General features: G+C 42.8%; 5 protein-coding genes across 6 annotated transcripts; 1 reads left to right on the top strand and 4 right to left on the bottom strand.

Moving 5' to 3' along the window:
• Positions 1-32,882: 32,882 nt before the first annotated feature.
• Positions 32,883-44,101, bottom strand: LOC124004049 (jupiter microtubule associated homolog 1-like). The gene is made up of 5 exons (XM_046312798.1): positions 43,917-44,101; positions 42,335-42,477; positions 34,840-34,940; positions 34,626-34,653; positions 32,883-34,325 (listed from the first exon to the last, which is right to left on the bottom strand). Exons 1-5 carry the CDS (start codon positions 43,970-43,972, stop codon positions 34,177-34,179), a joined length of 477 nt encoding a protein of 158 aa, XP_046168754.1. The 5' UTR covers positions 43,973-44,101; the 3' UTR covers positions 32,883-34,176.
• A 1,869-nt stretch (positions 44,102-45,970) lies between these two features.
• On the bottom strand, positions 45,971-48,403 carry LOC124003258 (small ubiquitin-related modifier 2-like). Its single transcript, XM_046311356.1, has 4 exons — positions 48,129-48,403; positions 47,402-47,533; positions 46,995-47,066; positions 45,971-46,640 (listed from the first exon to the last, which is right to left on the bottom strand). The coding sequence occupies exons 1-4, from the start codon at positions 48,147-48,149 to the stop codon at positions 46,575-46,577; spliced, it is 291 nt and encodes a 96-aa protein (XP_046167312.1). The 5' UTR covers positions 48,150-48,403; the 3' UTR covers positions 45,971-46,574.
• An 86-nt stretch (positions 48,404-48,489) lies between these two features.
• LOC124003257 (ADP-ribosylation factor-binding protein GGA3-like) lies at positions 48,490-56,054 on the bottom strand. The gene is given in 18 exon segments (XM_046311355.1): positions 48,490-50,026; positions 50,345-50,455; positions 51,051-51,220; positions 51,349-51,638; positions 51,868-52,145; positions 52,295-52,356; positions 52,580-52,816; positions 53,010-53,129; positions 53,242-53,292; positions 53,295-53,322; positions 53,558-53,695; positions 53,844-53,924; positions 54,299-54,402; positions 54,506-54,629; positions 54,742-54,840; positions 54,934-55,009; positions 55,215-55,299; positions 55,920-56,054. Coding segments are annotated over 18 exon segments (2,205 nt in total). The 5' UTR covers positions 55,960-56,054; the 3' UTR covers positions 48,490-49,915.
• Positions 56,055-73,907: 17,853 nt separating this feature from the next.
• On the bottom strand, positions 73,908-114,765 carry LOC124003292 (growth factor receptor-bound protein 2-like). Of its 2 annotated transcripts, XM_046311419.1 has the most exons (6): positions 114,751-114,765; positions 113,632-113,923; positions 87,342-87,439; positions 81,622-81,744; positions 80,165-80,333; positions 73,908-77,403 (listed from the first exon to the last, which is right to left on the bottom strand). In XM_046311419.1, the coding sequence occupies exons 2-6, from the start codon at positions 113,707-113,709 to the stop codon at positions 77,218-77,220; spliced, it is 654 nt and encodes a 217-aa protein (XP_046167375.1). In that variant the 5' UTR covers positions 113,710-113,923; positions 114,751-114,765; the 3' UTR covers positions 73,908-77,217. The 2 variants fall into 2 exon arrangements, with proteins under 2 accessions (XP_046167375.1, XP_046167374.1); XM_046311418.1 differs by lacking the exon at positions 114,751-114,765 and having other exon boundaries at positions 113,632-114,059.
• Positions 114,766-129,444: 14,679 nt separating this feature from the next.
• Positions 129,445-137,429, top strand: LOC124003222 (melanin-concentrating hormone receptor 1-like). The gene is made up of 2 exons (XM_046311312.1): positions 129,445-129,460; positions 136,405-137,429. The coding sequence occupies exons 1-2, from the start codon at positions 129,445-129,447 to the stop codon at positions 137,427-137,429; spliced, it is 1,041 nt and encodes a 346-aa protein (XP_046167268.1).
• The last annotated feature ends 6,750 nt before the right edge of the window (positions 137,430-144,179 follow it).

Raw genomic sequence — 144,179 nt, 5'->3', positions numbered from 1 at the left:
AAGGGCTTGTAAGTAAGCAATTCACAGTAAGGTCTACACCTGTTTTCAGCGACAAATAAAATTTGATTTGATGCCAGGGGCTTGGATCAGATACATAACTCTTACCCACTCTTTTTAGAATATTCCTATCAAAACAATGGACTCTGGGAGGGAGGAGAAGAGGAGGACGGGACGAAATTCCTGGACTCAGATATATACGGGTGGAGATTCTTCTTTTTTTTAAAGAGAAAAGGATGGCGGAGTTTGGAGTGGGTACTCAACCCAGGATGTCTCTCTGCTCTGGAGTGGAAATGCCCTCGACCTCCACAATGTTATCAGACAACTATTGTTATTATTAATATATAAACACTCCTAAAATAGATTTTACATTTAAAAAACCATGATTTTAGTATGGTTTGAAGAGGTGTATGTTATTATGCAATGTTTAAAAGCTCAAGAGGCTGTATGTTGAAATGCTTAAGAGTCTAAAGCATGTTATCCTGTCTCCTTTCCCATGTTGAGATAACCTGGACATTAAACCTTATTGTCCTCACCATTCCCCATGGTCTCCATTCTAAGAGGAGATGAAGGAAAAGGGGTTAATTATTAGACCACTCAATGGAAAAGGGTAGGCAAACTACATGAAAGCAAAGTGAAAGAGACAATTGTAGCCTGGCAAAAGTAAACACAACACAGGACATGAACTATTTTGGTGTTGTTTATTCTGTCAAAACTTAAATTTAAAATAAGATATTGCAGGAGGGAAATCACTGCAAGGTGAAGTCAATATAAAGGCCTTGAGGTGACACCGGTGCTGAGACATCTCCAGTGCTGTGGGATGCTTCCTGACTGGAGTTCACCTGTGTCTCTGGAGGTCCTACCAATTTGTGCTGCACCTGTGTCTCCCCTCTTCCACACCTAGTCCTGGCTCCTTGTATTCTCAGCCCCAATTTGTTTCCGCAGTGCCACTTTCCTTCTAAAGCATGTCATATTGCATCATATGGAATGCCATTACATTTTAAAATGGGAGTGGTGAGATAGTAACATAAGTCTTTGTATTCCTTGTTTCTTTGTCCTCACCTGAATAAAAGTATAATTTTTTTTCACCCAGATTTCTGCTCTTGCATTCATTGGGGGACAAGACACAAATCATTTGACATGGAACATTCTTGCGCACATGTTTTTTGATGACACGCTCACTAAAACATTTCGGCGAGAAGGCCTTTCTAATTGACATGGCCCGGGTATCCTGGAAGGATATTGACCTCATTCTGTCAGTAGAGGATGGCAGGTTATTATTTTAAAAGTGCTTTCCTCAACATTCCATTAAAAAAAACTAAGAACAGATATAGCCCTTGGTTCACTCCAGACTTGACTGCCCTTGACCAGCACAAGAACATCCTGTGGCGTACTGCATTAGCATCGAATAGCCCCCGCGATATGCAACTTTTCAGGAAAGTTAGGAGACAATATACACAGGCAGTTAAAGCAAAGGCTAGCTTTTTCAAACAGAAATTTGCATCATGTAGCACAGTTATGGGACACTGTAAAGTCCATGGAGAATAAGAACACCTCCCACTGCACTGAGGCTAAGAAACACTGTCACCATCTATAAATCTACAATCATCTATCATTTCAATAAGCATTTTTCTATGGTTGGCCATGCTTTACACCTGGCTAACCCTACCCCGGTACACAGCTCTGCACCCCCCACAGCAACTTACCCAAGCCTCCCCCATTTCTCCTTCACCCAAATCCAGACAGCTGATGGTCTGAAAGAGCTGCAAAATCTGGACCTCTACAAATGAGCTGGGCTAGACAATCTGGACCCTATCTTTCTAAAATGATCTGCCACAATTGTTGCAACTCCTATTACCATGCTGGTCAACCTCTCTTTCGTATCGTCTGAGATCCCTAAAGATTGGAAAGCTGCCGCAGTCTTCCCCCTCTTCAAAGGGGGACACACTCTAGACCCAAACTGTTACAGACCATTATCTATCCTATCCTACCCTGCCTTTCTAAAGCCTTCGAAAGCCAAGTTGACAAATAGATCACTGACCATTTCGAATCCCACCGTACCTTCTCCTCAATGCAAGCAAAACTAAATGCATGCTCTTCAACCGATCGCTGCCCGCACCCGCCCACCTGTCTAGCGTCACTACTCTGGACGGTTCTGACTTAGAATATGTGGATAACTACAAATACCTAGGTGTCTGGTTAGACTGTAAACTCTCCTTACAGACTCACATCTCTAATCCAAAATGTAATCTAGACTCGGCTTCCTATTTCGCAGCAAAGCATCATTCACACATGCTGCCAAACAGCCTCATAAAACTGACTATCCTGCCCATCCTTGACTTTGGCGATGTCATTTACAATATATCCTCCAACACTCTACTCAGCAAATTGGATGTAGTCTATCACAGTACCATCCGTTTTGTCACCAAAGCCCCATATACTACCCACCACTGTGACCTGTATGCTCTCGTTGGTTGGCCCTCGCTTCATATTCGTCACCAAACCCACTGGCTCCAGGTCATCTATAAGTCTTTTCTAGGTAAAGTCCCGCCTTATTTCAGCTCACTGGTCACCATAGTAGTACCCACCCGTAGCACGCGCTCCAGCAGGTATATTTCACTGGTTGTCCCCAAAGCCAACTCCTCAATTTGGCTCCTTTCCTTCCAGTTCCCTGCTGTCTGTGACTGGAATACATTTCAAAAATCACTGTAGCTGAAGTCTTATCTCCCTCACTAACTTTAAACATCAGCTGTCAGAGCAGTTTACCGATCATTGCACCTGTCAACAAATGGAGTTTGGTTGGATATAAACTCAGCAAAAAAAAGAAACGTCCCTTTTTCAGAACCCTGTCTTTCAAAGGTAATTTGTAAAAATCCCAATAACTTCACAGATCTTCATTGTAAAGGGTATGAACACTCTTTCCCATGTTTTCAACAAACCATAAACAATTAATGAACATGCACCTTTTGGAACGGTCGTTAAGACACTAACAGTGTTACAGACGGTAGGCAATTAAGGTCACAGTTATGCAAACTTAGGACACTAAAATAGGCCTTTCTACTGACTCATCTGCGTGAACGTGCCTTAGGCATGCTGCAAAGAGGCACGAGGACTGCAGATGTGGCCTGGGCAATAAATTGCAATGTCCGTACTGTGAGATGCCCAAGACAGTGCTACAGGGAGACCGGACGGACAGCTGACCGTCCTCGCAGTGACAGACCATGTGTAACAACTCCTGCACAGGAACGGTACATCCGAACATCACACCTACGGGACAGGTACAGGATGGCAACAACAACTGCCCGAGTTACACCAGGAACGCACAATCCCTTCATCAGTGCTCAGACTGTCCGCAATAGGCTGAGAGAGGCTGGACTGAGGGCTTGTAGGTCTGTTGTAAGGCAGGTCCTCACCAGACATCACCGGCAACAATTGTCGCCTACGGGCACAAATCCACCGTCGCTGGACCAGACAGGACTGGCAAAAAGTGCTCTTCACTGAGGAGTCTAGGTTTTGTCTTACCAGGGGTGATGGACTGATTCGTGTTTATCGTCAAAAAAATGAGCGTTACACCGAGGCCTTTACTCTGGAGCTGGATCGTTTTGAAGGTGGAGGGTCTGGGGCGGTGTGTCACAGCATCATTGGACTGAGCATGTTGTCATTGCAGGAAATCTCAACGCTGTGCGTTGCATGGAAGTCATCTTCCTCCCTCATGTGGTACCCTTCCTGCAGGCTCATCCTGACATGACCCTCCAGCATGACAATGCCACCAGCCATACTGCTCGTTCTGTGCGTGATTTCCTGCAAGACAGGAATGTCAGTGTTCTGCCGTGGCCAGCGAAGAGCCCGGACCTCAATCCCATTGAGCACATCTGGGACCTGTTGGATCGGAGGATGAGGACAAGGGCCATTCCCCCCAGAAATGTCCGGGAACTTGCAGGTGCCTTGGTGGAAGAGTGGGGTAACATCTCACAGCAATAACTCTCAAATCTGGTGCAGTCCATGAGGAGGAGATGCACTGCAGTACTTAATGCAGCTGGTGGCCACACCAGATACTGGCTGTTACTTTTGATTTTGACCCTCCCCCCTTTGTTCAGGGACACATTAACAGAAATGTAATAATCACATTAATGTGGAACTTGTTCAGTTTGTCTCAGTTGTTGAATCTTGTTATGTTCATACAAATATTTACACATGTTAAGTTTGCTGAAAATCAATGCAGTTGATATTGAGGGGATGTTTCGTAATGTTAGGATACAGTATTTCTTATCCTCTATTTTGACTGGAATTGTGTGGCCATTCTTAATCAGTGCAGCATTTATTCCAGCTCTGAAAGTAATATTTGGTCCCATATACCTAGCAGGCAATGATTACATCAAGCTTGTGACTCTACAAACTTGTTGGAGGCATTTGCTGTTTGTTTTGGTTGTCAGATTATTTTAGTTCCCAATAGAAATTAATGGTAAATTATGTATTGTCATGTTAGAATATGTTTCTAAACAATTCTACATTAATGTGGATGCTACCATGATTATGGATAGTTCTGAATGAATCGTGAATAATGATGAGTGAGAAAGTTAGACACAAACATCATATGCCCCCCAAGAATGTTATCCTCCATTGTTATTGTAATGGTGAGGTTAGCATGTCGTGGGGGTCAGTTGGACAACTGCCTAGGTATCCCCCCTTTTCCTTTCCCTTTATAAACATACACTATTAATATTCAACATTTCAACATAGCTATGGGAAGTAAGGGTGGTGCTGCAGCACTCCCTGATAAATAAAAAGTGTATTTAAAAAAAAAAATATATATATATATATATATATATAAAAATACTTTTTCCCCTACCAAATTACTGCACTTAGGCCTTTGTTAGTCCTGTATGAGAGGAGAAAATTACTCCTCAGAAGTAGAAGTTAAATTGTCCTCACCAGCGTTCCCCATGGCATTGTCTCCATTCTAAGAGATGAAGGGGAAAAGGGGAAGTGATTAGAAAACACAACAGAAAGGAGTAGGTCAAATACATGAAATTGAAAGAGAAAATCCTCAACAAAGAATACCCATTGTTTAACTTTGAGGAAATGTCAACATGGGAAATTCCAGTTCCCCCCACACACACACACACACACACTAAGCCATCATCTCACCCCGGCGTTGGTGTCTTTATGGCTGTTGGAGGAGAACTGGGCACCTTGTTTGATTTTATTTGATAGAGGGCTTAGATTCTAATTTACAGATGTCTCATGCCAGAAGTGATAACATTTCAGATGCTTGATAGAGTTATAAGCAGCCAAACACTTCATCTAATCAAGTAGAATGAAACTAAAACTGCTTAGCTTGGCCATTTCATGGATTGTTTTTAATTGCTCAATCCCAAGGGGTTGTGAGTTACGACCTAGAAAATACAATTTGGAGGACGAGTCAGAGTCCACAGCCATAAGCAACGACAGGGATAACTCCAATTCAACATCCTGCCTGGGCTGGACATCAATAGGTTACAGACAGACAAAGAACCCCTGAGAGAAGGGCTATCCACTGATGTCCATAGAGAGAGTCAGTGTAATGTAATGAACTGACATAATGACTCCAGACATTCTAAATGAAGTCATCAAAGGGGCGTCACCTAAAGTAAGTAGATAATATCAATTTCAACTGTTTTCTGTTGGTCCTTGACCTCATTGATCTATAACTGTAATGTGTTGCTTTGTTCAAATGGAATCCATCCAGATGAACCCTGTTCCTGTTCCAGTATCTAGGTGACAGAGTGTCGGAGGTGGTGAAGAAGAGAGTGGTGGATATGCTCTTCAGCTGGACACTCTCTTTACCCAATGAGGCCAAGATCAGGGATGCTTATCAAATGCTGAAGAAACCAAGGTGAGATTTCAACATTTTAAAATGACCCTAATGCATGTTTTCATTGGTTGTTGTCACTTTTGGCCATGGCAGTCCTAACTGTGGCCTGTTTTCAGGTATTGTCACTGTTGACCCTGAGGTTCCTCTGGATAAGGCATTGATGCCGTCGCCTCCAATCATGGCCCAAGAACCCTGTGTTTGAGAACGAGGAGTCGGAGTGAGAGCTTTGGATCAATGCTACTTGGGGAAATACATTTTAATGTCACGAGGAAAACCTGGATTGTTTTGGAGGAAAGTGTGGAGGCGGTAAGAGTCACAAGAAGTGGTCTAATTTCGTTTTTTTTTGTGTGTCTGCGGAGCAGAACAAGCGTGTTTTAAGACACAAATGTATCTGACTGGAGTAGTGAAAGGGATGGTGAAATGCTACATGTTGAAAAGGTGGACTTTGTATTATTTATTGCTACAGTCATAAACTGTACAGCACAAGCGGAGAAGAACTCTAAGATAATTGGAATCATTGTTTTGGCCAAACAATGAACTCGTTGCAAAAGCAACAACTTCATAAGTGAAAGCCATGACATTTTGGTTGTAACATTCCTTTCCAATTACTGTCGGGTTGTGCGTCAAAAGTTTTGAATAGCACCCATTCATCTGTAAGTCCTGTATCGGAGCTTTTGCCATTGGCACCGAGATTGAGTGAGGGACAACTACAGCACTACAGATGCCAGAGGCTTGGATCATGTACATAAAGTGCTTCTGTCAAAGAACTCTTACAAATATTTAAAAAGACAGGGTATCAAAACAATGGACCCGGCTTTCATTTGGCCGCAGCCAGGGCATTTTACAGTTAATATGTACAGTGGTATTATTCAATTCTCAAACTCAATCTAAATGTATTTAGATAATTGAGTGACTACACAGCACTATTCCCATCAGAAAAAAAGACATAGCCGTGTATGGTCAAAAGTGACTTTAATGTTCATTTTTATTTGTGCTAATATTAATTGAGACTTTTACAGTGATAAACAAACCTGCATGAATTTGGATGAACAAGTAACGGTCATTTAGCCCAGCTGACCCTTCAACATCTACAGAACAGCACTTCAACATGAATTCACTAAAGCCATGTGTGCAATTTCATTCCAATTATATTTCAATAAAATTGGCCTGTGGCTGTAAATACATACGTGTACATTGATTGAACCACAGGTTTCCCTGTACAAAGCAGACAGTAAAATAGGCATCAGACCTGTAAGAGACACCATGACAGAAGTTTGAACAAGAACTCTGGATACTTTGCTTAATGTACCAAGTTGTTGGCGCCAACATCGAGAATTAAAAGATTAGGCAGAACGAGAACTAGGCAGAGCTGTCATAAGGTCACTTGTCATTCTATCAGGCATAATTTAACCTGTTGCTGAAAAAGTTTCCCTTTTAAAAAACACCCAGCACTCATTACTGGCGTTTTAAAGTTATAACATTGACATGTAAAAAGTACAGATAAAAAATAATAATAATCTGATTCTCCATTACATTACAATAGTATGCCCATTCTCCAGTGTTGTAGTCTCGGTCTCGAGTCCGGTCTTAAGACCACACTGAGTGTCTCGGTCTTGTCTCCTTATCAGATACATTTGTACTTGGTTTTGTCTCGGACAGCGAGGACTCATAATTTCTTCCCGAGATCAACTGAGTAAAAAAACTCAGTGGGGGCAGGCCAAATGTATACACTCCTTTCTTGAAACATGAATACCTGCAGTCTTTATTTCTATTATAGGCATGTTTGCACAGTGCCGAACCTATTGGACCTAGGCCTTCAGTGTGTGTCAGGTTTGTATTATATAAAAGGACAGCAATGGTAATACCAGTGCATCAGTAGAGGTTGCTGAGGGGAGGACCATTCATAATAATGGCTGGTACGGAGCGAATGGAATGGCATCAAACCATGTGTTTTGACGTACAGTGGGGCAAAAAAAAAGTATTTAGTCAGCCACCAATTGTGCAAGTTCTCCCACATAAAAAGGTGAGAGAGGCCTGTAGTTTTCATCATAGGTACACTTCAACTATGACAGACAAAATGAGAGAAAAATATCCAGAAAATCACATTGTAGGATTTTTAATGAATTTATTTGCAAATTATGGTGGAAAATAAGTATTTGGTCACCTACAAACAAGCAAGATTTCTGGCTCTCACAGACCTGTAACTTCTTTGCCTATACTCACTTCCTCATCCCCACTGATGTGTATCAAAGTAGTGTAGTGGAGGTATACGACTCTTCAAGTATGTAGTACAATAGTGAAATAATGCACAAAGTAGCCTACACAATCCCAAAGCATGTGAAATATATTCACATGCGCGCCACATTCATGGTCTAGTTTCATCAGAATATCATCTGCAGGCAGTAAGAGCGCTCAGCTCTCAACTGGTTTTGGCGTGGAGCAGCTCACAGAAGAATATCATCTGCAGGCAGTAAGAGCGCTCAGCTCTCAACTGGTTTTGGCGTGGAGCAGCTCACAGAAGAATATCATCTGCAGGCAGTAAGAGCGCTCAGCTCTCAACTGGTTTTGGCATGGAGCAGCTCACAGAAGAATATCATCTGCAGGCAGTAAGAGCGCTCAGCTCTCAACTGGTTTTGGCATGGAGCAGCTCACAGAAGAATATCATCTGCAGGCAGTAAGAGCGCTCAGCTCTCAACTGGTTTTGGCATGGAGCAGCTCACAGAAGAATATCATCTGCAGGCAGTAAGAGCGCTCAGCTCTCAACTGGTTTTGGCATGGAGCAGCTCACAGAAGAATATCATCTGCAGGCAGTAAGAGCGCTCAGCTCTCAACTGGTTTTGGCATGGAGCAGCTCACAGAAGAATATCATCTGCAGGCAGTAAGAGCGCTCAGCTCTCAACTGGTTTTGGCATGGAGCAGCTCACAGAAGAATATCATCTGCAGGCAGTAAGAGCGCTCAGCTCTCAACTGGTTTTGGCATGGAGCAGCTCACAGAAGAATATCATCTGCAGGCAGTAAGAGCGCTCAGCTCTCAACTGGTTTTGGCATGGAGCAGCTCACAGAAGAATGACATCGGTAGCAGGTAGGAAAGATGTTTCAACTGATGATATCTACCGGTAAATGACAACTAAGGCAACAATGGGTATGCATACCAGATACTGTAAAAGTTTGGTCCAAAGTCTTGGTTCGTAATCTATTTGTGAATCGTAATTCAGTCATGTGCTGTTTGCATCAGGGGTGTATGCATGAATGGGCTTGTGTGGACACAGGCCAACCCACTGGGGAGCCAGGCCCTGACCAATAAGATTGAGCAAAAACAAAAAACATTATTATTACAAAAATACTACTCAGACCTCAAATGGTCTCCTGATGTGGTTTAAGCAAAATGAATTTTAGAAAAGGGGGATTTTTAAAGGGGGCCTTTCCGTCGCTGGGTGGGCCGTTGGGGAAATGTTTGGCAAAATTAGAGTATACCTACTTCTCCAGGCACCACTACACCACTGCATAGGGCTGATGGACAGCAGTCACATGCAGCATGCTGTTAAAGGATAAGCTGTTCATTCACTTGAACATAATAAGCCAGTAGTTCACAATCAGAAGAATTTTAAAAAACACAACTATTAGGCTAAGCATTTCCCGATCTAAATTTGCCAAAACGAAACTATCACTTCCCATTGCAAAACACATTTCACATTAACCACACAAAGTAACCAGTGACCAAAAATGAGCCTGATTTCAACATCTAGAAAATAGACATGTTCAACGTCTGTAAAATACGTATTTTCAACAACAGGACAATAAGTATGTTCAACTTGAATTCAGAACCCAAAATAAACCTGATTTCAACGTCCTGAAAGTACTGCTCGCTATTGAGCAGTGAGCTGTTGGCCTTCAAGAAGGCAGAGTTTCCATAAGTTTTTTGTAAAAACGGTCTCAGCCATTATAAGTCCAAATGTGATTGGTTGATTCCACTTTCACTCAAATGTTTCCCTATCTAGGTTATGATGACCTAGCCAATAGCACACTTACCTAGCTATATTTATCTCCCCAGAGACCACCAACGAAAAATCCTGATTGGATATTTTTTTTTCTTCAGTGTTAACCCTTTCCAACAAAACTGAAGATATTAAATCAGAACAAAGTTGAAAATAATATAATTAGAATTATTATTATTTTATAAATCCTTAGCTCTTGTCTGATTGTTCCCTACTGTGTTTGGGTTAGCAACAATTTGTAGAGTGGCTCTATTGGCCCTTAACAAGAAGAAGAAGAGGAGGTGTGGTAGGCTAGGAGGCCCCACCTGACAGATAGGTCGCCTCATCCCTCTACTCTGGAGTGGGAATTGCCTCGGCCTCCATAGCATTATCTAAACATGGGAAAAGAAACAGGATAACATGCTTGAGACTCAAGCGTTTGAAAATGTGATAACATACACAGAAATCAGCCTATATACACAAACGCTCCATAAATGTTCAACATTTCAACATAGCCGCAGGAAGTCGGGGTGCTGAGGATTCTGCAGCACTCCTTGATAAATAAATACATATATTTTATATAGAAATATGTTTTTCAAAATGTACACCAAATTACTGCACTAGGCCTTTATTACCCCAGTATGAGAGGAGAAAATACTTGTCAGCAGAGTGAATAAAAATACTCCTCAAAAGTGGAAGTTAAATGGTCCTCACCAAAATTCCCAATGTCATTGTCTCCATTCTAAGAGGAGATTAATAAAAAGGGGTAAATTATTAGAAAACACAACAGAAAGGAGTAGATTATTCTAATTTATTGCCTGGGAATTGTCTGGCTACTCACCAAGTGATCGAGGGTTTACATTCTAAGTTACGGAAATCTCATGCCTGAAGTGATAACGTTTTAAATAGTTGATAGAGTTATAAGAATCCAAACACCTCACCTATTCAAGTAGAATGAAACTAAAACTGCTTAGCTTGGCCATTTCATGGATTGACCGTACCGCTCATAGTTCACAGCCATAAACAACGGCAGGGAACACTCCAATTCAACATCCAGCCTGGGGGGGGGCAAGCCAAAAACAGTCTCCCCACCTGATCTTTCAGACAGCAATGCCCGAACTCCCCTACTCAACAGCTGCTAATCAGACAAGTCAGTTGGATTTATTGTATCATATATCATCGTATTACTTATCATACGCAATCAATATCACTATCAAAGGAAACAAAGAGGAGACGAGCTGCATCACTAGGTTTCAGACAAAGAGCCCTTGAGAGAAGAGCTGTCCGCTAATGTCCATAGATAAGTCAGTGTAATGTAATGAACTCCAGACTGAATGGATTGTAATGACTCCAGACGTCCTAAATTAACTCATCAAAGGGGTGTCACCTAAAGTAAGTAGATAATATCACTATCAACAGTTTTCTGTTGGTCCTTGACCCCATAGATCTGTAACTGTAATGTGTTGCTTTGTTTAAATGGAATCCATCCAGATGAACCCTGTTACTGTTCCAGTATCTAGGTGACAGTGTCGGAGGTGGTGAAGAAGAGAGTGATAGATATGCTCTTCAGCTGGACACTCTCTTTACCCAATGAGGCCAAGATCAGTGATGCTTATCAAATGCTGAAGAAACCAAGGTAAGATTTCAACATTTTAAATGATCCTAATGCATGTTTTCATTGGTTGTCACTTTTGGCCATGGCAGTCCTAACTGTGGCCTGTTTTCAGGTATTGTCACGGTTGACCCTGAGCTTTGTGGGTGCAAATATAACACATAGACAAATGGTGACACAGGTGCTAGGATAGCTGGACATACCAAGGCCAGAGGGATATACAAAGGAGGGGGTCAGTCAAATGACTAACTGATGACCAATAGACATAGTTTTCATATTTTTAGGACGTAGAGATGCAGAAGGAATGACAGAGAAGACACAGTCTGTTGCTCTGAGATAAAGACACACATACATAGTAACATATTGAGCTAAGTGCAGAGCCAAAACATTATTTTTAGTATAGCTGGACACGCTAGAAACTGAGGAGACACATAGTCTGCTGATCTTAGATAATACACAAACAAAAGAATGCATTTAGTTAAGTGCAGGAACAGGAAGGGTCTTGTCATCATTATAATCTGATGGAAAGCAGGTATGAGCGTTATTGAGCTGAACAAGCAGGATGCACGGATTGGAATGTAACGTAAATTTACATGTGGGATGGGCTCATATGCAATATGTGGATAAATACTGGAGCCAGGGCTCTGGAAAAGGGGTGTGTTCCGCGGAGCACTCCGGCTTGTTATACTCTTGTATTAAAAGTCTATAATTGAATTCAAAGTTCTTCATTGTGTCATATTTGAACCGATTTTCTACTACAGCTTCCTCTGGATAAGACACTGATGCCGTCTCCCTCCTCCCGGCCCAAGAACCCTGTGTTTGAGAACGAGGAGAAGAGCAAGGTGAGATGCTTCCTTCTTATGATGTTTGATGGGAGATCTTTGTATACAGACAATGGAAACAGACTATGTGGAGAAAGTGTTAATTGTGCTCCCTTAAAAAAAATGTTTATGAATTCTGTCTTTGAGATGCAAATAGCATAGGCTAGATAGTTATAAAGTATGTCATTACAATAACAATTACACTATAAAAACCCGCCTGACTATCTCACCCTCTCTTATTGGTCCTGGCATGTTTGCATTTCTGAGCTTCAAGTTGATCTATGATCAAAGATGTTTTCTCAAGCCCTGGGATCTGTCACAGGGATTGGCTGCTGTGACTGGACCCTACTGTGGGAAACAGACTAGAGTACTAGAGACTCTGACTTATTATTATCTCTCTCTGTAGCGACTGGCCGAGTTTCTGAAGAGCAAAACGCCTGAGGATCTACAGTGGGGCAAAAAAGTATTTAGTCAGCCACCAATTGTGCAAGTTCTCCCACTTAAAAGGATGAGAGGCCTGTAATTTTCATCATAGGTACACGTCAACTATGACAGACAAAAGGAGAAAAAAAATCCAGAAAATCACATTGTAGGATTTTTTATGAATTTATTTGCAAATTAACATGCGCAGAATACAACATGTGTAGACCTTAGAGTGAAATGCTTACTTACATGCTCTAACCAATAGTGCAAAAAAGGTATTAGGTAAAAAATAGGTAAGTAAAGAAATAAAGACAGTGAAAACTAACAGTAGCGAGGCTATATACAGTAGCGAGGCTACATACAGACACCGGTTAGTCAGGCTGATTGAGGTAGTATGTACATGTAGATATGGTTAAAGTGCATATATGATGAACAGAGAGTAGCAGTAGTGCAAAAGAGGGGTTGGTGGGTGGCGGGACACAGATGAAAAAATATTGAGGCATGCAATAAGATTGTACAATCAGGCATTCAATGGATAGCAGAGAGTGCACCAATACTGGAGAGCATGTTCTAAAACCGGAAGACTAAGGTCATTAACCTTTCCCAGACTTCTCAGAAGGAAATGTCTGGCCTTTGGCATCTCTGCCCGGCTGGCCACAGATAGGACTCTACTTATGCAGAACACATGTCCATTTCAGCCCCATTTGCCTTTCCACTCTCAAGTGCCCTTTTCGGTGTTGGTCGAATTTACCTCCCAAAGTGTTAAAGAAAATGGTGTTGTTCTGAACCCACTGCCTGCAAGCTGTCGTTAAATTGTCATCTATACTTCAGAACCAAAATGTTGCGTGTCTTCATTGTTGATGTTGATGAATGGCATTGGCGCGTAAAGGTGGTTGCGCATATCCAGATTAGTGCCCTGAAAACTTTTCATTTCCTCCAGTTTAGCCTGACAACAGAGTAGACCTATGTTTATATTATCCGAAATGTACTTCAGAGTCATCTTTGCCAGAACAATAATAGGCTACCTGGCAATTTGATAGGCTAGTTTGGGTGACTACTGGCTACATGTCTAAAGATACGCAGCTGATCGCACTGCCTTAAATATTATGGGATGAAGATGTAACATATTCTGGCAAATGTATTAAGATATTTGTGAGGAAAAACCGGGCTACCCGGCTGGCCAACCTGGTCTCAGCATTTTGTAATATTCTGTACATAAATCCTAACATATTTTGAATTTTGTAAATTCATAACATAATACACTGCTCAAAAAAATAAAGGGAACACTAAAATAACACATCCTAGATCTGAATGAATGAAATATTCTTATTAAATACTTTTTTCTTTACATACTTGAATGTGCTGACAACAAAATCACACAAAAATGATCATGGAGGTCTGGATTTGGAGTCACACTCAAAATGAAAGTAGAAAACCACACTACAGGCTGATCCAACTTTGATGTAATGTCCTTAAAACAAGTCCAAATGAGGCTCAGTAGTGTGTGTGGCCTCCACGTAACTGTATGACCTCCCTACAATGCCTGGGCATGCTCCTGATGAGGATGCCAACTCCTGGACAGTCTGTGATGCAACGTGGAGTTGGTAGATGGAGCGAGACATGATGTCCCAGATGTGCTCAATTGGATTCAGGTCTGGGGAACGGGCGGGCCAGTCCATAGCATCACACTCCAGCCACATGAGGTCTAGCATTGTCTTGCATTAGGAGGAACCCAGGCCAACCGCACCAGCATATGGTCTCACAAGGGGTCTGAGGATCTCAACTCTGTACCAAATGGCAGTCAGGCTACCTCTGGCGAGCACATGGAGGGCTGTGCGGCCCCCCAAAGAAATGCCACCCCACACCATGACTGACCCACCGCCAAATTGGTCATGCTGGAGGATGTTGCAGGCAGCAGAACGTTCTCCACGGCATCTCCAGACTCTGTCACGTCTGTCACGTGCTCAGTGTGAACCTGTGAACCTGTGAAGAGCACAGGGCGCCAGTGGCAAATTTGCCAATCTTGGTGTTCTCTGGCAAATGCCAAACGTCCTGCACAGTGTTGGGCTGTAAGCTCAACCCCCACCTGTGGACGTCTGGCCCTCATACCACCCTCATTGAGTCTGTTTCTGACCGTTTGAGCAGACACATGCACATTTGTGGCCTGCTGGAGGTCATTTTGCTGGGCTCTGGCAGTGCTCCTTCTGCTCCTCCTTGCACAAAGGCGGAGGTAGCGGTCCTGCTGCTGGGTTGTTGCCCTCCTAAGGCCTCCTCCTTGTCTCCTGATGTACTGGCCTGTCTCCTGGTAGCGCCTCCATGCTCTGGACACTATGCTGACAGACACAGCAATTCTTCTTGCCACAGCTCATGTTGATGTGCCATCCTGGATGAGCTGCACTACTTGAGCCACTTGTGTGGGTTGTTCTGTTATAATCTCCACCCGGCACAGCCAGAAGAGGACTGGCCACCCCACATATACTCTCTCTAATTCTCTCTTTCTTTCTCTCTCTCGGAGGACCTGAGCCCTAGGACCGTACCCCAGGACTACCTGACATGATGACTCCTTGCTGTCCCCAGTCCACCTGACTGTGCTGCTGCTCCAGTTTCAACTGTTCTGCCTTATTATTATTCGACCATGCTGGTCATTTATGAACATTTGAACATCTTGGCCATGTTCTGTTATAATCTCCACCCGGCACAGCCAGAAGAGGACTGGCCACCCCACATAGCCTGGTTCCTCTCTAGGTTTCTTCCTAGGTTTTGGCCTTTCTAGGGAGTTTTTCCTAGCCACCGTGCTTCTACACCTGCATTGCTTGCTGTTTGGGGTTTTAGGCTGGGTTTCTGTACAGCACTTTGAGATATCAGCTGATGTACAAAGGGCTATATAAATACATTTGATTTGATTTGGTTGTAGATTCAGTCTCGTGCTACCACTAGAGTGAAAGCACCGCCAGCATTCAAAAGTGACCAAAACATCATCCAGGAAGCATAGGTACTGAGAAGTGGTCTATGGTCACCACCTGCAGAACCACTCCTTTATTGGGGGTGTCTTGCTAATTGCCTAGAATTTCCACCAGTTGTCTATTCCATTTGCACAACAGCATGGGAAATTTATTGTCAATCAGTGTTGCTTCCTAAGTGGACAGTTTGATTTCACAGAAGTGTGATTGACTTGGAGTTACATTGTGTTGTTTAAGTGTTCCCTTTAATTTTTTGAGCAGTGTATGAATTGTAATGGATATACACAAATGAAAACATTAATACATACCAAGCATCTCAGATGTATATACATAATCAGAAGAAATGCTCTGAGACCAGGTCGGGCTGGCCAGCCTGGTCTCATAGACTAGACGTAACATAGTAGACGAAACATAGTAAATGTCAATTGGGACACTCAAATTAGTATGATATGCTACGTTTGCTATGGTTACATAAGACATATGATTAATTAATTCAAAATGAAAGTAGGATGGTTGGTCGGGCTGGCAATGAGCACTCCCGCAGGCAGCCTGCCCTCCAAAGTGATGGTGCGTTGCAGACTGAACATGGTTTCCATCCGATCATGCAACCTCCCCTACAAGTAGGTTATATGATTTTGCCTGCTCTGGACTCCAGAGAAGTGACATAATATATCCCTAGTTGACATTGAATGCTAACATGAATGAATTTCTGCTCCAGATGCAGGTGTAAAATGCAGTTTATTTCTGTAGCCTTTCTTCCTTTTTGAAAATGCATCAACATTTATGGCTGTAATGCTACATTTGCACGCATGTTGGTGTGTGCATGTGTGTTGCAAGTTCTGTATCACTCCTTTTTGGGGTAGCAGGTCAAAAAGCTTGAAACCCACTGGGTTGCATGATAGTGGCAACAAATGGAGTTTGGTTGGATATAGTAAAGGTAGGCTACAGTATTTCTTACAATCTTCTATTTTGACTGGAATTGTGTGTCCATTCTTAAAAAGGGCAGCATTTATTACAGGTCAAAATACAGTGGGCTCTGAAAGTAGTATTTGGTCCCATGTTCCTAGCACACAATAATTACATAAAGCTTGTGACTCAGCAAATGCATCCAACAGATTTTTGCAAAAGTTTGTTTTGGTTGTGTCAGATTATTTTGTGTACAATAGAAATGTATGGTAAATAATTGGTAATTTTAGAATATGTTTCTAAACAATTCTACATTAATGTGGATGCTACCATGATTATGGATAGTCCTGAATGAATTGTGAATAATGATGAGTGAGAAAGTTAGAGACAAACATCATATGCCCCCCAAGAATGTTATCCTCCATTGTTATTGTAATGGTGATGTCATGACGTTGGCCTGGGGGTAGGTTTATGACAGTCATAAATACCTCTCCCCCCTTTTTCCTCTCTCTACCCTACAGATGTTACATTTGAAAACCCCTTGGTTAACATAGAGATTCTGGGAACATCAGAAGGTGGGGGGAAATTAACTATATTCTGGTAATCCGACCAATTGAACATATGCGGTGGTACTTAATGAATATGATGTCATTTCGGTTGTCATCTGAGACATTCTCATCGATGATAGGATGACATAAACTCTACAGTGGAAAGTCTACACATCAGAGTTATCGGATTCACATGGAATTGTTGTTCATTTTAACTGTTTGAATATGAAATTATTCGTGATGGGATGAAATGTGATTTTAACTTCTAAAATGTGAGAATTGGGTTTTCATGAGTGAAATAGGCCTGACTCAGTGCCCCCCCCCCACGTGACGAGACATAGGTTGTAAACTATGAAACACACCCATTTCTCCCTCCACTACATAAGCCCTTGACGAAAATGTAACCTCCTGTTCCGAGATTGTGAGGACGACGGTCCGATGTCAGAATGGTTCAGACAATAACTACAGAACGAAGCCAACATCAGCGTGAGCTTTGGTTGCGAATAGTATGAAATTTGAACTCCTATTCACTACAGAAGTGATACCTCCTAGCCGTTGAGTTAGCAACAGCAGCTGCAAATGAGGGTTAGGAAGGAACAGACAGAGTATCGTAAATATTTATTGCATTTTCCTTTTCCAAATGGGCGGTAATTTAGAATGCATATTTGTATTTGTATTGTATTTACGATAGCACAGCTTCTTCCTTTGGTCCTCAGTCTTCCCGCTCTTTTACTCAAACCCAGCCCTTTTCTTTTGTGTAACCAGCTGTCATATCTGTTCCGCCCGCCAGGTACGTTTTCCTTTATGACGTAATTTGTAATCAAGGATTCACCAAAAATGTTTGGGTGAGTCGGTCTCGGGAACAAATGAGGCGTGCATGCAGTTTTTGCCAAACAATGGGAACTGTGCAAAAACAATTGCGCATTGGAGCATTTGCAATTGGCACCGGGATGGTGCCTTATACCCTTTAGCCAGCAGGCCTGTGACTACAGCACTACAGATGCCAGAGGCTAGGATCAGTTACATAAAGTGCTTCTATCAAAGAACTCTTACAAATATTAAAGAAGAGGGGGTATCAAACAATGGACTTGGGGAGGGAGGAAAGAGGAGGACGGGATGAAATTCTTGGAATCACATGAACGGTTGGGGCTTCTTCTTTTTTTCAACTTATTTTTTTTGAGAATAGGATGGCAGAGTTCAGAGAAAGAGAGCGATAGGGAAGGAAGGAGAGGGACCTCAACCCAGGATAAGGCTGGACTTGCCCTCTGGGGAGTTCCTGTGGCCTGACAGCATCCCTGCGGCAGGCTGGGAGAACCCTCATGACAGCTGGAGCGTAAAGTCCCTCTGCTCTGGAGCAGGAATGGCCTTTGCACCTACATCATTATCTAAAGATGGGAAAGGAGACAGGATAGCATACTTGAGACTTTTAAGCATTTCAACATGTTTCACTGTAGAGCCTCCAGCCCTGCTCAAAATGCCCTTATGTTCCACCCCGCCACACATGCGGTGACCGCACCTGGCTTAAATGGTGCCTCTAGAGACAAAACCTCTCTCATCATCACTCAACGCCTAGGCTTACCTCCACTGTACTCACATCCTACCATACCCTTGTCTGTACATTATGCTTTGAATCTATTCTTCCGCGCCCAGAAACGTGCTCCTTTTACGCTCTGTTCCAAACGACTAGATGGCCTTTAGCAGTATTCTTACCATACTCCTCCTTTGTTCCTCTGGTGATGTAGAGGTTAACCCAGGCCCTGCAGCCCCCAGCATCACTCCCATTCCCCAGGCACTCTCATTTGTTGACTTCTGTAACCGTAAAAGCATTAGTTTCATACATGTTAACATTAGAAGCCTCCTTCCTAAGTTTGTGTTATTCACTGCTTTAGCACACTCTGCCAACCCGGATGTCCTAACCGTGTCTGAATCTTGACTTAGGAAGGCCACCAAAAATCCTGAAATTTCTATCCCTAACTATAACATTTTCCACCAAGACAGAAAAGCCAAATGGGGCGGAGATGCAATCTACTGCAGAGATAGCCTGCAGAGTTCTGTTATACTTTCTAGATCTGTGCCCAAACAATTTGAGCTTCTACTTTTAAAAATGCACCTTTCCAGAAACAAGTCGCTCACCGTTGCCGCTTGTTATAGACTCCCCTTGGCCCCCAGTTGTGCCCTGGACACCATATGTGAATTCATCACCCCCCCATCTATCTTCAGAGTTCATACTGTTAGGTGACCTAAACTGGGATATGCTCAACACCCCGACCATCCTACAATCTAAGATAGATGCCCTCAATCTCACACAAATCATCAAGGAACCTACCAGGGCACCCTCTTAGATATCATCCTGACCAACCTGCCCTCTAAATATCTTTCCTGTCTTCAACCAGGAACTCAGCGATCCCTGCCTCATTGCATCCTGGGTCCGCATTCAAACGACCCCCCCCCCCCTCATCACTGTCAAATGCTCCCTAAAACACTTAATCAAGCAGGCCTTTCTAATCAACCTGGCCTGGGTATCCTGGAAGGATATTGACCTCATCCTGACAGTAGAGGATGCCTGGTTGCTCTTCAAAAGTGCTTTCCTCTCCATCTTAAATAAGCATGCCCCATTCCAAAAATGTACAACTAAGAACAGATATAGCCCTAGGTTCACTCCAGACTTGACTGCCCTTGACCAGCACTAAAACATCCTGTGGCATACTGCATTAGCATCGAATAGCCCCCCGTGATACGTAACTGTTCAGGGAAGTCAGGAAGCAATATACTCAGTGAGTTAGGAAAGTTAAGGCTAGCTTTTTCAAACCAAATTTTGCTTCCTGTAGCATTAATTCCTAAAAGTCCTGGGACACTGTAAAGTCCATGGAGAATAACAGCACCTCGATCCCAGCTGCCCACTGCACTGAGGGTAGGAAACAATGTCACCACCGATAAATCAATAAGCATTTTTCCACGGCTGGCCATGCTTTGCACCTGGCTACCCCTACCCTGGCCAACATCTCTGCACCCCCTGCAGCAACTTGCCCAACCCCCCTCCCTCTCCCCACTTCTCCTTCACCCAAATACAGATAGCTGATGTTCTGAAAGAACTGCAAAATCTGCACCCCTGCAAATCAGCAGGGCTAGACAATCTGGGCCCTCTATTTCTAAAGTTATCCGCTTAAATTGTTGCAACCCCTATTACTAGCCTGTTCAACCTCTCTTTCGTATTATCTGAGATTCCTAAAGATTGGAAAGCTGCCGCAGTCATCCCCTTCTTCAAAGGGGGAGACACTTTAGACCCAAACCGTTACATTTACATATCTATCCTACCCTGCCTTTCTAGTCTTCGAAAACCAAGTTGACAAACAGATTACCGACCATTTCGAATCCCACCATACCTTCTCCACTATTCAATCTGGTTTCCGATCTGGTCATAGGTGCACCTCAGCCACGCTTGAGGTCCTAAACGATATCATAACCGCCATCGATGAAAGACCATACTGTGCAGCCGTCTTCATCGACCTGGCCAAGGCTTTCGACTCTCTTAATCACTGCATTCTTATCGGCAGACTCAATAGCCTTGGTTTCTCTAATGACTGCCTCGCCTGGTTCACCAACTACTTCTCAGATAGAATTCAGTGTGTCAAATCGGAGGACCTGTGGGGATGTCTCTATGGGGGTGCCACAGGGTTCAATTCTCGGTACGACTCTTTTCTCTGTATATATCAGTGATGTCACTCTTGCTGCTGGTGATTCTCCGATCCACCTCTACGCAGACGACACCATTCTGTATACATCTGGCCCTTCTTTGAACACTGTGCTAATATACCTCCAAACGTGCTTCAACTCCATACAACACTCCTTCCGTTGCCTCCAACTGCTTTTAAATACTAGTAAAACTAAGTGCATGCTCTTCAACTAATTCCTACCCGCACCCTCCCGCCCGACAAACATCACTACTCTGGACGTTTCTGACCTAGAATATGTAGACAACTACAAATACCTAGGTGTTTGGTTAGACTGTAACTCTCCTTCCAGACACACATTAAGCATCTCCAATCCAAAATTAGATCTAGAATCGGCTTCCTATCTCGCAACAAAGCCTCCTTCACTCATGCCACCAAATTTACCCTCGTAAAACTGACTATCCTACTGATCCTTGACTTCGGCGATGTTATTTACAAAATAGCCTCCAACACTCTACTCAGCAAATTGGATGTAGTCTATCACCTGTTGTATCACCAAAGCCCCATATACAGTTGAAGTCGGAGGTTTACATAGGCCTTAGCCAAATACATTTAAACTCAGTTTTCACAATTCCTGACATTAAATCAGAGTAAAAATTCCTTGTCTTAGGTCAGTTGGGATCACCACTTTATTTTAAGAATGTGAAATGTCAGAATAGTATTAGAGATAATTATTTATTTCAGCTTTTATTTCTTTCATCACATTCCCAGTGGGTCAGAAGTTCACATACACTCAATTAGTATTTGGTAGCATTGCTTTTAAATTGTTTAACTTGGGTCAAATGTTTCAGGTAGCCTTTTAAAAAGCTTCACACAATAAGTTGGGTGAATTTTGGCCTATTCCTCCTGACAGAGCTTGTGTAACTGAGTCAGGTTTAGGCCTCCTTGCTTGCACACGCTTTTTCAGTTCTGCCCACACAGTTTCTATAGGATTGAGGTCAGGGCTTTGTGATGGCCACTCCAATACCTTGACTTTGTTGTCCTTATGCCATTTTGACACAATTTTGGAAGTATGCTTGGGGTCATTCTCCATTTGGAAGACCCATTTGCGACCAAGCTTTAACTTCCTGACTGATGTCTTGAGATGTTGCTTCTATCTATACACATAATTTTCCATCCTCATGAAGCCATCTATTTTGTGAAGTGCACCAGTCCCTCCTGCAGCAAAGCATGACCACAACATGATGCTGCCACCCCAGTGCTTCACGGTTGGGATGGTGTTCTTCGGCTTGCAAGCTTCCCCCTTTTTCCTCCAAACATATCGATGGTCATTATAACCAAACAGTTCTATTTTTATTTCATCAGACTAGAGGACATTTCTCCAAAAAGTACGATATTTGTCTCCTTGTGCAGTTACAAACCGTAGTCTGTCTTTGTTATGGTGGTTTTGGAGCAGTGGCTTCTTCCTTGCTGAGCGGCCTTTCAGGATATGTCAATAGACGACTCATTTTACTGTGGATATAGATATTTTTGCACTTGCTTCCTCCAGTATCTTCACATGGTCCTTTGCTGTTGTTCTGGGATTGATTTGCACCTTTCGCACCAAAGTACGTTCACCTCTAGGAGACAGAACACGTCTCCTTCCTGAGCGGTATGACGGCTGCGTGGTCCCATGGTGTTTTTACTTGCATACTATTGTTTGTACAGATGAGCGTGGTCTTTTCATGCATTTGCAAATTGCTCCCAAGGATGAACCAGACTTGTGGAGGTCTAAAAAGAAAATCTGAGGTCTTGGCTGATTTCTTTTGATTTTCCAATGATGTCAGCAAAGAGGCACTGAGTTTGAAGGTAGGCCTTGAAATACACTGCTCAAAAAAATAAAGGGAACACTTAAACAACACAATGTAACTTCTGTGAAAACAAACTGTCCACTTAGGAAGCAACACTGATTGACAATAAATGTCACATGCTGTTGTGCAAATGGAATAGACAACAGGTGGAAATTATAGGCAATTAGCAAAACACCCCCAATAAAGGAGTGGTTCTGCAGGTGGTAACCACAGACCACTTCTCAGTTCCTATGCTTCCTGGCTGATGTTTTGGTCACTTTTGAATGCTGGCGGTGCTTTCACTCTAGTGGTAGCATGAGATGGAGTCTACAACCCACACAAGTGGCTCAGGTAGTGCAGCTCATCCAGGATGGCACATCAATGCGAGCTGTGGCAAGAAGGTTTGCTGTGTCTGTCAGCGTAGTGTCCAGAGCATGGAGGCGCTACCAGGAGACAGGCCAGTACATCAGGAGATGTGGAGGAGGCCGTAGGAGGGCAACAACCCAGTAGCAGGACCGCTACCTCCGCCTTTGTGCTAGGGGGAGCAGGAGGAGCAGTGCCAGAGCCCTGCAAAATGACCTCCAGCAGGCCACAAATGTGCATGTGTCTGCTCAAACGGTCAGAAACAGACTCCATGAGGGTGGTATGAGGGCCCGACGTCCACAGGTGGGGGTTATGCTTACAGCCCAACACCGTGCAGGACATTTGGCATTTGCCAGAGAACACCAAGATTGGCAAATTCGCCACTGGCGCCCTGTGCTCTTCACAGATGAAAGCAGGTTCACACTGAGCACATGTGACAGACGTGACAGAGTCTGGAGACGCTGTGGAGAACGTTCTGCTGCCTGCAACATCCTCCAGCACGACCGGTTTGGCGGTGGGTCAGTCATGGTGTGGGGTGGCATTTCTTTGGGGGGCCGCACAGCTCTCCATGTGCCCGCCAGAGGTAGCATGACTGCCATTAGGTACCGAGATGAGATCATCAGACTCCTTGTGAATCCATATGCTGGTGCGGTTGGCCCTGGGTTCCTCCTAATGCAAGACAATGCTAGACCTCATGTGGCTGGAGTGTGTCAGCAGTTCCTGCAAGAGGAAGGCATTGATGCTATTGACTGGCCCGCCCGTTCCCCAGACCTGAATCCAATTGAGCACATCTGGGACATCATGTCTCGCTCCATCCACCAATGCCACGTTGCACCACAGACTGTCCAGGAGTTGGCGGATGCTTTAGTCCAGGTCTGGGAGGAGGAGACCTCAGGAGACCATCCGCCACCTCATCAGGAGCATGCCCAGGCGTAGTTGGGAGGTCATACTGGCACGTGGAGGCCACACACACTACTGAGCCTCATTTTGACTTGTTTTAAGGACATTACATCAAAGTTGGATCAGCCTGTTGTGTGGTTTTCCATTTTAATTTTGAGTGTCACTCCAAATCCAGACCTCCATGGGTTGATAAATTTGATTTCCATTGATAATTTTTGTGTGATTTTGTTGTCAGCACATTCAACTATGTAAAGAAAAAAGTGTTTAATAAGAATATTTCATTCATTCAGATCTAGGATGTGTTATTTTAGTGTTGCCTTTATTTTTTGAGCAGTGTACATCCACAGGTACACCTCCAATTGACTCAAATTTTCCAAGCTGTTTAAAGGCAGAGTCAACTTAGTGTATGTAAACTTCTGACCTACTGGAATTGTGATACAGTAAATTATAAGTGAAATAATCTGTCTTTAAACAATTGTTGGAAAAATTCCTTGTGTCATGCACAAAGTAGATGTCCTACCCGGCTTGCCAAAACTATAGTTTGTTAACAAGAAATTTGTGGAGTGGTTGAAAAACGAGTGTTAATGACTCCATCCTAAGTGTATGTAAACTTCTGACTTCAACTGTACTATCCACCACTGCGACCTGTATGCTCTCGTTGGCTGGCCCTCACTACATATCCGTCGCCAAACCCACTGGCTCCAGGTCATCTATAAGTCTTTGCTAAGTAAAGCTCCGCCTTATCTCAGCTTACTGGTCACCATAGCAACACCCACCCGTAGCACGCGCTCCAGCAGGTATATTGCACTGGTCATCCCCAAAGCCAACACTTCCTCTAGCCGCCTTTCCTTCCAGTTCTCTGCTGCCAATGACTGGAACGAATTGCAAAAATCTCTGAAGCTGGAGTCTTATATCTCCCTCTCTAACTTTAAGCATCAGCTGTCTGACTAGCTTACTGAGAACTGTACCTATACACAACCAATCTGTAAATAGCACACCCGACTACCTCATCCTCATAGTATTACTTACCCTCTTGCTCTTCTACACCCCAGTATCTCTACTTGCACATCATCATCTGCTCATCTATCACTCCAGTATTAATGCTAAATTGTCATTCTTTTCGCCTCTATGTCCAACTTTTAGCCTACCTACCTACTCTTTTTGCACACACTGTACATAGATTTTTCTATTTATTTATATTTTTCTTTTCTCTTGTGTTATAGACTGTACCTTTGTTTATGTGTAACTCTGTGTTGTTTTTGTCGCACTGCTTTGCTTTATCTTGGCCAGGTCGCAGTTGTAAATGACAACTTGTTCTCAACTAGCCTACTTGAAATAAATAAATAAAATGTGGTAATAACATAGACAGAAACAAGCCTATATACACATACACTAAATATTCAACAGTTCAACATAGCCGCAGGAAGTAAGGGTGGTGCTGCACCACTCCCTAATAAATAAATACAAATATGTTTTATTGAAAATGACTGCACTAGGCCTTTATTACTCCTCTATGAGAGGAGAACAATGCTAATCAGCAAGAACACATCAAAAATACATGAAACTGTCCTCACCAGCCCTCCCCATGTCAAGAGGAGATTGTTTAATTTTATTTAACCTTTATTTACCTAGCCAAGCCAGTTAAGAACAAATTCTTATTTACAATGACAGCCTACCCCGGCGAAATCCGGACGACACTGGGCCAATTGTGCGCTGCCCTATGGGACTCCCAATCAGGGCCGGATGTGATACAGAAATCAAGGGAAAAAGGGTAAGTGAAAACACAACAGAAATGAGTATTCCAATTAAATAAAAGCAAAGTGAAAGAGAAAATCCTCAACAAGGAATGCCCATTGTTTAACTTTGAGGAAATGTCAACATGGGAAATTCCAAATTTATCACCTCCACACACACACACAGTCTTAAGCCATCATCTCCCCCTGGCGTTGGATTCTTCGTGGCTGATGGAGGAGGACTGGGCAGCACCTCAGTGGGGCAAAGGGCTCTCCACACAGCACTCCAGTGGCCTTCCCACCAGTTTGATTCTCATTTATTGCCAGCGAATTGTCTGGCTAATCACCAAGTGATAGAGAGCTACATTCTAATCTATGGACGTCTATTGTCAAACGTGATAACGTTTAAGATGCTTGATAGTGTTATAAACAGCCAAATACCACACCTAATGAAGGAGAATGAAACTAAAACTGCTTAGCTTGGCTATTTCATGGATTGACCCTCACATGGGGTTAAAAGTTATGACCTAGAAAGGAAAGTTTGGAGGAAGAGTGAGAGTTGAATTGGAAACACTCCAATTCAACATCCGGCCTGGGGACAAGCCAAAAACCACTCAGTCTCCCCACCTGACCTTTCAGACAGCATGCCGAACTCCCCTACTCAACAGCTGCTAATCAGACAAGTCAGTTGAATTTATTGTATCATATATCATCGTATTTACTTATCATACTCAATCAATATCACCCTCAACGGAGAAAACAAAGAGGAAACAAACAACGTCAATAGGTTTCAGATAAAGAGTCCTCGAGAGAAGGGCTGTCCATTGATGTCTATAGAGCAGTCAGTGTAATGTAATGAACTGACTTAATGACTCCACCACAATGAGATCCTCTTGAAAGCTGTTTTTGAGGACTCAAAGCACCGACTGGGTTAGTGCAAGGTGCTTTGACTGCTTTCGTTCCACATCTGGCAAACAGAGACAACGTTAAGGCACAAGCACCCCAAATGGAAAAAAACACAGCATTGTGGATGTCTGAGGGAATCACTTCCCCCAAAAAAGTATATTTTGAGGACATCAGTTGTGGCACGGCACCCGGTAGTTCTGTTAGCTTATTATCCCCCACACAACTAGCTCGCCAACACTCGCTGGAGCAATTATAAGTCTTCAAACATTTACAGGCCGGGTGGACTCAATGACAACTGATCATAGGGATGGACGAACAGCTCTGCTCCCACAAGGATGTGGCTGTGGTCTCCCGTCCTCCCACTTCACCCGGTACACAAGGCCTCATTAGTGGTGCGTGGGTAAAACCACCGGGGAAGACAAGCCAGGAAAGTAAATAACCATTTGTGTGTGTGTGTGTGTGTGTGTGTGTGTGTGTGTGTGTGTGTGTGTGTGTGTGTGTGTGTGTGTGTGTGTGTGTGTGAGAGAGAATGCGTGCAAGTAGAAAAAAAACGTATCTACTCACCCGATTTGAGAGCAGGGGTGTCAAACTCATTCCATGGAGGGCCTAGTGCCTGCAGGTCATGTTTTATACCTTTTAATTAACACGTAGACATCCAGGTGAGGGGAGTTCTTTACTATTTGCTAGGACAACTAGATGCAGAAATGTATTTGTTTTCTGTAATTGACGTTCTGCTTGTGATGTGATGTGATTGGTGTGATGCCAAATGACACTTTTTTTTAGGTGTGCCAGGACAATTCACAGCTGAGCTCACTCAGGTTAGCTCAATGCTGATTGGCTATTATTATAATATTTTTTTATTATCAAGAGAGGCCATATGCTCGCTGGACTCCCTTGCATTCAATGCTAAGGGTGGCAACAATGGATTTATATATTTTCTTTTTGAAAATATTCCACTTTCTTTCCTGCTCGAGGGACGCAATCTCTCTACCGGTCCCCCATCGCCACCATCTATTCTAAGACTGCCATCTTTGAAGTTGTTTGTGGCGAGGTCAAAATAAGGGTTATTGTACAAAACAAAGTCATTAACGATTGGATCATCTCTAACCAATCAGATTATCAAAGCCAAGGATGAATTTCTGGCTCTTGCCCAACCTACCGGTTTCTGGGACCAATCAGAACGGTTAGAATGTGTTCTAGAAATAGTTGGGGAGGTACTCAGCTCCAAACTCATGGTGAAGCGTTTGGCCGAAGCAAGGTGTTTTGGTCGCCAGGCAAATCAATTCAGTCTGATGAAGCTAGTCATTTCCATTGAGGGCAACCTCACCCCCAGGCTATTTGGGGAGGAAGTCAGTGTCTGTTGTGCAAGACTACATTACAGTTTTTCCCAATTGCTGAAACACAATTTTGCAAACTAGGCTGGTTTTATCAAAATACTTAACACAATTCACAAAACCACACACCCAAACTGCAAAATACCTCATATATCCTGCAAAATGAAGCACTGCAACCAAAACTACATATAGCATTATCAAAATCAAACATTTGTATGAAATGGCACACACTTCATTCATATAACCAGATTTTTGTCTAAACAACTACACACTGTTGGGCATAATGAAAAGCACTCTCAGCTTTAGTATGCTTTGCCATAATACTAAAATAGTTCAAATTGTAGAAAATTCTTCAGATGCACAGAAATATTTACAGATACACACACATGCTGTTGAAACATTTGATGTTTTATCTTTCACCAAAGAAGTCAGTGCAACATATGCACAGCAGATATATTTACATTGGACTGAACCAAAATATGATTACAAAAAATCAGTAAACTGAAAAAGAAAAGGCAAGAAAAATAACAAGGCAGCATCTTGCCGCACAGCTGGTTCTGGCCACAACGCCTCGTCCACATCACAGACAATATCTTCCCTTGCCAGACATCGAGGGAAGAAGCGCCTTGAGTGCCTTATCCATCCCGGAATCGCACCCACATCAATCTCATCACATGCCTCTTCCATAGCCTGCACAAGAGGCCTGCGCGCAAAGGGCTGCTGGTCGTATACCTTCCACCGCCATGCCGAAAATAACTCTTCTATGGGGTTCAGAAATGTGGAGTATGGTGGGAGGTATTGCACGAGAAATGGTGTGTGGTCAGCAAACCAGTTTTGGACTGGAGCTGCACGATGAAAGCTCACGTTGTCCAACGTACCGGGTTCTTTGATGATCTGCATCATTTATACGCTCTGGTGGTATGAGAATGTTGTGGAGTCTGTCCAGAAATGTGAGAATATGGGCTGTGTGCTGGAGATGGCAGTGCACATTGTGATGTTCCCACCACGTTGGCCAGGAACATCTATAATGGCTCTGTGGCCAATGACGTTTCTCCCCCTTCTTCTGGTCTTTGCTAGGTTGAACCCAGCCTCATCTATAAAGATGAACTCATGTGGGATTGCATGAGCATCCATTTCCAGTATTCCCTGAAAACAAAGAACAAAAGCAGTCAATATGGTGTTATCCAGTACACTGGGAAACAATGTTGCGTGTAGTGTACTGCAGTCAATATTGTACTTACATCCACATATGCTCGTCTGACCTCTTTGTTTCTTTGAGAGTTTCTCTCAAACGGCACCTTATAAAGTTGTTTCATTCTGATTTGGTTTGGCTTGAGAATGCGAGCCAATGTGGACAGACTGACTCGTTGAATGTTGTTGAATATGGTGTCGTCTTGGATGATGTGGCTTTGAATTTCTCGTAATCTGATTTCATTCTTTTCCAAAACCAAGTTTACAATGGCAGCTTCCTGTACCCCGGTGAACATTTGGCCCCTTCCTCCACCATGGTTGCATCTCTCAGTCCTTTAGAAAAACAAAAATATAGGGCTTGTGCAATGCAACCTAAAGATATTTCCCCCACAGTAGAGTAAATTCTACAGGAAATTTGTGCAGTTCATGTATGACATCAGCAATTCATGAAGTAAACAGGTGTCACCCAACTGATACACTATGACATGGGGTGTACTACATAGTGTGAAATAAATTTTGGTTACATACCTGTACTCCAGTCTAAATGTCCAGATGACACAGGCGACAGTAAAACGGCTCAAGTTGGGCTGCACCCTCTGTCCAGCCTCTCCCATTGTCAGCCCATGGTTGATGACATGATCAACTAAGGTTGCTCTGATTTCATTTGAAAGTTGTTGTCTTCTTTGGCCATGAACTCCTTTAGCAGCTCTACCCCTACCTCTCACTCTTCCTCCCCCTCTCATTCTCAACCTCCCTCTTCCTCTCTCTGTAACGGCTTCCATTGTTGTTGTAAAACAAAAGGTGCTCACCTGTGGTCTTTTCATAGTGCTTACTTCCTGATTGAAGTGGTAACATTTAACTATTGAGGTGTTTGGCCAGGTGGCACATGTATTGGCCAATTAGCTCATGTCATGTCATTTTGAATGGCTGTGTTTTGAAATGGCAAACATGTGACTTTATGTCATATTGTTGTGTCTTATGCAGAGAACCGTGTGCAGTGCATTTAAAAAGTGCCCTTTTGAATTGCAAAATGTGTGTAAAGCAGAAAATGTGTTTAGACTTTTGGAGACTTGAGAAGAGGTTTTGCTCTCTGTGTCAGTTTAAATAATTGTGCTATCTATGCATGTCATTTTAGTGTGTTAGCAATTGGAAAAAACTGTAAGACCACTCCCTTTCAATGCCCTCTTGACCCCTGTCATTATGATGGTCTGGTTAGCGGACACACCGACTGACTGGAGCTAATCTATGCTGACACACTAAATGCTTTGAAATCATTTTAGAGATGTGCTCCAAGCTGGCTTCACTAGCTCTTCCGGCAGTGAGTGAAACCACCTTTAAAGGAAAAATCTGATGGTTACCATGGAGACCAAGCATGAGGATTTTTATAGCACAAAATAATCTTTGAACTGGAAAATCTCTGCTCTTAGAGATTACCCTCCAAGAATAAGAATGACTTTTTTTTGTTACCCACTGTGTTTGCATAAATGTAACCCAGGTTGCAGACTCACTTAATCGACTGTCACCAGAAGACATTTTAGGTTCCCCAGCCTACACAAGCTCATTGGCCAGCAGGACTATGACTACAGCACTAGATGCCAGGGGCTTGATCAGACACAAAGTGCTTCTGTCAACAACAACAAAAAGGGGAGAGAAAAAGGGGAAAGGAAAGTGGGATGCCTAGTCAGTTGTACAACTGAGTGCCTTCAACTGAAATGGGTATCAAAACAATGGAGTCGGAGAGGGAGGAAGAGGAGGACGGTACGGAACAAACGGGTGGTAGGCTATTCAAAACATTTGAGGCAGTCCGACCATGACTGAAAAGGAATGTTGCAAAGAAATGCCACCACTTTCACTTGTCATTTTGCAGTCAATACATACAGTAGTATCAAAGTCAACATAATTAAGCAATCATTTTTTTTATTTTACCTTTATTTAACTAGGCAAGTCAGTTAAGAACAAATTCTTATTTACAATTACAACCTAGGAACAGTGGGTTAACTGCCTTGTTCAGGGGCAGAATGACAGATTTTTACCTTGTCAGCTTGGCGATTCGATCTAGCAACCTTTCGGTTACTGGCCTAACGCTCAAACCACTAGGCTACCCCGTGGCGGCTAGGGGGTGTGGTATATAGCCGATATACCACGGCTAAGGGCTGTTCTTAAGCACAACGCACTGCAGAATGCCTGGATGCAGCCCTTAGCCATGGAATATCGGCTATATAGTGCATCCAGAGCCCTGGAATTTTTCCACATTCTGTTAGGTTACAATCTTGATTAAATTGTCCCCCCCTCATCAATCTACACACAATTATACCCCATAATGACAAAACAAAAACAGTTGACATTTTCTAACTTATAAAAAATAAACAAATATCACATTTATATAAGTATTCAGACCCTTTAGTCAGTACTTCATTGAAGCATCTTTGGCAGCAATTACAGCCTTGAGTCTTCTTGGGTAGGATGCTACAAGCTTGGCACACCTGTATTTGGGGAGTTTCTTCCATTCTTCTCTGCAGATCCTCTCAAGCTCTGTGTCAGGCTGGATGGGGTGCGTTGCTGCACAGCTATTTTCAGCTCTGTCCAGAGATGTTCGATTGAGTTCAAGTCCTGGCTCTGGCTGGGCCACACAAGGACATTGAGACATGTCCCGAAGCCACCCCTGCATTATTTTGACTGTGTGCTTAGGGTCGTTGTCCTGTTGGAAGGTAAACCTTCGCCCCAGTCTGAGGTCCTGAACAGGTTCTCTCTGTACTTTGCTACATTCATCTTTGCCTCAACCCTGACAAGTCTCCCAGTTTCTGCCTCTGAAAAACACCCCCACAGCATTCTGCCACCACCATGCTTCACCGTAGGGGATGGTTTCCTCCAGACGTGAAGCTTGGCATTCAGGTCAAAGAGTTGAATCTTGGCTTCATCAGAACAGAGAGTCTCGTTTCTCATGGTCAGAGTCTTTAGGTGCCTTTTGGCAAACGCCAAACAGGTTGTCATGTATTTTACTGCCCACTCTGCCATAAAGGCCTGATGGGGGGAGTGCTGCAGAGATGGGAAAACCTTCCAGAAGGACAACCATCTCCACAGAGGAACTCTTGAGCGCTGTCAGAGTGACCATCGGGTTCTTAGTCCCCTCCCTGACCAAGGCCCTTCTCCCCCGATTGCTGTTTGGACAGTCGGCCAGCTCTAGGAAGAGTCTTCATGGTTCCAAACTTCCATTTAAGAATATTGGAGACCACTATGTTCTTGGGGACATTCTATGCTGCAGACATTTGGTACCCTTCCCCAGATCTGTGCCTCGACACATTCCTGTCTCGGAGGTCTACAGACAATTCCGTCGACCTAATGCCTTAGTGCATGCCAGAGCAAAAACTGTCAACTGTGGGATCTTATGTAGACCTGTGTGTGCCTTTCTAACTCATGTCCAATCAATTGACTTTAACCCAGGTGGACTCCAATATGTTTCTATGGAAACAGGCTGCACCTGAGATACATTTCAAGTCTCTGAATATGTAAATAGAAAAGGTACTTCTGTATTTTTAATACATTTGCAGAAATGTATAAAACCTATTTCCGCTGTCATTATTGGATGTTGTGTGTAGATTGAGAATAAAGCTGTAACAAACAATTTCAGAAAAAATCTAAATGTCTGAATACTTTCCGAAGGCACTGTACCACAAACCCCAAAGTGCCTTATGGCTGTTACTGTATAAACTGGTTACAAATGTAATTAGAGCAGTAAAAATATGTTTGCTGTCAGCCAATCAGTATTCAGGGCTCGAACCACCCAGTTCAAAAATGTATTTAGGTCACTGAATAACGACACAGCCAACTGCCCCATTACCTTCAGAAATAAAAGACAGCCATGTATGGTCAAAAGTGACATTTAATTTGTGCCAATATTCATTGAGACTTTTACAGTGATAAACAAACCTGCATGAATTTGGATGAACAAGTAACGATCATGTAGCCCAGCTGACCCTTCAACATCTACAGAACAGCACTTCAACATGAATTCACTAAAGCCATGTGTGCAATTTCATTCAAATTACATTTGAACAGAATTTACCTGTGTGTTATACATGTATGCATGTATGTGTAAATACATAGAACCACAGGTTTTCCCTGTACAAGGCAGACAGTAAAATAGGCATCAGACCTGTAAGAGAGACCATGACAAAAGTTTGAACAAGAACTGAGCAATTTGCTTAATGTACCAAATTGTCCAACATTGAGAATTAAAATAAATAAGTAAAATGAGAACTAGGCAGAGCTGTCATAAGGTCACTTGTCATTCTATCAGATGGAGTACCACACACAAACAGGCATACACTTTAGCCGTTGAGAAAGTTTCCTTTCCAAAAAATCAAATCAGATACAATAAAATGTCATCTTGTTCTCCATTTCATGACATTAGAAAGCCCATTTTCTGGACATATTCACTGAATTTAGTCTTCAGAAATAATGACACCGGGGTTTGAGTAAACTGTTTGGATCCCCTGTGTGGATTTTAGTTTCCATAGAGATGTTCAAGTCCCAAACTTCATGCAACACTAGATCATGTACCCCAACAATTAATTAATATGACTCAATAAAGTCCAGCATAACCTTCAATTAAAATGAAACGTTCACAGTAAAACTTTTAGTTCCTTTTTTAATCGATTTTTATTTTTTTTTAAACAAAAGGCTTCACCAAAATGTTTTGGTTGAGTCGGACTTGGAACAAACCAGGCGTGCATGCAGTTTTTACCAGACAATGAACACGGTGCAAAAGCAACAACTTCATATAAATCCATTTTAGTATTTTTTTTTGTTTGTTTTTTGTTTAAACCTTATCGATCGCGCATCAGAACTTTGCCATTGACACCGGATGGAGTGAGGGACAACTTAAACCTCATGCCCTTTGGCCAGAGGGCCTGTGACTACAGCACTACATATGCCAGGGGCTTGGATCAGGTACATAAAGTGCTTCTGTCAAAAAAACATACAAAAATTAAAAAAGAGGGGGTATCAAAACAATGGAATCAGGGAGGAGAGGAAGAGGACGGGATAAAATTCCTGGACTCACAGATGAACAGGTGGAGATTCTTCTTTTAAAAAAAGAGAAAAGGACAGCGGAGTTCTGAGAAAGAGAGATAGAGAAAGAGAAGGAGAGGGACCTCAACCGAGGATGAGGCTGGACTTTCCCCCTGGGGGGTTCCTGCGGCCTGATGTCATCCCAGCGGCGGGCTGGGAGGCTGCCGTGACGGGCTGGGAGGCCTCATTCCTCTGCTCTGGGGCAGGAATGACCTCAACCTCCACAGCGTTATCTAAACATGGGTAAGGAGACAGGATAACATGCCTGCCACTCAAGCATTTAAAAATGTAATACTGCCACTTGAAGCTTTTAAAAACATCTGGTAATAAAAACAAAATCGATAGACAAAAAATACAAATGTTCAACATTTCAACACTACATACCATACTAAAAATCATATTTCCCTATAATTTAACTAGCATTGTGAATAAAATGAACTTTCTTAGAAGTTTACAGACATGAATATGTAGTCTTAATCTGGACAACTTGTTTAACAGTGGAAGTTAGCAAGAATCATTAAAATAGTCCTTACCAGCATTTCCCACGTCATTGTCTCCAGTCTAAGAGGAGATGAAGGGACAAAAAGGTAAGTGATTAGAAAACACAACAGAAAGGAGTAGGCCAAATACACAAAAGTGAAAGAAAATCCTCAACAAGGAATGCCCATGTTTAAGTTTGAGGAAATGTCAACATGGGAAATTCCAGATTTATCACCCCCACACAAACACAGCGTTGCGCCATCTCACCCCGGCGTCGGAGTCCTCGTGGTTGTTGGAGGAAGATTGGGCAGCACATCTCCTCAGTGGGGCTGAGGGCTCTCCACACAGCACTCCGGTGGGCTTCCCACCTGTAGATACACAGAATTGACACGGTTTGAATCTCAATCCCTGGGAATTGCCTGGCTAATCAAGTGATCGAGGGCTTACATTCTAATTTAAGAACATCTCATAAGTGATAACGTTTCAGATACTTGATAGAGTTATAAGCAGCCAAACACCTAATCAAGTAGAATGAAACTAAAACTGCTTAGCTCTGCCATTTCATGGATTGTTTTTAATTGCTAAATCACAAGGGGTTGCAAGTTATGACCTAGAAAGGAAAGTTGAGGAAGAGTGAGAGTTGAATTGGAAACACTCCAATTCAACAACCAGCAAAACAAAAAAAAATCTCAGTCTCCCCACCTGACCTTTCAGACAGCATGCCGAACTCCCCTACTCAACAGCTGCTAATCAGATTTATCATATACTGAACAAAAATATCAAACGGCAAGAGATTTTACTGAGTCGGAGTTATGAAAATCCATCAATTGAAATAAATTCATTAGGCTCTAATCTATGGATTTCACATGACTGGGAATACAGATACGAGTGTTGGTCAAAGATAACTTTGGTTTTCTGATCCATGCCCCTAATCTGTTGCGACCACCTTTTGCCTCATGCAGCACAACAGTCGCATAGTGTTGACCAGGCTGTTGATTGTGACCTGACACGGGAGCATTCACTGCAGGCAACACAGAGATCTTCATGAATATTCCAGAATGGCTCAGACTCAGCCCTGCTGGGATTCAGTGTAGGAAGGAAGATCAATAGTGGAAGAGCTAATGTAATGACTATGGATTGGAGGAGTTAAATTGGCCATTTCCTATACACGGTGACAGCTTTTCTTATAAGCTCTGTGGTGCAAACATGAATCAAAGCATCATACATGAACACAATCTGCCCTCTTGTGGAGGAAGTTGCAACTTGCATCCATATAGATTATCTCCAGGTTCGATGAAGTTGAATTTAAGACCTTCTTAAAATGCCACTTGGAATGAAATTTAATATCAATTGTGAGGTCTGTGCACACCTGCTGATATTCCACTCCAGAAATGAGCCCGTTGGCAAAAAGTTGTATATTTAGGGCTAGCTCTTAAAGTGGAACTGACAGAGTTAACTAATTTACAAATGTGACCAGACAACCATAATTTACATTTAAAAAATATCAAATACTCAGGTCATGCTACAAAACCAAACTGAGGATTTAAAAATAGGTTATATTTTACCTGCAAAAAATACATGATGCAAAGTGAGGTATTGTTGACAATAGATGGATGCAGTTGAATGCATGGTTAATATAATTCACCAATACATTTCTTGGTAGTCCAAATAATTGCCATCAGGTTGTAAATACCAGCTGGCCTGGTACCTTGCTTGTTTCAGTGACTCAATATTTTTTGGGAAAAAAAAAAAAAAAACTTGACAGAAAATGTAACTAATACTAGGAATGTTAAAACAAATCAAACTAGCAAGGGCAATGATCAAGTCGGTCATATCCATCAAATGTATTTCTAAAGCCTCTTTTACATCAGCCGATGTCACAAAGTGCTGTACAGAAAACCCAGCATAAAATCCTAAACAGCAAGCAATGCAGAAGCAGTGGCCAGGAAAACCTCCCAAGAAGGCAGGAACGGAGGATGAAACCTAGAGAAAGAAGGCTCTGAGGGGTAGGCCAGTCCTCTTCTGACTGTGCCGGGTGGAGATTATAACCGTACATGGGCAAGATGTTCAAACAGTCATAGATGACCAGCAGGGTCAAATAATAATCAGTGGTTGTAGAGGGTGCAACAGGTGGCTAACATGCTGACCAGACAGCACACGTTTAATCTGTGAGTGCTGCAAAATGAAATGTACATGTTATTCAATAATTTCATCCAAACTCCTCAAGCGCATCAGACTCCTGCATAGCCAGGTACTAAAATAGAAGAACTTGGTTCTATTTTAGCCATTTGACACGCTGCATGTTCCACCTCTCCCATCTACTCATTGGTTATTACAAGAATTTACCCATATGGGTCATTGAAAGATGAGGTCCACACTCCAGTCGGTGATGGTAATACACCTTAAAGTTGGTTGCCAACCACCATCAAAATTCTATAAATACAAAAACAAAAATGTTTTTCATCAAAACCTATGCATTTCAGGTAAAATAACAACCCATGTTAATCTCCCAGGACAAATTAGCAAGCAAGTTCAGGGATAAAAACTAGTGAGGGCCCAAAAAGGATACCTTTCGGCAAAAAAACAACTGACTAGTTTGCATCCCCGAGCAACAGCTAGCTAAATGTTTAATATGCATTTCAACCCCAAAATGTGTCATGAACGCATTTGGTAGGGATAGACAATCAACATGCACGAGCGGAGCCAGTTTGGTCATCCAGACAGAAAGTCAGGCAACCAGTAGGCCTAGGTTACAGAAAAACAAACATTAAAAAGCAATTGCGAAAGTTGGTTCCATACTGCAATTAGCTGGAAACAAAGTTGTCAAAAACGATCAGTTTCATGTGAGATGAAAATATCAGTTCCAAATTTTGAAAAAGGGTAGATCTAATATGCATCTAACATTGGTTGGTAATATGACTAGGATTGTGCCTTTGGCCAGAAGACAATGAAAGAAAGTTAACAAAATAATTGCCTCCACAGATAGTCTGATTTTGGCAAGGCTACTTTGGAGCAAGGCAAGGAGCGTAGTAAAACTGTTCAGGTGTGCAACAATTATGTTTTCAAAATGCATACTGCCTCCAGCTCATTGCAAAGTGGTGTGTGACACACTGACGAGGACGGCCTTCGGTTGCCTTTATACACTGCTCAAAAAAATAAAGGGAACACTAAAATAACACATCCTAGATCTGAATGAATGAAATATTCTTATTAGATACTTTTTCTTTACATAGTTGAATGTGCTGACAACAAATCACAACAATTATCAATGGAAATCAAATTTATCAACCCATGGAGGTCTGGATTTGGAGTCACACTCAAACTGAAAGTGGAAAACCACACTACAGGTTGATCCAACTTCGATATAATGTCCTTAAAACAAGTCAAAATGAGGCTCAGTAGTGGAGGCCACACACACGTGCCTGTATGACCTCCCTACAATGCCTGGGCATGCTCCTGATGAGGTGGTGGATGGGGCGAGACATGATGTCCCAGATGTGCTCAATTGGATTCAGGTCTGAGGAACGGGCGGGCCAGTCCATAGCATCAATGCCTTCCTCTTGCAGGAACTGCTGACACACTCCAGCCACATGAGGTCTAGCATTGTCTTGCATTAGGAGGAACCCAGGGCCAACCGCACAAGCATATGGTCTCACAAGGGGTATGAGGATCTCATCTCGGTACCTAAAGGCAGTCAGGCTACCTCTGGCGAGCACATGGAGGGCTGTGCGGCCCCCAAAAGAAATGCCACCCCACACCATGACTGACCCACCGCCAAACCTGTCATGCTGGAGGATGTTGCAGGCAGCAGAACGTTCTTCACGGCGTCTCCAGACTGTCACGTCTGTCACATGTGCTCAGTGTGAACCTGCTTTCATCTGTGAAGAGCACAGGGCGCCAGTGGCGAATTTGCCAATCTCGGTGTTCTCTGGCAAATGCCAAACGTCCTGCACGGTGTTGGGCTGTAAGCACAATCCCCACCTGTGGACGTCGGGCCCTCATACCACCCTCATGGAGTCTATTTCTGACCGTTTGAGCAGACACATGCACATTTGTGGCCTGCTGGAGGTAATTTTGCAGGGCAGTGCTCCTCCTTGCACAAAGACTGAGGTAGCGGTCCTGCTGCTGGGTTGTTGCCCTCCTACGGCCTCCTCCACATCTGATGTACTGGTCTGTCTCCTGGTAGCGCCTCCATGCTCTGGACACTACGCTGACAGACACAAACCTTCTTGCCACAGCTCACATTGATGTGCCATCCTGGATGAGCTGCACTACCTGAGCCACTTGTGTGGGTTGTAGACTCAGTCTCATGCTACCACTAGAGTGAAAGCACCACCAGCATTCAAAAGTGACCAAAACATCAGCCAGGAAGCATAGGAACTGAGAAGTGGTCTGTGGTCACCACCTGCAGAACCACTCCTTTATTGGGGGTGTCTTGCTAATTGCCTATAATTTCCACCTGTTGTCTATTCCATTTGCACAACAGCATGTGAAATTTATTGTCAATCAGTGTTGCTTCCTAAGTAGACAGTTTGATTTCACAGAAGTGTGATTAACTTGGAGTTACATTGTGTTGTTTAAGTGTTCCCTTGATTTTTTTGAACAGTGTATATATTTATGCTCAGTGTGTCGTCTTGATCGCTGGTGAAAAGTTTGTTTCTGTTGGAGTTTCGTCCTCTGTCTTGGTTAGAGGGGATAGTTCAGAGTGACATTCATTCATTAGTTATAGAATGGATGTTTCGGCGGATGCCGTTCTTCGCGTTCAATGATACCGAATTCCTAGCTGCAGACTAGTAACTTATATCAAACACTTGTTCTTATTCTGTCGGTATCGATAGTCTAAGAGTTTAACCACGTGGTATGGTTAAAATATTCAGCAATGGTCTACAACCTTTGTCCTCTCCTAATGGAGAATGTATAATATATACATTTTTTATTAACAATGTTACCGTCCCCATGACATCCATGCCACCACCACCACAGAAAAATATTGGCAGTAGAACGGCCTTACAGAAAAGCTCAGTGACTTACGTGGCACATTTCTAACAAGTCAGTTCATCAAATTTCTGCCCTGGTCAACTGTAAGTGTTGTTATTGTGAAGTGGAAACGTCTAGGAGCAATAGCGGCTCAGCTGCAAAGTGGTAGGCCACACAAGCTCACAGATCCAGACTTTTGAAGTGCATACAAATCTTCTGTCCTCGGTTGCTTCACTAGGGAGTTCCAAACTGCCTCTGAAAGCAACGTCAGCACAAGAACTGTTCATCGGGGCTTCATGAAATGGGTTCCCATGGCCAAGCAGCCGCACACAAGCCAAAATCACCATGCGCAATACCAAGCTTCTGCTGGAGTGGTGTAAAGCTCTCCGCCATCAGACTATGGAGCAGTGGAAAGCATTCTCTGGAGTGATAAATCAAGCTTCACCATCTGGCAGTCTGACAGACGAATCTGGGTTTGGCAGATGCCAGGAAAACGCAACGTGCCCGAATGCATAGTGCCAACTGTAAAGTTTGGTGGAGGAGGAATAATGGTCTGAGGCTGTTTTTCATGGTTCGGACTAGGCTCCTTAGTTCCAGTGAAGGGAAATCTTAATGCTACAGCATACAATGACATTCTAGAAGATTCTGTGTTTCCAACTTTGTGGCCACAGTTTGCGGAAGGTCTTTCCCTGTTTCAGCATGACAATGCGCCCATGCACAAAGCAAGGTCCATACAAAACGAGATCCGTGTGGAAGAACTTGACTGGCCTGCATAGAGCCCTGACCTCAACCCCATCGAACACCTTTAGGATGAATTGGAATGCCGACTGTGAGCCAGGCCTAATCAGCCAACTTCAGTGACCGACCTCACGAATGCTTGTGGCTGAATGGAAGCAAGTCCCAGAAGCAATGTTCCAACATGTAGTGGAAAGCCTTCCCAGCAAAAGGGGGGGGTGGACCAACTCCACATTAATGCCAATGACTTAGGAAAAAGCAGTTTGACAAGCAGGTGTCCACATACTTTTGGTCATGTGTACTTTCATTGCAGGAAGAAGGTTTAAGCGCATCACTGTTGACCAAATATTGCAAAGGGGTTTTCTAATGGTCAATTAGCCTTTTAAAATGAAAACTTGGATTAGCTAACAACGTGCCATTGGATCACAGGAGTGATGGTTGCTGATAATGGGCCTCTGTACGCCTATGTAGATATTCCATTTTTTTTTTTACGTTTCCAGCTACAATATTCATTTACAACATTAATGTCTACAGTATTTCTGATCAAGTTTTATGTTATTTTAAATGGACAACAATAAGTTGTTTTTTCTTTTTTCTTCTTTCAAACACAGACATTTCTAAGTGACCGCAAACGTTTTAATGGTGGCGTAAATGTTATGGCTTTTCAATCTCTGCCATACTCTGGATTCAGAGCCATTTAATAGAAAGAGGGTTTTCTTTAATAGCTTCTCTAAATGTCAAACAAGTAAAGTGTGGTGTACCACAGGGCAGCTCTTTAGGCCCTCTACTCTTTTCTATTTTTACCAATGACCTGCCACTGGCATTAAAACAATGCATGTTTGTCCATGTATATCTATATGGTTGAATCATAAGTGTCAGCAGCCACAGCTGACGAAGTACTGAAACCCTTAACAGAGTTGACAGTTTTGGAATGAGTGGCCAGTAATAAACTGGTCCTGAACATCTAAAACTAAGAACATTGTATTTGGTACAAATGATTCCCTAAGTTCCAGACCTCAGCTGAATCTGGTAATGAATGGTGTGGCTGTTGAACAAGTTGAGACTAAATTACTTTGCATTACATTTCATTGTAAACGGTCATGGTCAAAACAGATTCAAATGGTTATAAAGATGGGGAGAGGGCTGGCCGTAATAAAGAGATGCTCTGCTTTTTTGACACTGCACTCCAAAAAGCAAGTCCTGCAGGCTCTAGTTGTCTCATCTTGATTATTGTCGTCGAGTGATGCAAGGAAAGACCTAGTTAAGCGGCACGTCTTGCTCTTCATTGTAGTCGAAGGTATAATTCTTATAACATTGTGTTGAAAATCCCAAATTGTTTGCAGTCAGCTCTGACACACACTTATGCCACCAGGGGTATTTTCACAGTCCCCAAAACCAGAACAAATGCAAGAAAAGTCAGTATTAAATCGAGCCATTTTATTGCATGGAACTCTGTTCCATCTCATATTGCTCAAATGTACAGCAAACCTGGTTTAAAGCAAACCTGGTTTAAAAAAACTGATAAAGCAACACCTCACATCGCCTCTTCCATATTTTACCTAGATAGTGTGTATGTATTGATATGTACGCTAAACGTGCCTTTCTGTCCATGAGCCGTTCTTGTCTATTAATGTTCTCTATTATGTCATATTTCATGCAGACCCAGGATAAGTAGCTGCTGATTTTGCAACAGCTAATGGGGATCCTAATAAAATAACAACAAAAAATGTATAGGAAAGCTTGTTCTCTGGCAACGGCCCGACTCGCACATGACGTGCAAACATTGTTGGATAGCTTTAGAAAAAGTGCGCCTCCAGTATTATTTGATGTTAAAATAGTAATAACTGCAACAATTAAGCAGCAGCACTTTAATGGAAACACTGTAGTCATCTCAGTTGCATTTAAGACCTTTGAATTTAAGAATCTGAGATAAATTAATTTAAAGACTAAGGACCCGCACTGAGAAGTTTTGATAAATTACATAGGCTACATACAGCTAGAGGCACAGTATAAGTATTATACAAGAGGCTGAGGTAAGGTGATTGGTTACCAGGTGGGTTGTTCCTCCGATGAGCGTGTGGGTCATCTGGTTCAGCGAAGATGTTGGAGGCCATCTTGTTTTTGCGATTGGGGGGCTTTTCCTCATCATTGCCAAAAGAGATGTTGGAGGCTCCTCCAGGGGGGCGCAGGACCCTAAGAGACAAAGCAATGAGAAAAGTATTGAGGAAAATAAAACTAGCCTAACTTGTATACTTCTTACTGGTATAGCCTTAAACTAGGATTTGTACCCTCTAAGAGTTCCTACTGAAGAAAGAAAAAAAAAATACACACCTGTCTGAAATTTTGCACAGGACAAAGGGCATCATCCCAGGCTATTTTGGGAGGAAGTGTGTATCTGGTGCGCAACACTACATTAGAGCCTTCCTGACTACTGTCATTATGGTGGTCTGGTTAGCTGACACATTGACTAGAGCTAATCTATGCTGACACACAAAATGCTTTGAATTCATGTTAGAGATGGGCTCCTGCTGGCGCCACTATCTCTTCCTGCAGTGAGTGGACCCACCTTTAAGCCGAGGATTTAGAAGAGGATGAAAAATGGGTGTGACAAAACCATGGAGACCAAATGTGAGGATTTTTAAAGCATGAAATCATCTTTAAAATGGCAGCTTCTCTGCATTGAGAATGATTTTAAAAAACAATACATCCTGCTAAGATTAACAATTAAAAATATATATTTTTGATTTACATGCCTTGTGCTTGCATAAATGTAAACCTGGTGAAAGCTCAATTGATCGATTTTCACGATAACAGACATTTTAGGTTCCCCCATCCCACTTGCCCCAGAGGCACACTACAACCAGCGGGTCATAAAATATCCAGATGTCATTGTAGCCAGTTGTCTCTGTATGTGGGGCAGCTGCTTCGGCCTGATATCAACCTTAATCAAGCCGGCTAAACCAACCAGATGTAAAATAATTTAAGTCTGATTAGCATAGTTGGTTTTGCAAGTCAGTAACTAGCTAGCCGAATAACTGGTTAGTGAATATTTAATTTGAGCAAATCTGGTTATGGAAGAGGGCTGCACGGTCGTGATTGGCAAAGTGGATACTACTAACGTTAGTCGGATAGAAAAATCAGCTTCCACAGGGGGCCCCACCCAACCATAAAATTAACTGTTATTGATTTGCTAGCCAACGACAAGTTTCATGCTAGCAGTCTGGCTCTAGTGTCATGCACCCTGCATTGAATAAAAGAAGAAGCAAATGTTGATTCCTTTGAAGGCAATCAGTTAGAACCATTAGCATTAGCTTGCTTTTACACACCTACGAGCACGTCGTTAGCTAGCTACATTCACTAGCTAAATGCTAGCAAGCTAACGTTAGTTAGCCTGTTCCACATACAAAGAGGCAAATGTCAACGGTGGTTGTGGCCACAGACGCATTTAACGTGAAATACATCCTCTCACATATCATTTTAAAAGCCATTAATACGAACAGGTTAAGAAAATAGGGTCTATTGTTTGACAACTAGCTAGTTAAAGGTTAGCGAGCTAATTTAGCTGTCTAGAGGGCTGCATCATTTGACATTTGGCTGAAAATGCAAGGCTCTTGACATGTCATGATGCTTACCTGGAGCTGCTTTTTGCACCGGCTTCCATGCCTGAATATATAGTTGTCGTCGTCATTTTGTGAGAGGCTGGTAGGAGTTAATAAGCTATTGCAAATAACAAGACGATTTTAGACCAATATTTCACCACCTCAGACTCGTTTTACTCCACCCGGTACAAGCAAAATGATCAATCGGATTTTTTTTTTTTTTTTTTTTACGTGAAGAGGGCGTTTCCATGATTGAATTGCCACCCACAAAAGGACGATTCGTTCTTCTGATTGGTTCCTGATTCATAAATCATGCATTTGATTGGAGAATCGGTGTACGACCTGCACGCTCAAGGAAAAGCAAACAGTCTTTAGCAACAAACAAAAAATAATCTATATGATGTCTGAATCTAGAGATTTTATAACCCTCCTTTCTGTACAATCAAACATTTTGAGATAAATATTTTCCTGACAAATACTTCTGTTTTTACCCCCCATACAGAATCAGTCAGTTGATACAACAGAGAACAATAATGAAAAATCTGACTATATGATTCAGACAGAAGGTCACTTTTTCAGAACTGATCTGATTGGTCAAAATACAAATTAGCAAAAAAATATCAGAATTGGGCTTCCTGTGTTAACAGATGGTTGATAATCATCATTATGTCGCACCTTGGATTTTTGCACATTTATTAAAAATAAAAAAAACATATTTTACATAAGTATTCAGACCCTTACTATGAGACTCAAAATTGAGCTCAGGTGCATCCTGTTTCCATTGATCATCCTTGAGCTGTTTCTACAACTTGATTGGAGTCCAACTGGGGTAAATTCAATTGATTGGACATGACTTGGAAAGGCACTCACCTGTCTGAGGTCCCACAGTTGACAGTGCATGTCAGAGCAAAAACCAAGCCGTGAGGTCAAAGGAATTGTCCGTAAAGCTCAGAGACTGGATTGTGTCGAGGTACAGATCTGGGGAAGGGTACCAAAATATTTTTGCAGCATTGAAGGTCCCCAAGAACAGTGGCCTACATCATTATTCAATGGAAGAAGTTTGGAACCACCAAGATTCTTCCTAGAGCTGGTTGCCTGTCCAAACTGAGCAATTGGGGAAGAAGGGCCTTGGTCAGGGAGGTTATCAAAAATTTGATGGTAACTCTGATAGAGCTCCAGAGTACCTCTGTGGAGATAAGAGAATGTTCTAGGACAACCATCTCTGCAGCACTCCACCAATCAGGCAGTTCTGGTAGAATGCCAGATGGAAGCCACTCCTCAGTAAAAGGCACATGACAGCCCGCTTGGAGTTTGTCCAAAAGGCACCTGAAGACTGACCATGAGAAATTATTCTCTGGTCGGATGAAACCAAGATTGAAATCTTTGGGCCAAATGCCATGCGTCATGTCTGGAGGAAATCTAGCACCATCCCTACAGTGAAGCATGGTGGTGGCAGCATCATACTGTGGTGATGTTTTTCAGCGGCCGGGACTGTGAGACTAGTCAGGATCGAGGCAAAGATGAACAGAGAAAAGTGCAGAGAACCTGTTCAGGACCGCAGACTGGGACGAAGGTTCATCTTCCAACAGGAAAACGACCTTAAGCACACAGCCAAGGCCAAGCAGGAGTGGCTTCGGGACAAGTCTCAATGTCCTTGAGGGGATGAGCCAGAACAGACTTGAAACCAATCGAACATCTCTGGAGAGACCTGAACATAGCTGTGCAGCAATACTCCCTATCCAACCAGAAAGAGCTTGAGAGGATCTGCAGAGAATGGGAGAAACTCCCCAAATGCAGGTGTGCCAAGCTTGTAGCGTCATACCCAAGAAGGCTCGAGGCTGTAATTGCTGCCAAAGGTGCTTCAACAAAGTAAAGGATCTGAATACTTATGTAAATGTAATCAGTGTTTATATAAACTTGCAAAAATGTCAAACTATTTTTGCGTCATCATTATGGGGTATTGTGTGTAGCTTGGTAGGGGGGTAATTTTATACATTTTAGAATAAGGCTAACAAAATGTGAATAAAGTTAAGGGGTCTTAACTTTCCAAAGGCACTGTATATATATATATATATGACAGAGACATATTTAAAAAAGAATCCATTTATTTAACAATAACAGATGTGAGTCGATTTAAATGCAGGCTTTTTGGAGAACATCAATACAAGTTGCATCGCAAACAATTTCTACAATTATTAAAAAGAAAGAATCCATCTCTGAAAACAGAAGTCTGACCAGCAATTGTCAAAACGGGTGAATTAGATGTAAAGAACTTACACACCTTCCAAAAGACATTGTCCAGAATTGTAGGCTTTGATTGCTGGATTAGTTCAGCACATGAAACAGGATCTGACAATGGGTACCCTCACTCAGATGTTTATGTACAGAATAAACTCAATAATATACAACTGTATGTTATGTGAATATCAGAATGAATGGTATTGACATGTGTAGAACTACGTATGCTGAATCCCAAATTGACCCAACTCCTGTAGACCTGAAAGGATTGGAAGTACGGCTATAACACAGCAAGTCATATTATCATATTGGTCAAACCTATCCAATCATTTCAGATTGGCATTAAGTTCCTAGGGATAGGAGTTAGAAGCAGAGTTTCAGAAAATACATTATTAGGGAACGTAGAGGCGAGCTGACAGGGGAGGTAGGGGTGTTGGTGGGGAACATAGGCCCCTAGTGAAGAAAACCTCCCGTTTGCTGCTGGAACACATCGATTGTGTCTTCATCTTCCATTTCCAACTGACAAAACAAAAGTCATAATCAAGATCAGTTATAGCATCAGCAATTTGTTTTTTTCTACCTGTTGTAAACATTCTTCGTGGCCAGGATAAAACATGTTTTTCAAATATATTTTGGGGGGGTATTTTGAAGTTTTATTGACAGGTTCAGATCAGAATGTTAAATGGAGAGCTAGATGAGAGGATTATAGGAGAGGAAGTAAGGTATTGAACCTCTGCCTCCAGGGGCCCTATGTGGTCCTGGAGGCAGACCCCGGCACAGGATAAATCCATTTGCCAATGAACAGTCAACTCAAACATATAAAAGAAACCAAGGATTTGATCCAACAATAACAAACCATATCGACCAACTTACTTGTGCTGGTGTGTCTGTCTCGTTGATGGGTTGACCATCAAACCGGAACCGGATTTGCCTAATCGTCAGGCCCTGTGGAAAGGCACAAAAATTTGAACTGCAAATACGCAATTCTTCAATCAATGGAACTTGTGCATGGCAATGACACCCTCAGTCTGAGTACATGTATACAGGACATCACGTAGCGAGTACTACTTCCTCCCGATTCGGCTTATACCTTGCGCGAACTCGGGAGCTCTGCCTTGTTAGCACACGTGACCTCCCTCCTGAAGCGTATTACCAGACCGCGCCACATGGAAAGCTAGCTCCCTATATCGCAAGTGGGGATACTTCAGGCTGAGGAGTAAGTTTCACACATCCCCATGTCCTACACATGCATGTATGTTAGTCAATGGATGTTGCCTTACCTGTCTTTCGCAATATGCTTTCATGAGTTTGCTGAGAGGTGTGTGCCTTTTGATCTTGAACTGCACCACTGAGCCGTCTTGTCCTGCCACCTTCAAGTTGATGTGGTCATTGTTCTCCGTCTTTACTCCTTCCTAAAAACAAATATTCTATGATTAAAGGGAGTGGATATTTGGTACATTCTCTAGTAACTAAACTATCCCTCGCATTAAACTAAGTTTCAAATCACGGATTATGATATTTGGATAGACTTATTGTTAAGTGCAATGGTCTGCACGGAATACTCCCGATTCATAACAATTACAACAAGCTAATTGATCATGTTAGCATGCTAACAACTGTATGTAGCTAGCTGCCATACTGTTATTTGGGCACGGGCCCTCGGCGTTAACTAGCAAGCCATTTAGGTTGCATCCGCGCATCATGACAAGAAAACACATGAATATGAATTACATTTAAATTAGACAATTTAACTGATTTTGACTGACAAAACATGAATAAATCACAAAAGCCACATTGTTACTGATATTATTCGCTAGCTAACTACACGCTAGCAGTTAGCCTAGGCAAGCGGTCCAGACCGATTCAGAAATATTTCCAACTAAATCAACCGGTTAAGTAAATTAGCTGCTCTAAACCTCAAACCTTTTCAGAATATCATACAGGCCAACATAACGAGAATACAACTTCACTGTAAATATTGCGAATAAAATACGTTTCATTGCTCACCTTGGGTTTTTCGTCTGCCATGGCTGCTACACTTCAGCGACTTTGCGCCTTCTCCACGAAGCTTGGGTAGGAGCGCGACTTCCATCTGCGCCAGTTTGGAGAGCAGTCTGTGCTGCTCTTTTTCCATGACGATACATTTCTGAGCACTCACAGTGTGTGCACAGTGTTACATTTCTGAGCATTCACAGTGTGTGTGCCCAGTGTTGCTTGTTGGTGTGAAACTAAACTTAAAAATACAAAAGTAAAATGACATGTTCCAGGAGGTTTGATTATTTATAGGCGTTTCCTCGCCAGAAATCAACGTCTGTATGGGCGCAAGTGGGTTAGGGCAGGCATATGAACATACCACATACAGCATGTGGCAATTCTTTAAAATTAAGACTTTAATTCTTCATGCGGTAAAACAGTTATTCGAAAATACATATACAGTACTTCTGTTCAATCCCATTAAATAACCACACATTTAATGCACATGAATTAATTTGCCAATCTCTAAAATGGACAATAAAGAGCAACAATTTATATTAAAGTTTGGAAGAGTACTCCTCCCATTGTAACACTGGTACTGATAACAGAAAATGGCTTAATAACGCAGACAGAATAGACATAGTCAGACACTCCTGTTACATACAAGTACATTGCAAGGGACAACCATAAGCCCTATTTTGAGATACCGATTCATGTCCTATTGTACCACTGCAGGCAAAGCACCTTCACCATAGGCTGTTTGAATGGGGATGCAAGGGTTAAGATGTCGCAGATAGAAATGTAATGTATAGAGCTGACAAGCTTCCCTATTCTACTCAATACAGGTCTATCTGAAAGTGCTGCGATATTTCACCCTCCTGGATAAGCCCCAGGTTTCTACAAACTAATATTAAATTGTTACCAAGCCATTCAAAGTTAAGTATGCAGGGAAGAATTTCAGCAGTAAACTGATCTCAAAACAAGACAGAGCTTGCTTAGCTAACACCATCTCTGGAAACCAATACTTTCATGACAAGCACCTAAAAATAAATAAATAAATACTTAAAGATTCACAGTCACACAACTTGGCAGGCCACCACCTCCCATAACGGAAACATGTCAAAATAGCACTAATAGAAAATTCCCACCTGACCAGATAAATAGCACTCCCAAAATACAAATAATTATTTTGAATATATTCAAAGACCTTCTCAACAACATTATGCAAGTGTTCAGCATTTAGCTGTCTGTACTGTCAGTTATCTGCTCCATCATTTTCTACTGAGGTATTGTATTGGAATAAAGTGAAAGGGGGCAGGTGGAAAAGTGATCCATGTATGCTACTAGTCTAGGGCTTCTTTTCCATTAACTGTGACAATCGGGAGATTTTCCCTGTCCAATTACTGGTAGTTCATTGTAAAAGTCTTGTGTAAGTGCCAGATATATATAACGTGATAACTTTCAATCTTATCACATGCTAGGCTGGCTCTTCTTGACCGTTTAAAGTTACATTTCCAAGTGTATATGACTGCTCTAAAACCAAACATTGTAAGTCTGTATGGCATTTCTAAAGTGCAGCAATTCTGTAACAATTTCATTCAGAGAAGATTGGGTTTGAAGTATATATAAATAAACATGACACCTAACAGAAGGTGTAACGAATGGCATAATGATAATGGCGCTTAATAACTTACTAGTATATGAAACATTCGCAAATACATTGATTCTCCCCCAAATAGTCTTTGTAGTGTCAACTGACTCAAGCTGTCCCCACCATGTGTTGCTGTATTGTCCCTGGCACCATTTTGGGGTTAGGGGGGCTATAGAGCCCCCCATATCTCGGCTGGGGGGAACTGGTCCACCTCCCCAGTCTCTGTGCACTGCTGCTCTCCCAGTGTGAACGTCAGCTTGTATCTCATCCGGACCTTCTCCTGCGAGAGAGAGAGACACACACACAGGCACAGAGTAAGAATACTGGTTAGCATTGTAGCATCATTTTGACTTCAAACTAAATCACACAAATGATCCAGGTGATATGAGACATGGGTAGGTGATGTAAGGAATCATAAAGACCAAGTAACAAAGGGTGGAATAATGGATCCTGAACCTTAGCAGGGATCACATAGACAAAAAAACATGTACCATAACACATCTGCTAAGTGGAATATCTTATTATACCATAACCACATTTTCACTCATGCAAATATCAGATGAATAACTCTCATTGACTACACTAGGAGGACTCTCACCATTAGTGGGTTGGCCAGCAGCATGACTTGAGTGATGGCGGCGGGGGGAAAGATGGGGTTAAAAGGCGCCAGGTCAGTTCCCGAGGGCGGTTGTAGTCTCACCTTCATCGACTGGCAAGGGGAAGGAAGGAATGAATGGGGGGGGGTGACAGTTTGAAGACGGGCTTCGGTTCATATATATTAACTCACAAATATTATAGTTTGAGCAAACTTCACTGCCTATCTGAAGCAGTACCTCACTGAACATATCTCACTTGTCAGGAGAGTGAGGATTCAAGTATGCTACAAGAATGATGCTCATGAGTTCTTTTAATCAACTACAGCAGGCAGCGTTGGTTTTAATTGGCCCCCCAGGTTCAGAGCTAACTTTTTTTTGTCCATTGTTGGACATAAAATACTGTCAAAACACCAGGAAATCAGCTCCAAGTAGTTTTAATGTTGGGAATCTGTTCCTCATTATTCCCACACACAAGAGAGATATGTGATCATAAACAAATGTAAGCAAGGTTTTAAAATATCTTCTTGCAGTCAATTTGCAGTCTACAAATGATTTGTAATTATGTCCTGGCTCCGACCATCCGCTCGAGATAATAATTAGCCCACGGCTGAATCTAGTTGATTATCCCTGTACTACAGTGGAAGTACAGACCAGTGTAATTGAATAGGTTGTAACAGCGCGAGTGTCCACTGTCCAAGTCAGCCTTACCTTGGGTACAGCAGCCTGTAGGACTATGTTCCTGACGGGAAGAGGTGCCGTGTTCAGCACGGACACCACCATCACCAGCACGTCCGGCCGGCCCGGCGGACAGTCGGTGGCAAAATGCAGGAGAACGCGGACCCCGTCTTTATCATAGGCCGTCACAGGACACAGCTTGCCTTAAACATCACAGAATGACAGAGAGAGGAAGAAAACACTCAGTATCTGCACTTCCAGCCATCTGTGTTGACCAGACTACAATACCCAGAAACTTCTGAAGGCAGGCCAAGGTCTTCCTGGGACTCACTTGGCTTGATGGCTTCTAGGGGGACGTGGACGTTACTTAGGGAGATCTCAGGGAACTTGGCTGGGCTGGCCTGCCCCAGCGGGAGAATCAAGATGGGGGACAGGGAGCGGAGAAGGGGGCTGTCATCAGCTTGGGTTTTAGGGGACAAGGTAGGGGCTGCAGCAGCCGGTAGGATACCCAGAGGGAGAGGGCTGGATCTGGAGGCGGGGATCCCAATTCTCGGGGAGGCAGTGGCACCCATAGCCTCACCCATCCCAAACAGGTCGCCAGTGTTGATCACACCAGGCATGCTATGGTAGATGATGACAGATGGATGGACATTAAACCTGCACTCTGTACCGCCCATCCCTACTGCATACACTCAAAAGAATAGATCAAGCAATAACGCCAATTGGTGGCATTTAAATATTACTTCAGTTATCCACTTTCAAGCCTCCACAGTTACATGGTGTGGTACATGCTAGCTAGCATCTAGCCTTCACAGGAACATAAAGTATGATTGGTAGTGGAGATGAGCACCTCTTGGGGCTACCCAAATCCAACATGGCCAGGTCCTGCAGACTGTGGTTCAGGGAGGCGGAGACTGCCTGGGCAGCAGCACTGGGGTAGGGGAAGGAGGCGGAGACTGCCTGGGCAGCAGCACTGGGGTAGGGGAAGGAGGCCGCCACTGAGGATTGTGGGGCGGCTGTCTTAGAAACAGGCTCTGTTGTTGAAGCTCCTAACTGGTCCGTAGAAGCTGCAGAGAATACAGTATCTGGGAGGGCACTGCCAAACAGGTCCAAAACTGGGTTGGGAGCCTGGAAGAGAAGGGGTTTAACATCACATTAAACAATGTGTGTCAAGCTGACATAGTTAAGATCAATATTTCCAGGAAGGATAAATATTTCTACCAGAAATGCTTCTGAAAGTACTGACTGGTTAGGACACTTGAAAATGGCCATTTTACCTGCAAAAATGTCCTCCACAGATTATTCAAGTCATCTTTTGCAGGAACTGGGTCATTAAGTCCTGAAACAAACAAACAGTCAATATATCAGTCAATTTATTCTCTTATTCTATCAAGAAAACCCACATTTCCCGGAAGAGGGAGAGACTTTGGCAATATATGTGGGGATTAGGTGAGTCTACTATGTGAATTCAATGTCAAAAACATGAATCACAAAGACATACAGAAGACTAATGCTTTCTTATCAGATCCAATACAAAGGTGTTGATACAGGATGTGCTGTACCTAGAGAGAGGAGCTCCTTGTCCAGTAGAGACAGTGCAGCAGAGGGTTTTCTGGGACTGGGGTCCTCCATGGCAGGGCAGGCCTGAAGATCCTGGAGGGGGGCAGACCCGTACAGCAGGTCGGCTGGGATGAAGTCTGCGTGCTGGGCTAGAGGAGGATGCTCTGGTGGGGAGGGGCTCTGGAGGTCCAGACCAGCCAGGTCTACCAGGATCTCAGACTGGTTGCTGTCTTTGGTACCTGGCCAGGGATGGAAAGAGACAAAGATTAGGGTGAAACAGTCCAAGATGGTAAATACAATAATACACCAATGTGATCTCAGATGAAGGGGGGGGTTATTATTTTGTAAAGAATCCCCAGACCTGGGCCCCAGAAAGGAAAAGATGGATAATCCCTGGTAGAAAATAAAATCTGTGAACCGTCATGTTTTTACATTGTGTAGTAGTTGACAGTCCAAGTGGCTCCATCTCTCCATTGACAGTCTGTCCCTCCACAATCCTCTTATAGGAGTTGATGACGCGGGACAGGTCATCACTGGCCTGCAATATGTCACCTGGGGGTCACGAGAAGTCAAAGGTCACAAAGGATCAATCAAATGACCAATGATGGGAGGGATTTGACTATTTTGGACAATAAGATGGCAGGCCTCAGGGAGTGTTGGTTACCTAAGCTGCTGTCATTGTCCTCTGTCTCTGTGGCCAGCTTGAACACAGTCCCCTCAACTTGTCACAGTCCCCGTAAAGCTCCTGAAATGAAAAAACAACACCAATAATAATATTATGTGATGACAACACATTTCATATATGCTTCCAAAGTGTATTAATGTGCTTTTAACAACAAAATATTTTAAAGAAAACTTTCATTGTCCTGGAAGCAATTTCGTTTTATTTTCCACAAAGTTAGACACTTTTTATAGATTATCTCCAATTTTATGAAGGGAAGAGTATACAATAGTGATAGTGAAGTAAGATGTGGACCAACTTTGATAAGCTCCTTGTCTCCGTCCGTTGATTGGTCCCTGCTGAAGTGGCTGAGCATCTCGTTGAGCAGTTTAACACTGTTGTTGACCTCCTCCAGGGTGCTGCTGCGCTTCGACGCTCTCTGCAGCCTCACCTCATCCTGAAACACAGCACACACCTGCCTTAAACCCACTGGGATACAGTGACTGACAGAGGGCCGGATTCAATCACTTGTCATCATTATGGTCGTCATCATGTTTGTGTAGCAGCTCTGTTTACACAACTACTGCCTAACAACTACTGCTAACCTCTTTGACCATGTTTTTGATGAGGCGGTTGGCCTCCTGTAGATCCTCAGGCTTTTTGCTCTTCAGAAGCTCGGCCAGTCGCTACAGAGAGAGATAATAATAAGTCAGAGTCTCTAGTACTCTAGTCTGTTTCCCACAGTAGGGTCCAGTCACAGCAGCCAATCCCTGTGACAGATCCCAGGGCTTGAGAAAACATCTTTGATCATAGATCAACTTGAAGCTCAGAAATGCAAACATCTCAAGACCAATGAGAGAAGGTGAGATAGTCAGGCGGTTTTTATAGTGTAATTGTTATTGTAATGACAAAGCATAGGCTAGATAGGTTATGGCTATTTACATCCCAAAGACAGAAATGAAACATTTTTTTAAAGATTAACACGTTCTTCACAAAGTGAATTTATAGCGTCCGTATACAAAGATCTTCCATCAAACATCATAAGAAGGAAGCATCTCACCTTACTCTTCTCCTCGTTCTCAAACACAGGGTTCTTGGGCCGGGAGGAGGGTGACGGCATCAGTGTCTTATCCAGAGGAAGCTCAGGGTCAACTGTGACAATACCTGAAAAAAGGCAACAGTTAGAAGTGACATGGCGACTTTACAGTATTGGCTAAAAACCAATGAAAACCTGAAATAGGGTCATTTTAAAATGCTGAAATCCTACCTTGTTTCTTCAGCATTTGATAAGCATCGCTGATCTTGGCCTCATTGGGTAAAGAGAGTGTCCAGCTGAAGAGCATATCTACCACTCTCTTCTTCACCACCTCCGACACTCTGTCACCTAGATACTGGAACAGGAACAGGGTTCATCTGGATGGATTTCATTTTAACAAAGCAACAAATTACATACAGAACTATGGGATTAAAGAAAATACAAAACATCTGATATTATCTACATACTTTAGGTGACACCACTTTGATGAGTTCATTTAGAAACCTAAATTTCCCAACTTCATTGTGGAACCTTTTCCCGCAGTTCTTCATGCAAGCCTCTAAAACCTGCAACAGTGAGAAGTCAATGTTAAAGCTCCAAGAAGTATAGGCCTAGTGATAAATGACAAATACTCAATGTAAGAGTGGGATGTTACGCACCATCAAAGCCTGTATCGCCTCCCATTCTTGTGGGGACTGGATTTTATGGGCTAACAATCTCACAGCAATCTGTGGGCTGAAATTAAAATCATATACTATCAGAACAAATCTCAAACATTTTAAGGATTCACCAGTTCCAAATGAGCCTGATTTGAGGTTATGCTGTTGACAACAATAAAAAGTTACAACCATTGTTACATCTTCAGAAAACCATATTGATTACAATGAAATTAATACCTTAACATTACGTTACTTGAAGAGCATAGAAAAAGCATCCATACCCTTCCAATTCCTTATTGATTTGGTCACAGAATCCTATAATGTACTCCCAGTCTTCCTGCCTGTTGGATGGGTTGGTGGCTTTGTCTGTAGGGGGGGGGGGGGTCACATGAATATCTATCTCTGACTGAGTTTTCAGGGGCTCCTTTATAAAAACTGCTGATGGCTGACATCTGAATGTGATTAATGTCAAACATGTCATGAAAGTTACAGCACATTCGTTTTGACGCAAGTACAGCAAGATCTAGTCGAATGCAGGCAGCCCTTGCAGTAAATTAGGTAGCTAGGTTGGCAGTTAGCTAGTCACAGAGTTGTGTAGCCTGCTGGTGAGTGATTTGTAAACAATTACAGTGGTTGCTAGTTATCCAGCTAGCAAACTAACTCCAAAAATCTTGACAACTAGCAAAAAAATAAGCTTAGTTAGCTAGCTACCTAACAAGAGTCAACAAATGGTCGTATTCAGTGTGCATTGTGAACATGAACTGTTGTTGCCAAAACATGTTGATAGCTGGCTAACGTTAGCTCATTGCAAGCCACCTCTCATGACCCAAACATTGACTCAAAACACGAATAAATGAACATAGCCATTGTTGCCATTTGTATAAAATATACAATCTAGCTGGCACTGGTGATGTAGTTGTGAATTGCCCATTTAAAACGACGCATAAAGAAGTACGTATAATTTAATTTCCAAGCATGTAACTCACTGAGCCACGACTCCAGCGACTCCCCTTCCGCATCCGCCATATTCACTGCGGAGACACCAATGGGCCAATTCGATTATGCTGAGCCGCGGGGCACCGGTCGTGAACGGGGAAAAGTGGTGAGGGAGGAGCACATTCTCAAATCGAACAGTAATCTGCAGCGATCGGTTACGTTGTCTACGTCATGGTGCATACAACATCTTCTTTCCTTACAATGTTAGAATTTTCAAACGAGTTATCATTGGTAAGGCAGATAAAACGCTTTTATTGAAAGCAATCACCTTTGAATGTGAAAACAGAATCCTACTCATTACTCCACGTGCTTAATAATGACACTTTTGTTTTGAGCCCCTTTAGCTGGAGCTTTGAAAGGGGCACCTGGCTCAAGCCCAGGAGGCAGACCGATGTTATGATAATTTGTCGGTACAGATGGTTTGTTTAGCCTACATAGCAGGTTAGGATAATTAACGTAGCATGTTAGGAAAATGTACATAGCAAGTTAGGGGAATGAATGTAGCAGGTTAATAGAACTAAGCTAGTGGATTACTTAGGATAATTAACATAGCAGGTTAGGAGAAATAAAGAAGCAGGTTAGGTGAATTAACCTGGCACATTAGGAGAATCAAATCCAATTGTATTCGTCACATACGCTGAATACAACATGAATTTACCGTGAAATGCTTACTTTTGAGCCCTTAACCAACAATGCAGTTTTTTAAAAGTAAGTAAGAAAATGCAACCGGTCAGGATGCTCTCGATGGTGCAGCTGTAGAACTTTTATAGGATCGGAGGTCCCATGCCAAATCTTTTCAGCCTCCTGAGGGGGAATAGGCATTGTCATGCCATCTTCACAACTGTCTTGGTGTGTTTGGACTATGATAGGTCCTTAGTGATGGACACTAAGGAACTTGAAGCTCTCGACCCGCTCCACTACAGCCTCGTCGATGTGAATGGGGGTTTGCTCTGCCCTCCTTTTCCTGTAGTTCACGATCAGCTCCTTTGCCTTGCTCACATTGAGGGAGAGGTTTTTGTCCTGGCACCACATTGCCAGGTCTCTGACCTCCTCCCTACAGGCTGTCTCATCATCGTCTGTAATCAGGCCTACCACCGTCGTGTCGTCGGCAAAACTTAATACTGGTGTTGGAGTTGTGTGTGGCCACGCAGTCGTGGGTTAACAGGGAGTACAAGAAGAGACTAAATACGCACTCCTGAGGGTATTTAGGGTCAGTGTGGCGGATGTGTTGCTGACTACCCTCACCACCTGGGGGTGACCCGTCAGGAAGTCCAGGATCCAGTTGCAGAGGGAGTTGTTCAGTCCCAGGGTCCTTAGTTTAGTGATGAGATTGGAGGGCACTATGGTGTTGAACGCTAAGCTGTAGTCAATGAACAGCATTCTCACATAGGTGTTCCTTTTGTCCATGTGGGAAAGGGCAGTGTGGTGTGCAAGAGATTGCGTCATCTGTTGATCTGTTGGGGAGGTTATGTGAATTTAAGTGGGTTCAGGGTTTCTGGGATGATGATGTTGATGTGAGCCATGACCAGCCTTTCAAAGCATTTTATGGCTATAGATGTGAGTGCTTACGAGGCAGTTAGGAAAAAGGGTTAGGCTTAGCTACAATCAGGGGGTTTGTTTTATCTTGCCCGGGCACCTGAGTAGGTGTGTTTTGCACCGGGTGAAAGTTGATTGCATTAGTTTTGGAACCAGGCTGCCTCCTGGGCAGTGAGCCATGTGCCCTGTTTAAAGCACATGGCAAAGTAATCTCAAAATCAAGTGATATATGGGCACGTGGAGCAATGAGTACGATTCTGTTTTTTCACATGCAAAAGTGATTGCTTTTGAGCTTTATCTACCTTCCCATTGAAAATGAGTTACAAAATTCTGACATTTATTTTATTGAAAAAATTGATGATGCACCATTCTTCATTGTTGACAAAATGACAGAGCGGCACAGATTACTATTCTATTTGAGAAGGGCAGCCACGCTCCTCCCTCCGCGCTTTCGCCCAATGACGTAACAGGCTTTTGCCTGATGCCCCGTGGCTCAGCATAATTGAATCCACCCAGTGACAGAACGACAAAGTAGTCAGAAGCCAATAGAAAGAGAAGCTAGAGAGGGATTTGGTTTCCCTGTCGGGCCGCCGTCAGACCCTTCTTCTTTTGGCCGCTGACGTCACGGCCATGGACCGGTGCACAATATAATAACTGTATATATTTCCGGCCGAAAGATCATTCACTTGGAGTAACAAAACAGTAACAAAACAGGCTCCAGACAATCCAGAATATATTTTTGTCTTATATCCAAATGTATTGATAGTGAGTTTGTTACTACAAATATTTGTACTACTCCCCTCACAGACCATAAGGATATTTACATTGATATCAAAATATTTACCCCTGATACGAACCTTGGTAGAGCATCCTACTGGAAGCTAAATCGCTCATTATTAAATAATGATATAGTTACATTTGAGGTTAAAGATCTGCTCTCACACTTTTGGGAAAGGGCTTGTGAAGAAAAATCGTATTGCAAGAACTGGGAGCTCTTTAAATTTGAGGTGTCCAAATATCTTAGAAAATATGGTAGTAATCTTGCTAAGACCAGAAGAGCTGAGGAGGAAAAGGTGATCATTAAGTTAACTTCCCTTTCTCAGAGGTCCCCAGCTGACCTCTTGAGGGAGGAGAAGATGGAACTACTTGAGTTACAAAATAAACTGGATAATATATATCAATTAAAAGCAGAAGGAGGCTTTATTAGATCTAGGAAAAAATGGATTGAGGAGGGAGAACAGAATTCATTCTATTTCTTTAGACTTGAGAAATTTCACTCTAAAAATAACACTATCCATAAGTTAAACATTGATGGTGTTATTACAGATGACCAAAAATTAATCGCTAAATACTGCAGCAATTTTTTACAGAAAATTGTATACCTCTACATACTGTCAGGAATCCAAAGATGTGTTTTTTTTTAACTCACTGAATAATGTTCACTCTATCAGTGATATAGAATCTAAACAGTGTGATGAACCCATCAAAGTTGAAGAGATTATAGAGTCTATCAAACATCTAAAGAACAATAAATAACCAGGTGTTGATGGAATTATATCAGAATTTTACAAATTATTTTCTGAACAAGTAGCTCCCTTCCTATTCGAAGTCTTTTTAGAGAGTATTAAAAACAATGTTCTCCCTCCTACAATGAGTCAGGGGTTAATAACACTGATATCTAAAACTAAAAAAGAATTGCTGCTCATCGATAACTGGCGTCCAATTTGTCTTCTTAATAATGACTATAAGATATTAGCCTCACTACTTGCAAAAATAATTAAAGAAGTCCTGGATGCAATCATTGATGAAACACAGTCTGGCTTCATGAGGAACAGACATATTTCTAACAATGTCAGACTAGTATTAGACATACTTGACTACTCAGACCTAATAACTGAGGATAGCTTCATATTATTTTTAGATTTTTATAAAGCATTTGACACAGTAGAGCATCAGTTTCTCTTCCACTCCCTTGAGAGACTTGGCTTTGGGGATTTTTTCTGTAAGGCTATTAAGACTGTCTATGCAAATGGTAACAGCTCTATCAAATTGAAATATGGCACCTCACCTAGATTTGAGTTAAAGAGAGGAATTAGGCAAGGTTGTCCTATCTCTCTGTACCTGTTTTTATTAATCACCCAACTTCTTGCAAATTCTTTAAATAATAGTCCTGTACAAGGTATTTCCATAGCTGGTAAAAAAATATTATAAGCCAACTGGCTGACGATACTACACTTTTTTCTGAAAGACGCTAACCAAATTCCCAAATCGATCAATGTGATACAATCCTTTTCCAAAGCGTCTGGTCTATATCTTAACATTAATAAATGTGAACTCATGGCTGTCAAAGATTGTGTGACACCTTCATATTATGGTATTCCAGTAAAAGAAGAACTTACATATTTAGGCATAACCATTACAAAGGATCAGAAGTCTAGAGGCTTACTCAATTTTAACCCTCTTATTAAAAAAAACCCAGAAGAAACTAAATTAATGGCTACAGAGGGACTTATCTTTAAAAGGTAGAGTCCTAATAACCAAGGCTGAAGGTATCTCTAGACTAACACATGGTGCTCTATCTTTATATCTTGACTGTAAAATAAGCAAGGAGATAGACCAGATGCTTTTCAACTTTCTTTGGAGAAACCGTCCCCATTACATTAGGAAAACTGTTGTAATGAACACTTATGAGAATGGTGGACTGAATTTTCTGGCTTTTACTACTTTAAATAATACTTTCAAGATCAATTGGATAAAACAAATCCCAAGAAGACCCACTTCTATCTGGAATTTTATTCCTCATCATGTCTTCTCTACTTTTGGTGGCCATAACTTCATGTTGTTTTGCAATTATAATATTGACAAAGTTCCAGTGAAACTTTCTGCTTTTCATCGGCAGGTTTTCTTGTCATGGTCCTTAATCATTTATAAACACAATTTTTGGGCGCACAAATTTTTCTCCACACAGATATTATATATGGAATAATCGGGATATATTGTATAAAAATTGTATAAAAATACCTCTCTGTTTTTAGAATATTGGTTCAGAAATAATATCCTATTGGCGAGGCAACTGGTAAATGCAGAGGGTCTTTTACTCAGTTATAAAGAATTCTTATCACTTTACAAGGTCCCTGTAACACCTAAAGATTTTGCAATTGTTTTAGATGCCATTCCCTCAGGTGTTGCTATGTTATTCAGGAACATGTCAAGACCTGACCCTCAGAGCCTACCTTCTGTTGACCCTGTTGACTCATCAGTAGGAAAGATTTGTTTCTCTTTTGGTCCATTCAACAACAGAGCGATACGATGTTGTATCTATACCTTATGTCATGCCTTATTGGAATGGATTTATTGATAATATCTGTTGGAAAAAAGTTTGGATGTTGCCACACACATACCTACTTGTTAACAAAATTAAGGAAGTTTCCTTTAAAATTATTCATAAATATTATCCTGCCAACCACTATATGAAGAAGTTTAAGGAAAACATCAACTCAAATTGCTCCTTTTGTAATGACCACCCAGAAACAGTTGTGCATCTTTTTTGGCATTGTATGCATGTAAGAAAACTGTGGCAAGACATCAGTAGGTTTATAATTGAACACATTTATGAAGATTTTACACTATTGTGGAGAGATGTACTGTTTGGATTCTTTACATACAATATAAATAAGCGGAATCATTTTTATGTAATTAATTTCATTATTCTTTTGGCCAAATTTCATATACACAAATGTAAATTTACAAACAGAAACCCACATTTTCGTACCCTACAAAAATAAATTGAACTTTATTTTAAGACAGTTAAATACTCTACTAACAAAAAAGCTGTTGTAAGTATATGCATGTCCCTTAAGGTCCTTGTGTAATTGTAATGTGATATTGTACCCCCTAGCTCGATTGTCTATTGTTTGTAATCTATGTATGCTTGTGTTCCCTCATGTGCTTTATGTATTGATTTGATATTTAAAAAATAAAAATAATAATAATAATAATAATAACTGTATATGATAACTGTATATGAGGGAAAACCCAAAGACCTGCGGAGACACCACGTGACTGCGACCAAAATGACATGTCTTTGGACCAAATTTCTCACGCTTTCACCCACTGGGCTGTAGAATGACAATAAATCATTGAAGGGGTTCTATTGATTTGGTTTGGGCGCCTGAGTAGGCATAGTTAGCACCGGGTGAAAAGTGATGGTACTTTTCTGACCAATGGCAAAGTTGGCTCAAAACAAAAGTGAGATAGGTTAAGCACATGGAGTAATGCGTAGGATTGTGTGTTTTCACATTCAACAAGTGATTCCTTTTGATAAAAACGCCTTATCTGCAATCCCAATGAAAAGTAATTTGAAAATGTACAAGAGATGTATGTTTCTGAACGATGGATCGTGCGGCAGATTGCTGTACGATTTGAGCAGCGTGCGCCTCCCTCACGGATTCGACCGGTCACGTGGACGGGTTATAGCCCGGTGCACCCCGTGCATATTTAATAGACTTCCCTCATTATAATGAAATAGTGATAGATAGGATTTGGGGTAAACTTTTATTTTACAGCCCTCTACTAGAAACTGAATGTGGTTTACTAGTCTGTATGGAAACAAACTTTAAAATGCCTATATGATAGTCATAAGCCCAACTAACATTTGTTTGCTAGAATATCTTGTACCCAAAATATAAGCTTATTTTACTCCAATGTTTGTAAACAATGTACATGTTAACATGGTTAAAACTATAATGTTGATATCATTGATTTTCAGTCCTTACATCCATCGCTCTGCCCATGAATTATGAGTGGTTACATTTATCCAGGCCCATCCCTCAGCTTCTTATCAAAACTGAGGTGGGTTGGCCGCTTTGTTATTGTTTCAACTAAGGATTCAAGCGTTAATGGTTTCAGTTTCAAAATTTTAACAACAAAACGTTTGACAAAATAAAATATTCACGTAATGTAGAAAAATGATCGATTCACCAGTGAACAACCAAAATCGTCTTAGGCTACTCAAGTGAAATAAGAAATATCTTATCTAATAATCTAATAAGACTTGATTAAAAGGTAAATAAATGAACATATCCTTGATTATACGAAATCAAAAATATATAACGTAAATCAGTCAAGATAAACCTGATAATAATACATCCGTACAATAAAGTGTTATGGAAACGTGTCGTTCAGCACAAACCGTTCCTCAACGTAGCAAACGTTTAATCGAACTGAACGTACCCCGGGAAACACTTTCCGCCAAAATGGCACCGCATTTGTTTACGAGGAAGCTAACGTTACTTCGTCTTTCAAAGGTTGACCAATATGATCTCATGTCAAAGGCAGTGGCCTCTATGTGATATAATTTCTTAGATTTCATTAACAACTGAAACACTTAATCAGAAGAGCTTATGAAAGTCAGATTTTTCTAATTGAAGCACGCCTGGCCATTGTAGGCAGGCTACAAGCGGGTCTGCATCCACACCACCAGAGTAATCTTGCAATCTTTGCCGTCATCTCTCGTGGACACACGGTATCTAAGTAAGCACAACTAGTACCGTAGAGCAGCTGACCTGAGCTAATAAGGCAAATGGATCCACGTTTTCCAAAGATGGATATGTGAAAAGGATGCTTGTCAACGCTACAGCTGGAAGAGAGTAATGTAGTGCTTGTCAGGGCAGAGGTATTGTCATCAATGAAAACGAGATAATCGACCTCTTGTTGCCCCGGTGGCTCTCTCCTTGCTGCAATGTGCATCTGTGTGGTCAGTGTTGAGGGGCACTGCAACCACATGGCAGGTGTAATGTACAAGCTGGTTGACCACCAGAATCTGTCACAAAAGAACATCCATGACATAAATGTCATACTTCTACCCAGGAATACGCAAGTCTTTTTTTGGCCTGCACCTTGACTCCAATTTGTAAGTCGCTCTGGATAAGAGCGTCTGCTAAATGACTTAAATGTAAATTACTCAAATTTGTTGATGAGCACCTCCTCACTTTTCCTGCTTGTTACATATAAAATAAACATTAGATGGATATCAAAACGTGGTGTTTTGCTAACTAAATGACACTTTTAGATAGTACGTTAAGATGGTCAAAGGAAACAGTCTCTTCAGCTTTAGAGGTGAGGAGAATTAGCAGCAGAACACGAATCGGAATGCACTCCTTTTTATGCGCACCAGAATTATAATCTGTTTCTATGAATTACCCTGTGAAAGCATAACACCGTAAGATCGTATGTTATAACTTAGTCATGTTGGCAATAGAACAAACTTTCAAATGATGCCCATCTGACCCAGATTGCGATTTATAATGGTTAGTTTTTGGATTGCGTATACAACAACGGTAATTGTGTGATGGCGGGAATGCAGGGCTGTGTTCCAAACAACAACTGCAAGTGTGCTTGTTCTAGTTCCTCAACGGCACAGCTAGGAGTGCTCTAAAAAAGCACCTTATTGCTGAAGACTTCTTTAAGTCATAAAAATGTATTGAAATGACTTAGGAACTGTGCCCACTTTGGAGAGGGGTGTGGCCACTTTGAGACTATTGTTTTTATGTTATGTTGCACCTACCCCATATTTTCCAGGAATATTCTTATCATGTTACTGAATGTATCCAGAGTATTTTCAGATTTTGTTATCAACAAATGCTGCAAAAGGTACAGTAAATGTAAAATGTACATAAAAGCAACAGTGTGACGTTTGGATTCAGTCCTATGTCAGGCGAACTGTTGTGTCTTCCAACTTTGGTCTAATAATTGTCCCATAATCTCCAAACTTCCCTTTCAATTGCTTCCGTGCTTTTCATATTGTTTCTGTGAGAAACATTTCAATTTAGCCCTATCCATATAGGCCAACTCCTGCGACTGTGAAAAGGGTTCATGGTTCCAAGACATTTGATGTGACGTGCATTAATAGCATATAATCGAAAATTAAAAATGTGAATGACCACAGACCAAAAAAACCTGTCAGTCAGAATAACAAGTACTATGCTTTAAATGTCCATAAACACTAAGATAGTTAGAACATTTAACATACAACAAAAATATATACTTGCTTGCCCAGAAATCTTGCTCCCCTAAAAATGTGAGCTGTACCTAAATTATATACACTTAAATTGTCTTCCAAGATGATGGTGGTTATATGTTCAAATACACACTTATAACAGACACCTCTACTATTTGAAATTTAAGGAAATGTAGGCTCAATTACATACAAATTATTAGACAGACAGTGCGAGAGAGACCGGAAAGCCAGGATCCCAGGGCCAGCAGCCCAGACCGCCACACCAAGCCAGGCCATTCAAACCAGGGGTGGGAAAAAGTTGGTCAGATGACAACATATGTGCCAGATCTCATTCAGTTCTGAGCACATGCTAATGGGAACATGCTGCTGGAGAATCCTGAAGTTTTTCACCCGTTCAATGGCACGTTCAACATGAATCTGTAGGTGAGCAATGCAACGGGTGTCACACACCTCTGGAGCAGTGAACTGAGACGTCCCCCTCACAAATGGTGCTACAGAGACACAGACTCCTTTGTAAACAAGTAAATCCTGGATGCCAAAACTCTGATCCGCCAGTACCTTTTCCCCTGCTTTCAGCATGTCCAGTAATCCACTTCGCTCAAAGACCCCCCCCCCCATACAGATCAGACATGTACACAACAGAGCCATGAGGTGCAATGCACACTAAGGCCTTGGTCATGTTAGGGTTCTTGTAGTTGAACCAGGTGCAGGACTATGCAGCAAGCCTGGATGGCTTTCAATGAAAACATCTGTGCAGTCTACTATGACTCGACAGTTCGGGGATGCTGTCTTGCCTGCGACAGGCATACGCTTCTGTACAAACTGCCGACTGGACAGCTGCTTGAAACGATGAGGCATGATATTGCACCAAAACGCCAAAGCAGTCAGCAACGGTCCCTCATTAAAAGTCTGACTCAGAGACCAATGAGGGCCAGGAACAGTTCATCCATGGGACTGAGCTTTCTGTGTCTCTCCAACTCTTGGCCATCTTTTGCCGACTTTCCTTTGAAAAGAGAGCCCCAGTAGTGCAGCTGGCCATTTAGCTTTGTTCGGAGGAAGTCGTATTTTTTTAATTTTTTTATTTCACCTTTATTTAACCAGGTAGGCTAGTTGAGAACAAGTTCTCATTTGCAACTGCGACCTGGCCAAGATAAAGCATAGCAGTGTGAACAGACAACACAGAGTTACACATGGAATAAACAATTAACAAGTCAATAACACAGTAGAAAAAAATGGGCAGTCTATATACAATGTGTGCAAAAGGCATGAGGAGGTAGGCGAATAATACAATTTTGCAGATTAACACTGGAGTGATAAATGATCAGATGGTCATGTACAGGTAGAGATATTGGTGTGCAAAAGAGCAGAAAAATAAATAAATAAAAACAGTATAAAAACAGTATGGGAATGAGGTAGGTGAAAATGGGTGGGCTATTTTCCTATAGACTATGTACAGCTGCAGCGATCGGTTAGCTGCTCGGATAGCTGATGTTTGAAGTTGGTGAGGGAGATAAAAGTCTCCAACTTCAGCGATTTTTGCAATTCGTTCCAGTCACAGGCAGCAGAGTACTGGAACGAAAGGCGGCCAAATGATGTTTGGCTTTGTGGACTTGTAGATGACCTGGAGCCAGTGGGTCTGGCGACGAATATGTAGTGAGGGCCAGCCGACTAGAGCATACAAGTTTTAGGGATGATCAGTGAGATACACCTGCTGGAGCGCGTGCTACGGATGGGTGTTGCCATCGTGACCAGTGAACTGAGTTAAGGCGGAGCTTTACCTAGCATGGACTTGTAGATGACCTGGAGCCAGTGGGTCTGGCAGGGTGTTGTCCAATATGTAGTGAGGGCCAGCCGACTAGAGCATACAAGTCGCAGTGGTGGGTGGTATAAGGTGCTTTAGTGACAAAACGGATGGCACTGTGATAGACTGCATCCAGTTTGCTGAGTAGAGTGTTGGAAGCCATTTTGTAGATGACATCGCCGAAGTCGAGGATCGGTAGGATAGTCAGTTTTACTAGGGTAAGCTTGGCAGCGTGAGTGAAGGAGGCTTTGTTGCGGAATAGAAAGCCGACTCTTGATTTGATTTTCGATTGGAGATGTTTGATGTGGGTCTGGAAGGAGAGTTTGCAGTCTAGCCAGACAACTAGGTACTTATAGATGTCCACATATTCAAGGTCGGAACCATCCAGGGTGGTGATGCTAGTCGGGCATGCGGGTGCAGGCAGCGATCGGTTGAAAAGCATGCATTTGGTTTTACTGGTCGTTTAAGAGCAGTTGGAGGCCACGGAAGGAGTGCTGTATGGCATTGAAGCTCGTTTGGAGGTTAGATAGCACAGTGTCCAATGACGGGCCGAAAGTATATAGAATGGTGTCGTCTGCGTAGAGGTGGATCAGGGAATCGCCCGCAGCAAGAGCAACATCATTGATATACACAGAGAAAAGAGTCGGCCCGAGAATTGAACCCTGTGGCACCCCCATAGAGACTGCCAGAGGACCGGACAGCATGCCCTCCGATTTAACACACTGAACTCTGTCTGCAAAGTAATTGGTGAACCAGGCAAGGCAGTCATCCGAAAAACCGAGGCTGTTGAGTCTGCCGATAAGAATATGGTGATTGACAGAGTCGAAAGCCTTGGCGAGGTCGATGAAGACGGCTGCACAGTACTGTCTTTTATCGATGGCGGTTATGATATCGTTTAGTACCTTGAGTGTGGCTGAGGTGCACCCGTGACCGGCTCGGAAACCAGATTGCACAGCGGAGAAGGTACGGTGGGATTCGAGATGGTCAGTGACCTGTTTGTTGACTTGGCTTTCGAAGACCTTAGATAGGCAGGGCAGGATGGATATAGGTCTGTAACAGTTTGGGTCCAGGGTGTCTCCCCCTTTGAAGAGGGGGATGACAGCGGCAGCTTTCCAATCCTTGGGGATCTCAGACGATATGAAAGAGAGGTTGAACAGGCTGGTAATAGGGGTTGCGACAATGGCGGCAGATAGTTTCAGAAATAGCGGGTCCAGATTGTCAAGCCCAGCTGATTTGTACAAGGTCAGATAGGTAATGTAATCCCTCAGTCCGGTGTAAAACCATATCACCAGCACTTCCCTGGAAGGAGAAGGTTTTCCTGTGCAGCTGCCTCTGGAGCTCTTTGATTTTGGCTTCAGCCTTTTCCAGCCTTCTCCAGCTCGGCAGTATCTATACAGTTTCCCTCCTCATTCTTCTCATCGAGTTCCCTCATGGACGCAACCATCTCTGCTACCTGACAAATAACCAGAATTTGCAATTAGTCACCCGTATGTACTTTATTGTTTATGTATTACTGATAGAGCTGGAGGCAGATACCTTAATATCATCGGGAGGCTAGCTGCAGAAGCTTGAGAGGCAACTGCTAAGCCATCAGGTGATGTATCAGGAAAGGGATTGAAATATTGAGGAGTGGTGGGCCCTAACTCCATCTGTGAGCTCCATAATATAGAAGGATATACAATTACCATAATACACACTATCCAGATGCATATTAGGAAGGAGCTCAACAGTCAGCAAGGTTCAGTTCTCAATGTGTCACTCCCTTTACTGGTGCATATTGGTCCACTGCACAACTCTAATATACAGTACCAGTCAAAAGTTTGGACACACCAATTCATTCAAGGGTTTTGTCTTTATTTTTTACTATTTTCTACATTGTATAATATTAGTGAATACATCAAAACTATGAAGTAATGGAAACATGTAGTAACCAAAAAAGTGTCAAATCCAAATCTATTTATATTTGAGATTCTTAAAAGTAGCAACCCTTTGCCTTGATGACAGCTTTGCACACTCTTGGCATTCTCTCAACCAGCTTCACCTGAATTGCTTTTCCAACAGTCTTGAAGGAGTTACCACATATGCTGAGCACTTGTTGGCTGCTTTTCCTTCACTCTGTGGTCCAACTCATCCCAAACCATCTCAATTGGGTTGAGGTCAGGTGATTGTGGAGGCCATGTCACTCCATCACTCTCCTTCTTGGTCAAAAAGCCCTTACACAGCCTGGAGGTGTGTTGGGTCATTGTCCTGTTGAAAAACAAATGATAGTCCCACTAAGCGCAAACCTGATGGGATGGCGTATCGCTGCAGAATGCTGTTGTAGCCATGCTGGTTAAGTGTGCCTTGAATTCTAAATACATCACCTACAGTGTCACTAGCAAAGCACCATCACACCTCCTCCTCCATGCTTCACAGTGGGAACCACACACGCGGAGATCATCCGTTCACCTACTCAGCGTCTCACAAAGACACTGTGGTTGGAACCAAAAATCTAACATTTGGACTCATCAGACCAAAGGACAGATTTCCACCGGTCTAATGTCCATTGCTCGTATTTCTTAACCCCAGCAAATCTCTTATCATTATTGGTGTCCTTTAGTAGTGGTTTCTTTGCAGCAATTCGACCATGAAGGCCTGATTTATTTGGGCTGCAATTTCTGAGGCTGTTGACTCCAATGAACTTATCCTCTGCAGAGGTAACAATGGGTCTTCCTTTTCTGTGGCAGTCCTCATGAGAGCCAGTTTCATCATAGCACTTCATGGTTTTTGCAACTGCACTTGAAGAAACTTTCAAAGTTATTAAAATGATCCGGATTGACTGACCATGTTTTAAAGTAACTATTATTCTACAATGTAGACTGTTGTTTCTCTTTGTTTATTTGAGCTGTTCTTGACATAATATTGACTTGGTCTTTTACCAATAGGGCTATCTTCTATTTACCACCGCTACCTTGTCACAACACAACTGATTGGCTCAAACGCATTAAGAAGTAAAGAAATTCCACAAATTAACTTTTAACAAGGCACACCTGTGTCACGTCCTGACCGTAGGTCTTTTTATGTCTCTATTTTAGTTTGTTCAGGGTGTGAGTTGGGGTGGGCATTCTATGTTTTCTATTTCTATGTGTTTGGCCTGGTATGGTTCCCAATCAGAGGCAGCTGGCAATCGTTGTCTCTGATTGAGAACCATACCTAGGCAGCCCGTTTTCCCACTATGGGTGTGGGTAGTTATTTTCTGTTTAGTGTTTTTGTTGCACCTTACAGAACTGTTTCGTTTTTGTCGTGTTTTCTCCTTTGTTATTTTTGTGTTCGGTTTAATAAATATAACATGAACACTTACCATGCTGCGCATTGGTCCGATCCATCCTATTCCTCCTCAGAAGAGGAAGACAATCGTTACAGCCTGTTAATTGAAATGCATTCCAGGTGACTACCTCATGAAGCTGGTTGAGAGAATTCCAAGCGTGTGCAAAGCTGTCATCAAAGCAAAGGGTGGCTTCTTTGAAGAATCTCAAATATAAAATATATTTTTATTTGTTTAACACTTTTTTGGTTAATACATGATTCCATATGTGTTATTTCATAGTCTTTATATCTTCACTATTATTCTACAATGTAGAAAATATAAAAAAATATAGAAAAGCCCTGCAATGAGTAGGTGTGTCCAAACTTTTTACCCGTACTGTATATATATTTGTGTTATTCAGATTCAGATATTCAGTTATTCAGATTTTTTCATGGGGTGCTACTGCACCCTCACCACCCGTTCTTCCCGCCAATTGATGCTTGCGAGCCTTGCACATGCGATGTGTCTTCTCGAGAGATAGGGTGCAGTGTTTTTGGGGGGGGGCGCACACAAAAACACAACTGTTATCTTTTTACAGTTTTTAGAATAGGTTTCACTTTTTCTGTAGTCACTGTGGTTGGTGTTCTGTTGTTTTTGTACTGTAATTATGTTGTACTGCCAGCAGATGGCAGGAATAACACAGTATATAATCTATGACTACCTGCCTCACTAGAAAGAGCCAGAGTACCAAAGCCTCACAAGAGCAAAACGCTAGATAGAGCCATTGGGTCATTCATTATGCAAGTATTACATGGGTACAATGATGCAAGATAAACAGCATGTCACACTATATTTGACTACTAAAGCACTGGGCTAGACCAGTTAACCTCTTCTTCTTCATTCACTTCTCTCCTGTCTAGTTGAGTAACCTCCCAGGGATCCTCCTCACTGTGAACACTCTGATGGGAGTGTGTGAAAGAACAGCACAGTCTAACAGACACAGATCAAAACCTCAGATTAGAGCAGGCCGGGGTACAAGAAACCAGTGTCAGGCAGCAGAAGAGGTTTTGCATGTGTTTCAGACAGGAAGATCATGTCAGGGAGAAGTGGCTCCTTCACCCGAAACACTGACTTTGATCTGGAGATGGGTCGTACATATGACAGACAGCAGGATGGGTATGAGACAACCCCTCCCAACCCAGAGAGAGACCATCTCTATTACATACACTCCAGGTAAAGGCAGTGGCGTGTATTCACGGATGCCAAGTGAAGCCAGGCTTCCCCCAATAAATGTACCAGGAAAAAAACATACAAAATAATGTATATTTTGTCTTACTGTGTTTCATCAATTTCATCAATTTTCAAAAGGTTAAATGTATCTCACTGGAGAAAGCATCCAAACGAAAGAAACAGCACATCTCTGTCTCGGTATGTGTAAAAAAAAAAAAATCAAATCAAATTTTATTTGTCACATACACATGGTTAGCAGATGTTAATGCGAGTGTAGCGAAATGCTTGTGCTTCTAGTTCCGACAATGCAGTGATAACCAACAAGTAATCTAACTAACAATTCCAAAACTACTGTCTTATACACAGTGTAAGGGGATAAGGAACATGTACATAAGGATATATGAATGAGTGATGGTACAGAGCAGCATACAGTAGATGGTATCGAGTACAGTATATACATATGAGATGAGTGTGTAGACAAAGTAAACAAAGTGGCATAGTAAAGTGGCTAGTGATACATGTGTTACATAAGGATGCAGTCGATGATGTAGAGTACAGTATATACATATGCATATGAGATGAATAATGTAGGGTAAGTAACATTATATAAGGTAGCATAGTTTAAAGTGGCTAGTGATATATTTACATCATTTCCCATCAATTCCCATTATTAAAATGGCTGGAGTTGGGTCAGTGTCAATGACAGTGTGTTGGCAGCAGACACTCAGTGTTAGTGGTGGCTGTTTAACAGTCTGATGGCCTTGAGATAGAAGCTGTTTTTCAGTCTCTCGGTCCCAGCTTTGATGCACCTGTACTGACCTCGCCTTCTGGATGATAGCGGGGTGAACAGGCAGTGGTTCGGGTGGTTGATGTCCTTGATGATCTTTATGGCCTTCCTGTAACAACGGGTGGTGTAGGTGTCCTGGAGGGCAGGTAGTTTGCCCCGGTGATGCGTTGTGCAGTCCTCACTACCCTCTGGAGAGCCTTACGGTTGAGGGCGGAGCAGTTGCCGTACCAGGCGGTGATACAGCCCGCCAGGATGCTCTCGATTGTGCATCTGTATTAGTTTGTGAGTGCTTTTGGTGACAAGCCGAATTTCTTCAGCCTCCTGAGGTTGAATAGGCGCTGCTGCGCCTTCTTCACGACGCTGTCAGTGTGAGTGGACCAATTCAGTTTGTCTGTGATGTGTATGCCGAGGAACTTAAAACTAGCTACCCTCTCCACTACTGTTCCATCGATGTGGATAGGGGGGTGTTCCCTCTGCTGTTTCCTGAAGTCCACAATCATCTCCTTAGTTTTGTTGACGTTGAGTGTGAGGTTATTTTCCTGACACCACACTCCGAGGGCCCTCACCTCCTCCCTGTAGGCTGTCTCGTCGTTGTTGGTAATCAAGCCTACCACTGTTGTGTCGTCCGCAAACTTGATGATTGAGTTGTAGCGTATCTATCTGATGCTATCTGGTCAAAAAGAGTATGCCATTTTTGCTGCCAGTAGAATTGAATCCAAGGGATGCCCGCGAGCATTTGGCCTCCCTTGATAATTTTTCAAAATAATTACAGCCAATCAGCATTGAGCTGAACTGAGCGAGCTTAGCTGTGATTTGTCCTGATGCATCAAAAGAAAGTGTCAAGGAAAGCCAGTTTGGATTTGGATTCAGACCAATCACACCAGAAGCCAAACGTCATTGACAGAAAAAAACTCGAATTTTTGCATCTCGTGTTGTTTTCCCCCGGAAGCTAGCTAGCTAGCTAAAATCATCCCTTTTCTAAACTAGCCATGGATGGAGGTAGGGATTTGGACTTGTGGTTTTACTTCTCGATACTGGCCAATGATTATAACGCGATTCTGTTCCAACCATAAATTACACCATTGTGCCCCTGGCCCGAGAGGATGGAAATTCAACAGGTAGCTAGATGTAGTAGGCTAATGTTAACGAGCTGACCTGGCGCATCATTGCCCATGAAAGGAAGTTAGGCTGGAGTTGATTGGACTAAAAGTTTTGGGTATAGTTTAGTTGTCACTCGATTAGACTAAGCAGAGGTGATTAGATGATGTTGAAATGATGCTGCAATAGTGGAGGCAGTTCCTGTTTTCTTTGCGACTTGCGGTAACTCTGTGATTCTAAATCAATAGTTGTTTAGTGGTCTGTAACGGTTTGTTACATGCAAAATGCATTGTGGACACCAGATAGGTCTTCTGCTCTCAGGTTTTGTGACGAAACAAAGGTGTGGTTGAATTTATTCTGCCACTGTGCCACTGTGTCTTCTCATTGTCTCTGCCTTTAGGCCTATATATCATGGTGTCAAGGCATATGAACAGCCCTTAGCTGTGGTTATAGAGCAAACAACACAATTATCACAACACATAGGTTGTAAAATGGTTATTTTATTTCCTGGCTTGGCTTCCCCGGTGATTTTATCTACGCACCGCTACTGGGTAGAGGTAGCCTATGGGCCTGTATTCCTAATGCGTCTCAGCGTTGGAGTGTTGATCTAGGATCAGGTCCCCCCCACTGTCCATATAATCACATAAATGATCTAAAAAGCTAAACTGACCCTATATCTGAGAGACTGTCTGGGTTGTAAGCACAGATCTAGGATAAGAATTAGCGTACACTCATTCCAATAGTAACCATTAATGGGTACATGTCAAACTGACCTTAGATCAGGACATGGGCATATCATCTGACCACCTATGTCACCCAGTTAATCAGCATCTTTCTCTTTTGAAACATTAAGTTACACTGTGTGGTGTTGAGTGTAACCCAAGCATGACCCATGATAAGGGCCCACACACAATCTGCTACATTGCTCCTCCATGATCTCTGTAGGAACTCTCTCTGTTGTGCAAAAGTGGTGAGATAGTTAGTGGAGTAACCATAGAGATACAGGGCCAGTTTTCCGGATCAAGCCTAGCCCTGGACTAAAAAGCATTCTCAATGGAGAATCTACATTGAAAGAGTTTTGAATGTAATGGCTAGGCTTAATCTATGTCTGGGGTTCTACTTTCTATGTGTAGAACTTCCTCCTAAAAACAATGTGGATTGTTCTAATGTGAAACATACAGTACCCGCGACAACAGGAAGTAACCAACGTCACAACGGTAGCTTCTTCATAGTGATTGTTTTATTATTCTGTCGTCGTCGATCTACGTTCAAATGAAATCAAATGCTGTGACAGACATCAGGGGACATCATCATCCTCCCGTTTGAAAACGGAAACGTTTAAAGCGTCATAAAGCAACCATGTCAGATATACATACAAAGACTTTTCCAGCATAAGGTAAACAATCACATCGTCTTAGGTGTTAACCACCGTATGATCCCACTCCGGAATAACGAGTCGGACGGCTGCAAATGGACGAGGAAATAAACCATAGAATGATACTGGTAGCAGACTGGAGACTATTGTCACCGAAATGAAACAAATAGTGAGTGCCGAGTGCAGTGTTATGTCATATTTAACTAGGCTTAATGAATGGTACACTTTCTGGCGGCCTTCGCACTGTAATGAATGACTGACTGACCGAGGAGAGAGTAAATATTGACCATGGGAGAGTGCAAGGCTGTCCAGGAACCGAGAGACAGCGTAAATAGACAAAGTTTTGGACTGGGTCCTATTTATCAGGCCCCTTGAGAGCAGCGGAATCCACCGCCTGGTAGTGTCAACTAGCCTGGTAGAAGACACTGAATGTCGAACGCAGCGTTCAATCTGGTTCAACCAGGCCAAGAGTCAACCAATAGGATACCAGTCTCAACTCTATACCTGCTGAAACATTGACCCCTGTAATCACATAAGGTCTCGGGCCAGGAATTTTCCCTGAACACGTGACATGACTTGGAAATACTCCAGATCAGATGGTCAGGTGGTCAGGAAAACCTCAGGGTCATACATGTCATATGATTGGCTGAGAATACAGACACACCTGAAGAGGTAAATACATGTCACGTACAGAAAATACACACAGGCGTCACACTTTGGTGCTTTTTTTTTTACATAGTGTGACATAGTGAACTTTGAATCGGGGGGGGGGGGGCTTTGCAACAACAGCAAGGCAACACATAGCCAGCCTACAGTTCATAGCGAAACCACGTAAGCAAGGTTTCTCCTGCCCTTGCATTTTCAAACACCTGCAAGTCAATCGGACTATCAGTTCATTGGAATGGCTCATTGCAGTTCATTGCAGGCTAGAAATAACATGCATGGTCCCCTCCCTGCATATTCCCTTCAGACCTGCCTCTTCGTGTATTTCAGCCATTTTACTTCAACAAACCATAAAGCATATTCGAGTAGTTTTCCAAATCAAAGAGTGTAGATGGGGAATAACAAGCAGAGGAGGAGAGATCATATGGAATTCCTTGCATTTGAAGTCCTCTTCAAGATTCTCAAAAGGTCCAAAGTAGAGAGTTGAGGACACAGAGTTCAATAGAGGTCATTGACCCACCCTTTGCGCTAGTCGTTCTGATCTAAAGTCAGTTTGTCAGCATCATTGGTCCTTTAATATCTTTATCAAGATGGAAGATTCCATTCTGCCTCCGTCACAAGCAGACACTGACTGAAGGATAAATACTTAAGATGTTGCCCAGATTAAGCACTTACGTTGGTCTTTATGACAATTCATGCCCCCTCTTTCAGGTAATGCTAAACTACCTTTTTCTGTTACTTCTTTTCGCCTGCTGTCAAAAATGTCCCCCTTAAGACGCAACCAAACCGACAGATCATGTGTTTGCATCTAATCGCATAGAATTCCAAAAGCCCTTTTGATATGTCCCATAATCAGACAAAACAAGACTTTGTCATATTCATGTCATTCTGTTGAAAACATAGATCCACAGTGCACATTTACATCACACCATTTAGTCATTCCTCAAGGGAAACACTACATAACAACACTCTCTGGCACAAAACATTATGTTTCTCTTTCATCGAATGATCATACTTGAAAGTGAGACAGAAGAGACTGCAGAGCTGAGACGGGTTTAGAGATTCAGACGGGGGTTTCCATAATGTAGCTCCTAACCAATGGCCGGCATGTGTGGAGAATGGAGACATTGTATTGGTCACCGTATCTCTGCGATCTGCTGCTTAAAAAGCACTCATTGGTCAACCTGGAGAGACAAAAAACACCAGAGATGGAAAAGGCACTACCCAACTTCCACAAACGCAGGGTGAAATCAGTGAGTGTAGCACTATTCAATACCTTCTTTCATAGAACTAATGATTATTAGGATACTGCCGTTTCAACCCAGTCAACCACTAGCAATCTCTATAAAGAACCCTTACGACCCAATTTAGCTACATTTAGGTCATATTGAATCAGCCCCATCATCAGTTAAGTCTATTGATTGCAGATGGACATAACTCTATACCATTGTCTATGATTTATTTGAGAATGATGGCTACATTTAAGAATGCAGAAAGCCACTAAATGCCTAAATGGGTCAAAAATGACACAATTTGTTCTAGCTGATTGCCGCGCTTCCGCTTTCACTCCAGAACAAAGTAGAAATCCTGACATTTTCCAAATTAGATTTCCACCTGAAATATTATTGAAATAAGATTTCTGTCTTGAGAGTATTGCATAACTCCCAATCACATGAAAACCATTTAGCTTATTGTCTCAGAGACTCTGTGCATGATATGGGTCATATCAATTAGTGCACAGTTTCAAAACGCAACAAGACGTTTTGCAACGGAAAACAAAAATGAGTGTTTCTTATTCAGTTCAGGGAGATCCTCCCTGTCTATTTTCTTCCATTTGGTACTAAATGAATATGATCCTAGAAAATGACAATATGTAGGTCTACAAATAGGGAAGAAATCAAGTAAATGAATGAAAAAACACACACACTAAAACAGGCTCAAACTACAAATATTTAGAGATATACATACACATCGAAAACAATAGAATTTCTCTCCAGTCCATGGTCCTTCTCTCCCAAAGTTGGGTTGAGATCAATAACACACTAGACTAGAGTCTTTGGTCTCTGACATCTTCTTCATTGTCTTTGTCTAATAGACTGTAACATAGGATGGTGATGTTATGCATAATGAAAGAAAACAGAAGGTATAAGAAGGGAGGCCGTTGCCGGAGTCGAGCTACAGCCGGATCCCTTGTGTTTGTTTTTTACTTCAACTTAGGTTCCTTTGCAATGCATCTCTGTTCCGTGTGTCTCCCACATTGCATCAAAGAATCCACAGAGTCAACTGTAAAGTCTGAGTAATGAAATCTGCCTCTCGCTCTGTGTATTTGCAGGATTTTTGTTCCTCTTCCCATTCTTCCATTCCTCATTGAGGTCTGTTTCTGAAGTGTCCCTCAAAGTCCTGAGGGGGTGTAAATGGGCCAATGGGGGACGAGGGGGGCCATGTCATTATTCACTTAGCCAATCAAATGTTTTGGTTGACGGGCGTGACATGATCACATGTTTTGGTTGACTGGCGTGACGTAGTTGCGCGGGAACATGCCCGTCTGGCCGTGGCAAGCCCCTTTCCACCAGTTGGGGTCGGAGTTGTCCAGGACCTGGATGAAGTCGCCGCGTCGGAAGCCCAGCTCGCCGTCCTCCTGAGGGTCAAAGTCAAACAGCGCCTGCACGTACGTTGAATGCTGGAGAGACGAGAGGAGAAACACATGGGTTAGAATATGTGAGGAGTGTAGTTGGGCACTCCTGTATTCATTAGGGCACTGTCACACCCTGACCTTAGAGCTTTTTATGTCTCTATTTTGGTTTGGTCAGGGTTTGATTTGGGTGGGCATTCTATGTTCTTTTTTCTATGTTTTTGTATTTCTTTGTTTTGGCCGGGTATGGTTCTCAATCAGGGACAGCGGTCTATCGTTGTCTCTGATTGGGAACCATACTTAGGTAGCTTTTTCCCACATGGTTTTTGTGGGTAGTTATTTTCTGTTTAGTGTTTTGCACCTGACAGGACTGTTTCGGTTATTCTCGTTGTTATTTTGTTATAGTGTTCAGTTTCAATAAAAAGCATGAACACTTACAACGCTGGGCTTTGGTCCGATTCCTCTTCTTCAGACGGCGAAAACCGGTACAGGCACGCAACGGATGTTTTAAAACGCTTTGCAATGGAATAGGAAATTAGTATTTCTTATTGGTCTGGGTACTAGACCCTCTGTTAAAATCATTCTTCTGTTTGGTGCCTAATGAACATTACCCTTTTTTCCAACTTCCAATTGTATTGTACTTCTACTTGTATATTTGTCTCATAACCAACATGAAGGCGACCATAGTGGATTTAGCTATTTTTCTGCTAAATTGCTTAGTGAACTGTAGTTCACTGGTAATCGTTCATGTTTTCGCATGATTGCTTAGATGAGAATACATGATGCAATCTCATTAAATGATTGTCAGAGATGAGGATTTCCCTGGTATTCCATATGATGTGCAGCGCTGTGTATACATACATTACCTTCAGAAAGTTTTCACACCCCTTGACTTTTTCCACATTTTGTTGTATTACAGCCTGCATTTAAAATGGATTAAATTGAAATGTTTTTTTTCCTTGGCCTACACACAATACCCCATGATACTAAAGTGGAATTACGTTTTTGGACATTTTACAAATTCATTAAAAAAAAGAAAAGCTGAAATGTCTTGAGTCAAGTATTCAACCGATATGTTATGGAAAACCTAAATAAGTTCAGGAGTAAACATTTGCTTGACAAGTCACATGTACTCACTCTGGGTGCAGTAAAAGTGTTTTTTTATGACTACCTCATCTCTGTACCTCTGTACCAATTATCTGTAAGGTCCCTCAGTCGAGTAGTACATTTCAAACACCGATACAACCACAAAGACCAGGGAGGTTTTCTATTGGTAGATGGGTAAACAATAAAAGCAGACATTGAATATCCCTTTGAACACAGTGAAGTTATTAATTACACTTTGGATTGTGTATCAATACAACCAGTCATTACAAAGATACTGGCGTCCTTCCTAACTCAGTTGCCGGAGAGGAAGGAAACCGCTCAGGGATTTCACCATGAGGCCATGGTGACTAAAACAGTTCCAGAGTTTAATGGCTGTGATAGTTTTCTCCTAAGGATGGATCAACAACATTGTAGTTACTTCACAATTCTAACCTAATTAACAGTGAAAAGAAGGAAGCTTGTACATTTTTTTTCTTCTTCTCCAAAACTTGTATCCTGTTTGCAACAAGGTACTAAATACTCAACAAAAAAAATGTGGCAAAGCAATTAACTTTTTGTCCTGAATATAAAGTGTTATGTTTGGGGAAAATACAATACAACACATTACTGAGTACCAGTCTCCATATTTTCAAGCATAGTGGTGGCTGCATCATGTTATGGGTATGCTTGTAATCGTTAAGGACTGGGGAGTTTCAGGATAAAAAAATAAATGCAACGGAGTTAAGAACAGGAAAGATCCTAGCGATAAACCTGGTTCAGTCTGCTTTCCACCAGATACTGGGAGATGAATTCACCTTTCAGCAAAAAAAACTGAAACAAGGCTTAATCTACACTGTAGTTGCTTACCAAGAGGATAGTGAATGTTCCTGAGTGGCCGAGTTAAAGTTGACTTAAATCTACGGGAAGACCTGAAAATGGTTGGCTAGCAATGATCAACCACCAATTTAACAGAGCTTGAAGAATTTTGAAAAGAATAATAGGCAAATATTGCACAATCAAAATGTTGACTTACCCAGAAAGACTCATAGCTGTAATCGCTGCCAAAGGTGCTTCTACAAAGTATTGACTCAGGGGTGTGAATACTTATGTAAATGCAATATGTCTGTATTACATATTGAATACATTTGCAAACATTTCTAAAAACATGTTTTCACTTTGTCATGATGGGGTAGTGTGTGTAGATGGGCGAGGGAAAAAATTAATGTAATACACTTTTAATTCCGTCTGTATCAACAAAATGTGGAATAAGTCAAGGGGTGTGAATACCTTCTGAAGGCCCTGTATCTGTGTGTTTACATGTATTTGTGTGTGTGTTTCTTGGGGGGCGGGGAGAAGGACGAGGACGAGCAGAAGAAGTAGAAGAGGAAAAAGATGAAGAAGCCGAAGAAGAGGGAGATGAGGATAGAATAAACAGAACATTAGTGATTACTGATAAGGTAAAAGGAGGAGTGATATTGGAGAAAAGTGGCTTCTCTAAAGTGTGTGTGTGTGTGTGTCCGTGTCCCTGTGTGTGTATCCCTGTGTGTATGTCCCTGTGTGTGTGTGTGTGTGTGTGTGTGTGTGTGTGTGTGTGTGTGTGTGTGTGTGTGTGTGTGTGTGTGTGTGTGTGTGTGTGTGTGTGTGTGTGTGTGTGTGTGTGTGTGTGTGTCCCTGTGTGCGAGCGTGTGTCCCCCTGTGTGTGCGTGTGTCCCTCCCTCCTCACCTGCGGGACCTGCTCGATGTCCCTGAGGAAGATGGGCTGGTTGCGGGACACAGAGGTGGAACGGTGGTAGTCCACCAGGGAGTTGAGAGAGTTGAACTTGACCACCCACAGGAAGTACTTCCCAGCCCCGTCACGCAGGACCTTGAAGTGCTGCACGTCATTACCAAACCTGGGGAGAGGTAGCACAGATCTAGAAATGACTGGTTAAGATTAAACAAGGTGACCGTCCTACTACTTCCATCAGTCCAACCGTTTCAGATCTGTGATGATCAAACCTGGGGAGAGGTAGCATAGATCTAGAAGTGACTGGTTAAGATTAAACAAGGTGACCGTCCTACTACTTCCATCAGTCCAACCGTTTCAGATCTGTGATGATCAAACCTGGGGAGAGGTAGCATAGATCTAGAAGTGGCTGGTTAAGATTAAACAAGGTGACCGTCCTACTACTTCCATCAGTCCAACCATTTCAGATCTGTGATTACCAAACCTGTGGCGGAGGAGGAGGAGAAGGGGGAGATAAGTATAGAATAAACAGAAAGTGAGTGATGACATTAACCGTTGTAACCATCTAAGGACAGCAGTCGCAACACTGGTAAGTCTACATCACGTGGGCACTAGTTTTATAACCATCTGTGTCAGCGCCCACTTTCCTTCTCGTGATACCATGAGTTTGGGATGATTTAAGTCCTACCCAGTACTACTTTTGGCCTACACTGACTGACCACTGACTGACTCCTTCTCACTGACTGACTGACTGATACCATGAGTTTGGGATTTTGTGTTAAGTGCTGAACTGGAATATGTGTCCTACTGTCCTACTGTGTCCTAGTATGTGTACTACTTTTGGCCTACACTGACTGACTGACTGACTGACTGACACACACACACACACACACACACACACACACACACACACACACACACACACACACACACACACACACACACACACACACACACACACACACACACACACAAACAGCCTGGGACTAGGGAAAGTGCCAGCTTGCAAAGCTTTGATAAGAGGCAGCAGCGCCCACACTGGAGCCATCTGACAGAGACCAACATGCTTTAGTAGCAGATAACTGTTGGTTAGCCCCAGGTGAGTCAGAGATGACACAGCCAATTAACTTGATATGGATCTGTAGATCTGCACAGCGACTTTACATGAAGACTAGAATGGGAACAGGGTGGCCAGTCACTGCTAGAACAGTCAGTACCTCCCAGGTTAAGCTGGCTAGACGCTCGTAAACCAACATGGGAGCTGTGCATGAGAAAGCAAGCACTTAGCACAGAGTTGGAAAAAAATATGTAAACAGAACTGATATTGGAGAAAAGTATATTTTTGAAAGTAATAAAAAAAAAAATGGAAAACAGATAATCGGTCGATGAGTTATACAATGATTGAACTGAAATGAAATAAAGGTTCAATAAAACAGTGTGTGCGTGTGACATACTTGACAGAGAGGGAGAAGTCTCCCGGTGCGCTCTCCGACTCTCGGATGAGGAAGGCCCCATCGTGCCTCTGCTTGTTCAGCATCTCCTCTGCCTTCGCCCGGGGGATCTTACCATAGAACCACCTGGGACAACAATAACAAATCAGAACAAAATATTTTAATAACTCATGAAAAATGATATAAAAACAAGTCGCAAGTAACAGTGATAAGTGCTGATTTACTGCAAATGAAGAAAGAAAAAATACCCTGCGGGCAAAACTGGTTGAAATGACGTTATTACAAGGTTGTAATTTGGTTGTAATGACGTTGTTTCAACCAGCCCTACCAAGCTGGGTGGTTTTTCTTCTTCATTTGTAGGAAAAGCAGCACTTACCAGAATTTGATTGTGGTGTGGTTGTGACAGGTAGCTAGTTAGCGATGACCTTTGAGTAACCTCAAAGCGCAGGGTCACAGGCGTGACTCAATATCATGGGAACATGGCCTTTAGCAGAGCTTGACCTCAAACCTGACCCCTGTTATTGACAGTTGTAGTGGTTGTTGTGTCTGTGGGGAGGAGTGAGTGAAGTGCATAGCGACCAATAACACTACTAAACAATGATGTCAAAATCAGAATATCGCATCTATTTTGCATGCCAAATAGAATGAAATCAATGCAGTAAGTGAGCACATGTGGGCCATTTAATTAGTCTTTTTGCATTTGTCCTAGTAGGTTGTAATTACAGGGAGGTTCCTGGTCTGATAAAAGAGCTGGTGGAGCCTTGGGCCGAGACAATGACAACTCTGTGTGGTGCCATGCCAACCTCACCTGCGACATACTCCTCTGGCTCTGACTGGTGCCCAATACCAGCGGTCAGTCCCCAACCCCCACGGATACTCCATACAGAGTGTGTGTGTGTGTGTCACTGTATGTGTGTGTGTTTGTGCATGGGTGTACAGTGTGTGGGACCTCCATTTCCTTCTGTGACTAGTCAGGTGTGGAATTGTACTGTCCGGATAAAGGTGTTATGTCAATGTGCCAACAAAGGTGTTGCAACACACAATGTTTGCCTCCTCTATCTCCAGTGAAAGCAAACCCTGAGCTTTATCCATATAGCTTAATTTAGCCATATAGCTTAGCCTTACCATATACTGTAGCTTATCCTAGCGATAGCATACCCTTGGCTTGGCCAATAGCCATAGCCTCTGCAGTAGAGCATGTCAGTGCAGGTGAGCGCTAGCGCTATGCCGCTTAGCTTGTTCGTTTGTGAGCTCAGACAACATGACAAAGCCAGAGGACCTGATCAACTCCAGCTGTTCCTCATGAGGGAATGATAATCCAGCCGGGTTTCACAAACAGTATCATTATCAGGGCAGAGTCCTCAAACAGTGTCACAAGCCGATAGTCACATATCCACCGGCTAGTTTTGCCTGCTGGGTAAAGACGACAGATATGAGTAGAACAAGCCTATTACATGTGTACACACTAGAGGTCGACCGATTAATCGGAATGGCCGATCAATTAGGGCCGATTTCAAGTTTTCATAACAATCGGAAATCTGTATTTTTGGGCGCCGATTTTTAATTTTTTTATTTTTATACTTTTATTTAACTAGGCAAGTCAGTTAAGAACACATTCTTATTTTCAATGACGTCCTAGGAACGGTGGGTTAACTGCCTTGTTCAGGGGCAGAACGACAGATTTTCACCGTGTCAGCTCGGTGGATCCAATCTTGCAACCTTACAGTTAACTAGTCCAACGCAATAACGACCTGCCTCTCTCTCGTTGCACTCCACAAGGAGACTGCCTGTTACGCGAATGCAGTAAGGCAAGGTAAAGTTGCTAACTAGCATTAAACTTATCTTATAAAATCAATCATAATCACTAGTTAACTACACATGGTTGATGATATTACTAGATATTATCTAGCGTGTCCTGCGTTGCATATAATCTGACTGAGCATACAAGCATACAAGTATCTGACTGAGCGGTGGTAGGCAGAAGCAGGCGCGTAAACATTCATTCAAACAGCACTTCCGTGCATTTTGCCAGCAGCTCTTCGTTGTGCGTCAAGCATTGCGCTGTTATGACTTCAAGCCTATCAACTCCCGAGATGAGGCTGGTGTAACCGAAGTGAAATGGCTAGCTAGTGCCTATAAGTGTCAGGACCCGGTTACGAACCCGGGTCTCCGGAGTGAGAAACAGTCACTAAACCAACTGAGACACGAATAGTCAGCAGAACCCAGAAGATGAGGCAGACACAGCAGTACTTGAGACGGTGTATTTAATGAAGTAAAAAGTGAAGTTCTTCAGGAAAACATGTAACTCCACAACCTCAAAAGGAATTCCACAAGAACAAAGGTAATCCTCCAAGACAAAAAGGTAAATCCCAAGGTGGAAGGTATAGCACAAAAAGCCTCAAAAGATACTCAAAAACAAACAAACAAGAACAAAAAACAGAATTCCACAAGAGAGTACACCGGGATCAACAAGAGTTCACAGAGTATAAGGTGAATGCACCAATTTGTAAGTCGCTCTGGATAAGAGTGTCTGCTAAATGACTTAAATGTAAATGTAATGTACTAGGGCTGGGTGCTAACATACAAACACAGAGCAAAGAACTGAGTAAAACAAAGGGTTTAAATACAATCAGGGGAAACGAGGCACAGGTGCAAATAATAATGGGGATCAAGGGAAAACAAAAGGTCAAAAGGCACAATGGGGGCATCTAGTGACCAAAAACCGGAACAACCCTGGCCAAATCCTGACAATAAGAACATACAATAGTCAAAGGTTAATGAAATACAAATGGTATAGTGGGAAATAGTCCTATCATTCCCATAATAACTACAACCTAAAACTTATTACCTGGGAATATTGAAGACTCATGTTAAAAGGAACCACCAGCTTTCATATGTTCTCATGTTCTGAGCAAAGAACTGAAACGTTAGCTTTCTTACATAGCACATATTGCACTTTTACTTTCTTCTCCAACATTTTTTTTTTGCATTATTTAAACCAAATTGAACATGTTTCATTATTTACTTGAGGTTAAATGGTTTTTTATTGATGTATTCTATTAAATTAAAATAAGTGTTCATTCAGTATTGTTGTAATTGTCATTATTACAAATAAAATCAAATAAAATCGTCCGATTAATCGGTATCAGCTTTTTTGGTCCTCCAATAATCAGTATCGGCGTTGAAAAATCATAATCGATCGACCTCTAGTACACACACATTGACCCGTCAGGTAGCACTAGCATCTCTGGGCCATAGGTTTCAAACCACAAGCCTTTAGCATTTAGCAATGCTATTCTTTGTGCCTGGTGTTCACACACAAACAGGCTTAGAGATGACAGAACTCCAACCCCCTCATCCACAGTGCTCTGATCTCCCCGAGGTAACACCCTGAGGTAACAGTAACCCTGTGTGTAGAGAGATACTGTGGATATCCTCCTATTATCCCGGTCCTTCCTGCTTTGTGGTGGGGGAGTGCTGCTCTTTGATGAGGTAACACTGACATCCATGGCTACCAGGCTTCCATAAGGGAGTCAAAGCCCTTTACACACTATCGAGCCAAACCAAACCATGCTGTGGTGACTTGGCTTTCTTCTCCTCACATGATCCTTTCCAGCATGGCAACAGCAACCATGGTGGATGTAACCAGGCCAAGGCCAGCCCTATAGTGAAGTGAGTACTGTTTTTTCATATCCAGCCCCACCATCTGCCTGCCTACTATCCTGGACCCTCCTCCACCAGCTGCTCCTCCATAGAGCAGGTGATTCCCTCCCTCCTGTATTTAGGCCCAGCTGACCAATCAGTCATAGGGTCCTTAAGGCTAATGGACAGTCTCTTCCTGACTGCTATAATAGGGCCCTCTGTATCTGATTGGTTGCGGTGTGAGAGCCCTCTCAGCCCTGAGAGCAGGTGGCGGTGGTGGGGAAGGCGTTCTCACACAGCTGATGACTACACAGGACAAAGCCCCTCTTTGCTACTGTGTGCGTCTGTAGAATATAAAGTACAATCCATCTCTATTTAGTGGCTACCTCAGAATAAGATCAATTTATTAACCCTGAAGTTTATGTAGAAAGGGCTTCTATAGGACAGTTACAGTACAATCCATCTCCTATCTGACAGTTACACAAAAGCCCTGTTGCTCGGCTGAAGTCATATTCTTTACTAAATATAGCATGTTGCCTAGAAGGCCAGCATCCCGGAGTCACCTCTTCACTGTGGACGTTGAGACTGGTGTTTTGCGGGTACAATTTAATGAAGCTGCCAGTTGAGGACTTGTGAGGCGTCTGTTTCTCAAACTAGACACTAATGTACTTGTCCCTTTGCTCAGGTGTGCACCGGGGCCTCCCACTCCTCTTTCTATTCTGATTAGAGCCAGTTTGCGCTGTTTTGTGAAGGGAGTAGTACACAGCGTTGTTCAAGATTTTCAGTTCCTTGGTAATTTCTCGCATGGAATAGCCTTCATTTCTCAGAACAAGACTGACGAGTTTCAGAAGAAAGTTCTTTGTTTCTGGCCATTTTGAGGCTGTAATCGAACCCACAAATGCTGATGCATAGTCACTTTAATTAACTCTACCTATATGTACATACTACCTCAACTAACCGGTTTCCCCGGACATTGGCTTTGTACTGTCACCCCCCTGTATATATTGTTGTTGTTTTTTTTACTGCTGCTCTTACTTTTATCTCTTATTCTTATCCATATTTTTTTTAACTGCACTGCCGGTTAGGGGCTCGTAAGTAAGCATTTCACTGTAAGGTTGGAAAAATTACTTGTGTCACGCACAAAGTAGATGCCCTAACCGACTTGCCAAAACTCTAGTTTGCTAACAAGAAATTTGTGGAGTGGTTGAAAAATGTGTTTTAATGACTCCAACCTAAGTGTATGTAAACTTCAGACTTCAACTGTATGTATGTTCACACACACACACAACAATTTCTAAAAACCTGTTTTTGCTTTTTCATTAAGGTGTACCGTGTGTTGATTGATAAGGGAGAAAAACATTTTTTTTAATCCATTTTAGAATAAGGCTGTAACGTTACAAAATGTGGAAAAAGTCAAGGGGTCTGAAAACTTTCCCAATGCACTGCATGTTAAGTAGAGAGTATGTAGAAAGATCCACACAGGCTATATTGGCCCAGAGGGCGATTGTGGGGGAAAACCTAATAGGCCTGACGCAGCAGAAACAGACTCTGGAGTCAGGACTGACGACGCCACATGATGAGGGATTCTGGGATGCCAAACCGACAACCCTGCGACCACATGGATCTCAGAGGCCTATAACCCACAAATGAGCTCTAAAAAGCCAGGTCACTTCCAGGCTAGCTTCCAGACCACAGCAGCAGCATGATGAGACCTTTCTCCCCCTTATCTTCAGACCAGAGGAGCATTTATCCTAGCCACAGGAGTTAGCTAGACTTTGTTTCAAGTGTCTTCCGAATGGTTCTAAACATGGGAACTAGACAAGTAAATCTGTCCATGAAGTTATTTCCCCCCCCTGATATTTAGCACAAATAAATACCATTTGGAAAAAATAAGTTTCACAAACTAGTAGTGGAACCTTCCAACATTAGAACCTCACGTTTGGTACCCCAATTTTGAGCTCCAGGTTAAACATGAGGTAATTTAGGGGAGGTGAACGCCGCCATTTTGGCTCTCCAGCTTCATGTGGACTTGTGGCAGGCTCAGATAGGGCAACTGGTATCTAAGACTGGCTCATACTTACGGGTGTCCCTTCATTTCTATGTAGTTCTTGGGGATGAAGCCTTCCTTCCCATTCAGCTCTGCCTTGTACCAGTTCTGGTCGCATTCTTCATTCAAAACCTGCAGACACAAAACAGAGGGGCGAGAGTTTGGTCAAAGAGTCATAAATGGTTATAAGCATGGTCGTGACAAACGTAAGACCACAAGACTACATTATTTTTTTAAACTGACAGAGTGGGTACATGAAAGCCAACATAATGTTGTGGAAACCATTGGATGAGCTAACCACAAATATTATTTAAAGAAATATCATGCAGATCCTCTATATTCATGTACTGCTATGTACATACACTGAGTGTACAAAACATTAGGAACTGCTGATAGACTGACCAGGTGAATTCAGCTGAAAGCTATGATCCCTTATTGGTGTCACTTGTTAAATCCACTTCAAATCAGTATAAATGAAGGGGGAGAGACAGGTTAAATAAGGATTTTTAAGCCTTGAGACATGAATTGTGTAAGACAAAAGTGCCTTTCAACAGGGTATGGTAGTAGGTGCCAGGCGCACCGGGTTGCGTGTGTCAAGAACTGCAACGCTGCTGGGTTTTTCCACGCTCAAAGGTTTCCTGTGTGTATCAAAAATGGTCCACCACCCAAAGGACATCCAGCTAACTTGACAGAACTGTGGGAAGCATTGGAGTCAACCAGCATCACTGTGGAAGGGCTTTCAACGCTTTGCAGAGACCACGCCCCAACGAATTGAGGCTGTTCTGAGGGCAAAAGGGTTTTGCAACTCAATATTAGGAAGGTGTTCCGAATATATTGTACAGAGTATTCCCCCCATATGCTCCCAGACTCAGAGACGAAAAGCAAAACATTGCAATTCTAGGACAATACTGCTTAAAATACACCATGCATCCCATAACTACCATGTACCGTACATATTTCCCCCCTAACCTCCCATACGTCCATTCACGAAGCCTAGCCAGGTGAAAAGACATTCCAGACAGACTGGCCCATCCCAGGCCCCATGAGACCTAGTCCAGGTCAGTCAACCTGACCGTGATCATCTGGAGGCTCCACAGTGGGACCTGACCAGACTGCCACCACGCCACCACTATACCAGACCCAGACCCCCTCCTGTCCCCACAGAGACACCATCTGTCACAACCACTCTGGCCCCGGATCCATCAGCATCAACGGCTGACACTAACACTCCGTAACCGGCCAAGAGAGCTCCCTGAGAGACAACGAGTTACATGGCTTTTTAGGGTTGGATGGAGGACGATTCCGGTTGATAGAACACACATTTGATTTTAGGTGTGGGTGGGAGTAGTATGAATCTTGGTGGAATTGCTCTTTCTGGATGAGTTTGTTTTGGAGTGAAAAATTGCAATTGTGTGTCTATAAAGGCAACTTCTACCCAGACAGACTAGTTCAAACACATGGCCTTACACCTCCACTCTTTATTACCCTGTCCCTGTCGGATGCCAAACCAACTCCGCTTCAGCACCCTCCACCTCCAGACACACACACAGAGAGAGCGAGAAAGAGAGGGGAGAGGAGGGGAGAGAGAGAAAGAAAGAGAGGGGAGAGGAGGGGAGAGAGAGAGAAAGAGAGGGGAGAGGAGGGGAGAGAGAGAGAAAGAGAAGGGAGAGGAGGGGAGAGAGAGAGAGAGAAAGACACAGTGTGATACACAGTTCCACCCTCCACCTCCAGACACACACACAGAGAGAGAGAGAGAGAAAGAGAGGGGAGAGGAGGGGAGAGAGAGAGAGAAAGAGAGGGAGAGGAGGGGAGAGAGAGAGAAAGAGAGGGGAGAGGAGGGGAGAGAGAGAGAAAGAGAAGGGAGAGGAGGGGAGAGAGAGAGAGAGAAAGAGAGGGGAGAGGAGGGGAGAGAGAGAGAAAGAGAAGGGAGAGGAGGGGAGAGAGAGAGAGAGAAAGACACAGTGTGACACACAGTTCCACCCTCCACCTCCAGACACACACATCCAGCTGCTCAGTACTGGTGACTCACCCAGTGCTCCGTCACAGCCCGTCTGCACCCTGGGGGCTGTGTTGGCCTGAGCAGGATTCTAAAGTGATAGCTACTGCTAGTGATGAAGAGAGGAGCGGTGCTGTAACCTTGTGAAGAGTCAGAGCCAATCCAGTCCTGACAGACACATGTAGGGCCTCTAGTATGACTGAATACTGCTCATACATGAATCTCTGTGGGAGAAGGAGAGGATGAGCTAACGTCTCTATGCCAGTGTGTGTGTGTGTGTGTGTGTGTGTGTGTGTGTGTGTGTGTGTGTGTGTGTGTGTGTGTGTGTGTGTGTGTGTGTGTGTGTGTGTGTGTGTGTGTGTGTGTGTGTGTGTGTGTGTGAGCTGGAGGGAAGGAAATGAGGGAGATAATGACTCTCCTCTCCCTCCCCTGAGCGAGGCAGGAGCTCCGGCTGCTGATAAAACTAATTACACCAATGCTAGGAAACAAGGAGCTAGTGCACAGACAGACAGACAGAGACAGACAGACAGACAGACAGACAGACAGACAGACAGACAGACAGACAGACAGACAGACAGACAGACAGACAGACAGACAGACAGACAGACAGACAGACAGACAGACAGACAGACAGACAGACAGACAGACAGACAGACAGACAGACAGACAGACAGACAGAGACAGACAGACAGAGACAGACAGAGAGACAGACAGACAGACAGACAGACAGACAGACAGACAGACAGACAGACAGACAGACAGACAGACAGACAGACAGACAGACAGACAGACAGACAGACAGACAGACGAGACATGTACACAGAAGTAGAGGGCGTGTTCTGTACGTGAGCGTGTGTGGTTTGGGGGGCGATATGGGGGTCATAACAGAAGGGTACTGTGGACGTTCTCCACCTTGCTTGCTGACTAGTAAGAACTAGACAGCCCATTCACATTAACCTTCCAACCCAACCAGAAGAGTAAGACGTACAAGAGAGTTTCTCTAAAAACATATCTAATCCATGGTTTGGAAGGCAATACCTTTGTTATCCCATTGTTTTTCATTGCTATAAAGACAAAATAAAGGCAATGCATTTGGCACTACAGCAAAGTGAATTTGAGCCAGGGATTTGTAAAAGCCCAACAAAGACAAGCGCACTTCAAAGAAAGACACAAACAAAACAGACTAGTAAAACCCATCTGACACTGCAATGAAGACAGTGTCAGTCAGTCTTTCTTTTCTGGCTCCCATGAACAGTACATTTTTTTGAACAGTACATCGTTTCATCAGTGGCTGTCTAATTCAGTGTGTCCTTCCCATAACAGAGGCCGGTAATGTGTTTTAAAGCTGGAAAAACATACAAGTCTGTCGACTTCATGAAATGAGACCACACCACTCAGTGCTATAATACCATCTGCTAGTTTGATCGTATCAGGCCTAGGGACAGAAACAGAGGTAGCCTAGCTGTCACAATAGGCTGACTGGCCGGGGCAATGACATGCACACACACACATCTGTCTCTCCTAGCTCTTTCTTCCTGTCTCACACATTGATGCATTCTCTCTCTCTCCCTCTCCACATTTCTTGATACCTCTCTGTGTCCTGCTTCATCGCAGTCTCTCCCTTTTCTCTCTCTGTACTACCCCCAACCCCCTTCTGTCTCCACTTCTCTCTATACAGAAGCACAATGACACTGTGGTATGTATATGTCATCAGCAACCAGCGTGCTAACGGAGGGTGAAGCTGTAAGCACCTGCTTCCCATTCAGCATCCAGAACCATAGTGGCTGTAGTGAATGATATATCTCCTCGCAGAGTGTTTCTGGTCGTGCCTGAGGCACGGTCCTCTGGACCGATCTCGTTGCCTTGTTGTAAACCTCTGTAAGGGCGTTGATGCGATTACATTTACAAGATCAGGCCCCAGAGTAATCTCCTTCACAGCTGCCACACACACCATCATGATCATCCCAAATCCTCATTCTACCATCTCCTAAACCAGACGTGATAGTCTTGTGATGGCCCCATTACTGCTGCAGCCGCCGTGCACTGAGGAACCAAGTGTTACAGTGTGTGTGTGTGTGTGTGTGTGTGTGTGTGTGTGTGTGTGTGTGTGTGTGTGTGTGTGTGTGTGTGTGTGTGTGTGTGTGTGTGTGTGTGTGTGTGTGTGTGTGTGTGTGTGTGTGTGTGTGTGTGTGTGTGTGTGTGTGTGTGTGAAGAACCACTGTGGTTTTTCAGGAGGAAGGACACCAGATAGGGCTGTGCATGACATGAGATGAAATTACCTGGGAGGAACACGCTTCACCATGGGAGTGGAACACGCCTGTCAATGGCTGTGGGTGACAAAACCACATGCATGCATGTACGCACACTAACTAAAACGCAGAGACACACACACACACCTTGCATGCCTATCCACATCTAAATATAGGACGCCAATGCTACTGCACCATGTTCTCTCCTACTTTAAATAAAATATCAAGTTAATTCATTAAATAAGGTCCCATACAAGAGCATGATGGACGAGGAGTAGAAGGAAGAGAAGGATGGAGGAGAGGGAGGTGGAAGAGAGGGGAGAGGGAGGTGGAAGAGGAGGGAGAGGGAGGTGGAAGAGGGGGAGAGGGAGGTGGAAGAGGAGGGAGAGGGAGGGGGAGAGTGGTGGAAGAGGGGGAGAGGGAGGTGGAAGAGGAGGGAGAGGGAGGTGGAAGAGGGGGAGAGGGAGGTGGAAGAGGAGGGAGAGGGAGGTGGAAGAGGGGGAGAGGGAGGTGGAAGAGGGGGAGAGGGAGGTGGAAGAGGGAGGTGGAAGAGGAGGGAGAGGGAGGTGGAAGAGGAGGGAGAGGGAGGTGGAAGAGGGGGAGAGGGAGGTGGAAGAGGGGGAGAGGGAGGTGGAAGAGGGGGAAAGGGAGATGGAAGAGGGGAGAGTGAGGTGGAAGAGAGAGGATAGGGAGGTGGAAGACGGGGGAGAGTGAGGTGGAAGAGAGGGGAGTGTGTCTGGGAAGAGGGGGAGAGTGAGGTGGAAGAGAGAGGAGAGGGAGGTCGAAGAGGGAGGTGGAAGAGGGGGAGAAGGAGGTGGAAGAGAGAGGATAGGGAGGTGGAAGAGGGGGAGAGTGAGGTGGAAGAGAGGGGAGAGTGAGGGGGAAGAGGGGGAGAGAGTGAGGGGGAGAGTGAGATGGAAGAGAGAGGAGAGGGAGGTGGAAGAGGGGGAGAGGTAGGTGGAAGAGAGGGAGAGGGAGGTGGAAGAGGGAGTTGGAAGAGGGGGTGGAAGAGATGGAGTTGGAAGAGAGGGAGTTGGAAGTGGGGGAGGGGAGGTGAAAGAGAGGGAGATGGAAGTGAGGGAGGGGGAATGGGAGGTCGGCGAAGGAGTTGGAAGAGGGGAGAGGGAGGTGGAAGAGGGGGAGAGGGAGGTGGAAGAGGGGGAAAGGGAGATGGAAGAGGGGGAGAGTGAGGTGGAAGAGAGAGGATAGGGAGGTGGAAGACGGGGGAGAGTGAGGTGGAAGAGAGGGGAGTGTGTCTGGGAAGAGGGGGAGAGTGAGGTGGAAGAGAGAGGAGAGGGAGGTCGAAGAGGGAGGTGGAAGAGGGGGAGAAGGAGGTGGAAGAGAGAGGATAGGGAGGTGGAAGAGGGGGAGAGTGAGGTGGAAGAGAGGGGAGAGTGAGGGGGAAGAGGGGGGAGAGAGTGAGGGGGAGAGTGAGATGGAAGAGAGAGGAGAGGGAGGTGGAAGAGGGGGAGAGGTAGGTGGAAGAGAGGGAGAGGGAGGTGGAAGAGGGAGTTGGAAGAGGGGGTGGAAGAGATGGAGTTGGAAGAGAGGGAGTTGGAAGTGGGGGAGGGGAGGTGAAAGAGAGGGAGATGGAAGTGAGGGAGGGGGAATGGGAGGTCGAAGCGAAGGAGTTGGAAGAGAGGGAGAGGGAGGTGGAAGAGGGGAGGGGAAGTGCAAAAGGGAGTTAGAAGAGAGGGAGTTGGAAGAGAGGGAAAGGGAGGGGAGGGGAGTGGGAGGTGGAAAAGAGGGAGTTGGAAGAGAGGGAGAGGGAGGTCGAAGAGAGGGAGTTGGAATAGAGGGAGTTGGAAGAGAGGGAGGTGGAAGAGAGGGAGGTAGAGAGAGAGAGAGAGAGAGAGAGAGAGAGAGAGAGAGAGAGAGGTGGAAGAGAGGGAGAGGGAGGTGGAAGAGAGGGAGAGGGATTTGGAAGAGGGGGAGAGGGATTTGGAAGAGGGGGAGAGGGAGGTCGAAGAGAGGGAGGTGGAAGAGGGGGAGAGGGAGATGGGAAGAGAGGGAGGTGGAAGAGGGGGAAGAGAGAAGAGGTCGGCCGATTAATCGGAATGGCCGATTAATTTGGGCCGATTTCAAGTTTTCATAACAGTCGGTAATCGGCAGATTTGGACACCGATTATGGCCGATAACATTGCACTTCACGAGGAGACTGCATGGCAGGCTGACTACCTGTTATGCGAGTGCAGCAAGGAGCCATGGTAAGGTGCTAGCTAGCATTAAACGTATCTTATAAAAAACAATCAATCTTAACATAATCACTAGTTAACTACACATGGTTGATGATATTACTAGTTTATCTAGCTTGTCCTGCATTGCATATAATCGATGCGGTGCCTGTTAATTTATCATTGAATCATAGCCTACTTCGCCAAAAGGGTGATTTAACAAGCGCATTCACGGAAAAAAGCACTGTCGTTGCACCTAACCATAAACATCAACGCCTTTCATAAAATCAATACACAAGTATATATTTTGAAACCTGCATATTTAGTCAATATTGCCTGCTAACATGAATTTCTTTCAACTAGGGAAATTGTGTCACTTCTCTTGCATTCTGTGCAACAGAGTCAGGGTTTATGCAGCAGTTTGGGCCGCCTGGCTCGTTGCGAACTGTGAAGAATATTTCTTCCTAACAAAGACAGCCAACTTCGCCAAACGGGGGATGTTTTCACAAAAGCGCATTTGCGACAAAAGCATAATCGTTGCACGAATGTACCTAAGCATAAATATCAATGCCTTTCAGTATTCAGTATTGTTGTAATTGTCATTATTACAAATAAACACGTTTTAAACATTTAAATCGGCCGATTAATCGGCTTCTTTAGTCCTCCAATAATCGGTATCGGCATTGAAAAATCATAATTGGTCGACCTCTAGAAGAGAGGGAGTTGGAAGAGAGGGAGATGGAAGATGGAAGAGGGGGGCATTTTGCCAATGCAGAGTGTAGTCCAGAGAGGATTGGGAAGGAATCAAACTGCAGGATTATAACCAGGGGTGTGAATTCAATCAGGGAAACAACTCAGCAGACAACAGACTTGCTCTTAAACGTAAATCATATCCACAGGGGGTTCCTCTCCTCTATTCCTCTACACCTTCCCACTTACTGCCTTCTGCCTCCTAATTGCCCGCACTGGAAAAAATAAGAGAGACTTGTGTGTGGTGTTTGAGTGGGGGGAATGTGTGTGTATGTATTTATGTGTTTCAGTGTATGTGTGTGTGTAAGCGTGTTCAGTATGCACAACCAGCCAGGGAACAAGGCATTCAGGGCGAATACTGGTTTCTGGTGCGTCATTAATATACATGAGATGGTAGAAGAGAGGGAAGGAGAGACATTTTTTTGCATAATGAAAGAAATATAGAGAGACAGAGAGAGAGAGAGAGAGAGAGAGAGAGAGAGAGAGAGAGAGAGAGAGAGAGAGAGAGAGAGAGAGAGAGAGAGAGAGAGAGAGAGACTTACACACAGAAGGTAAGCTTATCTTTCTCCCTGAGGGAAAAACAGCCAATGTGTCCGTAGAGGCGCGTGGAGAAAGACGGGCGATACCTGACAGAAAACTTAATGAACTATGCGAGGGGAATCAGTGTGTGTGTGTGCATGTTGGGAATCAGGGCAGACAAGAAAATTGATCAACTGCAGAGGGGAACGTGTAAAATAAATACATTTATATCTACACTGAACAGAAATATAAAAAGCAACATGCAACAATTTCAAAGATTTTACTGAATTACAGTTCATATAAGGGAATCAGTCCATTTAAATAAATAAATTAGGCCCTAATCTATGGATTTCACAGGACTGGGAATACAGATATGCATCGGTTGGACACAGATACCTTTAAAAAAAGGTAGGGGCGTGGATCAGAAAAACAGACAGTATCTGGTAAACACCATTTGCCTCATGCAGCACGACACATCTCCTTCGCATATAGTTGTCCAGGCTGTCGATTGTGGCCTGTGTAATGGTGTCCTACTCCTCTTCAATGGCTTGTGAAGTTGCTGGATATTGGCAGGAACTGGAACCCGCTCTTGTACACGTCAATCCAGAGCATCCCAAACATGCTTAATGGGTGACATGTCTGGTGAGTATGCAGGCCATGGAAGAACTGGGATATTCTCAGCTTCCAGGAATTGTGTACAGACCCTTGCGAAATGGGGCCGTGCATTATCATGCTAAAACATCAGGTGATGGTGGCGGATGAATGGCACGACAATGGGCCTCAGGATCTCATCACGGTATCTCTATGCATTCAAATTGCCATCGATAAAATGCAATTGTGTTTGTTGTCCGTAGCTTTTGCCTGCCCATATCACAACCCCACTGCCACCATGGGGCACTCTGTTCACAAAGTTGACATCCGCAAACCGCTCGCTCACATGACGCCATCTGCCCGGCACAGCTGAAACAGGGATTCATCCGTGAAGGGCACAATTCTCCAGCGTGCCAGTGGCCATCGAATGTGAGCATTTGCCTATTGAAGTCGGTTACTACGCCAAACTGCAGTCAGGTCAAGATCCTGGTGAGGACAACGCACACACAGATGACCTTCCCTGAGAGAGCATGCAGATGAGCTTCCAACCGGTTTCTGCCAGTTTGTGCAGAAATACTTTGGTTGTGGAAACCCACAGTTTCAACAGCTGTCCGGGTGGCTGGTCTCATACGATCCCCCAGGTGAAGAAGCTGGATGTGGAGGTCCTGGGCTGGCGTGGTAATTAAATGTGGTTTGCAGTTGTGAGGCCAGTTGGACGTACTGTCAAATTCTCTAAAACAACGTTGGAGGCGGCGTATGGTAGAGAAATTAACATTCAATTCTGTGGCAACAGCTCTGATGGACATTCCTGTAGTCAGCATGCCAATTGCATGCTCCCCCAAAACTTGAGACAACTTGGCATTGTGTTGTGTGACAAAACTTCACATTTTAGAGTGGCCTTTTATTGTCCCCAAGGTGACCCATCATGCTGTTTAACAGGTTATTGATATGCCACACCTGTCAGGTGGATTGACTATCTTGGCAAAGGAGAAATACTCACTACCAGGGACGTAAACACAATGCTACACTACATTTGATATAAATAAGCTTTTTGTGCATATGGAACATTTCTGGAATCTTTTATAACACTTATCATGTTGCGTTTATATTTTTGTTCGGTACATTTCTTTTCCATGAAGAGCCTCTACATAAAACTCACAAGAATCTGCTTTGTCTCCACAAAAACGTACAAATAGTGCTTTGAGCAGCGATTTACAGAAGCATACTGTGGGAATTGGTACAGTGAACAACGAGGTGCATTTCCATGTACAGCACAGTGATTTGCATCCGTTTAGATCTCTGAAAACAAACAACTATGACACGTCTACGACATTATCCAACCCACTGCTTTATGAAAAAAGCAACATTAAGCATCGATGCATAGTAACATGGTACCTAGCGTGTCTACAACATCATCCAAACTACTGCTTTGTGGAAATAGCAACACTAAAACATTGATGCATAGTATAATAGCATGGTGTACAAAGCAGTGGTGTATGCCCCTACATCACGACACAATCCTCTAGTTGGAATGAATATTGCATTGCCAGTTGACACACTTCCAAGCCTTCACTTGGATAAAGTCAGTGGTAATCGAGGTTCATTACGCAACCGTATAGTTTTCCCGGATTTTGGATTGTGCCAAGAGCCTAGCCTGTAGCAGCTGGGGCCTTGCTTTCCTGGAGAGTTATGTGCTTCTGTGTCTCCCTCTGCCCCCTGTCCTGGTTCTGCCCGGTTGGCACCGGTCCCAGCCTCTGTTTTGGGGCTAATCCATGAGGTCTATTTATCCTATGTCGGTTGAGGGGATAAAGGGCGAGGAGCGACAGCTAAACCGCTAATCCAGCTACAGCACTGGGACACTTTTAACGAGATCCCAGATTGGGGCTGTCTGGATTACAAAGAAAGAAAGAGTGAGAGAGTGTGAAAGAGCAGACCCATTAGGTTCCGACAAGCAGTCCCAACAAGCTCACTCAGACTAGAGAGGCTCAGTGTAGGGGACAGGCCTCTGAATCTAGTCTGCCCAGATGGCCCCTCTCAGACACTCTCCCCCCCTGGGAGGGCTTTCTATCTATGTCTGCAAACTGTCAACAACAGTAGAGTTTCAGGGTCAGCACAGAGACAGAGAGAGGGAGAGACCTTTTGTTTATTATCTATTTCACTTGCTTTGGCAATATAAACATGTGTTTCCCATGCCATAAAAGCCAATAACTTGAATTGAGAGAGAAAGCAGAATCGACAGGAGCTTTTAATGCAGGAGAAAGCACACACTAGAGGTCGACCGATTAATCGGAATGGCTGATTTTTGAGACAAGGAGCCTGTTACGTGAATGCAGTAAGCCAAGGTAAGTTGCTAGCTAGCATTAAACTTATCTTATAAAAAACAATCAATCATAACCACTAGTTAACTACACATAGTTGATGATATTACTAGATATTATCTAGCGTGTCCTGCGTTGCATATAATCTGACTGAGCATACAAGCATACAAGTATCTAAGTTTCTGACTGAGTGGTGGTAGGCAGAAGCAGGCATGTAAACATTAATTCAAACAGCACCTTCGTGCGTTTTGCCAGCAGCTCTTCATTGTGCGTCAAGCATTGCGCTGTTTATGACTTCATGCCTATCAACTCCCGAGATGAGGCTGGTGTAACCTAAGTGAAATGGCTAGCTAGTTAGCTCGCGCTAATAGCGTTTCGAACGTCACTCGCTCTGAACCTTCTAGTAGTTGTTCCCCTTGCTCTGCATGGGTAACGCTGCATCGATGGTGGCTGTTCTCGTTGTGTTGCTGGTTCGAGCCCAGGGAGGAGCGAGGAGGGGGACGGAAGCTATACTGTTACGCTTGCAATACCAAAGTGCCTATAAGAACATCCAATAGTCAAAGGTTAATGAAATACAAATGGTATATTGAGGGAAATAGCCCTATAATTCCTATAATAACTACAATCTTAAACGTCTTACCTGGGAACATTGAAGACTCAAGTTAAAAGGAACCACCAGCTTTCATATGTTCTCATGTTCTGAGCAAGGAATTTAAACATTAGCTTTCTTACATAGCACATATTGCACTTTTACTTTCTTCTCCAACACTTTGTTTTTGCATTATTTAAACCCAATTGAACATGTTTCATTATTTACTTGAGGCTAAATTGATTTTATTGATGTATTATATTAAGTTAAAATAAGTGTTCATTCAGTATTGTTGTAATTGTCATTCTTACATTTTTTTTTAAATCATCCGATTAATCGGTATCAGCTTTTTTGGCCCTCCAATAAATCGGTATCGGCGCTGAAAAATCATAATCGGTTGACCTCTAGCACACACACACACACACACACACACACACACACACACACACACACACACACACACACACACACACACACACACACACACACACACACACACACACACACACACACACACACACACACACAACACATTCACATCACAAGCTAACCCCTTTACCCTGCTCTCTGCCCTGCTCCACTGACAGGTGTAGTGAGTGGTACTTAGGGGAGGAATGAGTCACTCTGGTGTACCTCTAATGCTAACTATGTCTCTCGCAGGCAGCCGGGCCTGGGTACGTTAGAGCTAGCGTAAACAAGTTAGCGGGGTAATGCTAACTGACTCACCCCAGGTGACAGACGAGCAGATGCTACAGGGGTAACTGCAACTGATCCTATTTTGAGGAGAACTATTGAACTAGGTTATGCTTTACAAAGTGAGCGATGACCAGGAACACTGACGGTTTGACAGTCTGCGGTCTGTTCCGTCTTTCGGTACTTGGGTGTGTGTGTGTTGTGTGTGCTGTGGTTGCAGTCACATTTCTTTACACGGAGGGATGGAGCATGAATTTGCACATCCAATAAAATGTGCTAACGATGAGTGCAAATCCATTTAGCCTATTGTCTTCTTTTAGTGGAAGTGATTTACAAAAGTAAACATTCTAGCAATATGCTGGCTACTGTTGATAGTCTGCAAAAAGAAAGCTACAAAAAGACACGTAGCATTAGTCTTGGCTAGCCTACTGTAGCCATGTCGATATGTCTTTTGGACTCTTAAAGAGGCAGCATCCTATTTTCAAATCTCAAAAAGACATACTTTAGAAACAAAACTGTATACAATTAATAAAATGCAATTCTGAAGAATAGTGTAATGACTTACATAGCCAAATTATATTACACAGCTTTTTAAAACATTCAATAACCAAATGTAGCCTCTTAATAGCTGAATTTAGAGAAAGCATGCCAACCTATAGGCCCTGCATGACCCCAGTTCATTTAAAGGGATACTCCTGGGTTTTGGCAATGAAGGAAGTTGGTGTTAGTTTTTGCAAGCTAATGCTAGGTCTCTACTAGCATGCTAGAAGTTACCATAGTCTTCCAGCCATTGTGTAAATGTTAGTTAGCAATTGCGCTAATGCTAGTCAGTAACTTCATTCAAACAGTCATTGCCAAAATATTGAACTATCCCTTTAAGAACTACACCACGTCCAGGCCAGTAGAAGTTCTGTTCATGCCAATAGATTTTTACCAGCGTCCAACGTTAATTGGATGATTTTTACCAGTGAGAAAAAAAAGCTAGCGTTGGACCCTGGCGTGTTTCATAAACAGCCACGGAGTGGTGGCGCATAGGCTATTTACAGTGCTTTGATTGACGAACAGCAAGCTTAACTCGTCTATAAAAGGTGTGGAACTGACTGAATAAAGTCAATCTCATACAACGTAGTTACTGTATATGTCCATGGTGTCGCATCGGCACAACTAAACTACAGATCTCATTTGTATTTTCGATTTGAAGTCCTTTAGTACTGGCCAGACTGATTTTAAAGTGAGTGACTAGTCAGTAGTCTACCGAATCGCATCACTAAGACAGCAGTTAATTTGACTCTATAATTTGCATATGGGTAGGCTTTGAATTGTTTTAAAAGCTAATTATACTTATTTTCAGAGATATTGATATACTGTAGGTCTACTGGTTTAATCAACATTTTGACAATGGTGCTTTCTGTATGGCAAAGCCCATGTTTAACACCTGCGTCATTCTTCAATCATACCTGAAGCCTGTGGAAGTCAGACTCTTACAGGTGTACTACACCGCTCGAGTCACAAAATACATTTAGAAATCTATGTTATTCAATTATTGCACCCACACTGCTCGCGAGCGCCAACGAGCATCTGCGTTGCCAAGGGCTAAAATGAAGTCAGTTCTATTTCTGACGCAGATCGCACTGCAAGTCCTGCCTCTCCCATCTCCTCATTGGTTTATGGAAGCAGGTATCCACGTGCCATCTCCTCATTGGTTATACCCATGTGGGTGACTGAAAGACGAACGAAGTCAGTGGCAGTAAATGCACGTAATTTATGAAAGTTGCCAATTGCAATATAAAGTCAAGAGAAGAAAAGGCCTGGAAGGAGGAGAGATAACTAGAAATTATTTGGTTGACTGTTTTATGTGTGGATTAATTGGCGGAGTAGAGGACCTTTTGCCTTTCAGGTAAAATAACAACTCAATGTTTATATCCCAGGACAAATTAGCTATCAACAGCAAGCTAGCTAAAAAAGGACAAATTAGCTTGCAAGTGCAAGCTAGCTAGCTAAATTGCCATAAATGTTTAATGCTTTCGACCTGTCCCCAAATGAATATAATTGATTCAGAGTTTGTTTTGATATTTTAACCTGCGTGTCATGATTGCGTTTGGTGTGGGGGGACAAAATACATTTATGCATGATGGCGCACGGGAGCAGCCAGTTTGGGTTCCGTGTTACAGGTTTTTTAAGGCCCAGTGCAGTCAGAATTAAGTTGTTCCTGTGTTTATATCATGTTGCACAACAGCTGATGAAACCAGCAATGTCAAGTGTGAACATTTTTGATCAGTGTTATATCCTGATTGTATTTTCAGCCAGAAAATATCTAGTATTAGAATGTACCAAAATAGAGCTTTTTCAGCAAAAATGTCTTAACCCGAGCCTGGCTGGCTACTTTTCCGATTTGGCTGGCTACTCCATGTGCTTGTGGAAAACAATGTATGCTGTTTAGTGTGAAGGAGCGCAGGGATAACTTAGGGGTGGAATGAGTCACTCTGATCGGGAAGGTGAGCCCTGTATGTTGGGGCTGGTGCCTGCCTAGCATGTTAGCACTCTAATGCCAATTGACTTACCTACGGTGATGGAGGCCAGCCGGAGATGAGTCAGCATGAGGCAACAGAGGGTGTACATAGTCCATCATCTTTTTGTCCCAACAAGGCAACAAACCTAACCAACTGAGCTAATTGATCAGTTCAGTGATTGAATTTAACATGGCTGGTCTTCCAGATCAGTTCAATCAAAAACATGGCATGCAAGGACTAGGGTTGAGAGTCCTGTATTGTATGTTGGCACACAACGACTAGTGTTGAGAGTCCTGTACTGTATGTTGGTACTCAAGGACTAGGGTTACACCAGAGAGGAAGGTTTATTCTCAATACCTCCCCTTAGCCCTCCCCCTCGTTTTAGAGGGTCGCTCGGTGGAGGAGTGGCACTCAAATGGAGCAACTAGTGGTAGGGAGAGGTAAATTACAACTAGTGGTAGGGAGAGGTAAATTAGGCCTAGGGAATGGGACATCACTCCATCAGTTGCGCACATCAGAAACTGACAACGGATATCACTCAATTCATTGGCGACGAGCCTTGTGTTTTTCACAATGCCTGTACTGGTGGCAGTAATAGCTTTCCTTATATTTCTCGTGCAACAAATATGTACTTACCATATGAGCAACAAATGAGAACAGCAGAAAAACAATATGCCCGTAATATACCCATCCTCTGGTTGTGGTTCAAAGTGGAGGAGTACTGAAGCTGGACTTTCATTCCATAGCAGTTTAACAGTCGCATTTCCTTCACTCAGTCAGTACCAGTGGAAGTACTGTTCTGAAAAAACCTACACTCGATCCCTCCGATGTCAACAACTACAGACCAGTATCCCTTCTTTCTTTTCTCTCCAAAACTCTTGAACGTGCCGTCCTTGGCCAGCTCTCCCGCTATCTCTCTCAGAATGACCTTCTTGATCCAAATCAGTCAGGTTAAGACTAGTCATTCAACTGAGACTGCTCTTCTCTGTATCACGGAGGCGCTCCGCACTGCTAAAGCTAACTCTCTCTCCTCTGCTCTCATCCTTCTAGACCTATCGGCTGCCTTCGATACTGTGAACCATCAGATCCTCCACTCCACCCTCTCCGAGTTGGGCATCTCCGGCGCGGCCCACGCTTGGATTGCTTCCTACCTGACAGGTCGCTCCTACCAGGTGGCGTGGCGAGAATCTGTCTCCTCACCACGCGCTCTCACCACTGGTGTCCCCCAGGGCTCTGTTCTAGGCCCTCTCCTATTCTCGCTATACACCAAGTCACTTGGCTCTGTCATAACCTCACATGGTCTCTCCTATCATTGCTATGCAGACGACACACAATTAATCTTCTCCTTTCCCCCTTCTGATGACCAGGTGGCGAATCGCATCTCTGCATGTCTGGCAGACATATCAGTGTGGATGACGGATCACCACCTCAAGCTGAACCTCGGCAAGACGGAGCTGCTCTTCCTCCCGGGGAAGGACTGCCCGTTCCATGATCTCGCCATCACGGTTGACAACTCCATTGTGTCCTCCTCCCAGAGCGCTAAGAACCTTGGCGTGATCCTGGACAACACCCTGTCATTCTCAACTAACATCAAGGCGGTGGCCCGTTCCTGTAGGTTCATGCTCTACAACATCCGCAGAGTACGACCCTGCCTCACACAGGAAGCGGCGCAGGTCCTAATCCAGGCACTTGTCATCTCCCGTCTGGATTACTGCAACTCGCTGTTGGCTGGGCTCCCTGCATGTGCCATTAAACCCCTACAACTCATCCAGAACGCCGCAGCCCGTCTGGTGTTCAACCTTCCCAAGTTCTCTCACGTCACCCCGCTCCTCCGCTCTCTCCACTGGCTTCCAGTTGAAGCTCGCATCCGCTACAAGACCATGGTGCTTGCCTACGGAGCTGTGAGGGGAACGGCACCTCAGTACCTCCAGGCTCTGATCAGGCCCTACACCCAAACAAGGGCACTGCGTTCATCCACCTCTGGCCTGCTCGCCTCCCTACCACTGAGGAAGTACAGTTCCCGCTCAGCCCAGTCAAAACTGTTTGCTGCTCTGGCCCCCCAATGGTGGAACAAACTCCCTCACGACGCCAGGACAGCGGAGTCAATCACCACCTTCCGGAGACACCTGAAACCCCACCTCTTTAAGGAATACCTAGGACAGGATAAAGTAATCCTTCTACCCCCCCTTAAAAGATTTAGATGCACTATTGTAAAGTGGCTGTTCCACTGGATGTCATAAGGTGAATGCACCAATTTGTAAGTCGCTCTGGATAAGAGCGTCTGCTAAATGACTTAAATGTAATGTAAATGTTCTGAAGTCATCAAACCGGCACTAGGCTACAGTCATAGATAGACGCTCCGCTCCGTGTGGCAGATATCTAGGCTAGTCAATGAAATTAAAATGACAAAACTAAAAGTTAAATGAGAAAGACAGGCTACAACACCAAGAGCCAACAGGTAGGCTGCCACTTAAAACTCTGAATGTAGTTGTTATTTGCTATAGAAAGGAATGGAAAGCACACAGCTAAAGTTATGAAGTCTCAATTAGTCTAGCTAACGTTAGCTAGCAAGCTAAGCTAGTTTCTCTCAGTTGATGCAGTCAAGACAGATACTATGTAATCAGATGAGTTGAATAACGAGCAAAAAGCTTACCACTGCAAGTCAACATGGTTGCCTTCTCTCTCCCCCGGTTACTCTCAGACACACACAACAAGGCCACATGACATACAATTGAAGTCAGAAGTTTACATACACCTTAGCCAATAGATTTAAACTCGGTTTTTCACAATTCCTGATATTTAATCCTAGTAAAAAATTATGTCTTAGGTCAGTTAGGATCACCAATTTATTTTAAGAATGTGAAATGTCAGAATAATAGAATAATAGTAGAGAAAAATATTTATTTCAGCTTCTATCTCTTTCATCACATTCCCAGTACACTCAATTAGTATTTGGTAGCATTGCCTTCAATTGTTTAACGTGGGTCAAACGTTTCAGGTAGCCTTCCACAAGCTTGCCACAATAAGTTGCATGAATTTTGGCCCATTCCTCCCAACAAAGCTGGTGTAACTGAGTCAGGTTTGTAGGCCTCCTTGCTCGCACACGCTTTTTCAGTTCTGCCCACACATTTTCTGTAGGATTGAGGTCAGGGCTTTGTGATGTCCACTCAAATACCTTGACTTTGTTGTCCTTAGGTCATTTTGCCACAATATTGGAAGGAAATCTAGGGTCATTGTCCATTTGGAAGACCCACTTGCGACCAAGCTTTAACTTCCTGATTGATGTCTTCATATATTACTTCAACATATCCACATAATTTTCCTTTCCTCATGATGTCATCTATTTTGTGAAGTGCACCAGTCACTCCTGCAGCATAGCACCCCCACAACATGATGCTGCCACCCCCGTGCTTCATAGTTGGGATGGTGTTCTTCGGCTTGCAAGCCTCCCCCTTTTTCCTCCAAACATAACGATGGTCATTATGGCCAAACAGTTCTATTTATGTTTCATCAGACCAGAGGTAATTTCTCCAAAAAGTATGATCTTTGTCTCCATGTGCAGAGTCTGGCTTTTTTAAGGCGGTTTTGGAGCAGTGGCTCCTTCCTTGCTGAGCGGCCTTTCAGGTTATGTCGATATAGGACTCGTTTTACTGTGGATATAGATACTGTTGTACCTGTTTCCTACAGCATCTTCACAAGGTCCTTTGCTGTTGTTCTGGGATTGATTTGCATTTTTGCACCAAAGTACGTTCATCTCTAGGAGACAGAACGTGTCTCCTTCCTGAGCAGAATGACGGCTCTGTGGTCCCATGGTGTTTAAACTTGCGCACTATTGTTTTACAGATGAACATAGTACCTTCAGGCATTTGGAAATTGCTCCCAAGGATGAACCAGACTTGTGGAGGTCTGCCAATTTTTTTCTGAGGTCTTGGCTGATTTCTTTAGATTTTCCCATGGTTTCAAGCAGAGGCACTGAGTTTGAAGGTAGGCATTCAAATACATCCACAGGTACACCTCCAATTAACTCAAATGATGTCAATTAGCCCATCAGAAGCTTCTAAAGCAATGTCATCATTTTCTGGAAATTTCTAAGCTGTTTAAAGGCACAGTCTTAGACACTTAGTATATGTAAACTTCTGACCCACTGGAACTGTGATACATTGAATTATAAGTGAAATAACCTGTCTGAAAAATTACTTGTGTCATGCACAAAGTAGATGTCCTAACCAACTTGCAAAAACTATAGTTTGTTAACAAGAAGTTTGTGGAGTGGTTGAAAAATGAGTTTTAATGAGTCCAAACTAAGTGTATGTAAACTTCCGACTTCAACTGTAGGTATGCACGTCAGCGTAGACATCGGTTTCGCACATCGGGGTTAAACTAGACATCGGTCGATACCGATGTTGGCATTTTTAGCTAATAATCGTCCGATTCCAATATGTTCACCAATATATCGTGCATCCCTAATTACAAGATACAAATGTCACGCCCATCAGCAAGCTAAATGTATGGCTAGTTGGTTAATGTTAGCTAGTCAGCATGTTAAATAGCGATTTTCATAAATGAACTTCATGACCAATAAATATGCATAATCCTTTTCTGAATTAATATATTCCTCTTAACTGTACATTTTTTGCATGACTTGTTATGACGTTATAATTACTTACGTTTGCTTCCATCATAGTATATTTGCCAGCCACCTTCCTGAAGCAACTTTAGAGACTTCGGTCGCAGTGCTTCATGGGTGTTCTGATAACCACTAGATAGAAAATCTGCATGTCAATTTGCATCGTTTGGAGGGACAACTACAGGGCTAAAAGGCACTACCCCTTGCTCAAAGTTGAATTGGAACACTACTCCGACTTGATGCGGCTCGCGGGATGGCTAAGGGTGGGACTAAGCCTGAAGAGGCGAAGCGAGAGGGTTTACTCCGCCCAAAATCTGTCCACACTTAGTAGATTATTAAGCAAGTGAGGTGTTTTTGTATGGGGGTCAATGAGAGTTTAGTCAATATAAAAATGTATTGCTATTGTGATAAGTGAGTCTTTTTGATCTAACAGCCATTTCGTAATGCGTAGCATGTTACGGGTATACTGCCGTAAGTGTGACACAAGTGACATCCAGGCAACTTTGAGAAAAAATACTTCATATCAGAGTTGTCCCTGTCAGAACTCGTGACAGTCTATGCATATTCATGAGGTTAGCATAGCATCTCACTCTACATTGAATAAAGGCGGTTGACGGCTCATCGAATATTCACAAAAAGTATTAAATAACGGAGATCTATACGCCAATCACCAGAGAGGAATAGACAGGAGCTCGACAGCCTGCCATTCCGCTCTGTGGATAACGAATCCCATTGTTAGGGGGGAGATGCGTAATCCCATCATTATATCCAGTATCTCTGGTTATACCCAAACTCTAGTCTATACCCAGAGTTTCTGTTGAGGGTTTCTGATGAGTTTCCTCTGAGAAGTAATAGTTACGATATTGTAACGATCCCGTTACAACCGTTTCTGTGCCCATTCAAACAAAATAACCATATTTTGCAGTTCCAGAAGCCATACAACACAGAAATTACACTTTGCAACCACATAAGCAAAAGTTATGGGTATTTTCATGCTCATCGTGTTGATGGAATTGTGTTCCATCGCGACGACCAAATTACATGATGGGAGAGAAGAGGGAGAGAGGAGATGGCTTCATTTATCTCCCTATCACACACACACACCCGCGCACACACACGGTTCCTGAAACAATTACGCTTTTCCTGGAGTTGAAGCAAACCAGTAAATAATCCTGCAGTGAGAATTTAGCCTGTTCCCTCCAGTCCCCTGAACTATATAAATAGTGAGAATTTAGTCTGTTCCCTCCAGTACCCTGTACTATATAAATAGTGAGAATTTAGCCTGTTCCCTCCAGTCCCCTGAACTATATAAATAAAGTGAGAATGGCTCTATTGACATCACAGTAAAAACAAATGAGGTGTGAGAAGGCAACTTGCACAGCTGAAATGGAACCCTATTTTCCTATAGAGCGCACTACTTTTGATTGGGCCCATAAGACTCTGGTCAAAAGTAGTGCACTATATAGGGAATAGGGAGCCATTTCTGGGTGTTGCGATAAAAAAAAAAAAAAGCTTAGGGGGGAGGGAAAACAAAGCTTCTAGTTAGGAAGCCATCTGTATTGAGCTAACAGGCCAGGGTATTGTATTATATGGTCTGTCCACGTGAGAGAAGGCAGGTTTAGGTTTAATCAATGGTTAAAGCATTTGACTGGGCTTAGAGATGGATCTTTGAAACAGCACTGGAGAGAGGGTGAGAGGCTGTGTGTGGTGTGAGAGAGGTGTGGGAGAGGGTTGTTTCCGAGGCATTAGACAGAGCGGTGTTAGGTTCGCAGCTTTGACGAAAAACAATGTTGAACAGCCCAAGCTAGTCCCACTGCGGATTAGTTTAGTGTGTGTGTGTCTGTATGCATGTGTTCTCTACACTGTTTCGGTGTGCTTTACACTGTAAACTTTACACTGTTTCATGTGTGTGTGTGTGTGTGTGTATGTGTGCGTATCTACTTGCACTCCCCCTAGGCCAAGGGCGGGGCGGCAGGTAGCCTAGTGGTTAGATTCGTTGGGCCAGTAACTGAAAGGTTGCTAGATCGAATCCCTGAGCTGACAAGGTGAAAATCTGTCATTCTGCCCCTGAACGAGGCAGTTGACCCACAGTTCCTAGGCCGTCATTGTAAATAAGAATTTATTCTTAACTGACTTGCCTAATTAAATTTTTAAAAATAAAAAATATGGTTGTGAAGCTGAGAGTCAAGAACAGCATTAGATGTGACAGGAAACCATGTTTTGCTTTTCACACTGTCAGGCCCATGATCACACTCCTAGCTAAAGAGCAGTAGGGAGTGTGTTGTAGTGAGCCTCAACTACTGTAGCCCTGGACAGAATTACGACTGGGTGAAGTCAACCCGTGCAAAATGAAACGATCTGGCAAGTTGTGAGGCCTGGAACGTTCTGAACACACCTGAGAAGCTAGACACTCTTTTCTCTTCTCCTGAAAGTTTAAAATCCCTCGTTCCTTAGATTTAGTCAAATCTCAGGGCATTGCCTACAGAAATGGAGCAAACTCGGCATCTACCCATCCCAAACCACGCAGGTGGACAAGCAGGAAAACAAGAAAGCAAGGCTCCAGGATGGCTTCAAAGCGAAGGTCCCTGAACACAGGGGTAATAAGAGCAGCCTTTGGCCTTACGACTGGGTCAGACAGTAGCAGTAAACTTTTCAAAGCTACAGCGTGACAACTCGGATGTGTGTGTCTCTCTCTCTGTGCATGTGTGCACTGCCAGCCCTCCAGTCAGGCGATCTCATACTGTAATTAGGTCAGATTCACTTCCAAGGGTAATAAGCATCATCCATGCTGCAGTAGCCGCAGGGGGGGGGGGGCAAAAATGTGTTGAACACCCTGCCATTGTACTGAGGGGAGTGCACGATTTGTTAGAACATCCTAACTTAGCCTTGGGGGAGTGCACGATTTGTTAGAACATCCTAACTTAGCCTTGGGGGAGTGCACGATTTGTTAGAACATCCTAACTTAGCCTTGGGGGAGTGCACGATTTGTTAGAACATCCTAACTTAGCCTTGGGGGAGTGCACGATTTGTTAGAACACCCGGACATTAGTTCACAAACCTAACCTGAGGGTTTAATTCTTGAAAATACCCTTGTTCTACCAATTTAGGTCCGGTGTTTGGGTTGTTAAAGTTGTGTCTATCGCGTAGTAAGGCAACACAAAGGTTTATAAACAGTCTACCTCTCCTTCTGCCATCCCACTCTCTCTTTCTTCGTCATGCTTTGTTTTCCTGCCCTGTAATTGATAAGTCAATATACTGTAACTCTGTACACGGTGACGGGAGGTGACGAGAGAGAAGCCCGGCACAGGATTGTAGGTTTACTTTAGCTCTGTTCTCCCTCGGTCTTCTTTAGCACCTCTAGCAAGTCACAAGCTGTGACATGGGACCTGCTAGTTTGTTTGTTTAGATTACTCTCGTTCCCTCTCCATCGCCCTTGTCTTGACACTCATCTGCATCGGGTGGTGATTTCACCTTGTAATGGGAGAGTTGATACACTGTACATTTGCCCCTGTCAAAGGAGTCAGTGTCACCCACACATGCAGGTGCACACGCAAGCATACACACTCATAAATAGACACAAAGAATGGCTATGGTCAAATGGCAGAAGAACCTATCATGCATATGACATAAGTGACCCATAGGACCCAGCTTATGGTGTATAAGCTCCTAAGAAACCTAGCAGGTTGGCATCCGCCATGGGAATGAGTTCAGTTCACTAGATAGCATTGGCAGACGCTGTCTGTCCTTCACTGTACATTCACAGTACATCCCGTTTTAGACTCCCGCTGCCTCTGGCATTCTGGGAGAGCGGAGTGGAGTGCTTTCTTTCTCTCCCTCGCTCTCTCTCTCTCGGTTTATCCTTCTGTGCCTGACTGCCAGCTCGGAACACAGACTTCTGGTGTCCGTGGGTTGGCACCAAAAAGTCAAAGAGCCAAAGTGTGACCTTGCAGGCCTGAGATCTGTGCTGTAGAGCCTTAGCCAAATGGCATTGACAATGGCCACAGGATTTGGCTATACAGCAAAAACTAATCTGGGACCAGGCTACGGTGTTGCTACTTCCCTAAAAACTATTTAGCCAGACACTTGAGACCAAAGCTGTTTGTTGTTTCCTTCTTCTCCTTTGTTTGACCAGAGTGATGCTCCATTCTCTTTGGGCTTCTCCGTCAGACACGGAGGCCTTGGCCAGGTTCCTGTCTCAGATGGTTTTTCTTTCCACTCCTTGCAGGCTAAATTTAGACCTGATGCTGCCCGGCTTTTGTGCTGCGGCCTCAGTTGACAGAAAAAAGAAAGAAAGAGAGACATAGAGAAAGCGAGAGAGAAAGAGAGATTGCGTGCCTCAGAGCCATCGAACGTCTATCCAACAAAAAAACTTCCCCAAATAAAAACGGAGGTCTCCTCTTCTGCCCTTCAAAATGCGAGAAAACCGAGATGTCTTGATGTCGAGTAACACAAAAAAAACAAGACAAGACTTCTGTTCAGTAAGCGTTATTTATTTCTGACATGCTTCTCTTCCTGACAACTCAATACCAGAGAATAAACTCATCCACCCTTTGTAAAGTGAGGGATGGGGGAGTTACCCTACATATTCAAAGGAAATAATCTCTCATCTTCACAGATTTCTAAAAATATCCATGAGGACTTAATGTACCCTGTATTGTAAGGGGATCTCACGAACGGTGCTAAATCGATCATGGACATGGCACGTCACGCATTGGCTGTATTCTAATTCTCAGCAATTCACCAAGACAGTAGGCTTATTCCATAAGAGCTCAGTTCATCAAGAGAGTAGACCTACTTCATAAGAGCCACTTGACTAAATACCCTGTAACAACACTTGTGTAATAGTACATGCTGGAACAGTACTGGAGCTAAAAACCCAGTGCCAGGCCAGAAGCTTTGAAGTGTGTGGTTAAGAAGAGTCCGCCCATGGGCCCTGAGAACAGTGCCAAAGAGCCCCATCCTCCCTCCATGGTCAGAATTCAATTAGGAAAGGAGGGATAGGATCACTGCCGACGTTCCTGAATCCCCTCCAGATTCTTCCTCTCTCCTTCCCTCCCTCTCTGAACTCAGAAGAGCCAAGACTGCATCAGCAGAGCAGTCCCAGGAAGTTGCAAGAACGGAACTCAACTCAACAGAACCCTTTCGCAACTCCGGGCGGAGTTCATGCATGCTGCGCTACGCAGAAAGAACCGAGCAGGGGGAAGGAAAAATAATAATAGCCTCGGGTGTAGTAGTGTTTTTACCGGCAAGCTGTTGCCACACACCACACTCTTGGACGATTAATATTTATTATGTGGTGCCCGCCGAGCGAGCGAAGCCTAAAGCCCAGGGGGATGGAGTAAGCTGCCTGGCATACTCCCCCATCCCCTTCTACAGCGCTGTGATAAAGAATGTTCGCTCTTCATTGAGCTTCATTTCTGTGAACAAATCAGCTAACACGAGAAAGAAATCTATTGACTTGGCTGTTAGAATATAGCCTCCTTCCAGATTGGTTTGTGCCGTCTTGCCAAATGCTATGGTCATTGTCAAGCCGGCTAAAAGCGTGTGGCTAATACAGGAGGGAGGGACATCCATTGGTTTGGATGACAGAATGTACTATACGGATAGTAAAAGTTACTTAGACTAGTGTATACTGTACGCAGTATAGCCTGCACTCACATGCCTCCTATCACTGATCGGAAATCGCACCAATCGTCCTTCAGATATTCCTCTTGGACAATTACCGACTTGTTAAGTCAGTAGGCAACAAATTGACTGTAACTTTGTTCACCGTTTCAACCGTGTTCACCGTTTTCACAGCTCGCGGCCCGATTTCTCTTAAAGCCACATGATCAGATATGTTCCTGTCTCTAGTGTGAACATCTACAACTGATGTTTCTCTTGAGGAGATATGAATGTGTATTCCTGTCCTGGTTCGACAGATCTGTTTCTGCCTCTGAACGCGGCGTTGCCGGGGGTACATTGCCGGAGTAGAGGAGAACAGGGGAGGGAGGGTGAGCCAAGACCAGGGCCAGACCGTTCTCAAAACACCAGTGGAGAGAGGGAGCTGGAAAGAAGACAAGACTGCACACAACCACAACCAGCCATTTACATCAGAGACACACACTTCACTCTCAATCTTCTCTTTACTGCTGTTTTTTTTTTTGCATATGGTTTTAACCCGAACTGACACCAGTATTATGATTGCAGTGCAGGCAGTCATGTGTCAGCGTGCAGTTATGCCGCAAAAAAAGTTCAGCTGTAATAGAGCTTTTATAACCATTATAGCATGTCTTGAAGCAGAGCTGTTAAAGTACTGTTCTGACACTGAAATGAAGGAGCTGTCATAATCTCAGCAAGGGAAGGGGTGTGGTTGTAAACATACTGCCAGCTCATCCTCTCTCTTTCACTCTCTCTCTGCTCTCTTTCCTTCTCCCTCTCCATTTCTGACTCTCTGAGTGAGGAAAAATGTATAGAAGCCAATGATGATACTGGAGACTTCCTGTTTCAGCATTATCACATAGCCTACTTAACCACAGAAGCAGTCCAATATTGCTGAACTACTGAGGATAAAGAAAGGATTTGATGGAAGAGCTTAAGCTTCGTTTTTAACCAACTATGGGTAGGGTTACTTACCATATCATTCTGACTCCTCTTTTAGCATTTATTTGACTCTAAAAATTATTGTCATATAGGCTACGAAGACTAATTTTGGGGTTGCTCATTCTGGTTCTCCACACAAAATGATGACCGCGTGTAATATGTGGCATACAATATAGGATGCTTGTTATAGGATGTGAAAAAGACAGAATCGTGTCCTGCCAAAGGTTATCAGTGCTATCCTTTTCCATATCTGTACGGAAACAATCGCTGAACCTTTCCTTGAAAACGTGACACCGATTACCATATGACTTGCCATTGACAAAGACATTAGCTGCGCCTCATTCAAATGTGTTAGAACCAAAGGACAACACCCCTACAACATTTTATTTATATTATATTCCGTTCTATTCCCTCTCCTTCTGTAGGCCTATCATAATAAATAGACCTTTGAAATGACGAGGTAATATCTCTTGGAAAATACTTTGTTATTGAATATCGACCAATTAAAGTGAATTAGGGAACTTACTGTTTACACGTTTTTAGATCATGTCCTTAAAACCAGTTAACTGTGCAGGAGTGTCTAATATGAAGACAAAATGACCAACAACAAAAAAAGGTAACAGGCTATTACAAATAGTGTAATAACTAGGCCTTTAATCAGTCAGGAACATGCTGTCCCTGACACATTTCTTAAGAACATAAACATTGAAACAATTGTCTGCTTACCTTCAACGTCTCTCCACGTTTAAAACTCAACTCATCATCTGCAGTGGCTTTGAAATCGTATTTGGCAATGGCCTCCATGGTGAGGATTGTTGGAACACTTGTATGCGGTGTTGAGGAACGCACAAGTACCCTTCTGAAGTCTTTCAATGGAGTTTATTCTTCCAAGGAATTATGAAAATTATTAACAATGTCAGAAAAAAAAACAGAAAAGCTCCGGTCCCGTTTTCCCCCTGGTCTGACCAGTCACTCCGAGTAGCGCAAATACCCTCACTCGCTGCACGCCGCTACAAACCTGTGAATAAGAACGCAGATAGAGAACCTGAGACGATGTAGCAGTAAAGCAACATTAACCAACACCGAAAAACAACGCACTAATATGATAGCTTGTGATGTGATGCCGCGCCCACAGACAATACTAGCATTCTGAGGCTCGCACAATAAAAGGAGGAAGGATATAATCTGATTGACGTTTCCTCAGACCAACTACAGCACATCATCTCCACAATTGACCAATCGGATGTGAGAATACTGTCATATCCAATAGGTGTACTGGAGCTGTGCAAAACCAATGGGATTGCTAATTTACACGCTTTGTAGAGGATGTTTGACAGGCAGATGTGGTTGATGACTCAACTCGAGCTAAATGTAGAATGTCTCATTTCGACTCAAAATCGTTTTGTGTCTGGTACAATGTTTTCTGCCCTCTTCCCTTGCCATTAGCCTACATCAATATTTTGTATAAATGTCCAGCTCATTCGAGTGAAACATTGGGGAATAAAAACAAAGACATGCGATAGTTGTAACAATGCAATAAATGATTGTTTCCAAGTTTGACAAGCAACAGTTTGTTACAAAGTTAAAAGTAACCTAGTTGTCACAATTGCTAAAACTTAGAAAGGAGACTTGTAGGCCTACTTTAGCTCCAACACAAGAAAGATGACGAAGATACGACTAATTAGGCTATTGTTGTGCTAGTCCTACAATGTAGGCTAATTAAACAAGAATATAGGCTACATCATTTCAAAAAGGTGAACGACGGTACACCAGGACTTGCATGAAGCTAAAGTGAAACTATTCAGGTCTCCTAGGCCTAGTCCACCTACCTACATTTAATGTTACCTTGTTTCTGCTTGCTATCCCTTGAAATTCTACAAACACGTGTTATTAGTAGGCTATCCACTTCCTAGAAAGTGAGCTCTGTATATAGGAAGCTTCCTATCGCGACATTTTGGGAATACTTAAATCTGCACAGAAATGATCCCACTCCCCTGACCCACTTCTCTCTCACACGCTCTCAATTAAATTACATTAAATTCAAGGGTCTTTATTGGCATGGGAAACATATGTTAACATTTCCAAAGCAAGTGAAGTAGATAATATACAAAAGTGAAATAAACAATAAAAACGAACAGTAAACATTACACTCCCAGAAGTTCCAAAAGAATCAGGACATTACAAATGTCATATTATGTATATATACACAGTGTTGTAACAATGTACAAATGGTTAAAGTACAAAAGAGAAAATAAATAAGCATAAATATGGGTTCTATTTACAATGGTGTTTGTTCTTCACTGGTTGCCCTTTTGTTGTGGCACCAGGTCACACATCTTGCTGCTGTGATGGCACACTGTGGTATTTCACCCAGTAGATATGGGAGTATATCAAAATCGGGTTTGTTTTGGATAAGAGCGTCTGCTAAATGACTTAATTGTAAATGTAAATGTTTTCAAATTCTTTGTGGATCTGTGAAATCTGAGGGAAATATGTGTCTCTAATATGGTTATACATTGGGCAGGAGGTTAGGAAGTGCAGCTCAGATTCCACCTCATTTTCTGGGCAGTGTGCACACAGCCTGTCTTATCTTGAGAGCCAGGTCTGCCTACGGCGGCCTTCCTCAATAGAAAGGCTATGCTCACTGAGTCTGTTTTCCTTAAGTTTGGGTCAGTCACAGTGGTCAGGTATTCTGTCACTGTATACTTTCTGTTTCGGGCCAAATAGCATTCTAGTTTGCTCTGTTTTTTTGTGATTTTTTCCAATGTTTCAAGTAATTATCTTTTTGTTTTCTCATGATTTGGTTGGGTCTAATTGTGTTGCTGTCCTGGGGCTCTGTGAAGTGTGTTTGTGAACAGAGCCCTAGGACCAGCTTGCTTAGGGGGATTCTTCTCCAGGTTCATCTCTCTGTAGGTGATGGCTTTGTCTCTCTCTCTATGCAATTCAAAGGGCTTAATTGGCATGGGTAACATGTTCAGATTGCCAATGCAAGTGGAATACATGATACACAAAAGTGAAATAAACAATCAGAACAGTAAACATTAAACTCTCAAAAGTTTCTTGAAGAATAGAGACATTTCAAATGTTATACATCTGGCTATGCACAGTGTTGTAACAATGTGAAAGTAGTTTAAGAACAAAAGGGGGAAATAAATAGACAGATGAGTATTGTTTGTATTTAAAATGGCTTTTTTGCTTTACTGGTTGCCCTTTTGTGGCAACTGGTCACAAATCTTGCTACTGTGATGGCACACTGTGTGTGGTATTTAACCTTATAGATATGGGAGTTTATCAAAATAGGATTTGTTTTCAAACTCTTTGTGGATCTATGTAATCTGAGGGAAATGTGTCTCTAATTGGCATTGGCAATGCTCCTTATCACTGCACTCTAGACTCCTCTGTAAACTGGTCATCTCTGTTCTGCCAGTCACATTCTGTTAAAGGTCCCCAAAGCACACACATCCCTGGGTCGCTCATCTTTTCAGTTCGCTGCAGCTAGCAACTGGAACGAGATGCAACAAACACTCAAACTGGACAGTTTTATCTCAATCTCTTCATTCAAAGACTCAATCATGGACACTCTTACTGACAGTTGTGGCTGCTTTGCGTGATGTACTGTTGTCTCTCCCTTCTTGCCCTTTGTGCTGTTGTCAATGCCCAATAATGTTTGCACCCTGTATTGTGCTGGTACCATGTGGTGTTGCTTCCATGTTGTTGTTATGTTGTGTTGCTACCATGCTGTGTTGTCATGTGTTGCTGCCTTGCTATGTTGTTGTCTTAGGTATCTCTTTATGTAGTGTAGTGTTGTCTCTCTTGCCGTGATGTGTGTTTTGTCCTATATTTTTATTGAATTTATTTTTAAACCCAGCCCCCGTCCCCGCAAGAGGCCTTTTGCCTTTTAGTAGGCCGTCATTGTAAATAAGAATTTGTTCTTTAACTGACTTGCCTTGTTAAATAAAGGTTAAACAAATAACAAAAATAAGACATACATTTGGCAAACGGTTAGAAAGTGCATCTCAATTTCCATCTCATTTTGTGGAAACTGAATATTCCTTCATTTTGAATATTCTTTCATTCAGTCACAGTGATCAGGTATTCTGCCACTGTGTACTACTCTTTGTTTAGGGTCAAATAGCATTCCAGTTTGCTGTTTCTTTGGTTAGCGCTTTCCAATGTGTCAAGTAATTATATTTTTGTTTTCTAAAGATCTCTCTCTCTCTCACACACACACACACAAACACACACTTTTGTATGAATATGCATGTGTGAAGAGTAGAAGACAACATTTAGTTTGGCTCTAGACCTCACCTGTTGTAGATGTGTCATAAGGTGTAGGGACTCCATAGCAGGGACTACTGGGCCATCTAGTGGTACAAAATTTGAATAAATTGTGAAATGATACAGAAGAAAAAATATGCAGATAATTTGATAGGCTCCATACAGATAATTGCCAAAATAATGGAAACACTTGAATAAATGAGGGATACAAAATATATTGAAAGCAGGTGCTTCCACACAGGTGTGGTTCCTGAGTGAATTAAGAAATTAACATCTCATCATGCTTACTACCCTGCAACACTACAGACATCGGACTTCCAGCATTGCCATCAGCAATCAGCAACCCCCACTCCGGAGGATCTGCAGCACACCTGATAAATTGAAATAAATGTGCCAACTGTAGTGTCTTAACACTTAGTACTTATTTATGTAATAAGAAAGACTCTGAATACAAGCAATTGAACTGGAGCTTCACATTTACTCAAACAGGTTAGTACCAGAATAACATAGAACAATTACTGCGTATGACCAAGGGCGCTTCATCCTTAAAGGGGACATCCGTAATTAACAGAACATAACATTCCTTCTCTTATACAATCAGAGTTACTTTTACCAAACCACAACTGAAACATTTCCCAGAACTTGTTGTAGTTATTTTGCATCTTTTAATTTGAACTTGAACAGTTAGTTTTTGTTTGTTTGTTTATAAGTCTAGTCTGTCTGGTGGACGGTGCCTTCGTTCTGGGTAGCGCCTCAGATTGTCTGGAGGCTCCTGAACATCCTCAGTGTGTGCTTGTTCCATTATAGCGTCTGCTATAGCAGCACCTTCATCAACACGTTCCCTTCTTTCAGCCTGGGGTCTCTCTACTGCCCCACCGTCCTCTACAGTTCCTTGTGTGTCACTCTCGGGAGCTCTCTGTGCCTGTTCTCTCTCGATTGTTGTGCTGTTTTCCGTGGAATGCATTTGGTTAATGTGACGCCGCCACATTATGTCTGGGCTCACTTGAACCTGGTAAGTTCTGGGTCCCGTTTGTGTGTGTACGGTCCCTCTTGTCCATTTCCCTCCTCTTCTGTAGTCTCGCACCATCACTTCCTGTCCTGTTTGGAGATGGCGCTCCCGGCCACCGGAGAGCATCTTGGCTTGTTTGTTCAGCACTTCATTACGCCTGTTTGGCTTCATGATGTCCAGCTGTGTGTGGAGAGGCCTCCCGAACATCAGTGCGGCTGGGCTTTCATTTGTTGTGGCATGTGGGGTGTTTCGGTAGGAGGCCAGGAACTTGGCCCGTTTTGTTTGCAAAGTCCCTTCGTCTCGTTTTGCTGCACGGAGTCCTCGCTTCAGAGTTTGCACAAAGCGTTCTGCCAGCCCATTGGTGGCAGGGTGGTACGGAGCTGAAGTTGAGTGTTTGATTCCATTTACTGACATGAATCTTGTAAACTTGTCACTTACAAAAGCTTGTGCGTTGTCACTTACCAGCTGCAGTGGCAAACCGAAGCGTGCAAACGTTGTTCTGAGACACTCTATCGTCTGAGCTGAGGTGGAGGAGTCAGTGCAAAACACCTCTGGCCATTTGGAATGGGCATCAACTATAACCAGAAACATGTGCTTTTCAAAAGGACCAGCGTAGTCCACATGAATTCTCTGCCATGGCTCTGCGGGCCATTCCCATGGGTGAACTGGGACAGGAGCAGGCATGTGAAGGGTTTCCAAACATCCACTACAGTTCTTTGCCATATTTTCTATCTGTTGGTCCAGACCTGGCCACCAGAAGTGGCTCCTTGCGAGCAGCTTCATTTTGACAATTCCAACATGACCTTCATGTAGTTGCTGCAAGACTCGATGTTGGCATTTCTGGGATATCATGACTCTCATTCCCCACATCAAACATCCCTGGTACGTTGTAATTTCGTTTCTCCGCTGGAAATACGGAGTCAGCTCCTTTCTGCCAGTAGCTGGCCATCCTGACATGGTGTAGGTGTACACTTTTGACAAGGTCACATCTTTCCTTGTCTCATGTTTGATAACTGTGCTTGTGACCGGTAGTGCCTCGAGCTGAGCGGTATGGAACATGTCCACTGCATCCACCCTCCTTTGCCTTTCTCTTGTACATGGCAGTCTGGATAATCCATCTGCATTTGTGTGGAGGGATGACGGCTTAAACTCAATGTCATACATATGACTGGCAAGGAACAGGGCATATCGCTGTAACCTGGCTGCTGTCATTGCCGGAATGCCTTTCTTTGGACTGAAAATGGAAAGCAACGGCTGGTGATCTGTAACCAGTGTGAAACGCTTGCCATATAGGTATGCGTGGAATGTCTTGACGCCCCACACTAGTGCCAGTGCTTCTTTGTCGATTTGTGAGTAGTTTTTCTCTGCATCATTCAATGTTCGTGACGCAAATGCAACTGGCCTCTCTGAGCCATCTTTCAGTGTGTGTGAAAGGACTGCCCCTAATCCATAAGGGGACGCATCACAAGCCAACTTCACTGGCATTTCAGGGTCGTAATGCATCAGGACCTGTTCAGATGTTATGAGGCTGTTTTGCCTCCAGAAATGCATTTTCACATTGCTCTGTCCACCGCCATGTCCTATTCTTTTCCAGGAGCTGATTTAGAGGCTGGAGTACTGCTGAAAGGTTTGGGAGGAATCTTCTGTAGTAATTGATCAGTCCCGTGAAAGATCTCCCTTCTGTGATATTTTGTGGTCGTGGTGCCTGTACCACTGCCTCGATTTTGTCCTGTGTTTTGTGCAATCCATTACAGTCAATCTCATGTCCACAGAAGACAATCTTGTCTTTGAAGAACTCACACTTCTTTAAGTTTGCCTGTAGACCATACTCTTTCAGTCTTTTCAGGACCTCTTCCAGGTTAGCCAGATGCTCTTTGTCGGTGCGTCCTGTTATGATCATGTCATCCAGGATACACTGGGTTCCTGGGATTCCTTGCAAAATCTGGTCAATAGTTCGTTGCCAAATGGCTGGGGCTGATGCAATGCCAAACACCAGGCGGTTATACCTGTATAGCCCTTTGTGTGTGTTTATTGTCAGGTACTGTTTGGAACTCTCTTCAACCGGTAGCTGCAGGTAAGCCTGTTTCAGATCGATTTTACTGAAGTGTTTCCCACCAGCTAGTGCAGCAAAGATGTCATCCAGGCGTGGTAGGGGGTATTGGTCCACATGCAACATTGGATTCACAGTTACCTTGAAGTCCCCACACATTCTAACAGACCCGTCTTTCTTCACAATAGGAACTATGGGTGTGGCCCATTCGCTTCTGTCCACTTTCGTCAGGATCCCTGTATCCTGCAAGCGATCGATTTCCGCTTCCACCTTTGGTCTCAGGGAGTATGGAACAGATCTGGCTTTGCAGAATTTTGGGGTTACATCATCTCTTAGTACAAGTTTTGCTGTGAAGCCTTTTACTGTTCCTATCTGATCACTGAAAACTGTGTTGTATTTATTCCGCAAGTGTTCCAGTGTTTGGTCTGTGCCTTTCTCTTTGGACTTGAACGTGTGGAGCATTTTCAAGTCACACCAATTCAGCTTTATTTTTGAAAGCCATTCTCTGCCAAATAATGGGGGGCTAGTTCCAGGCACCACATACAGCTGTAACTGCTGTGTTTGCCCCCCATAATGCACTCTGACCTGCAACGCCCCCATTGGGCTCAATCTCTCTCCTGAGTATGTCTTTCAGCTTGATAGCCTTAAAGTGCTCATTGTAGACAGGAGTGGAAATTATAGACACTGCAGATCCTGTGTCCAGCTCCATTTTGAGGTGTTTGCCTTCGATATCTGGTGTCACCCATATTATGCTACTGCTGGGAGAAGTCACTGTGTTTAACTCCATTGTACCAATTAATCGTTCATCTGAATCACTGCCACTGTTCCCTGCTAGTGCATTCACAGACCCTTTAATTTTCTCAGTTTTCCTGTTGTGACTGAATTTGGCTTTGCATGCTCTTTGAATGTGCCCCCTTCTACTGCATTTGTGACAAATTTCGTCTTTGAAAGGGCAGTCCTCTGCTCTGTGACCATCTCTGTCACACCTGTTGCATTTTTCGGCCACACGGGGCGTTGTCGACTGCGTGAAAACTTGTGCAGGGAAATTTCTGACAGGTCGGTACTTCTTTTACTTTGCAACTCAAAAGTATCTTTAGTCGCGATTTCCATAGCCACAGCAATTTCAACAGCCTTTGCAAACGTGAGCTCTGATTCTGTGAGCAAACGTTTTTGAATGTGTTCATGTTTCAGTCCACAAACAAATCTATCCCTTAATGTGTCATTTAGGTTCTCTCCCAACTGGCAATGTTCAGACAGTTTCTTCAACACTGCTACATATGTACTAACACCCTCCCCCTCATTCTGATCTCTCTTGTGGAAACGAAAACGTTCCGCGATGAGGAGTGGTTTAGGTGATAGGTGATTTTGCAATATCTCCACAATCTCTGTGAATGTTTTATTTGAGGGCTTCAGAGGGGCAGTCAGATCTCTTAGCAAACTGTATGTTTTTGGGCCAATTAAACTCAACAACGCTGGCACTCTCTTGTTATCAGCAATGTCGTTTGCAATTAAGTACTGTTCCAGTCGTTCAATGTAAGTTGCCCAGTTTTCTTGCGTGTCATCAAACACATCTATTTTCCCGATGCTAGCCATTCTCTTTACCTCCGGCTCCACTGGTCTTTGATCTGCCGCCTCGTTCTCGTCAGCTCTCCCCTCGTCCTCACTGCTTGCTAGCTGTTGTGCTAAAGGGTCAAAATCTTCCTCTCTTCCTACGAACTCCATCTGTATTCGTGATGCACACTGCAGGTAATCATCCTCGTCGCCATTGTAGTGTCTTAACACTTAGTACTTATTTATGTAATAAGAAAGACTCTGAATACAAGCAATTGAACTGGAGCTTCCAGCATTGCCATCAACAATCAGCAACCCCCACCCCGGAGGAGCTGCAGCACACCTGATAAATTGAAATAAATGTGCCAACGATAGAGTTACTGTGGCTGTTCAGAAATAAATGAAATAATTCAAAATAGCCTACTACACCACGAGAAATTTAGCCACAGACAAATAGCTTTTTTTTTTAAATAGCCTAACTGCTGAGTGCAGCCCAATAACAAGGCATAACCTATAGCCGGGAACACGCAGCAAATCTGTCAGTGAACAAAGAACATGCAGACAAAACTGGCCTTTCGCAATATTTCAAATTGTCTTCAATTGCAGGTTGGAAAGCTGTAGGGTACCAAATATTGTTTCACAAAGTAAAGCGAGAGAGAGAAAGGCTTTTGCCATGAGCTCATATGCCCTTACCAGCACGCGAGTTGTGCATCATTGGGTAAATCAGTGAAACTGGAATGCATTTTTTAGGACTATAATTTTTCCTCATATTGTAGCGAGTTGGATGAACGATTTTTTTCAGTAGGAAATTGTTTTCCCCTGCTTTCCCAGTTGTCTTGAATACACTGAAGTCGGAGATTTCCCAACTCCTAATTCCACGTTTTTTTTTGAACGCGGCATTTTAAACGATTATGCCAAAGTCTCCAGTCATGTAAGATGACGTGGAATTGCATGAAATGCGTTTATAAAAGGCCCAACATTTCTCGGACACTAGGCCACATTTTTTTCCCCCCCATGTGTGTAGCTTCGATAAGTTCCTCTACTCTACTGCTCTATGCCACGACGCAAATGTGATGACATGTATGCAACGCTTCACTATAAAGGTGATTTTGTTCTAATGCATCCCGGTACCTCAGATCTCCGAAAAATACTGTCCAACCCATTGGGTATCTCATCGCACCCTCATATGCCATGTCTTGAAATAGGCATATAGACGGACTAAAAGTACATTTATATTCTAAAACTTCTGACAGCCAACTTTCTAACTCCATAACTTTTGGACATTATAGCACTGCAGAAGGCATTAATCATTGAGCCACTGTTAGTTTTGCACTTAAGACATGACTCTGCTTTTATGATGTACAAAGTGCACATTTTGTCTCTTGTATATTCAATTCTGTACATTAGTTTAGTTACAGGCCGGCTACAGGCATAAGCGATATTAACGGTCGCTTGTTTTGGAACTCAGTCGAGGATAGTCGAGTAGAGTAGAATTACACACGGTGCAAGTTCTAAATGTTGTGTATAAACAGTTTCTTGTTTTGTCACTCACTGACAATTAGCCATGTCAGCTAACAAGTTTTTAATTGTAGTAATCATGTCCGAATACCGACCGGGCATGCAGGACATGTGCCCTGGGTCCCTGACCTCCAGGGGGGCCCCATTGATTTTGTTATTGACTGTCACGGTGTATAAATGATTGGAGTCAGGCGCAGGAATACGTTGTAGCTCCCTTCAGTAACCACGAGCACAACCGTTCCTTGATTTTAACTGGCGGCTTTATTCTGTAGTTTTAGTCAGAATTATCACCTTCCGTGAGAACTATAAAGTAAATGAAAAATACAGTTAAGCACACTCTTACAACCTTATCTTACGAGTGACTTATTAGCTTGGTATAACTCTGAAGTGCTTTTACATACACAACAGTTTAACCGGCGTTATAACGGGTTCAGATTAAACACATGAATAAAGGAAAAAATACCTCACTGGCTGCTTATTACAGAAGGGAGGAAATCAAACTTCACACTTATTATTCCTGGCATGAATTCACACTTCATCCTAACATACACTCTTCAACATTTATGAACTACAACCGATGACATGAAAACTTAGCTAACGCAGCGCACGATTGCCTTCCCTCCAAAAGTGTGTTGCAACAATAAGGATCCCCGTTACAACAGTATTAGCTACGTAGTTCCGCTTGTATTATCTTTTCCCCCGCACAGCGGTGTCCAATTCAAACAAAAGACAACGACATAACCTGTAAGTCTAACTGTCAGTTACATACGTAATAGGGGGTTTTAATAGAACATGTCATGAAAGGCATAGGGAAGAATCCCAAAACAAACACGTATACAAAAACACAGGGATGTAACCTAAACAAGAGCCAGGTAATACCTCCAATAAATACACGGGACAAGACCTGTAATAACAAGTGCACAACAACACATGGGACTAGACCTGTAATAACAAGTGCACAACAACACACGGGACTAGACCTGTAATAACAAGTGCACAACAACACACGGGACTAGACCTGTAATAACAAGTGCACAACAACACACGGGACTAGACCTGTAATAACAAGTGCACAACAACACACGGGACTAGACCTGTAATAACAAGTGCACAACAACACATGGGACTAGACCTGTAATAACAAGTGCACAACAACACGGGACTAGACCTGTAATAACAAGTGCACAACAACACACGGGACTAGACCTGTAATAACAAGTGCACAACAACACACGGGACTAGACCTGTAATAACAAGTGCACAACAACACACAGGACTAGACCTGTAATAACAAGTGCACAACAACACACGGGACAAGACCCCTAATAACGAGTACACAATGCACAGGTACTCACAAGACCTACGGACATGGGAACAGTAACCGACAAGACAATGGTGAACAGAGGGCACATACATACAATTACTAATGAGGGGGAATAGGAACCAGGTGTGCGTAATGAAACAGTTCAGTTATACCTAGAGGCTGGTGATATAGACCTCCGGAACTGGTGCATGGAATGAGCAGCAGTACCGGCGGAATCCGTAACAGTCACTCTCACTCACATACCATTAACATGGCATAAGTCATGGCAAAATGTGTAGAATTGCATGAAATAATATAATACAATTGTTACATTTGCTCTCCACCCTATGGCAAAAATGTGTAGAACTGCAGAAATCTTGCTTTAAAACTGCAAAAAAATCTCTGCACCATGGCAAAATAGGTAGAATTGCATTAAATGTGTTATAGAACTGAAACATTTTCTCTACATCCCATTGCAAAATGTGTAGAATTGCAGGAAAAAAAAACATAAAATACGTACATATTTCACACATTTTGTTTGCCCACTTGGTGAAAATGCCCCTCCACCAAATTTCGCTTAGGGCTCACAAAAGGCCACCGCTGTACCTAGTGCTGTACCTAGTTAGTTATGTTCCAACACTCTCTTCATCTGTGCCAATATCAGTTATTTTTAAGTATTGGTTCCAATAGTTTATATTTTATTCTAAGAGATAGGCTTTCTGCAGGGTTATGTATATCTTACCTATCAGATGAGTATCATTTTCTGACTTAAATAGAAGTCCCTCATATTGTTAGTGTTCTTAACTGTGAAGTTGTTCATGTTCTCAGCTCCATCCTTTGAAAACAGACACGTGAAACGATTCTGGGGATGAGCATTCACATCTTCATCAGACCAGAGACTCTTGTTTTTCATGGTCTGAGGGTCTTTAGATGCCTTTTGACAAACTCCAAGTGGGCTGTCATGTGCCTTTTACTGAGGACTGGCTTCCGTCTGGCGACTTTTCCATAAAGGCCTGATTGGTGGAGTGCTGCAGAGATGATTGTCAATTCTGAAAGGTTCTCCCATCTCCACAGAGGAATTCTGGAGCTCTATCAGAGTGACCATAGGGTTCTTAGTCACCTCCCTGACCAAGGCCCTTCTCCCCCAATTGCTCAGTTTGGCAGGACGGCCAGCTCTAGGAAGAGTCTTGGTGGATCCAAACTTATTTCATTTAAGAATGATGGAGGCCACTGTGTTCTTGGGGACCTTCAATGGTGCAGAATTTTTCTTAGTACCCTTCCCCAGATCTCTGCCTCAACACAATCCTAAACTCAGAGCTCTACAGACAAATTCTTCAACCTCATGGCTTGGTTATTGCTCTGATATGCACTGTCAACTGTGGGACCTTATATTGACAGGTGTGTGCCTTTCCAAATCATGGCCAATCAATTGAATTTACCACAGGTGGACTCCAATCATGTTGTAAAAACATCTCAAGGATGATCAATGGAAACAGGATGCACCTGAGCTCAATTTCGAGTCTCATAGCAAAGGGTCTGAATACTTATGTAAGTAAGGTTTTTCTGTTTTTAATTTTTAATATATTTGCTAAAATTCTAAAAACCTGTTTTCGCTTTGTAATTATGGGGGTATTGTGTGTATTTATTTAATACATTTTAGAATAAAGTTGTAATTTAACAAAATGTTGAAAATACTTTTGCCATTCTGTTGTGAGTTTTGTTATTATTTTATTGTTGTAATTTATTACATTTATGGATCTGCAGGGGACTTTTCAAATTTTCCTCGTTTTAATAATATAATCAAAATAACTATTTGATCCATGGAACTTGGAAGCACTGAATTGAGTGAAGTGTGTTGTCATTTGAGTAAGTAGGGGAGTTACTTTCTGCCAGAATGTCAAATAGAATGATATCATCCCCACACAAATGTCTTAACAGTGTCTAATATTTATGTTCGGGTGATTTATATGTTGCATTCTAAGATGCTGGGTTCTTCTGCAGAAGACTCCGAAGTGTACTTATAATAAACAGAACAGATTTATTTCACGTTCACCATAATACATTCCAGTCAACCACTCTCTACAGTGTCTTCAGCCCAACTCACCAATCCATCATTGAACTTTACCCGCCCTTGTACCACGTAATCCAATCACTTCAATGCTAGAACGGAAACCCCATTGTCATTTGTTAATCCAAATAACTGAATCCCTGCATGGAAATCACATTGGCTATTTGCAACCATTTTAAATCTAAACTCATTAACACACAATACATTTCTCAATACACCACATTCTATTTTTAGTGATAATTTTTCTGTTTGCTGATAGCTACTTTTTGAAGGGATTTGTTTGACAATAAGATGAAAACATCATGATTGGTTGTGTTCATGCCTAATGAAAAGGTAATGTAAATAAATATACAGTTAAATGACATGTCTTTACTATTAGGCCCCGAAACTCACAGTATAATTAGCACTACCTTCACCACCATCAACAAAACACCAAATTGAATTTGTGGAAGAATGGTGTTGCATCCATAGCAATTAGAACACTCGGGATCTCTATAGTTGCATCTTTCCAATAGAGTTCCAGACACTTGTAGGGATTGTCTGACGTTTGATGGCGTCACTTCTACGACACACAATGATGCCAACGGAGGTGCATTGAAGCTGTTCTGGCTCTTGGTGGCCCAGCAACCTATTAAGCTGCTTTATGTTGATATTGCCTTTATTTTGGCAGTTAGGCTACCTGTAAGTTCCCAATTCGTTTGAAATTATCATTAAAACGTCACAATGCTTGGAACATGTTTGCTTTCATTTTGTCACTAAAAAAGAAGGATGGGAATCAATAAATTCCGGGATTGGATATGCTAGAGCGTCAGAAATGTACAGTATGTTGGTGAAGGTATACTTTCGGGTCATCAAATAACAAGTAGGACCCCTCTTCGTGCTATTAAAATGTCTTTATTGAGGTGCCATGTTAGCATTAAAAAAGTACATTGTCCTTGATATTTGATGTGGCTGTCAAAATGTATTAAATACACACATCGACTTGTGAGTCAAGACAATACAGCCACATCTCAATGGTGCCAATCAGCTAGACGTCTCAACAGAAGAGTTATCCTCGAAACTTCATCCTCGGCCAATGAAAGACGAAGAGACTATACAGTAGCGCGGTGCAGCTGCAGGAGAGTTGTCAGTCTCCTAGTAAAATACTTGAAGACACTGGGCGCCTGTCTCCACTCCATCAAGCGCGTGTCAACGATACGCTACTAATCAGTAAAGTCCACTACAAGAGCGGAAACGTTTATTATATTTTCATGGATCTCACAAATAATAGTAGTACTATAATTTTTATGTGCAAGATGGAACTGTAAATATTATTTGTTTTATCAGTGAGTTCTAGTCACTACAATATTATTTAAAAACAGCAAGACAGTTGCGTTATTAACTGCTTGAGAATTTTCCCTGAGCATAAACACTTGATCTTTTTTTCTTTACCCAGATTTTATTGAGATTAACATCGGAAGTTATCAATGGATTTCTATAATGTGTCGGTATTGTATGATAGCACCTCACCGGTTGCAGTGAACTCATCTGAATCTTCAACAGGTAAGCATTTATCATGGTTGAATATATTTGTACAGTAGGCTATTCATTATAGCAATTAAACAACCAGATTGTAGAAACGTGTAATGGTCACTGCACTGAATGAAATCAATGCTCGTTTAAAAAATAATTCATAGCCTACAATGATTTCACTTTCTCTCATTATGGCGCACATAATGTAGGCTATAATGAAAGCTACAGTCATCCTCTTTTTATTTTCATTCGTTTTTCCTTGAAGACGTTAATGGTTGGTTTCCTTCACTGCTCTGTCTAACACTTGTTATTCAGAGGGAAATGAAAATCTGTCTAATAGCTTCCTGAAGGCACAGCTAGTGCCAACCTTTTCCTTTGTGAGTGACATGTTTTTCGTCGGAATGGCTCATTCTCGACCTTAATCTCAAAAGAGCCATGAAAATTCCTGTGAACTTTTAGTCACCACACACTTACAGTAGCAGCTATGTTATTGATTTTTTTTGTGTGAAAGATACTGTATATAGCACATACCAAGGGCACTAAAATATATATTACTGGGAAGTGAAATATCTTCACAGGTTTGGTTTATGGATAGCCTATACTGTATACTATGCATCACGCTTTATTACAATGTTCCTCGGCTGCTCGTAAATTCTACCAAAGTCCTGACTCCAGTGTCTGGAAAGTCTGTTTTGATGTTGTCGGCAAGATGTGTTGATAATGAGGGGGGCTGTTTTCAAATCCAAACAGTGAGAGATCTCAACAAGCCGCCTGATCCCGCGAGCTGACATGAATGTGGTATAGAGACACAGTGCCTTCAGAAAGTATACAAACCATTTTACTTTTCCACATTTTGTTGTTGTTACAAAGTGGGATTAACATGGATTTAATTGTCGTTTTTTTAAAAATAAATCTACACAAAACACTCTGTAATGTCAAAGTGGAAGAAAAACACAACTATTCAACCCCTTGAGTCAATACATGTTAGAATCATCTTTGGCAGCAATTACAGCTGTGAGTCTTTCTGGGTAAGTCTCTAAGAGCTTTCCACACCTGGAATGTGCTAGATTTGCTCATTATTCTTTTCAAAATTCTTCAAGCACTGTCTGGTTGTTGATCATTGTTAGACAACCATTTTTAGGTCTTGCCATATTTTCATGCGGATTTAAGTCAAAACTGTAACTCGGCCCCTCATGTATATTCATTGTGTTTTTGGTAAGCAACTCCAGTGTAGACTTTGTGTTTAGGTTATGGTTCTGCTGAAAGGTGAGTTCACCTTTCACAGACTGAACCAGGTTTTCCTCTAGGATTTTTCCTGTTCTTCACTCCATTCCGTTTATTATTTATCTTGAAAAACTCCCCAGTCCTTAATGATTACAAGCATACCCATAACATGATGAAGCCACCACTATGCTTGAAAATATGGAGAGTGGTACTCAGTAATGTGTTGTATTGGATTTGCCCCAAACATAACACTTTGTATTCAAGACAAGCCACATTTTTCGTAATATTGCTTTAGTGCCTTGTTGCAAACAGAATGCATGTTTTGGAATATTTTTTTATTTTGTACAGGCTTCTTTCTTTTCAGTCTGTCAGTTAGGTTATTATTGTGGAGTAATCACAATGTTGATCCATCCTCAGTTATCTCCTATCATAGCCAATAAACTCTGTAACTGTTTTAAAGTCACCATTGGCCTCATGGTGAAATCCCTGAGCGGTTTCCTTCCTCTCTGGGAATTGAGTTAGGAAGGACACCTGTATCTTTGTAGCGACTGGGTGTATTGATACACCATCCAAAGTGTAAATAATGCTCAATGGGATATCCAGTAGGTGCTCTTCTTTGTGAGCCATTGGAAAAACTTCCCTGATCTTTGTCATTCAATCTGTGTTTGAAATTCACTGCTCGACTGATGGACCTTACAGTATGTCTGGTGTATGGAGATGAGATAGTCATTCAAAAATCATGTTGAACACAATTATTGCACACAGAGTGAGTCCATCCAACTTATCTGACTTGTTGAGCACATTTTTATTCCGCACTTATTTAGGCTTGCCATTAAAAGGGGATTGGATACTTATTGACTCAAGACATTTCAGCTTTTCATTATTAATGAATTAGTAAACATTTCTAAAAACATAATTCCACTTTGACATCAATGGCTATTGTGTGTAGACCAGTGACAACACATCTCAATTGAATCCATTTTAAATTGCGGTTATAACACAACAAAATGTGGAAAAAGTCAAGGGGTGTGAATAGGGCTGTTGCGGTGACCGTATTAACGCCACACTGGCGATCACGATTCATGAAGGCAGTCAAATTCCATGTGACCGTATAGTCACGTAATTAGGCTTCTCCAAGCTTTGATGCTGCTGATGGTTATTAGTAGCCTACCACACTTGCTAACTGGTACTCAGCACTCCATTGTCCCTCTAATCACTCTGACTTAAATGCAAATGTGATCGAAAATCTAATCAAACACTTCATGAGAGCCCATGAGCTCATGTTGCGCAACATTTCTATAGGCTATGCAATTGGGGGAGAAAACAAAGTGATGGCCTCTATTGAAAAGAGGACGATCTCATCAGCTTTCTTTAAGGCTAGGCCTACTACATTTATTTCTCAACTTTCTTAATATTAACCACATTGCTTATCTTTACAACAGGAGTATAGCCTTCCTGGCTGGAATGAATATGAACCTCAGAAAAACACCCTCCATTCGCTATTTAAGTGCATAGAGGGGATGCCTCTGGGAAATTTGAGGCATTATCAAGTGCTTGTCAAATTGTGAATGAGAGACTGATGAAGTGTGTACAGCCTGCGTAAAAATAAAAAAAAGTAGAGCGCAAGCCTTTCAAGCAATTCTTTTCAACTCATCATAAGAGTCACCTCATGCAGCCTTACAATGTATAAAAACTCTAAACACGTAGCCCAATGTTTGTAGAACAACTAAAGTTACATGAATAAATCTAAATGAAGCATATAGGAGTACCTATTTCTTTGTTAACTGCTCAGAACAGAATAGCCATATGTGCCCACTCCCTCAAAATGTTTGAAGAAAATATCCTTCTTATTTTATTCAGCTTTGTTCAATTGTATTCTTCATACTACAAAGTAATATAAAATGAAGGCACAGAATTCTAAGCAAATCTTGTCTGCTAAATTAACTAGTGTAGCATACAGTAATCCCTCTCACCCCCCCCCCTTTAAGATTTAGATGCACTATTGTAAAGTGACTGTTCCACTGGATGTCATAAGGTGAATGCACCAATTTGTAAGTCGCTCTGGATAAGAGCATCTGCTAAATGACTTAAATGTAAATGTAAATACAGCCATTTGGCATAGCCAGATCAGGACCTAACATAAGCATACTCAGAGTATGCTATTCTGTTCTTCTGAAATAGACTACATTTTCTTCATGTTTCTTTAGACCTGTCTAAAATAAATAATGGATTTATTGTGAAGGTGTAGGCTATATTTCATGGATTTATTAGACTTTTTAAAATGTAGATGTTCCAAAAGGTCTTCATCAGGCTATGTGTGCCAGGATATGCATCACCATGACACCAACTATTTGCTTAACAATCACCAAAATGGTTTAGATTTGCACCTTTTTTTTTTTTTGTTCATGGAGGAACCTATAATGGTTCAATGTAGCTACTGGTTCCTGGAGGAACGGTGGAGGCGTGGCTTAGTATGGGTGTGGCTTCAAGTTCTATCTTTTTGGGCCACCCGTTAGTGCAAATGTCATTCCTGTTCAACTGTTCTGTTGTATTGTCATCACGTTGAAGTTAAACACTAACAGTTTTGTAGATTCAATGAAGTTATCAGAGGTGTATGAGTTGCATTAACCTATCCAAATCCCAAAGTTGGAACAGTTACCACTATATGTAATCAGCAATGTTAATGTGAATATGTATACTGAACAGAAATATAAGTGCAACTTGCATTGATTTCAAAGATTTCACTGAGTTACAGTTCATATTAGGACATCAGTAAACTGAAATAATTTTATTAGGCCCTAATATATGGATTTAACATGACTGTGCAGGGGTGCAGCCATTGGTGGGCCTAGGGGGGCATAGGCCCACCCACTGGGGAGCAAGGCACAGCACATAATTATTAGTTTTCCTCCACAGAAGCGCTTTATTATAGACAGAAGTACTCCTCAGCACATGTGTAATGATCATGCTTTTTAATCATCTTATTGACATACCAAGATTATCTTGACAAATGAGAAATGATCACTAACAGGGATGTAAACACATTTGTGCTCAAAATTTGAGAGAAATGAGCTTTTTGTGCATATGTCAAACTTTTATTTCAGCTCATGAAACATGGGACCAACCCATTACATGTTGCGTTTATATTTTTTGTTCATTATAGCATAAACTAATTTGTTCAAAACAGTTGCAGCAGTGGTCATTCTATTTTTTACATGGAAAAGTCATATTGGTGTCTTTAATGCATTTATTCAAATGCAAATACTGAAGAGCTCAGTGACTTTCAACATGGCACCGTCACAGCATACCACATTTCCAACAAGTCAGTTCATAAAATTTCTGTCCTGCTAGAGCTACCACGGTCAACTGTAAGAGCTGTTATTGTGAAATGGAAACGTCTAGGAGAAACAACGGCTCAGCCGCAAAGTGGTAGGCCACACAAGCTCACAGAACGGGACCACTGATAAAAATCGCCTGTCATTGGTTGCAACACTCACTACCGAGTTCCAAACTGCCTTTGGAAGCAACGTCCGCACAATAACTGTTCATCGGGAGCTACATGAAATGGGTTTCCATGGCCGAGGAGCCACACCCAAGCCTAAGATCACCATGCACAATGCCAAGCATCAGCTGGAGTGGTGTAAGACTTGCTGCCATTGGATTCTGGAGCAGTAGAAATGCTAAATTGAGTTGTTATTTTCCCTGAAATGCACAAGGTCCTCTACTCTGACAATTAATCCACATACAAAAGGGTAAAAGTTTGTTTTCTAGCAATCTCTCCTCCTTCAGGCTTCTTCTTCTTTGGACTTTATATGGCGGTTGGTAACCAACTTTAATGTGCATTACCACCACCGACTGGCCTGGAGTGTGGACCTCAGTTAATCTTTCAGTCACCCACGTGGGTATATGCTCTTCAAAACCAATGAGGAAATGGCACATGGGTATAGGCTTCTAAAAACCAAAAAGGAGATAGCAAAGGCGTGACTTAAGCGTCACAAATAGAACCAAGTTCTATTTTAGCGCCTGGCCATGCAGGTGATCATTGACGGGCACAAGCAGTGTGGGTGCAATGATTGAGTAACATGTACAGTTGAAGACGGAAGTTGACATACACGTAGGTTAGAGTCATTAAAACCAATTTTTCAACCACTCCACAAATTTCTTGTTAACAAACTATAGTTTTGGCAAGTCGGTTAGGACATCTGCTTTGTGTATGACACAAGTCATTTTTCCAACAATTGTTTACATACAGATTATTTTACTTATAATTCACTGTATCATAATTCCAGTGGGTCAGAAGTTTACATACACTAAGTTGACTGTGCCTTTAAACAGCTTGGACAATTCCAGAAAATGACGTCATGGCTTTAGAAGCTTCTGATAGGCTAATTGACATCATTTGAGTCAATTGGAGGTGTACCTGTGGATGTATTTGAAGGTCAACCTTCAAACTCAGTGCCTCTTTGCTTGACATCATGGGAGAATCAAAAGAAATCAGCCAAGACCTCAGGAAAGAAACTGTAGACCTCCACAAGTCTGGTTCATCCTTGGGAGCAATTTCCAAATGCCTGAAGTTACCACGTTCATCTGTACAAACAATTGTACACAAGTATAAACACCATGGGACCATACCGCTCGGGAAGGAGACGCGTTCTGTCTCTTAGAGATGAACGTACTTTGGTGTGAAAAGTGCAAATCAATCCCAGCACAACAGCAAATAGGTACAAAAGTATCTATATCCACAGTAAAACAAGTCCTATATCAACATAACCTGAAAGGCCACTCAGCAAGGAAGAAGCCACTGCTCCAAAACCGCCATCAATAAGCCAGACTACGGTTTGCAACTGCACAGGAGGACAAAGATCAAACCTTTTGTAGAAATGTCCTCTGGTCTGATGAAACAAAAATAGAACTGTTTGGCCATAATGACCATTGTTATGTTTGGAGGAAAAAGGGGGAGCCTTGCAAGCCAATGAACACCACCCCAACCTTTTGCTGCAGTAGGGACTGGTGCCCTTCATAAAATACATGGTATCATAAGGAAAGGAAAATTATGTGGATATATTGAAGCAACAACTCAAGACATCAGTTAAAGCTTGGTCGCAAATGGGTCTTCCAAATGGACAATGACACCAAGTGTGCTGCCATCCTGTTAGAAGGTAATAGATTATTTTATTACAATGGTTAAATTGGATTTTCATTGTGTTCAATGGTGTTATTTGCCCCCTAGTGGCGCTTTCTGGTACTTAGAAAGACAACGCAAACGGGAAGTTCAGAATTTGTTTTGCACGCATAGAAGCAGCTACAAACAACGCTACGGTGCAGGTCTTTCAATGTAGTTATGTCTTGTCACGCTTCCGCCTTGGAAAAATATTTGTTTGTAAGTTTGATTCAAGCATTTAGCTAATGATGATAATCTTGTTATTGATAGAGTTTCTTACATATCAATGTTGGTTGCATTTACTCACAAATTGCAATGCCTTTTGTGTATGTCGTTAGCTGTATTACTTTGCTCATGCGTCATGCAAACGAATTGTAAAATATACAATACTGTAGTTTTGTTACTGTTTTTAGTGTAATATGCTTTGTTATTCTACATAGATGGTTATACATTATTAGAGTAATGAAAGGAGCAATTACCATATGGTTAACAATTAGCTATATGGTTTGGCATCATGCCAGATGCATGGTACCTTAACGCGTGCTTTGTATTTATGCAACTTCAAATGTTTAATGTACATCTACAGTATGTCGGTGTGAATTGAACACTAAAGTATATTCTTTTCTGTATTTTGCAGTTTCACAACATAAACGTTTCAATATATTCATTCAAGAAAAGTCACGCCTTGGGAGTTTTATTGAAGACTTAGTTGTTAGCTATCTGTCTAGTTTTGCATGGGAACACAACTCAAGGGCAGAATACCAAGCATACTTCCAAATTTGTGTCAAAATGCCTTAAGGACAACCAACTCAAGGTATACAAAGCCCTGCCCTCAATCTCAAAGAAAATTGGTGGGCAGAACTGAAAAAGTGTGTGCGAGCAAGGAGGCCGACAAACCTGACTCAGTTACACCAGCTCTGTCAGAAGGAATGGGACAAAATTCACACAACTTATTGTGGAAGGCTACCCGACACGTTTGACCCAAGTTAAACAATATAAAGGCAATGGTACCAAATACTAACCGATTGTATGTAAACTTCTTGTCGGCTCCCTTCCTGGTTCGGGCGGCGATCGACATCGCCGCTCCATTTTTCATATATCCATTTGTCTTGTCTGGTTTTCATACACACCTGATTTTCATTTCCCCAATCAATCTAATTGTTTTTAACCCTCTGTTTCCCATCATGTTTTGTGTGTAATTGATTTCATGTCATACGATGTTCTTTAGCGCTTTACTTTATTGTTCCGTGTTTTTGAGCGCGTTTGTTTTTGTTGTGCTCCCGGTTTGGAACTTTAATAAAGTGCACTTTATTTATCATACTCTGCTCTCCTGCACCTGACTTCGCTTTAGACACACCTTGACACTTCTGACCCACTGGGAATGTAATGAAAGAAATCAAAGCTGAAATAAATCATTATCCCTACTACATTTCACATTCTTAAATAAAGTGGCGATCCTAACTGTCCTTAGACTGAATTTTTACTGGGATTAAATGTCAGGAATTGTGAAAAACTGAGTTTAAATGTATTTGGCTAAGGTGTATGTAAACTTCTAACTTTAACTGTATATGTAGCAAAAAAGCTGTAAAAAAACTACAAGATATTTGTCCTCCAAAGAGGGAGGTGGTGGAGGGGTTAATCATTTAAAAAAATAGTTTTAAAAAAGTTAGATTATTAAATATCTATATATTTTTATAAAAAGAGTGTACCACCTGGGTCACGGCAGACAGACTATGTAAATTGCTGCTTGACAGGTCTGGTTTCTATGATATTTCATACTGGTACTTTAATAACATTCTCTTCTGCTGCTCTTGTGTCCCTATAGGGGTGGGTCATGATGCCTACTACAACAACGCCATCTTGCCCACCATATTTGGCATCATCTGTTTCCTGGGCATTATAGGTAACTGCATGGTCATCTACACCATCCTGAAGAAGACCAAGTGCCGTGCCAAGCAGACCGTTCCCGACATCTTCATCTTAAATCTGTCCATCGTCGACCTCCTCTTCCTCGTCGGTATGCCCTTCCTCATCCACCAGTTGATGGGCAACGGCTCGTGGTGCTTCGGCGCCACTATGTGCACAGTCATCACCGCGCTGGACTCCAACAGCCAGATCGTGAGCACCTACATCCTCACGGTCATGACTCTGGACCGCTACCTGGCCACTGTCCACCCCATCCGCTTCAACTACGTTCGGACACCGTGCGTGGCAACCGTGGTTATCGTTCTAGTATGGACGCTGTCGTTGCTGACCATCATCCCGGTGTGGATGTACGCGGGCCTCATGCCTCTGCCTGGCGACCTGGTGGGCTGTGCCCTGCTACTTCCCGATCCGTCTACCAACATCTACTGGTTCACACTCTACCAGTTTGTCCTGGCTTTCGCTCTGCCTCTCCTCATCATCTGTGTGGTCTTTTTCAAGATCCTCAAGCACATGACCACCAGCGTGGCCCCCTTGCCCCCCAGGAGCCTGAGGGTGCGCACCAAGAAAGTAACCCGTACGGCAGTGGCCATCTGCCTGGCTTTCTTCATCTGCTGGGCCCCTTACTACATCCTCCAGCTGGTTCACGTTGGAGTCCAGAACCCCAACCCAGCCTTCTCCTACGCCTACAACATAGCCATTAGCATGGGCTACATTAACAGCTGCATCAACCCGTTCCTCTACATTGTGTTGAGTGACACCTTCAAGAGGCAGCTCATCGTGGCCATGCGGCCGGTCCACAGGAAGTTCCGGGTCAACCCCACCAGCACCACGGAGGGTAGTGTTAGTCTGAGATTGACCACTGACAGACCCCAGCAGGATCAGAGCTCCAGGGTGCTGCTGCCTGCCAATATGGCCGACCACTGAGGCCTGTTGTATGACAATTCTAGTTTTGTTGAACCTTTATTGAACAAGACCTCTTTACCCAAGGAGACCTGGTGTGGCCAGTGGAAGAGGGTATGAGATCAGTGTACAAGAACGGTGTATGGAAACAATCTATGGACCAGTGTATAGGAAGAACTGTGTATGTCATCACTGAATTTGAATAGTGTACAGGAATGAACAGTGTATTAAATCAATGTATGGACCCATGTACAGGGTAGGGTTGCAAACATCCAGTAACTTTCCCCAAATCCCCTGGTTTTCCCGAAATCCGATTTGAAAGATTCCCTGAATCAGGAAGTAATAAGCAGGAAATCCCAAATCCTCCAACCAGGATATCTATAAAACGTTGCAATTTTGGGAAAGTTGGCAGATTTTTTGCATCCCTAGTTTTCGCAAACCTGGTAAGTACAGTCCGAGATATTTTACTGGATCACTGTATGGGATCAATGATGTATGTCTACATGGGAACAGTTAATGGATCAGAATAGAAGAGTACAATATGTGTGGCATCAGTGAGTAGGATCAGGCTGAGCCTGAGAGGAGATGTTTAACATAGTCAGGATGAGATTATTGAGTACCGGCCAACACATGGTACTCAGTACAGTAAACATAGGTACTGAAACATGAGGACATAAAAAACATATTTTCTAATGATATTCAGTGGATAATGGAGTCAAGATGATTCATAGCTAAATGTAAATACATACACAGTCATAAATTAACCGCATGAGGATGACTAGTTTGATATTGTATCAGGCATTGTAATTCCAATTCTTCATGGAAGGCAGGTTTTAGCACAATCCCTTACTATAGTTTTGGTTTGGCAATCTAGCTAATGTATGTTCAATTTCATTTCAATGTACAATGTTCACATACCACTTATATTGTACATTATGCTCAGTACCTAGTACCTGCACTGCAATTGAACCACAAATACATGTTTCAGCTTCACTGAATGTTGCGTAGTACTTTTTATCCATACATTTGTACAGTGTCTAATAAGTAATCATGTATGACCATTCGGTGTGGATGTTTTGTAAATATATATGCTTATATTAATATATATATAGATACTGTATGTTTTGGTGTAATTGTATTTCTATATACAGAATCAGAGTTTTTTCTTTTATTCATATTTTAACGTCAAGTTAAAATAAATATGGTTCAAACTCAAACTTGTCATCACGGTATAGAGACAGGCAATACTAACTATCATTTCCTGCATAACCAGTGCAATCCTCATATTAATCATACATTTGCTTAATTAATTATGCAATCCCAATGAAATTAGGCATTGCGGATTCTCCTGTCTGAATTTCTTTGATAAATTGTTAGTCTTTGTTTAGCTTTGACACTTCAAATCTCACTTTGAATCAGAAGAGGAGGAAAACCGTTACATACTGAGCATCAGTTTATCGGGGGATGGACTCTACAAGGTGTTCAAAGCGTTCCACAGGGATACTGGCCCCATGTTGACTCCAATGCTTCCCACAGTTGTGTTGTCTGGATGTCCTTGGGTGGTGGACCATTCTTGACACACACGGGAAACTGTTGAGCGTGAACAATCCAGCAGCGTTGCAGTTCTTGACTGAAACCGGTGCACCCACCACCTACTACCACCCGCCACCTACTACCACCCGCCACCTACTACCACCCGCCACCTACTACCACCCGACACCTACTACCACCCGACACCTACTACCACCCGCCACCTACTACCACCCGCCACCTACTACCACCCGCCACCTACTACCACCCGCCACCTACTTTCATACCCCGTTATAAAGGCACTTCAATATTTTGTCTTGCCCAAAAAACATCTAAATGGCACACATACACAATCCATGTCTCAATTGCCTCACAGCTAAGAAATCCTTCTTTGACCTGTCTCCTCCCCTTCATCTACACTGATTTAAATGACAAATTTAACAAGTGACATCAATAAGGGATCATAGCTCTTACCTGGATTCATTTGGTCAGTCGATGTCATGGAAAGAGCAGGTGTCCTTAATGTTTTGTATACTCAGTACTTTTATAAAATGCATTTATTAAAGCAGAAAATGGGTGACAAAACATGCAGTCCACGGTATTGTATTGGAAAAATACGTCACATTGAACTGTAATTTACAGAATATGTTTTAAAGATCATCACTTTAGAGAAGTCTGATGTATAACCGATTGTCTAAGACTCAGCATCTGAACCATTCTTGGTACAAAATTTGTTTTGTTGAAAATATCAACAGATCTTTTCAAAGTGAACAATTACCTTTAGCTCAAAGGTGACATTATTTCACTGTAAATTATTTTGTGCTTCAAGGGTAAAAGTGGGTGTATTGAAAAGTGTATTGAATCCACAAGATGTTTGGGTCGATCTTGGTATGTCAAAATTAATGAAAGTATGTCCAACTTGATGGTTGTGCTCTGACAAAGGACCTTGCTTCAAAACATTGCCCTTAAGTAGGTCTAACAATAAATATAATTAAAGGGAATTATTGCTGTTACCATCCTGAACCTTTTAAGATGTCAATTGGGTGTCTACTAGTAATGCAACATGGTAAACTTATCACGTTTCAGGTAAGACCCAAATGCAGACTGTGTTGAAGTAACAATGTTTATTACAGCAACAGGGGCAGGTAAACGACAGGTCAAGGCAGGTAGGGGTCGATAATCTAGAGTGGTGGGGCAACAGTACAGGACGACAGGCAGGCTCAGGGTCAGGCAGAGGTTGGTAATCCAGAGTAGGGGCAAAGGTACAGGACGGCAGGCAGGCTCAGGGTCAGGCAGAGGTTGGTAATCCAGAGTATGGGGGCAAAGGTACAGGACGGCAGGCAGGCTCAGGGTCAGGCAGAGGTTGGTAATCCAGAGTAGGGGCAAAGGTACAGGACGGCAGGCAGGCTCAGGGTCAGGGGCATGCAGAATGGTAAGGCAGGCGGGCTCAGTCAGGACAGGCAAGGGTCTAAACCAGGAGGGCGAGAAAAAGAGAGACTGGAGAAAAGCAGGAGCTGAGACAACATGCTGGTTGACTTGACAAATAAGACAAACTGGCAACAGACAAGCAGAGAACACAGGTATAAGTACCCAGGGGATAATAGGGAAGATGGGCAACACCTGGAGGGGGGGTGGAGACAAGTACAAGGACAGGTGAAACAGATCAGGGCATGACAGAATTTGAATATGGAAATTCATATGTTGACATGTTTTATGTAGACTGGGAACTGACAGTAGCTAGCTATGGATACTCCTTTCTGAGAACCTTGTATTATGGTTATTCTTGTCAAGTAATACCTCGCCATCGCAACCATCTGTCTCTCATGGCTACATTCATTTTCTCCTGTTAAAACAGAATCAGGCATCGGTCATAGGTCATGGTTATACTATCACTGTCATTGTGGTTTTCAAAAAAATATTTCCAGCAGGGTGCATTATAAAGATTCCCAGCAGGGTGCATTATAAAGATTCCCAGAGGGTGCATTATAAAGATTCTCAGCAGGGTGCATTATAAAGATTCCCAGCAGGGTGCATTATAAAGATTCCTAGAGGGTGCATTATAAAGATTCTCAGCAGGGTGCATTATAAAGATTCCCAGCAGGGTGCATTATAAAGAATCCCAGCAGGGTGGATTATAAAGATTCCCAACAGGGTGGATTATAAAGATTCCCAGCAGGGTGGGTTATAAAGATTCCCAGCAGGGAGCATTATAAAGATTCCCAGAGGGTGCATTATAAAGATTCTCAGCAGGGTGCATTATAAAGATTCCCAGCAGGGTGCATTATAAAGAATCCCAGCAGGGTGGATTATAAAGATTCCCAACAGGGTGGATTATAAAGATTCCCAGCAGGGCGGGTTACAAAGATTCCCAGCAGGGAGCATTATAAAGATTCTAAAGATTCCCAGCAGGGTGCATTATAAAGATTATAAAGATTCCCAGCAGAGTGAATTATAAAGATTCCCAGCAGGGTGCATTATAAAGATTCCCAGCCGGGATCATTATAAAGATTCCCACCCGGGATCATTATAAAGATTCCCAGCAGGGTGCGTTATAAAGATTCCCAGCAGGGTGCATTATAAAGATTCCCAGCAGATGCAATATAAAGTTTCCCAGCAGGGTGCTTTATAAAGATTCCCAGCAGGGTGCAATATAAAGTTTCCCAGCAGGGGACCTTATAAAGATTCCCAGCAGGGTGCCTCAGATGCAGCATGCAACAGATGAATGGCATCTACACTGAGTGTACAAAGCATTCAGAACACCTTCCTAATATTGAGTTGTACTCCCCCCTTTCCCTCAGAACACCTTCTTAATATTGAGTTGTACCCCCCTTTCCCTCAGAACACCTTCCTAATATTGAGTTGTACCCCCCCTTTCCCTCAGAACACCTTCCTAATATTGAGTTGTACCCCCCTTTCCCTCAGAACACCTTCCTAATATTGAGTTGTACCCCCCTTTCCCTCAGAACACCTTCCTAATATTGAGTTGTACCCCCCTTTCCTTCAGAACACCTTCCTAATATTGAGTTGTACCCCCTTTCCCTCAGAACACCTTCCTAATATTGAGTTGTAACCCCCCCCCCTTTCCCTCAGAACACCTTCCTAATATTGAGTTGTACCCCCTTTCCCTCAGAACACCTTCCTAATATTGAGTTGTGACCCCCCTTTCCCTCAGAACACCTTCCTAATATTGAGTTGTACCCCCTTTCCCTCAGAACACCTTCCTAATATTGAGTTGTACCCCCCCTTTCCCTCAGAACACCTTCCTAATATTTATTTATTTGTATTTATTTCACCTTTTTTTAACCAGGTAGGCAAGTTGAGAACAAGTTCTCGTTTACAATTGCGACCTGGCCAAGATAAAGCAAAGCAGTTCAACACATACAACGACACAGAGTTACACATGGAGTAAAACAAACATACAGTCAATAATACAGTATAAACAAGTCTATATACGATGTGAGCAAATGAGGTGAGATAAGGGAGGTAAAGGCAAAAAAAGGCCATGGTGGCAAAGTAAATACAATATAGCAAGTAAAACACTGGAATGGTAGATTTGCAATGGAAGAATGTGCAAAGTAGAAATAAAAATAATGGGGTCCAAAGGAGCAACATTTATTTATTAATTAAATACAGTAGGCAAAGAGGTAGTTGTTTGGGCTAAATTACAGGTGGGCTATGTACAGGTGCAGTAATCTGTGAGCTGCTCTGACAGTTGGTGCTTAAAGCTAGTGAGGGAGATAAGTGTTTCCAGTTTCAGAGATTTTTGTAGTTCGTTCCAGTCATTGGCAGCAGAGAACTGGAAGGAGAAAGAATTTGTTTTGGGGGTGACCAGAGAGATATACCTGCTGGAGCACCTGCTACAGTGGGAGATGCTATGGTGACCAGCGAGCTGAGATAAGGGGGGACTTTACCTAGCAGGGTCTTGTAGATGACATGGAGCCAGTGGGTTTGGCGACGAGTATGAAGCGAGAGCCAGCCAACGAGAGCGTGCAGGTCGCAATGGTGGGTAGTATATGGGGCTTTGGTGACAAAACGGATTGCACTGCGATAGACTGCATCCAATCTGTTGAGTAGGGTATTGGTATTGAGTTGTACCCCCCCCCCCCTTTTCCCTCAGATCACCTTCCTAATATTGAGTTGTACCCACCCACGAGGCAGTTCTTGACACACGCAAACCGGTGCACCTGGCACCTACTACCATACCCCGTTCAAAGGCAATTACATATTTTGTCTTGTCCATTCACCCTCTGAATGGCACACATACACAATCCATGTCTCAATTGTATCAAGGCTTAAAAAGCATTCATTAACCTGTCTCCTCCCCTTCATCTACATTGATTGAAGTGGATTTAACAAGTGACATCAATAAGGGATCATAGCTTTCACCTGGATTCAGCTGGTCCGTCAATGTCATGGGTGCTGGTCAAAAGTAATGTACTATATAGGGATGAAGGTGCCATTTGGGATGCAGCCAGTCTGTGTTCCTCTTCCTTTGTTGCTTGGCAGAAACTCTTCATTACAGCTGTTGTTTTAGAGAGGAGTTTGGAGAGAGGATAACTATGGTTCCATGGGCTTTAACAAATGGTCTGATCAGCGTGCTCACATTGCAGAATATAGTTCTCACAGGCAGGCTGAGGCAGGCTGACGATGACTCATCAATACACACCAGTTGCAGTACCTGTGTTGATTGGTGTTGGAGAGCCTCATGTTGCGATGTTGTTGATTGTACAGAGCCAAGTAGAGAGAGCCTATAGCAAGTTGTCCCATCTGAAGGCAACTATTAGATGAGGTTAGAGTTGAGTGTGTGCAACTACGTACCTCTCTTTCATGAGATGAAGGAGACACATAAGATTCTTAGAACTAATCCTTTCAAAAACCTTGCCTTGAGGCCGAGTCATAACATTAATCAACCACACAAAGGATGGAGGGTGAAAAGGTAGAACGGAAGAAAAGGAACAATGTAGCATAGATCTGCAATTACTAAATAATACTACGAATTACTGTATACTTGGCGAAAGTGCTATCGCTTGGAGCAGTGTGCGGGTACTAGGGGTGAGTACTAGGAGTGAATACTAAAAGGAATTCACAAGAGATGATTCATTATGCATTTCCCCTTGCCCATGGTCAGCAACAGGAGGTAGTTCAGGCACACTTAAACCAATTATCAAGGCTTAATTGAGCTTTCATTAAGTATTCATAAGCACTACATAGATGGATCACCAATTATTTATAAGCAGACACATA

The sequence above is a fragment of the Oncorhynchus gorbuscha genome, linkage group LG18 (genome assembly GCF_021184085.1).
Source record: "Oncorhynchus gorbuscha isolate QuinsamMale2020 ecotype Even-year linkage group LG18, OgorEven_v1.0, whole genome shotgun sequence".
NCBI classification, from domain to species: Eukaryota; Metazoa; Chordata; class Actinopteri; order Salmoniformes; family Salmonidae; genus Oncorhynchus; species Oncorhynchus gorbuscha.
This window is presented reverse-complemented; position numbering and strand designations above follow the sequence as displayed.

Bases quoted from the DNA above. Each gene is read 5' to 3' on its own strand.
- LOC124004049 (XM_046312798.1), bottom strand. From the start codon at position 43,972: ATGACGACGACAACTATATATTCAGGCATGGAAGCCGGTGCAAAAAGC. The intron at 42,478-43,916 runs GTAAGCATCATG...TTTGTCTCTTAG, and splicing joins GGTGCAAAAAGCAGCTCCAG to GGTCCTGCGCCCCCCTGGAG. The intron at 34,654-34,839 runs GTGAGATGGCGC...ATCTCCTCTTAG, and splicing joins ACGAGGACTCCGACGCCGGG to ACTGGAGACAATGACGTGGG.
- LOC124003292 (XM_046311419.1), bottom strand. From the start codon at position 113,709: ATGGAGGCCATTGCCAAATACGATTTCAAAGCCACTGCAGATGATGAG. The intron at 87,440-113,631 runs GTAAGCAGACAA...TTGTGTCTGCAG, and splicing joins AACGTGGAGAGACGTTGAAG to GTTTTGAATGAAGAATGCGA. The intron at 81,745-87,341 runs GTAAGTATGAGC...TTGTTGTCCCAG, and splicing joins ATAGAAATGAAGGGACACCC to GTGGTTCTATGGTAAGATCC.
- LOC124003258 (XM_046311356.1), bottom strand. From the start codon at position 48,149: ATGGCAGACGAAAAACCCAAG. The intron at 47,067-47,401 runs GTAAGGCAACAT...GCCTTTCCACAG, and splicing joins AAGCATATTGCGAAAGACAG to GGCCTGACGATTAGGCAAAT. The intron at 46,641-46,994 runs GTAAGTTGGTCG...TTGTTTTGTCAG, and splicing joins AGACAGACACACCAGCACAA to TTGGAAATGGAAGATGAAGA.